The sequence below is a fragment of the Arvicanthis niloticus genome, chromosome 15, assembly GCF_011762505.2.
Source record: "Arvicanthis niloticus isolate mArvNil1 chromosome 15, mArvNil1.pat.X, whole genome shotgun sequence".
NCBI lineage: Eukaryota > Metazoa > Chordata > Mammalia > Rodentia > Muridae > Arvicanthis > Arvicanthis niloticus.
The window spans coordinates 62,216,425-62,359,619 of NC_047672.1; the positions used below are offsets into that span (position 1 = coordinate 62,216,425).

At 42.2% G+C, this 143,195-nt stretch overlaps 5 protein-coding genes and 2 pseudogenes across 22 annotated transcripts in view; 4 read left to right on the top strand and 3 right to left on the bottom strand.

Annotated features, from left to right (window-relative positions):
• Nucleotides 1-2,058: 2,058 nt before the first annotated feature.
• Nucleotides 2,059-35,668, bottom strand: Crot (carnitine O-octanoyltransferase). Of its 3 annotated transcripts, XM_034519166.2 has the most exons (18): nt 35,553-35,604; nt 34,916-35,011; nt 32,089-32,224; nt 25,194-25,318; nt 23,574-23,755; nt 23,111-23,235; nt 18,574-18,682; nt 13,422-13,515; nt 12,593-12,718; nt 11,698-11,799; nt 9,715-9,798; nt 9,523-9,630; nt 9,009-9,139; nt 5,897-6,020; nt 5,036-5,114; nt 4,857-4,950; nt 4,634-4,753; nt 2,059-2,799 (listed from the first exon to the last, which is right to left on the bottom strand). In XM_034519166.2, exons 3-18 carry the CDS (start codon nt 32,201-32,203, stop codon nt 2,679-2,681), a joined length of 1,839 nt encoding a protein of 612 aa, XP_034375057.1. In that variant the 5' UTR covers nt 32,204-32,224; nt 34,916-35,011; nt 35,553-35,604; the 3' UTR covers nt 2,059-2,678. The 3 variants fall into 3 exon arrangements, with proteins under 3 accessions (XP_034375057.1, XP_034375058.1, XP_076769225.1); XM_034519167.2 differs by lacking the exon at nt 34,916-35,011 and having other exon boundaries at nt 35,553-35,668; XM_076913110.1 differs by lacking the exons at nt 34,916-35,011; nt 35,553-35,604 and adding an exon at nt 33,134-33,155.
• On the top strand, nt 35,010-64,711 carry LOC143434435 (uncharacterized). Of its 14 annotated transcripts, XM_076913114.1 has the most exons (6): nt 35,010-35,935; nt 47,434-47,546; nt 49,053-49,182; nt 51,635-51,738; nt 63,348-63,405; nt 63,709-64,711. In XM_076913114.1, exons 1-2 carry the CDS (start codon nt 35,402-35,404, stop codon nt 47,494-47,496), a joined length of 597 nt encoding a protein of 198 aa, XP_076769229.1. In that variant the 5' UTR covers nt 35,010-35,401; the 3' UTR covers nt 47,497-47,546; nt 49,053-49,182; nt 51,635-51,738; nt 63,348-63,405; nt 63,709-64,711. The 14 variants fall into 14 exon arrangements, with proteins under 14 accessions (XP_076769229.1, XP_076769227.1, XP_076769226.1 ...); XM_076913112.1 differs by having other exon boundaries at nt 51,612-51,738; nt 63,348-64,711; XM_076913111.1 differs by having other exon boundaries at nt 63,348-64,711.
• Nucleotides 64,712-77,811: 13,100 nt separating this feature from the next.
• LOC143434436 (eukaryotic translation initiation factor 3 subunit K pseudogene) lies at nt 77,812-84,439 on the top strand (annotated as a pseudogene). Its single transcript, XR_013103904.1, has 2 exons — nt 77,812-82,733; nt 83,212-84,439. The product of XR_013103904.1 is annotated as a eukaryotic translation initiation factor 3 subunit K pseudogene (transcript).
• Nucleotides 84,440-101,455: 17,016 nt separating this feature from the next.
• On the top strand, nt 101,456-101,898 carry LOC117720850 (peptidyl-prolyl cis-trans isomerase NIMA-interacting 4 pseudogene; annotated as a pseudogene).
• An 11,120-nt stretch (nt 101,899-113,018) lies between these two features.
• Nucleotides 113,019-121,951, bottom strand: LOC143434456 (uncharacterized). The gene is made up of 5 exons (XM_076913178.1): nt 121,943-121,951; nt 121,739-121,853; nt 121,336-121,609; nt 120,687-121,004; nt 113,019-113,562 (listed from the first exon to the last, which is right to left on the bottom strand). Exons 1-4 carry the CDS (start codon nt 121,949-121,951, stop codon nt 120,890-120,892), a joined length of 513 nt encoding a protein of 170 aa, XP_076769293.1. The 3' UTR covers nt 113,019-113,562; nt 120,687-120,889.
• Nucleotides 121,437-139,029, top strand: Tmem243 (transmembrane protein 243). The gene is made up of 5 exons (XM_034518905.2): nt 121,437-121,584; nt 121,940-122,118; nt 136,418-136,468; nt 137,414-137,518; nt 138,505-139,029. The coding sequence occupies exons 2-5, from the start codon at nt 122,041-122,043 to the stop codon at nt 138,625-138,627; spliced, it is 357 nt and encodes a 118-aa protein (XP_034374796.1). The 5' UTR covers nt 121,437-121,584; nt 121,940-122,040; the 3' UTR covers nt 138,628-139,029.
• The window catches only part of Dmtf1 (cyclin D binding myb like transcription factor 1), a 39,201-nt gene continuing 34,911 nt past the window's right edge, over nt 138,906-143,195 (bottom strand). For both annotated transcript variants that reach the window (XM_034518904.2, XM_034518903.2), the window contains 4 exons: nt 141,812-141,967; nt 141,099-141,476; nt 140,385-140,529; nt 138,906-140,158 (listed from right to left, as the gene is read on the bottom strand). In XM_034518904.2, the coding sequence (XP_034374795.1) occupies nt 140,049-140,158; nt 140,385-140,529; nt 141,099-141,476; nt 141,812-141,967 (789 nt within the window). In that variant the 3' untranslated portion in view covers nt 138,906-140,048. The remainder of the gene's footprint in view (nt 140,159-140,384; nt 140,530-141,098; nt 141,477-141,811; nt 141,968-143,195) is intronic.

Here is a 143,195-nt window from a genome sequence, read left to right on the forward strand (position 1 = left end):
CTCTACATTTTTTCCTAGAGGTGTTTTCCTTTGGAGGCATACAACCTTATTTTTTCTTTTACAGCTGCTTTGAAATTTGTGCATCTGGTAGATGAAGCATCTCCTTCGTGGGCTGCCCTTAGCAGCTTACTTCTGAAAATGTATATTGGGGTGCTGTTTTGCTATAGTGTAAACTTTAATTCCAGGTGGGCACCACAGTGTTGTCTCATCTGGCTTCTTTAGTTGTGTTTGACTTGAGGACAGTTGTTTACCTTAATGGAGTTGTCTCTGTGGGCCATATGAAAGTAGGGACACTTAATAGTCCAGGGAAGTGTGCTGCAGATTTTGGCTCTGGCAGTGGAAATGGTGTACTCTCCAAACAAAGAGAGATTTCCTCTAACACAGTTGATGCCCACTCTGCACTAGCAAGGGGCTTTGGTACTGGCTGCCTCAGCTGTGGTGAAGCTATTGAGGCACTTCTCCTCTGACTAGTCAGTGGTCAACACAGAAGGAAGCTGATGGGATATGGTGGTGAGAGGAAACACAGCCCTCCCTCTGCGATGCTTGCCCATCCTGACGGTAGACACTGTGTTGACGTGCATGATGGAGAGGCAGTAAGAACTATGAACGTAGCAGGAGTTCTTCTCTGAAGTGGCAGTGCACACCCATAACCAGGACGATGGCTGGTACTGGGCACTGTTCCACTCAGCCCTGCTTGGGTGTGTGTGTTGGCACTGATGGTTGGAGCTAATGCTTTTCTCCATCTTTGACTACTTCAGCTGTAGCATGCAGCAAGGAACAGGAGACAGCTGGAGCTATAAAACTGGTCAAGGCTCCTCAGACACTCTGAGATCAGAAAGCAGTGGAAACCGCATTCCACTTACCCTATGAGTTATGTACCTGAGTGAGGTGCGGCAACAGCAAGAGCTGGGGGTTCTTGGCTCCTTTCGTAGTAGTGACTGTCCAAGAAAGGACCGTAGCTACAGCTGAGGAAAACTGCTTTGAAGCAAGCTGTGGTGGCACATGCCTTTAATCCCAGTACTCAGGAGAGTTCAAGGCATGAGTTCAAGGCCAACCTACTCTACAAAAGTGAGTTCCTAGACAGCTCGGACTACATAGCGAGGCAAAACCCCCTCCCAATCTCAAAAACAAAATAATCCCCCTACTCAATACCAAAACAAAATTTAAAACAACAGCCTTGAGGACACCCTTCTTTCTAGAGCTGTGCACACCTGTCAGGGCAACAGCTGGAACTACTGACTTGTTCAATTCTCCCTTAGTAGGCACCTGTGGGCAGGACACAAGCTGGAAGCAGTGGTCCTTCTGTGCCCTGTAACAGGTAGGCACTCTGAGGGAAGTGGGAACATCTAAGTCCTAACACTGACCAGTTCTAAATATTACTGATTGTGTCCCTACTCTCAGATGACAAACACCCCACCTCCCAGTTTACACATTCTGCTGTGCCAAGTTGGAGTCAGAGGAAGCTAACACAAGCCAATAATATGTAATTTCAGAGAGAAGTATGCAGGAGGTTCTGACCTTTAATCCAGTCTAAAATGCTTCATTTCCAAAGATGGCTTCTATATGCAGCACCCTGGGTACACACTACAAGATGTAAGATCCTTTTCCAAAGGAAGGCTTTCTTGTTTTCTTTCTTAATGATTGAAAAGTTCTCACAATCGATTAAAAAAAAAAATGTACTACACACACTTGCCTTTTCCAAGTAGTCCAGGCTTAGCCTCCAGACAGAACTGAACCTGGATCCTCTGAAAGAACAGCCAGTGCTCTGAATCTCTGAGCCACCTCTTTAGCCCAGACACTAAGTTTTAAGCGATTTATTACACAACATTTAACTGATATTAGAAAATGTGAAGAAAGCAAACAGGAGTCTTTTTTTTTTTGGAACATAAGATGAGAAATTATAAGGATTCTGGATGTTTTATTCTTTGAGCATACTACTTTGAATAGCAATGAGAGAAAGTCTATAAGTCACCATTTTCAATAACAATGGGAAACAACTGTAAAGTTCTGAGAATCATACTCAACATTTAACCCCTTAAAAGCCACTAGCACTAACAATTAGGTTTAAATGGAAGTTCTTTAATTTTATATTCACAAAATGAATTACAACATAACATAATGAGTTTTACTAATATTCTTTTCTGTGGTAGTATAAAAATTTCTAATACAACTTGATCCTTTTGTCTGTTCAAAGGAGCTAGTTTAGATCACTTATTGAACAATAGTGGTTTTCCCATGAAATCTCACAGGCTTGTTGTACTCCTGTGCTGGGTATGAAAGGCACTGATGTCAGGGAAATTAGCATCCAACCATGTGCTTTATCCCTCTGGCAATTAGAAAGTATTAAAGTGCTTGAGAAATAGACTACAATTATGTTCACAGAGGATTTGCAACCTACACATGTGCCAAGAAATATATTAACAATAGAGTAGAATTTGCATTGTTAAGATACACAGATTTGCATTGTTGAGGCTTAAACATTGCATAGTTCTATTCACTATGTCTGACTTTGCACTGCTGTTGCAACACAGGAGGTTTAAGGTAGAATAAATCTAGAGAACATCACTCTCCTAATCCCTACATTAACAGGTTTCCTTTAAGTCAACATTCCTTCCATGTCATATCACCGTACTACTCTCCATAGTGAGTTTCTATGATCTGTGTCTGTCTCTGAGTCTCTAAAGATGAGCAGTGTTCATCAGCTGTATCATATCGTGGAAAGCATGAAAAATCATTTGAACTAGCTTTCCTGCATCAGTCTCCGGACATGACCTCCAGGATGTACATGCCACTACAAACCTGTGAAATACAGAACACATGAACGATTATGTCATAGGTTCCAAGTTGTGATGCTGGATGTTCTACCTGGCAGCTCAAACATAAAACGTGAGTTCTTGATGATGTTAGGTATGTGTAACTTGACACAGGAAGACAGAGCCACAGGTAACACATTTACACAATGGAATCCTTATCACAATGGATTAGACAATGTCTGAGAACAATCATCCACAAGCAACCTTTGTAGCAGAAGTTTATGTCTAAACACAACCATCCAACCAACCAACCAACCAACCAACCAATCAGCCAACCAACCAAATAACCATCAATTAACCAACCAACCAATCACCAACTAACCAACCAACTACCAACCAACCAACCATCAACCAAATACCAATCAACCACCAACTAACCAAAGAAACAAACAAATTCCACATTTCTTCCTAAAAGTTGCTACTAGAATGGGCTACAGAATGATTATGATCTCGTCATTCTTTGTAAGAAAAGTTGACCTGTTTATCACTTAACAAGCACTTTACAAAGGACAGATAAGAGACTAAGAAAAGCATTTCTACATGAGCTAAAGTGATCTCCTAAGACAAGTCTTGCATTCCACCATCTCCTAATAGACCCCCCTGAATGGTACAATTCCAGATCTGGACAGTAAGAAAAAGAAGCCCCAGGGAGCTCAAGTAAATAGGAGAGAAGTCTCTGGCTTTTGCTAGACTCCCAACAGAACATGTGGTTCCTACCTTTTGTGGACTAGCCTTGCAGAGTCTTAAGGAAGTTTATGGATAAATATCAAAGCCAAATGGGCAGGGTACAGATTCTGGCCAGCCATGCAACCTTTACATCATCGGAAATGATGGCAAAGCACATCTTCAACATGGGCTTTAGCTCAAGCAAAACTGAAATCAAAGCAAGCTCTGGCCCTCTGTCCTAGTATTTAATGAAGCTTTTGAGGGGGGGCAATGTTAAAGAAGGAACCTGGGCCTCTTTCATGCTAAGAAGTTAAGCTACAGTTCAGTTACACTCTCAGAGTAACTGAGAGTAAGTCCTTCATATGGAAGCTTACACTATTCAAATTCACAATATCTAAAGCATAGTTAATGGCAGTGAGAGCTACTTGAAATCAAAGAAAATGAGATAAAAGGACACAGCATGATGCCGATTTAGACTACTAAAAATGATGTGCGCATATCACAAAATGGAAGTATCACCCAATGATTGTCCTGTGCAATGCAATAGAAATGTTAAATAACTTTCCATTTTTCATATTTTATATTCTTTTCACAAAAGGATGTAGCACACTTAAAGAAACGTGCTATGTCAAACCACTTTAAATCATGCAATCTTCAAATTTAACAGTGAAAAAAATATTGACAAAATCCCCAAGTATTTCATCTGAGAGAAATACTCAGTGCCAATTAGACTTGCAGAAGGACCATTTAGTATATATTTATGTGAATTTAGTGTTGTGGGGAGAGCATCACTCTGCAGGTAGACCTGCAAATATGGAGGGCGATATACATTTCCAATTTTAACTTGCCAAAAATACCTTGTACGGGTCAAATATGTTTGTTAAACATACAGGTTTCACAGATGATGTCACTGCAACACAAGATGTTACTGAAATATCCTGAGATATCATTCTGCATAAAAGCCCCTAGACAGTGACTTTACAAGGATCTCTAGCAGAGGAGAGAAATATCAATTCATGTTAAATACTCAGGTGGCAAAGTGGCTAGTCCTGTAGCAAATGGCACATGCGTAAAAGCATAGTGTGGAAAAATACTAAAATCAGAAACAAGGTACAATTCTTACTGTATCTGAAGAGTAAAGGGTAGTGGCTTACCTGTCGTCTCTGATGTGGTAGAAAAACCCATACCCATTGTGTACCATGGGGACCACGACTCCCTGCACTCGTAAGTAACCAACCAGACTTGTTGAGAGCACAAAATTTCCACCTCCTCCACTGAGTAGCACAAAGAAAAGATGTCCATTAGGCTGCAGATGCCGTGTTCTGACATCCAGAGAGAACCATGTGATGCACGTGATGGACCACTACCCCAAGTTACCTTCTGGAGAAAAGTGGGTCCTCAAATAGTTCCGGAACAGGGAGACCTTCCTCTTTTGCTATGAGCAAAAGACCTAAAAGGTGACGGTCAAATCCTGCAATGAAATCCCAAGGCTGACATTAGAAGAAAGAGTTTCCAATAAAAGCTTTTTAAAACAAGAACATTTCAAGCTGAAGTACCTTTTCCATGGGAACAATCTTTCATCATCTTATTATGCTTCGCAAAAGCTTCTAACATCTTTTGCTGACGTTCAAGGAGCTGTATTACAAATAAAAACAGTTAACTTTCAAAACAAATCTATAAATCAACTCAATACCAAACTATGAAACCCAAAGCAGCAAGAGAGACTCATCTAGTTGTTGAAATGTGGTAAGAGGAGAAGGAAGACAGATCCCTCGGTACAACTGTGATGCTTGTTTCTCTTTCCTTACTCCCATCACCCTGCCTTCCCCAGAAGCCTTGATTTTTTTTTTTATTGTCTTTTTCCCTAAAATTGGCAGGAACAATGCTCACAACTGCTTTGAGACACTTGTAATATTAATAAACAAACAGTAGAATTTAAAAATTAAAATTTAACTACAAAAATAATCCCTGTATAAACTAACATAATCATGTCTTTCCAAAGTAAAACATGTAAGTTTTCAAAATAACAGGGAGGAAACACACTGTTGTCTAAATACTTACAAGTATTCAAAACTAAACATATACACCAGTTCTAGTCCTAGTGACTTCAAACAAGAACTAGACCTTTGGCTACATGATAAATGCATCCTTCTAAAGGTCTTTGGAAAGTTCTACTTTGTAGTGACGCTGGTCTAAAGGCGGATGAACACTGCTGAAAATCTCAGTACTGAAGATGTCTGTCTTAGAAAATGACACCAATGGCTTTTCAGATCTGCTGCCTCATCCTCTTAGGCACATACATCAGTGGCAAATTAATACTCTGTAAACTCTAGGAAAATGCCTTAAAATAATCCAGGGGAACAGAAGCAAACAGCCTTCAGAGGTCAGTTCTGTCGGTCTTTCTGTCTGATACTCACACTGACAGAGGGATCCTGCATGGCCTGGCACCACCTGACGGCCTCCACTGTACACGACCGCACAGTCTCTGTCCGGCCATGGTAAAAGTATCTTGTCATAGCTGTTTCATAGCAGCAACCAGGGCTAAAGTAGTTTTAAGAGTATCATAAGGTAAGTTTCTAATGTTATTACAAATATAGTCACATAATAAAACAATTTTCTGATCACAGACCAAGACTCCAAGTCAGTCTAAAAGCCAGACTTTCAACAAAGGCTGTTTTCAAAACCAAAGAGTAAGAAAACGATCTGATAACATCATCTATTTTTTCTTCCATTTTTTTTTTTTAAAAAAAAAAAAAACAAAAACATGGTTTCTCTGTATAACATCCCTGGTTGTCTTGGAACTTGTCTCTACAGCAGGCAAGCCTGGAACTCACAGAGATCTGCCTGCCTCTACCTCCTGAGTGCTTGGATTGAAGGTGTGTGCCACCACCACCCAGCTAACATAAGTTATTTTCTTGGGCTCAGCTGCTTTCAGGCTGCATGCACTGCAGGCTGGGACAGGCATTCTCCAAGAAGGTCCCAGTGGCCAGTGCTCCCTCCTATTCATGCTCTGGCACACTGTGACTGTGGATTGGAGTTAGTGACTTGCATTTAATGCAGAGAATATAGCACAAGTAAAGAGCTGTTAGGTTACAGAGGTGTCCTTTTTACTTTCTTGCCCTGGAAGAAAGCCAGCTACCACGATGGGACTGGTACTGTGGAGTGGGTGAGACAGTTAAAAACTGAAGAGAAAGAGCCTCACACTAGAAAACACTGGGGATTCAGGAAACTATACAAAACTACACAGAAACGAATTAGTTTCCTCATTAACTAAAATGCAGTAAGAGAAAGACGGGAAATGGAATGCTTCTGCTTAAATATTTAAAGACAGACTGATGGAGTGCAAGCTGTGGAGCTCATCCAAGCATGCTGCCCCATACTTCCAGTGCTGGCTGTAAAGAACTAGTTTGCAGCAGGCCAGTCTTACATAAGCCAGAAGTAAGGAAGGCTGTTTTGTTCTTAAAGGTTGCTCCAGGCTTTGCAAAACTGTCAAGAAAGCCAGCAATTGCCAATGTGGACACAAGATAAAAATAGTTTAAATTTGGTAAGTTGTTTAATGCTACTTTCCTGTACCCAATGAATTTGTTATTTCTTAAGACTTGTGAGCCGAAAGAATGCAGGATGAACAGGAAGTTACTGGTAAGGCAGAGAAACTGAACAGGGCTTTCAATACTATCAGGTAAAAGAATACCAGCATTCACAGCTACAAGGAGCCAGGAAAGACTAGTAGGCCAGGAAAGATCACTAGCAGGCCCATCCACGCATCTCAGTCCACACAGAAAAACATTTGATGAATGTATTCACAATCAAAACTCAGTAACACAGAACAGAAGGCCAGTTCCTCAACATCATAAGGGTTTCTATGAGAGCCCACCTAACACAGGAGAGACTGTCCACTTCTCCATCTCCATCCACACAACAGCATAAAAAAAATAGGGAAGCACCCAAGCTGGAGATCAAGAAAACCAACACTCTTCACAGATCAGCTGACTTCACATTTAGAAAACCCAAGAAGTTTTGTTTTAAAAATGGTAAGAGCTAAGAACATGATATCTCAGGATATAAAATCAAGAGGCACCTTAATCACCTGTATTTATTCTACACATTTGTGATAAATAGAAATTTAGAAAACCAATCCATTTACAAAAGTGTTGAAAACAAGTAAAACAGTCAAGATTAAATTTAAGGAAATAAACAGGAATGGATACTGAAAACTAAATACTGGTGGAAAAAAAATGAAGTCTTTAATCTATATTCAGACAGCAGTATAATTAAAAGTGGCTTAAAGACCCAACGTAAATCTCAATACTGTTCTTTGAAGAGTTAGAAAAATTCATTCTAACATTTATATACAATTTCAAGAAATCCAAAATAGAATAATCCTGTAAAGAAGGAAATATTGAACAAATCACCTTTCAGTTTAAAACAAAGCAACCAATTTAAAAAGAAAGAAAGAGAGACACGTGAAGAGAGCTGAGAACAAGGTGCCCCATCTCCAGTCAACAGACTTTCAGAAGCGGAACCAAGACCATTCCACTGGAGAAAGCAGTGTCCTCACAGTGAGAGGAAGCTGGACAGCCACTGGGAAAGGCATGAAGTTAATGTCATGTATTAACTTCCTTGGAAAACACTTGCCCAGAAAGGGAGGGTGTTTACAGACATTAGCATTTGTATCCGTGGGCTATACGGACAAGAAAAAGTTTGCCCTCACCGTGTGGGTGAGCATTATCTAATCTAGTGAAAAAAAAATCATCTACAGAAAAAAAATGCATCCATGGACAGGAAAAGTCCCCATATGAGCTGGAGTGTGTATCTCTTCCTACCCTCGGACACTGGAGCTCCTGGTCCTTGGGCCTTCAGAACTGGACTGGGATTTAGGACTGAATGCCACTTGACTTTCATGTCAAGAATGTATACTCATGGAATCCCAGCAGCATCTTGCTGCTTCTCTGGTTGGCAGATCATGGGACCTCACTGACTCTGTAATTATGTAAGCCAATTTCCATAATAAACTCCATCCCTTAAATACCTGCCCTCAACTGCATGGACATACACAAATTAGGTTGATTCCATGAAGAATCCTAACACAGAGTCTTTCCTTACAACATATAAAAACATGAACTCAAATGGATTATAGCTCTACAATGAACTAACAATTTTAAAATCTTAAAATAAAAATGGGAAAATCTTCAGTGCTTTGGATTGGTTTGATTTTGCTTATAATAAGCAACAAAAGAAAAATGAAGTCCATTGGATCTCATCAAATGTAACTGTGTGGGTCAAAGGACACTTTGAAGAGAGCAGATGATAAGCTACAGAGCACGAGTGCACAGTTGTTTTACATGGTAAAGCATTCTTAGAGCGTAGGTCCTTCAAATGACCAGGACAGAGTCAACAGAAACACACAATTATCACACACTGGGCTTTACTAAACTGATGAGACCCCAAAGAACGGGTGAGAAAATCCACTATGAAGTTGGGAAGCAATGGCCATGTAAAGTCAAGATATGAACCAGGAAAATGGTTTACCGTCCATGAAGTCTGTAATAGGCGAGCTGAAGAGCAAGCTGAATAAAGGTATCAGGGTGAAGGGCCTCCTTCTTCATGAGCTTTTTGCCAAAAGACGTGAAGGTAGAGGCTGCTATTTGCAGATCTGATGCCTAACAGAAATTCAAGAAGCAGTGAAACATCACAGAAAGGTCAGACTCAAAGGTCAACGGGAATCAAATTGTTATTTGCATTAACCATCAAACATAAAGAATTAAAAGTATTAAGGTTATAATTGCCGAGCAGTGGTGGCGCACACCTGGGAGGCAGAGGCAGGCGGATTTCTGAGTTCGAGGCCAGCCTGGTCTACAGAGTAAGTTCCAGGACAGCCAGGATACACAGAGAAACCCTGTCTCAAAAAAACAAAAACAAAACAAAACAAAAAGGTTATAATTTTAAGATACTTTATGAACTATGTTTGAGTAATGACCACATTTTCATATATGTCAGCTAACAGAAAGAAACACTACTAATTTAAAAGAGAAAGTAAACCTACTGCTTTGAGGTGCTGGGCTTTGGCTTGGGAGACATCATTCAGTATTTTCTCATCCACAGTGAAAACCAGCTCCTCTGGCAACGGTACATCCCGGACTTTTTCTGAACCCTGAGAATAGAAGAATTTGAATACATCTGCTGTGGGCAGGAGGGAAAGCTAGTAAAAAAGGTCGATGGACTTGCTCTGACATACCTTCCATCTTCCTTCCGTCTCTAAGAGTCTCTCATCGACATAATGTGCGACGTTCACCATAACCATTGCGTCATACGGAGCATGCTAAAATAAAAACACAAGACTTTGAGGAGTTTGTGTCAAATGAAAGTCTAACCCAGAAGTTTTCACTCTCTACTTGTAATTGATAAGGTGGGTATACCTGCCTTCCGGTATCCAACTCCCTAATGACACAATTCCGTCCTACTTAATAGGAACTGCTGAGTTTCCAAGACAAGGAAAAAATGAGCACGTATTCAAAACTGAAAACACACAGTAGGGCTCTTGGTGTTTTGGCTGTAACCACAATCCAAAGAAATTACTGGGAGTTGGGGCAGGTGCACCCTGTGTCTTGTGAAAATATTATGGAATTATAAATACAGTGTAGTCATCAGGTGAGGACACCAGACTACGGCAATTATGAACATCTCTAAGAGGCCCACTAAGTAAGAAGGAGAAAGTAGGGCTAGTGTACACAGATCTGCAGGAATGCCTAGATTGTGCAGAAATAACTCGTAATGTTAAGTGCTATGGGAAAGATGGGCTGTGCTACCTTTATCTCTACCTGCTTCTGGAATAATAGCTACTTCACTATTCTCTAGTAACCACCACAACCTTGTATTAAGTTGAAGGAGACTGAGCTGCCCACAATGTTCCAAGATTAGACAGTGGCCTAGGCCAGGCTAATGAGAGCACACCTAACTCCCAGACTATGTTTCACACAAGCCAATAATAACCAATGAGAACTGCTTCAGGACCTCTTCTGGAGCTACTAGAACATGCTGGCTAGTCACAGACCAAGGAGAGCTGCAGTGACCCTAAGTCTGTAAATGCAATAACCACACCAAGCACTGCTCCTGAAAAGCAGCTCCAACTGCAAACATGAGGAAATATTTTTATAATGAAAATATTTAGACACTTTATGCTAATGGCAGATTTTAAGTTCCATCAAATAAAATAAAGTTATGATTAATAAAACCACTGTCACAAGATCAGGGCTGTAGCTCAGAGTAGATCACTTGCCTAACATGCACCTCTGAACCCTCTGTTCACTCTCCACACCACTAAGACAGACAAGGCCCACCGCAAGCCTGAGGTTTGGGGTCTTTGTTTTATTTCATACCCTTGGTTTACAGATTTCCTGAATGGAAACAAAGACAGAGCCGGTCAAGTCCATTGGAAAGGATACAAGAGAGACACGGAAGCATCATTTTGTGAAGGGTAAATGCAGCAGGCTCTAGACATTTTACTGTCCATGGTCAACTGTTCCACACATCCTGCCATTTTGGGAATAGTTACATAGTCCTTACCCTAAGCAGTAATACCTGTATAATGTCAGATGCTATCTTTCGAGTTAGGATGGGAATTTTAGCAGGAAAATAGGTTTTCAATTATTTCACTGATTTTTAAAAATATTTTTCCTTTCCTTTTGAGATTATAATATAACAACATAACTTCCCCCATCTTTTTCCTCCCTCCAAATTCTCCTGTGTACCTTTTCTTGCTGTCTTTGAAATTCATGGATGGTTGTTATTTGCATATATGTGTATGTATATACATATGTATTTACAAACATAACCTATTCAGTCTATCTAATGTTCCTTTATGTTTTCAGGGATGACCATTTGTTACGGGGCAATCAATTGTTGTGTTCTTCCCTGGGTGAAACTATCTGATAACAATAGGTTTTAAGAAATTACTCTGCATAAAAATTACATTCAAAATCCTTTTTGCAGACATGCTCCAAACTGTGGGCCTACAACAGAAGACCTGATCTATGTTCTGCTTTCCCTGACAATTCAGAACAAAACTTTTTATTATAATAACATAAAACTAAAGAACTGTTTACTTACAGTACAGTACGATACAAGTCTCTGTAGTTATACCACGTGTACCCTCAAGTTAACGTAAGAAGTTAAAGTGTGTGTATGGGAGAGGGGTGCCCCCTGGTAAAAAGATACTCACATCACAGCAACAGCCAAATATTCCATTAGCAAAGGAAATCAAATTATAGGACTTGTCACCCCAGCGTACTGCAGGATCTCCACTGAGAAGCATTTCAAAGACCTATAAAACATTTTATTTTTCCAAAATTAAAAGTGTTTTGACACTGGTTTACAAGCAGACTTCAGAATATGTATCATTTCACTTTTATGTCAACCAAATTTAATGAAATGATAGTTTTGTGAAGGTTCGACAGGTAATTCTGGGTCTGGCTTGAGCTATTTCTTAAATCTCAAATTATGAAAATCTAACCAGAAGATTGAATGTTAATACATTACTCACTAATGTTTCCAGAGCATACACATATCTACTACAAGAAGCCTTCTGAAGAGGCTAATGAGTTGCGAGTAAAATAGCTTAACAACTCATATACCACTAATGCTTCACAACTCATATACCACTAATGCTTCACAACTCATATACCACTAATGCTTCACAACTCATATACCACTAATGCTTCACAACTCATATACCACTAATGCTTCACAACTCATATACCACTAATGCTTCACAACTCATATACCACTAAAACAATGGTTTTCAATCTGTAGATGCTCACACACCGAGTCATGAAACAATCTACAGCACAATCAATACTATGCCTTACAAATAATAAAACAAAATAGAAATAGCAGAGTACATAACAGTAAAATAGTCATTGTTTTATAAAATTTCAATTAAATGTGTGTGTATTTACAGAGCACTATTCACTATGTATGAGATTCAATGTTGTACACAATGTAGTTAATAGCTCAGAAAAATTCTAAAACTCTAATTTTAAAACAAATCATGTTTTAAAAGATAGAAAGAGACCTCCAAAAAAATTGTGCAGAAAGATAACAGAACAAAAAGGTACCTGAGAAAAATCTTCTGGAGTTGCACGTGGACTGGTGTCTTCTATGGAATACACAAATAAACTGGTTTGAATTTTTTCTAATAAAGTCAAGTTCTCTGGATCAAGACCAATCAGATATTCTCTTGCCTAAAGGGCAAGGAGATGATTAAATATTACCGCTTAAATATAAGACCTAGAAAATATCAAGGGTTTGTTAGAGAAAGTTTATTAAGAACAATGTAAGATTGTAATTAGCACTGAGGTCCACAGCTGGACAGTGAGCAGTGTGATAGACTTTGGGGTGCTGAGGCCTGAATGGGCTGTCTCTGTAACTCCTTCCCTCAAGGCTCCGGGCCTACGCAGAAGAGAAGTCAGAGAGACTGTAAGCATCAGAGGTAGTGGGCAAGTTTAAAGAAACAGCAATTTCCAGTTAAAACAGCAAATGTACATGTGAACTCCCAGAGACCGTGACAGCACACACAAGGCCTGCACAAGTTCAAGACAAAATCCCAGCATGACGGAAAGGAAATGGGTACAGTCATACCCCTGACCAAGCTATTCACACATGGCAGCTTCTGGGACAGGGAAGATCAGTTTTCTCCAATGGAATGGACTAATCACGCTCCAGGGCAGGCTTCATGTGCAGAAGGAATTGGCAAACACAAATGTGACTGTGTGGTTTCAGTGGCTTGTTTTTGTTTTAAGAAAGAAAAAACTTGAAGTTGGGCAGATAGAAAGGAGGAGGAGAGCCTGAGAGGGAAAGAATATAACAAAAATACTATTTGAAGTTCTCAAAGAATAAAAACAAAAGATGAAATTAACATATGCAAAGAATAGCATGAATTCTTACCTTTGCCCACCGAGTTCGCTCCTCACTGGTTAATGCCGCTATACTGGGTCCAACAGGTTCATTCGAGCACTTCTTGTGGATATATGTCAGTTGTCTTATGTAAGATTAAAAAAAACATACTCAAAAAGAGAATGGACAGAACACACAGGAGCTACAGAAGCCTGTGTGTGTGTGTGTGTGTGTGTGTGTGTGTGTCTGTGTGTCTGTGTGTGTATATGCAGTGATTATACCAAAAATATATTGGACAAGAATTTATATTTCAAAATAAGCTTAGATGATATAATTTAAACTTGGAAAGCATAAGCAATTTCCAGGGTTCAAATAAATAAATACCTTCTCTATGGGAAAAACCTGAAAAAAGTATTTTGGTAGTTAATCTTATAGCTATTATGTACTTCTAATTAAAAATTGTGCACACATATATTTGAACACTTGACTACATATGGTGCACAGCCTGTAATTCAAGCACTGCAGAAGGCAGGGCAGCATAGCGAGCCTGGATATACAGTAAGACCTTCTCTCAAAGAGAGACAAAGGGGGGCGGGAGCTCATGCTGTCTAAAGAGTTTATGGGATGAAGACAAAGTGTTTTATCTCTCTTTAAACATGGAGCAAGTAACAGACTGCACATGAAGACACTTTCATCACTAACAAGGATGCACATGAAGACGCTTTTATCACTAACAGGAATGTACATGAAGACGCTTTCATCAGTCAAAATCAACAGCTTTAGTTTTTACCCTTCTTCCCCACAGCATGTGGTAAGAAGCTACAACTTAAAATAGGCAGGGATTACTCAAGATATTACTGTAGTTTAATAAATGGTCAATAAACACCACCAGGTGTATCCTTTATTTGTGATGTCATCATTCAGTAATGATGGGCACATGTTTCTCTGTTTATTTGTATTTGTAACACTGATGAAGAAATAATTTCCCTGGCAACAAAAAAATTTTCTCTTTCTTCTATCTTTTTCTTTGTTGTTGTTGTGTTGTGTTTTGTTTTGTTTTTGAGACAAGTGTATTCCTGTCTGTTCTAGAACTCATTCTGTAGACCAGGCTGGCTTTCAACTTGGGAAATCTACCGTCTTCTGTCACCCTAGTGCTGAGATTAAAGGCATGTACCCCCACCACTATTGGGCTTTATTTTCTAACTAATAGTATTCTATGAGTACATGAGGATTTCTTCATCAAACCACCTACATCTCTGAGAGAGCTTTCCTTGACTCTTCCTGATTACTTTAGAGGGGAAAAAATTAAAGAATATGTAGCAGGATACTTATTCTGCTACATTGTATTCGCAGTGGAGCTCTGTGATTGGGCAGTAGAAGAGGAGGTGGAGCTGGGAGAGAAAGAGAGGAAGGGGAAGGGAGAAAAAGAGGAAGAGGAGGAGAAGGAGGCTGCTGCAGTAATATTTTAAAGTGGCAGCCCCAATCTAGCTTGTTCCTAATCAGCCGCCATCTTCCCATCTTCCCAACTAGATGAGGCCTGTGGCCACGAGCTGTGGTAGAGCCACTAGGCTCAGGCAGCCAGAGACACTGGCCCTGCCACCCATAAGGCGCCAACGTGGGAGATGGCTCTGCCAATCTTCTAAGGCTGAGCTGAGCCCAGACCATTCCGCTATCCACACGGTACCCGGTAGAAATGGACTCTAATGTTTAAAGATTATCCAGTAGCTTTATACATTTGATAATGCTCAAATATCAAGATGCCCACACAATTGGAAGTGTTAACCAATTAACTAACCTAGATATAAGTTGTTACCCAGGACTGCTCTTGGTACATGTGTGGTCATCCATGGCTCCTACATTTCTGCCCTTTTAGCTTCTCCTCTTCCATTCCTCACTCCTCCTCTTCCTCTCCTTATTCCTCCAAACTTAGCTCCTCCCAACTTTCGGAAAAATTTCCCACTATAGGAGGCTATCAGCTATGGAGAACCACAGATGGGTCGAAAGCTGTCCTGGGTAGCAACTTCTATCAAAAGGTTAGATATTGAGTAACAACTCTAATTGTGTGGGCATCTTGTTGATTGAGCATTTCTAAATATAGAAATCCTTTAGATAATCATTAAGCTTTAAGAGTCTCATTTCTACTGGGTACTGCAAGGATGGCAGATATTGTCTGGGGTTCAGCTGAGCTTTGTGGATGCAGCGTGGTGGACTGGCAGAGACAACCTCAACACTGGCATCTTATGGGTGCCAGGGCCTGCACATCTAGCTAGCCGGAGCCCCAGTCAGAGCTGAGGAGCAGTGGGAACATGGTAGTTGCCCAGGAACAAGCTGGACTGGGCGCCATTTTCTAAATATTCCCCCTATAAGAATATTAAAATAGGGCTGGTGAGATGGCTCAGAGATTTAGAGCACTGGCTGCTCTTCCAGAAAGCCTGAGGTCAATTCACAGGAACTACATGGTGGCTCACAAACATCTATAAGTGCATCTGTTGCTTTCTTCTGGCATGTGGGTGTACATGCAGTGGAGCACTCATACATTGCATGGCCGGCTAATACACTGTTTATACCAAAATCAAAATAACACGTCTTAACTCAAACTGCACAAGTAATGTGCATTTAGTGTTTTCAGCTCTCTAATAGTTGCCTTTAACTCAGGTAGTACACATGCTTTTCTCCTTGGGTATTTTTACAGACAGGAACTGCCTTAAATAAATTAATAAATGAATAAATAGTAAATGAATAAATACATATGCAAATAGAGAACAAAATAGAGCTCATGTGGCAGAGTTTAATAAGTTGGATCATTCAAATTAAGAACTGTTTATAAAAAATGCCTCCAATAGAGCAGAAGAACAAGTCAGCTTCATATCCTATTCTGTACAGAGCACATAAATCCAAGAAAGAACTCTCATGCAGCGAACCACAGCATTCACACACCAACTAGGATGCTTATTTGTAAAACTATATTAGGCACCTGTCTTCGCCTACTGCTGTTGACTGAAACTCTCCATGATTGTAAAGTCCAATGAATATAGCCAAGACATCTAAGTCTTGTATAAGGGTTTTGCAGTAGCCCATTTCATTACTCTATTGTGACCTGTGTGGGGCTGTATACTATATGAGTATTTCGCTATACTCTGGGTGTATTTTTCTACTTGTGTATAATATGTAGAAAAATACGTCATTTAAGGGGCTGGAAGATAACTCAATGTATGCTTCTTGTGTAAGCATGAGAGTCTGAGCTAAGTCCCAAGCATCCATGTATAAGACTAGGCATGGGAATACTCACCTGTAACCCCAGAGCTGGGATGGCAGTGGGGAAGGGGAGTGACAGGTAGATCTACAAAGCTTACTGGCCAGCCATCCTAAGCAGTCACAGAGCACTGGGTTCAGTATGAGACCTTCTCTCAGTAAAGACAGTGAAGAATCATGGTGGACAACACCTAACTTCCACCTCTGGCCTACACACACACACACACACACACACACACACACACACACACACAGAGTCTAAGTGGGTTAGGAGCTGGCTAAGGCCAGGATGGTCTTGAAAGCCTTCACTCCTGCTCCTCCTGCTGGAGGGACAGGCCTGTGTGCCAGCACTCCAGCACAGGGAACCAGCAGGAGAAACACAGGGGGCACAAAGGTCTACACAGGAGGCAGGGACAGGAGAGCTGATTAACTAAAACAAAACAGGCATGGATATAAGCTCAAGACCTCTCGGTACTGTGTGTGTGTGTGTGTGTGTGTGTGTGTGTGTGTGTGTGTGCGCGTGTGTGTGTTTGTGTGTGTGCACGTGCATGTGTGCGTGTATGTGTGTGTGTGTGTATGTGTGTGTGTATGTGTGTGTGCGTGTGTGTGTGTGAGCGTGTGCGTGCATGCGTGTGTGTGTGTGTGTGTGTGTGTGTGTGTGTGTGTGTGTAATTAAAGAAAGAGAGGCCATAAATTTGAAAGAGAGCAAAGCAGGAGAGGTACACATGGGAAAGGTCAGAGGGAGAAAAGGGAAAAGAAAAAATGACATACTTGTATCTTAATTTCAAAAGATAAAGCTTTTTCAAAAAGCAGGTATGAAAAAACTATGTAATGAAATTAAAAGTATAAAAAAACAAATTTAAAAGGAAATACCCCATACAGGTTGTGCAGGCAACAGGTTACTGACTAAAAGTTCCAGTGAGAGGAACTAACTAAAAGTTCCATAGAAGCTGCTGTTCAGGGAGGTTCCAGAAAGACTCCAAAATAATATCGCCTTCTATTCCTCTTGGGTGCTGTGCTGGCTAATTTGATTTCAACTTGACACAAGCTAAAGTCCTTTGGGAAGAAGGAACCTCAACTGAGAAAATGCCCCACCAGATTGTCCTGTAGGATAGGTGTGGTGCATTTTCTTACTTAGTGACTGATATGGGAGGCTCAGCCCAGTGTAGTTGATGCCACTTCTGAGCAGGAGGTCCTGGGTTCTTTAAGAAAGCAGGCTGAGCCAGCCATAAGGAGTGAGCTAGTAAGCAGCATCCTTCCATGACCTCTGCATCGGCTCCTAACTCCAGTGCCTGCCCTGACTTCCCTTCATGAAGGACTGTGACTATAAGCTGAAATAAACCATTTTTCCCCAAAGTTGCTTTTGCTCATAGTGTTTTACTATAGCAATAGAAACCCTAACCAAGACAATTATCAACCAAAACCAGATAAGACACCACAGACCCTGACTGCAAAATAGAGGAACAGAGCTGAAACTGAGGTAGACACTGCCCCCAGTGCTGGCTAGCCCTCGAAAGTGCTGGCTAGCCCTCGAAAGTGCTGGAAGGTGCTTTGCAGGCTTCTGGGGAAGGAAAAGCATCAACGGTCTCACCTATTTATAAACTCCATGACTACAATACCATGTATCTGCCTGTGTAATGAAAGCATGATTGCTAGGGGGTAACCAACTGCTGCCATATTAGCTCTGAATCCATTCCTAGTACCTAGTACTGTAAACCAGTCAAATATACATGCTTGGAAAGTACAGGCCCTAGCAGCTCCATGAGGTCCACAACAAAACAAAATGTCATGAATGTGGAAAATAGAGTTGTATGAACAAGGGGAACTGACAGGGATGCCAGGAGTAAAGTCAAAGTGGGGGAGAATAAGAATACATTCTCTACGTGAATAAAATTGTCCAAGAACAAGATTAATTAAAGATGCATAATTTCTTTAAAAGGGAGTTTAAGACCTGAGAAGTTCTGGCGGAGTGATCAAACATCCCTCATGCAGCACATCAAAGACAAATGCTCTGCCTCGACACAGCACGGCAATGTGGGCTGGACAATGGCCTTCACTCTCTGGAAAAGAACACAGAAAACACACGACTCAGTAAAACTACATTCAGCCAAGAAATGATCACTACTCTAATATTTTATTTATCATAAATTATAAAATTTAAATGATAAATTGATCATTTGTGATATGTAAATCGTATCTCCTAGACAAGTACTCACGGAAGAGAACGAGGAAAATCCATCAATGAACGTGAAGCTACAATCAGGTAACAGTAAATCCTGGTGTACTATTTCACAGCAAGGTAACCAGACACACGTGAACTGCCTATTAAATTAAACTAGAAGAATGGACTTTCAATCTGCCATAAAGAGTGGCAGATGTTTGAGAAGACAAACATGTTTATTTCATAATGTAGACATATATTGACATCATATAGTAGTTAATATGTATAACATACAATTTTATGTTTATATTTTTTAATTAGAAAACACAATTTAAGGAAAAGCTATAAGACTATAGTTATAGGTCAGTGGTAGACTGCTTGCTTATGATGCCTGAGACCAAGTGTGGTCCCTATAACCATAAGGAAGAGATGACTAGTTGACAGCATTTCCATTACTATGATATAAATACATACTCTTGAAACTTGTCCATGTGAACCTTGAACTCATTAAGTTTCAAGTATTTGTGTTACAGAAAGTGCTGTTAGAGTTTTTAAGTCTTACTTAAGAAACAGAAATAAGAAGGCATAGCTGGGTAGTGGTGGCGCATGCCTTTAATCCTAGCACTCAGGAGGCAGAGGCAGGTGGATCTGAGTTTGAGGCCAGCTGGTCTACAGAATGAGTTCCAGGACAGCCAAGGCTACAAAAAGAAACCCTGTCTCAAAAAAACCAACCAACTTGTTGCCACAGCAAAGGGAGATGCTAGAGGGGTGAGACAGGAATGGGTGAGTGGGTGGGGGAGCACCCTCTTAGAAGCAAAGGGGAGTTGGATGGGGTGGGGGGTTTTGTGGAGAGGAGACCAGGAAGGGGGACAACATTTGAAATGTAATTAAAAAGAATTAAAAACCAAACAAACAAACAGGAATGGGAAGTGAAGATGGGGATCTGAGGAATCCTGAAAGAACCACTTGAGAGAACCCGTTTCTCTTTGAGATTATTTAAATGTTTATTTCTCATTGGATAATTTATTGCCATCTGCACCTATGCCACTCTGAGCCTTCCTAATCTCTCCCCTAATCACCAAGTGAAGGAGAGTTAGAGTGCGGCACCTGGAGCATTTAGTACTTGAACGGGAGACAGTCTGACTGCAGTACTATCAAGCAAAAATTCTCTGTGAAAGCTTTCAGCAGAGAAAATCACATGCCTGCGTGTCAAGGGATGAACACTAGCTATCCACGTCCCTGCTCCTTGTCTCTCAGACAAGGCAGTGAAAGGAATGAGGGACGAGATGCACAGGACCACAGAACAGAGTTTAGTGGTTGGAATGTATTCACCTCTTTATACAAACAGTGTCTTGACATTTCTTTATCTACATAAGGAGAGACCATCTCTTGATAACCCACCACTTCCTCAGTATTTAGGAGATAAATGTTTTTGTTCCTTGGAATATGTCCAAGCCATGTCTTCTCTCCGACCCTTTCCGACACCCCTAGATCCTCTGACACCCCCACACAGACCCTTTATTGCCATCTACTGACCTCCTTTCCAAGACGTAGAGCTTGACAAACAATAGACTTATCCCCATTTAATCAACAAATACCTGGGAGAGTGTGTGTCAGGAGTGTGGTGCCTCACAATGAGCTGGTGGGGATATGTGGAAAGGGATGAGATGGAAAACACGAGCCATGGAGATTCTGCAGACAGCACTGACTAGAGGGTACAGTAACTGTAAACATATCAGGACAAGAGTGACATGCAAAATGCAAAAGAGCTCAGCAGAGAAAGGGCAAAGTAGTATGTCAGTCTGAGGCTAGACCACCTGTGACTCAGAAAGGGCTTGCAGTTACGTAAGACGGAAAGGAAGCTAAGGGAGGTTTTACTCAGAAGAAGGTAATGTGATCTGACCAGTATTTTTAAAAAGGTCCCTCCAGGGACCATATGAATGGATCAGTGGAGAAAATGTTAACATAACTGGATGTGTTAGTAGGTAATGAAGGCTTCGTGTGAGAACAACTTAACAGAAGTGTAAGGTTGGTGGGTTTGTTATTTCTGAGGCAGGGTTTCAGTATGCAACCCAGGCTTGCCGTGAACTCTCAATCCCATCTCAGTCTCCAGGATACTAGACTGCAGCCCTGCATGCTTTACAGGGATGATGGTTTCGACTATGATGTGCCACTTGCAGGAAAAAAAAGAGGTAACTGTTTTTCTTTTAGTATTAGAAATAGCACGAATTGGAGCGACCTCCTAAAGCAAGAGAACTGGTAACACAATAGGAAGGCAGGGTTAGGAAGAAACAGGAAGTGGATCTAACCCACAGCTGTTGTCCTCAAGACCAGAGAAGTTGGCCAGGGTTAGTTTTGAAGTTTCTTTTGTCTGTGGTACTGTGGGGTGGAGCTCAGGGCCTCCCACCTCTGAGCTACACCCTAGCTTATTGCCCATCTACTTTTCAAAAAGGAGTGTAAACTATACAAATGTACAATTACATACTACTACAAGAAAACCGTGGACAAATACGTGGGTAAGTATTTTAGGGCTGCAGAAAAAAATTATCCCTGAATGACTTGAAACAACAAATTTATTATATCTTCGGGGGTTGAAGGATGAATCTGAAGTTCCCCTTTCTGTGATGAAATGAAGGAGAGGCTCCCTTCCTTCCACAATAGACAGACTATTTCCTTCCTCAGCTCAGAAGCCCCTCCTTCCACCTTCCAAGCCATCAAGGGGAGAGCACAGCCTGCCTGTGCTGCCACCTCTGGTTTTCTTGTGAGACCCCGTAGACTCTCAGATCTGTGTGATTAGTTCAGCATAACTCATCTCTAGGTCAACTCATTAACAACCTTAACCCCTCCTTCCTGGGGACTGGGACATGGCATCTTTAGAGGACTATTATTCTCCCTATGTAGACAGGTTGGCCATTTTGATTATGCAAGTTTTTATTAAGTAATTGTCAGCAACTGAAAGGCTTAATTATATTGGGACACACTGCCTGGGTTTTTTTTTTGGGGGGGGTGGGGGAGGAAGAGCTGCACAGGAAAGAAAACTAAACAAACAAAAAAAAAAAAAACAAGACACATGACATTCATAGCAAAAAGGATAAAAAGATAAAAAGGATGTCATCTTTCCCTCACCTTGTGGGAAGTTATCAAAGTAAAAGAATTACTTACTCCAAATGAGAAAAAAACACATTCAAGGTGTTTTTGCATGAGTTAGAAATTATATATAATTAGAATTAGCACCTATTCCCACTGGCCACAGTCTTAGGGCATACAGAGGTCAACCAGTTGGAGTAGCTTATATAAACTTCAACTCCCCCTACATATCGTCTCCATTTCACTCGGCGTGAGATGGAGATTTGGGATTCCCTGTCACTCCAAGGAGGCTGAGTGAGGAACCTTCAAGTCCTTGCCTCACGAGGTCAAACAGAAGAGTTAGGAGACTCTGTGCGTCTCCTGAGAAGGGAAGGTACGGGCACTTATGGAAGCACGCCATCTCTTCTCACCACTGGCATCAGAAACAGGTAGGGCCAATCTTGCCTTAACATGAATAAATGAAAACAGGATTCCTTCAGAAAAGTAAGGAAAGAGTTAACTAGCTGAGAATGAGGCGCAAGGCACAAAACAGTTCTACATTTAAGTTCAGGAATAAACGAACAATTATAGCAAGACGCTATGGGCCACATGAGAGGGAAGAACATGGCTGTCCAGAACAGTAAGGCTATGATATGGTTTATCACAGTGTGGACACAAAAACAGCCAAGGTGGACCACTGATGGGTGTGGGTGTTCCAAGTGATAACGGATACCACAACCTTCGGGGTGATGGAGTTCTAGGTTAACAGGGTCTAGGGGGGTATCTGTAGGGAAAAGACCTTACTGATGAGTAGAAATAAAGGTTCTGGTGAAGGAAATGGGGCCTTGGGTAATATATAACTAGAAGCTAAAGTCATTCTCCCTGTGTTCTCTGTAATATTCATCAAGAATATTACCAAGCAAGTAATGGGAGAGAAGATAGTGTCACAGAAAGTCTGATAAACTTATCAAAACCAATTATTTAAAATAGTATCTCAGAGCTGGGGGTGGTGGCACACGCCTTTAATCCCAGCACTTGGGAGGCAGAGGCAGGCAGATTTCTGAGTTCGAGGCCAGCCTGGTCTACAGAGTGAGTTCCAGGACAGCCAGGGCTACACAGAGAAACCCTGTCTCGAAAAACAAAACAAAACAAAACAAAACAAAACAAAAAAAGAATAGTATTTCAGAAATCTCCAAAAAACTACCCAAACTTCAGTGCCTCCCCCCTACCCTGCCAAAAATCAACCATGGCCTTTACTTACCAGTCTTAAAATAATTCATAATTGAATCTCTAGTAATTCCCGGAACCTTGCAGGTAGAAAACAACATTCGGAATTGATTCATGTCTAGAGGAGTATTTCCAGATTTATGTACAGGCAATTTTTCTCTATTAAAAAAGCAGTTTGATTAAAAAGTCACTGTTAAAACTTGCTGTCTAGTTACTACAACTACATTTTTCTTCCCCCAGATAACCAAGTTAAATTGACAGCATCTGTTTATTTCTCACACTGGGCAAGCCCACAGCCCATCCAGCCTGTGTCATGGCCCTCAGTACCTGTCCCTCCTCGGCCCGGCCTGTGTCCTGGCCCTCAGTGCCTGTCCCTCCTCGGCCCGGCCTGTGTCCTGGCCCTCAGTGCCTGGCCCTCCTCAGCCCGGCCTGTGTCCTGGCCCTCAGTGCCTGTCCCTCCTCGGCCCGGCCTGCCCCAGGACCCTTGGCACTCTTACTTTCTTAGCAGCTGCCAGTAGTTCAGGTTGTGCCACAGCAGTATGCTTCCCCTTTCTAACTGAGTGCCTTCCCTTGCAGGCCAGTAGTGTTCAAAATGGGGAGACGGACCCACGAAGTTCACGTTCAGTTGTGATGGAATACGCACGTCCAGGTAGGCAACATTGAGCCACCACTCTTCCAGCTAAAGGGAATTAAGAACGTTACTTCGTCCAAATGTTCCAATATGTAACTGCTAGCAAGAGAGCATGCTACACTTGTCCTTTATCCTTTCAGTTCAAAACCGCATTTTAAGTCCTCACAGATAATGAAAACTGCTGCTCCAACAACCTCCCTTCCTTTCCCTCCCTCTCACATTCGGAACTATTAACTACTAAACACTAGTTGGTCAAACTCCACTATCAAACCCTGCTACCCAACTTTCCCTGAGAGCCAACACACTATTTAGGTGAGTCCTAGAGTATAACAAACACTCACCGAAGCACACTTAACAACAGTTATTAAGTAAGCCGTTATAATGTTCCTTTACCAAAAGTAACAAATAAATAAATAAATAAATAAATAAATAAGACAAAAAATAAACCTAAAATTCTACTCAGAAATGCTCAGTGTGCTTCAAACTACTTTACACTTTTCTCTGACACCCCTTTTACGTGTCCGGTCACAGCAAGTAACTGAATTTCTTACCTCAGTAAGCTGATAGTATCAGGTTACCTGGCATTCATTTCTTTTCTTTTTTTAACTGATGGTACGAACTGCAGTTAGTCACCCAGAAAAAGACATGCTTTTTTACCTTTATCCCCATTTTAATTAAAATCTCCTCAACATTCAGAATACAGGAATTTGGAAGCAGATTATATTTTTCATTATAAAGATCGATGTCTCAATGAAAACATCAGACATTTTTTCTCTTTAAAAATGCAAGTCACCATCATTATTTTTCAACTAAGGCAATGCTTTCTAACTGTGAAACATCACCGTCTAACTCAGTTACTGGAGAAGTGGTCAAGTTAAAGGAGTCAGGAAGGATGCTGCTGGGAACGGAGATGAGGCAGTTAGAGCGGCTTCTCCTTCAGTCTATCTACTTGAGCTACAGACCATGTCCAACCTCTTCCCACCTCTCCATGTTCTGTTTAGATATGCCATGCCACCTGTGTGACACATCTGCTTTAGTGTTTGAGGATTCTGTCAGGCTACAGTGGCCTGGAAGGCCATTTCTAGCAAACACAGTCTGTTGATCACCTACATGAGAACCACATGGATGGGTGAGAAAAATGGAGAGCTTACCCAGCATGTGTAACTCTCGATCCTAGGACGATATTGACCGACACATATACCACACAGAGGAATTAAAATAAAGGATTCCGGGCTCCATTACGACTTACTGAGTCAGAAACTACTGATTCCAGGAAACCTCCATTTTAACACGCTCACAGGAAAGAGAAAATCTCACTTAGAAAATGAATGCATTCCAGTTAAGCAAGTCATGATGTTGTGACCATAATTACAATGACTTCAGGCATCTTATAACAATGATTTAAACATAAAGGCACACACACACACACACTTTAAGTACTCCTTTAAATATCAAGTTTTCAATTACAAGTATACAAAATAAATACCCAGTTTCTTTTTCCTTTAGCCCTTTCAAGTAACTTCTGATGCAATTTTTTGCCAACTCCATCTTGAAACTTCTGAACTATTTCTTCAGTTCTCTTATACTCTTCTTCATTTGCAAATGGCTTCACTAGAAAAAAGTGATTAGATTTAAGTGTCTCCATATCACCTCAACCATTCTTATATAAATCTAAACAGTAGGTTTTAGTTTGCAATGAAAACTGCAATGCAAAATATTGTTTTTTTTTTAAAAATAGTAGACACTGTAATAATACAGTCACAATATTCTGAAATTATTCCCAAATTATTCTGATAGTTAAAGAGGTGAAGCTATCATCCAGCTGGTACTGCAGTAGAAAGTAAGTCCTATGTAACCACACATAAGAGAAATCAAAGCATTTTCCACGAATGTTTATGAAAATCAACTGTTTTGAAAATTAGTTTGTTAGAAATCAAATTTAATATATTCTTTTTGTTTTACATTTGCTTCTTTAAAATCTGAGCTAGCACAATGTATAATCCATTCTAAAATACCTGTTTTCAGAGTGAAATAGTTCAAAAGTTTCAAGATGTATTGACTGTTTCAAAAAAGTCAATAATCTGAAATTTTAAAATAAACTACTATAATAAATAGTTTTTTTTTTAATTTAAAAAAAGGAATTTGAAGAGCAAAACAAAATAGGGCTTAGATGATAGCTACTTTTTAGCATAAGGACCTGGGTTTGATCCCTGGAATGAATGTTAAAAATCAAACATACAAATAGCATGGAACAGAGGCAAGCAGGTATACACCACCCAAAAACTATAGTGAAAAAAAAAAAAGGGACAGCATGTATGCACATGCACACACCTGCTTCCAGTTCAGCCAGGGAACCAAACGTATCTATCTCCACCCCTTCTAGAAACCCACTAAAATGACAGTAAAGTGAATTTTAAAAGGAGTGCAGGGACGTGAGCAAACTCAGCAGTTTAGAGCACTGGCTGCTCTTCCAAAGGCCCTGAGTTTAATTCCCAGCAACCACATGGTGACTCACAATCATCTATAATGGGATCTGATGCCCTCTTCTGGTATTTTAGATGGACATACAGGCAAAGCACTCATTTACATAAAAAACAGTTAAAAAATAAATCTAAAAAGAACAAGGAGGGAGTGTAATCTAGGAGAGAGACAGACAGGGGGACAGTGAGGAGCCGAAAAACAGAAAACATCAGACAAATTAAGGTACCATTTCACAAACCTAGAAAACACTGTGAGGCAGATACAGTGGCAAGTCTGTAAAGCCCCAGCGTGAGGTGGGAGAAGTTTGAGGCCAGCCTGGGCAACATACTGGGACCCTGTTTTTAAAAGCCCAAAGTAAGCAAACAAACACATCAACTGGGGAAAATGATGACTGACTTGTAAAATAGAGAAAATAAGTATCTAGGGCCTGGAAATAAAGGTTACAGAAAATACAAGAAAGGTCAAATGTAAATCAAAGGTCAATGTAAATCTGATAGCAGAATCCAAGGTTCAAGAATTCGAGGCACAAGGTATCTCCAAAAACGAAAGACAAACAACACTGCTATAGGGTCTTCACCAAAACCAGAGACAGGCACCCCATCCACACAACTGTCTCTCAATGCCAGGAGAAACATTCTGAAAGATGATCAGTCACATGAAACAGAACGCCTGGATTCTGTCCACATTAAATAAGTGGGATTACACTGAAAATGCACATCCTATATTCAAGTCTTCATAGAATCCAGCAGATGGAAACAGCCTAAGTATCTGTCTGTATTATAAATACATCGACACGATACTGAGCCATACCAAAAAGAAAAAGAAAAGAAATACTGACATCGGTTACAACCCAGATGAACCTGGACCTGCTAAATGAACAAGGCCTAGAATGGAAGCCAACACCATTCGGACACACTGATACCTGGAGAGGGAGGGGAAGGAGGCTGTGGGAGGCAGACCCTGTGACCTAAGTGAGACACAAGTTCTGGAGGGCCACTGCGCAGTAATTACTTACTGGGCATCTTGGAGAGCAGCTTTTGAATGTTTTTAACATAATGAAACAATGTCTGAAGAGACAGATGTTTGACCTACTATAAACATTAAACAATATACCTATAGTGAAATCACATAGTACCAGCTATAGTGTGTGTGTGTGTGTGTGTGAATATTTGTTTTTAGGTAATAGCTTAAATTAAATTTAAATTCTAAAAAATATAAATTACAACCTGAACAATTTGTTATACTCTGCTTTCTTTCTATCTCAAACTGGTTAGTTCAAGAAAAGATACTGAAATCTGGGTGTAATGAAATTACTCGGTTTCTACCCTACAGTCAACAGTAAGATCCACTAGTCACCAAGTCCAACCCATGCACAAGAGTTCCTGGTGAGCTTTCCAGAATCTCAATCTTAAATTAAATGTGAATGCTGAAGGACTGGCAGGTGTTGTGGACCCTATCCTTTGGGTATAACAAGGCCATACCACTTTGATCAGTGCATCTACATGTATGAAACCCTCACAAGATTTGGTCTGTGGCTCTGCTTCATAGAAAGGTTATTTAAGATTCGCTGGACTCTCATGTGAGATTCTAGCTCTTCTGTTTCATGTCCCACCTACACATGATCTCAGAAGGAACTCCTGGAGAATACAGAAAGTGCAAAGTTTACTGAAGGCAGGGAATCCAGCCACCTGGCTTTCAGGCGGGGACAGGTACTTTCAACGATGCAACTGTTTAGAACTAGTCACTATTCCTGTGAGCACTAATAAACTTCCAGCTTACCAAGTAGACTTGGATGAAATTCTTTCTTTCGTCTGTTGCTAGTACCTCATCGTGGGTGAATGAACACTGTTCATGTCTCCTTGAAAAAGTTAACACATTTGGTGCTCAAACAGAGACAGGCACAACAGAGGTAAAGTCGACTTTGGATCCGGTTGGAAATGAGCGAGCTAACATGGGCAAGGCTGAAGGCAGAGGAGCGGCACGGGCAATGCTGACATGGACGTCAGCCTCCTTGCTGTAGTCGCAACTGAATTACCTCTACTGTGGGTGGTAATGCCTGCAACTGAGTCTTCCTGTCCCCAGGGATGAACCTGCCAACTTAAGGAAAGAATGACAACGAGGAAAAGGTATGTGGTGGCATCCTCCATGCTAGTGTCTGACCTGGCCCGTAGCAAAGTAGACACAGGAATGGAAAGGAGGTACTGACTGGCTCAATGGATTCTTAATGGCTGGAGGGGCACAAGGGAAGCACAAATTAGATCTTCTCTGCATAGCCGCTCCTGACATCCAAAATCGTGGAGCTCAACAGACCAACTGAACAATGGGGAGGGGAAAAAAAGAGGTGGAAATGGTAGCAATGGGGCTACTGTTGGCATTTCGTCTAGGCTCCGCCCCACAGTTACTGGGCAACAGCCAGGTGTGCCTGACTCACTATAAAAGGGGCTGTTGGCCCCTTCTTCACTCTTGTGCTCCCTTCTCTTCTCTCGCCCTTACCCTCCTCCCCCTCTCGTCCCATTCCCCTTCCCTTCTCCCTATGTTCATGGCTGGCTTCTTCCCTCCCCCTTCCTTTCCCCTCCCTCTCCCCCCCCCCCCCCCCCCCCCCGCTTTTCTGTCTCTACTACCCCCTCAACTTCCCCACCCGTGCCCGAATAACTTATTCTATACTATACCATCCCATCATGTGACTGGTACCTCAATGGGGAGGGATGCCTTAGCACGGCTCACAGAGACAGCCCCTCCCCCACACCATACAGCACCTCCACCAAACATATTCCTTCCTTCTTTTTCTTTTTATAAAACACAGCAGCTACCATGAGAAAGTGTTCGAATAGGGCTTTATCAAAAAGGCAGTTCATCAGCGTGAACTTTGGGATTGTTATGGGGTTTGCTGCTTTGCTGAGCCCAGTGATGAATCTTTCAGGGTAAGAGAGAATCTAGCTTATCTGAGTGGCTTAGAGTGTAATGGAAATTAGAGTTATAAAGGGCTAAAGGGGGAATTAAAAACGAAAAGAAACAGACAGGAAGACCTGTCTGGGTCAGTCAAGTGGACTTAGGGGCATAGGTATAAGCAGCCAGGAGTGGTGTGTGACCAAACATGAAGACCACATGAGAAAACCATGCAGAAACCTATGGTTCTGCAATCTAAGTAAAAATAGAGTAGGAGGGGCTATAACACACATGGGAGAATATGGAAGGAAAGAGGTTTACGTGGGAACGGGTATGAGGTGGGAGAAAGGTGGCGTGGAGGGGTGGAAAACCACACCATCAACTAAGGACTTATGAAACCCCATGAATTTGTAACCTAACTAAAAATGCACTTTTTAAAAAAGGGAGTCTGACCAAAGGTGCCCTGCATTGGTGTACAAAGGTGCTCCCTTCCTTTCCTTTTGTTCTTGAAGGTACCACAAGCCTTGCATTACTGAGCTTTGGTTATGAACTGAAACATTCGGTGCCTGGGATGGGTTCCCTGTCTATGAGTTACAGGTCAGAGAGGCACCCAAAACAATACAGGCTATTGCCATTGTTCTTTGTGCCCACAATGACTAGATGATAAGACCTTATTACTAAAGACATCATGCACTCTGGTTGCGGGCACAGAGAAATCAATGAACTGACTAGGAAACTCTCCTACTGCTAGCTGGCTGACATACTGCTGGAAGGTGCTATGTAGTCACCTGAAGGTGTTGTGGGTAAAAGACATCAGTAGTGCATCAGTGCTGGAGTCTGCATGTGACACTACCAACCTATATATAAGGCAACTGTGTAACCACTGCTGCAGTAGAGGCAAGACTGTTTACTGGGTAATAACCACTCTCTACAGGATTTGAGGACTACTCCACAGGACAGAATGTATGCCTCATCCTGTAAATATAATCAAAACCCACTGACAGAAAAATCATAAGCCCTAGGAAAAAGAACCTACTGATGTTTTCCAAAATAATCATGTTGTCAAAGTTACTTCTAAATATATTCATAGGTTTATAATGTGCTCAACCTTGGTCAGAGAAGCTTCTTGCTGTAGTAGGCAGCAGTCATTGCAGAGACTCATAGCTGTTTACAGTGTAAGAATAAGTGACACTTATTCTTTGGGAGTATGCAGGACATCTCTATCAATCCCCTCACTGAAACTCAGAAATGGAGAAGGAGGAGGAAGAGGAGGAGGAAGAAGAGGAAGAAGAGGAGGAGGAGGAAGAAGAGGAAGAAGAAGAGGAGGAGGAGGAAGAGGATGAGGAGTGGACAGAAGATGCGCTCATGACCTCAGCCCTATGTTTATGTGCACAAGGCTAAGATCAAGAGAGCTAATTCCAGCATGGAGTGCGGAGGGGCTCCCAAGGCTTCACCCCAGCAGAGGAGCTGATGGCTATGATGGAGAGCAACTTTTCTTTAGAAGTGTAGCATCTAGTCGGTTCCCCGTGTCTCACTGCAGGACTCATACAGGCAGCACTAGTTGAAATCTGTGGGTTAGTTAAATGAATTAATGAATAATTTTAAAAGGTACAAAAGTTGGGAAGGAGATGAGGTGGGCGGCACTATGATCTTCAGTAGGAGGGACCCCAAAATCAGAGCAGCACCGTATTTCCCGTAAGGAACAAACAAGGCCTTCCAAAGTCTTAAAGCACACCCAATTCAGAAATCTACACTCGGCTGGGCGGTGGTGGCGCACGCCTTTAATCCCAGCACTTGGGAGGCAGAGGCAGGCGGATTTCTGAGTTCGAGTTCGAGGCTAGCCTGGTCTACAGAGTGAGTTCCAGGACAGCCAGGGCTACACAGAGAAACCCTGTCTTGAAAAAACAAAAAAACAAACAAACAGAAATCTACACTCAGCTAAAAAAGAGGGGAAAAATCAAGTATAAACATTTGGCTCTTTTTTGCCTACTCAAGTATTCTTTCACAGGCAGGATGAAGCAATGTAAGAAAGTACACTAAGAAGGAGTACACTGGAGAGACATGAAGAGAACTGTCAGAACGTCGGCAGAGGAGAGGCTCTGCACAGCACTGGGTAGCAAGTGCAGACAAGTCTATCCTCAAGAAAAAAGGGAAGAAGAGGAGAAGGGCAGAGGAGGGGCAGAGGAGGGGTAGGGGAGGGGAGCTCCACAAAGCAAGGTTTTAAGAGGAAATACAACTGATTCAGTATTTTATGTCTAACTGTATGTATCCAAGAATACTCAACCAGTCAAGTGTTTAGGAACAAATTCTGAATACAAAGAAAAAAATTAAGCAATGAAAAAGAAGGAGGAAATGCAGCAAATATATACCAAAGTGAAAAGACAAGCTCATTTATCAACGACTATGAGGCTCTCAGCCAGCGGCTCTCAACCTGTGGGTGGGCTGCAACCCTCAGGGTGTTGAGTGGCCGGCCCTTTCTAAGACCGTTGCAAACACAGATATTTACATTAGGATTCAAAACAGTGCCAATTACAGTTGTGAAGTAGGAACAAAAAGAATTTTATGGCTGTGGATCATCACATGAGGAACAGTACTGGCTGCAGCATCAGGAAGGGCAGGGACCACTGCTCTAGACCCTGAATGGCCTGGTGAACTAAGGTAAAGATTTATTAAAGTCAGGCGGCTGCTGATTTAAAGTGGTGATTTTACATACAGATCATGAGAATGTGAGGGAAATTGGGATATAACGGATTGTACATATGCTCGGGACAGATGTTAGAGAACAAACCTCAAAACTATTTCAAAGTCTCTGCCCTACGTGGGACCTATACAAGGAGATGGAGACAAAGGACTTACATTTACACTGCAGGCCTCCTAATACTATCTGAAAACAACTGCTAACAAGCTTTGCATGTTTTAAGGACGAGCCTAGAGGCATCAGCAACGAGACCCTGATCAACACTGTTTCTATGTCACTAACAATATTAATCTAGACTAGAAGATTATGAACATACCTGATTCAAGGTATTTTTTTAATGAATCTTCAAGTGAAGGAACAGGCAGTGGCGGAAGAGAGTCCTGGTACTGAAATGTCCGTTCTTCAATTGATTTAGCCAATTGATTTTCCATGGTATAGACACAGTAAAAAAACTAAAAAGAAGAAGAAGAAAAAGGGAGACATCAGTCACAACTTCAAATCCATTAACTATTTGTACACTTGTTGGATAAGGAAAATCAACTTTAATATTAAGAATCTGAACTTAGCATACCAGGAACAAAGTGTCATAAGAAAGAGTAGTAGCCGTGACCACCAAACTCCAGGTGCTATGGTGTCACAGAAACACGTTTACTCTTAACCTTCACGCTGTCTTCTAGAGGTAACATTTTCTGCCACTTCACATATGAAAACAAGCATCTCGGGTTTAGTCATATTTAAGAGGTCATACTTGGTACCAAAGGTACCAAGTTAGGATGTGTTAGGTTGTAATCTCCCCGCTGATGAGGTGATATTAGAGGGAATTAGGAAACCTGCAGAGTCTTGCTGGGTGGGTAAGATTAGATGTACAGAACAAGATTATGGTCTGAGAAACTCTGAAAAGCATATGCAGAGGTGTGGAACAAAGGGTCACTGGATCTCATGTGACAGGCGGATGTCACTTAACATTGTGCTGATGGCACGGGCTCTAATCACACTGGCTTTCAATGTCAGAAACCAAACTTGAATATTTTCTACATTTCTGGAAATTTTCATCAAAATAAAACTAAGAACATATATGAATAGGCTATATTGGTATTGAATAAAAAAATAAGGTTTCTGAAAGAATCATTTATAAATTCCATATAAAGCCAGTAACTAAGAGAAGAACTGATACTGAACAAAAACTTCCTGTCCTTTCATATCCTATTTTAAAATAGCAAAATTAAATAAAATATACTATTCATCTGTTATAAAACTTAACAATATCAAAAACAAACACATGGCAGATTATTTTTGACTAATACCTTTTTCTCCTATTCTTAACCAAATCTAGAATTTTTGCTGCATATATAGTGACCTACCTATATTTCTCCTGCCCTCTGCATGTGCCACCTCCTGGTCATAGTCCTCAGATGCATGACATATCCTTACTCTTTATCTCCTTCTCAGTGCTGACCCAGCTGGCTGCCAACCAGAACAAGCACCTTAGACCCATTTACAGAAGCCATTTCTGGCCCTATTTCTAGATGAGAAAGGAAAAGGAAGAGAAAGAGAGGACAAGGCCCAGTGCTGGGCATGGTGACAGGGTGGCACGTACCTATCTGCTGTAGTGACAGGATTGCTTCGGCTCGGGGATTTAAGACAAACTGGGTAGATAACAGAGTGAGAGTAGAGCATGACAACAAAGCCCTCTTGTTTTCTAATATCATTGTATTGCTGGCTTTGTCAGAGGTCAGACTATTCCAGTAATATAATCACGACACTACACAAAACCTTTGTAACAGTTTCACTTACATCCCATTTGAATATTGATTAAACCATTTCAGACCTAACAGAAATGTAGTTCTTGGTCCCAAATACAGACTCCGCCATTTTCTCCTAGGCAAGTGACTAAAAAAGATAGGAGCATTTATTTGAGCCATAGCACACATGGGAAAGTCAAAAGGCCAGCTCACCAGAGTTCATTCTCTTTTTTCCACTGCGTGGGTCCTGGGGACCACACTTGAGTCATTGGGCTTGCCTGCAGGTGCCAATATCCAATGAGCCATCGCACCGAGCTTTAAAATTTGTCTTTTTTTTTTTTTTTTTTTTTTTTTTTTTTTTTTTTTTTGAGATAGAATATCACTATATCCCCCAGGCAGGCCTGGAACTAACTACTATAACCCAGGATTGCCTGAAGTCACATGGATCTGCCTGCCTCTGACTCCCTGGTGCTGGAGATAAAGTTATATGCCACCAACACCCACCCATCTCTAGGCAAGTAACTGTAATTAAATCTCTTTATCTTTGAATGTATAACCATACAATTAGTCATCAGACTTTTTGTAATGCCATAAAAAGCATACCATAAAAACTACTCATCCTGAAACAACTATATTATGGTCGATAATAGGCAGTATTGTTATGGTGACCTAAACTCCTACCTACCCTTAGTCCCCAGAACTTGTCATTATGATTACACCTATGTTTAAAAATGGGTTTCATCTACAAGAAAAAAAAGGGAAGAACCTGACCTAATCATTTGAGTCCTTGGGGTAGGGATGCTGCCACACCTGTGTCTATATCCATGTCCTTAATGAACTCAGAGACAAACAGGACTGACAGGAAATGGGAGCCTTAATCCTAATGCAAATATGCAAGAATTAAATTCTGCCAACTTGATGAATCTAAAAAAGGATTCTCCCCCTAAAACTTCAGAAAGTTACTCGTAACAGAAACCCTCATCTCTCCTTTTGCGCTCCCGTGAAGGGTAAGCAGTTAAGCTCACTCAGACTTCAGATCTACAGAAACTCAAAGTCTGTGTTCCTTTAACCGCTAAACTCATTGTCTGCTCTAACAGCAATAGGAAACTAATGCAAGCATGCCAGGCAAGCTATTCTCATTACACCTCCTTGTCACTTAATAGACCCCACAAGGCAGACAACAAGAGTACTAATTCTATGCCTGCTGTAGGGCTTAGCCCCTGCAAGGTTAAGCAGATTACAGATTCTTTAAGAGTTGTCTTAAGTTTTCAACCATATAAACTAAGTTAAATGATTCCAATAACGTTAAGAAAACAATGACAATTGACTTTCTGAAAGCAAGGTGATGTGAACGTGAAAGAGGTGGGAAAAGAGAACCAGGAAGTAAACACAGTCACATACCAGTAAACCAAGATGAAGTGCTCAGGGCTTCCAGGAGCCTGCTTGAACAATTCTGATTGGAAACCACAGGGAACCTGAACTGGCCAAGCCTGGTGACTGTGGGAAGGAAGAAATGGGCTCAGTAAAGATCAGGAAAGGAGAGAGGGGTGGTGAAGAAGCTGGAAACCCACAGAGAACGGACATCTGCTAGACCTCAAGTTTAAATCACTATAGAGCTAGCTATGTACTAGGCAGCCGATTAGATGGACCCAAGGGGCACAGGAAACCTTCCGGTGCCCGCAGCGCGGCTGCAGCAGAAGCAGAAAGTAATAAAGTTCAGAAACTCCTCCCACCAAAACAAGGGCAGCTTGTCACCGAGGATGAGGACAAGGGAAGAAAACCAAGAAACATGCACACGCAAAACCAACCAATCGGTCGAGCACCCCGACACTCTAGTAAGGCCGGCGCAATTGGGGGTCGGGGAGTACCCTAAACCAGAAGGGCAAGATGCTCGGGGGACACCACACCCGCGCCAGACGAGGCGCCTGGGCACACAGCCCGACTACACTCTGCTCGGCTCTGCGCTCCTGCAATACCCCTCGACCCCTCGCCGTGTGGGAGGGGAAGGAGAGCGAGCAGCCGGCCCCAGAATCCTCACCTCCCGCACCCGCTTCGTTCTCTGCGTCCAGCCACCAGCCCAGTCGGCCTGCTAGCCCTGGGTTGCCCAGAAGCCGGACTAGAACGGAAAGCCGCGAGGGTCCCGCCCTGCGCGCGTCGGGGAACGGGATTGGACGGCAAGCCGCGAGGGTCCCACCCCGCGCTGGAAGGGGTGGGCTGTCGAGGCTTGCTGGTCCCGCCCCCTCCGGCTTCCCCGGCTCCGGCTGCGACCCTGGCTGCCGACCCCCCGAACGCGAACAGAAAATCGGATTAGCGCTCTGCAGACGCGGCTACAACAGCTTCCGTCCGGATGCTGCGGGAGATTGGCCTCGGTCCAGAGATGTAGGCGGCTCTGCCCACGCTTGGGCACAGCCCTATGATTGGGTGAGGAGGCCCGCGGCTCAGCCTGCTTTTCACCAAACTCTTAGGGGCTTGGCTCTGTGCTCTTTCTTCCCAGCGCTCCCCCCTTGCGATCGCGAGCCTCCTTTGCATGGCCCAAGCAAGAATTTATACTAGAGTTGTACTGAGACATTTTATTTTGTCTACCCCGTGTGCTGGCAAGAAAATAGCAGGCGAATGGATCCGGTTTGGCCTCGTCGCCTATTTGAGACTAACATTTTGGCCAGCTCCCAGCCCTCTGGGGCAAGCCCTTGGAGTCTCTAGGAAAATTCAAGCTTCAAACTTTGGTCTTGCCTGAATTTTTATCAGTCCAAAAAGTAGCATTTTTAGTCCAGGAAGCTAGAAGTTCTAGAGGAAGACTCTGAGGTCAATTTCGTTTCACAGGTCAATGCATTTACCCCCTGAAATAAATTGTTACAATTTTAAGCTTATATACACTTTATGTGTACTTCTGTTTGATTTTCGTGGAAGGAAACATATTTTACATGCTCATGCGTAGTTATTCGACACACTTTAAAGACTTCATTTCAAATTAGTATATTAAAAACTGCTGTCTTTCTGAAATCCTTTTGATAGTAAAGTCTGCCCTGAACTGAGTTGAGGCTGTGTCGTTGAAGGACTTGGTGTGAATAGTCTTGAATTTCCTGCAGAATTACTAATGTGTTTCATGACTGTACAGCTTGCTGGAGGTGTTCCATTATCAAGCTGAATGATCTCTCCAAGCTTATCAAGGTGACTGTGCAAAAAACCCAAACAAACAAACAAAAAAACTTTTTTTTCCCCGTCTTAGTATGTAAGTGTTCCATTCTGGATAACGTTATCCTGCATTGTCTTTCCTTTTTAGTTAAAAAAAAAAAAAAGGCACCTCTTTAAAAGTTTATGCATGTTGAATGTTTGCAAAGAATTGAGGATCACTCACCTTCACTATTTTTGTGAGTTTGGTAATGGGACCAACCCAGGCCTTATACAGGGTCTCTACCACTGAGCCCCTTCCCAGAACTGCCGCTCGTTTCTTTTCCTGGTTCATTAGGCAGTAACGGTGTTTCTATGAAGACTGTAGCTTCTCAGAAAGAGAAAACTGTGGGACTGAAGAAAATGAGTGGAGCATGGAGTATGTGAGAAAAATGACCATCTATGTAAAAACATAGATAAGCAGAGTCCTTAAAATGTTTTCTACTAAATGTATAATTGATATTTTAATGTCAAATTTCAAATTGTGTAGCGCTCAGATTAAATTTGAACAAGCTTGTATTTTGTAGCGCAGGACAGACAGATCTTGATGGCTGAGGAAAATGTTCCAAGCTTTTGAGTAGGTCTTATAGCAACAAGTTGTCCCAAGTCTTAAAATTGACTGTTAGTCGTGATTATAACTATAACTATAACTATAACTATAGGATCTATAAAATCATTCATTTATAGTACTGTGCATGAAGGGATCCATACGGACCCAGGACCCCAGGACAAAGCACTACCTCTGGATAGAGAGGAGACAGATGTGGCACAAAGGCAAATGATGTTTATAAAGGTAAAGGGGAAATCCCGAGCTAGGATGAGGTGTTTACTTTTAATTACACATTAGGTATATCATTTGTGACTATTGTGAAGGGTGGTTGCCGTTACAAATTGTTGTGAACCATCATGTAGGTGCTGGAAACTGAACCTAGCCTCTCTGCTTGAGCAACAAGTGCAACTAAATACTGTCCATCTCCACAGCCCCAAGTTAGGCAACTTTAAAACAATGTAAAGGGCTGGCTAGAATTCTCAGCTGGTAAAGGAGTCGTCTTGTTTTCAAGACTGATAATCTGAGTTTAATGCTTCAGACCTAGATAATAGGAGAGAACTGTTGTGTAACAGACTTCCTCAGGAGATGCAACAGAGAGAGAGAGAGAGAGAGAGAGAGAGAGAGAGAGAGAGAGAGAGAGAGAGAGAGATTACACTCCTAATAATGTAATAAAAATATTTTTAATGCAAAGCACAAATATTTGAAATTTTCCTTTAATAAATATCTAGAGGCTTGATGTTATTGATGATTTGAAATGTAGCATTGGCTGAAGTACACTCTGAACCAGAGACAGAAAAGCATTTCTATAGAGCTTTAGAGCTGTATTGCTTATTATGGCTTCTATTCCTGACGATGTCTGTGTTACAAGGCAGAGGTGCACAGGCGCGGAGTAATGTTTGTATTCACATCGTTTATACCAAAAGTCTGTTCCAGAGACCACACTTGTGGAACCCTGTCTAATTTTCTCTTTGTTCTAGCACGTCCAGTTCATCTACAATATATTGTTCTAATTTGTTAGAGGTTTGAAATAAACACTGTACACAAATGAGATATGGTTTCACTAAAGGTAAACACCAGATGCTTGTTTAAAAAGATTTTCTGTGTGGTCACTGGTTAAACTTTTTAAAGCAAGCTCTGATTAATTTCACTGTCTTTGCAAAGTGCTTTTTTTTTTTTTTTTTTTTAAGCCAGCATCTTCTTTCCCTCTCTTTGGGGATGGAGATGGAACCCAGGGTGTCACAAAGACTCCTGCTGCGGAATGCTGCAGCCTAGACCACCTTACAGCCTCAGACACCCTCCACAGGCCACTTCCTGCCCTGCTTGTACTTTTATCAAATGGCTGATATCTTTACCACGTCTTCTCCCTTCTAGTATATTAGGTGCTCTGGGTTTTCTTTTCCTCTGAATTCACATGCCCTCTAAAACTATCTTTGTCTTGGTATTGTTTTACTTTATTTCATATACTTTGAGTCATGCCAACTCTCCTTAGCTCATAGGAAACACAATAGGTGTAGACCAGTGGGTCTCAACCTTCCTAATGCTGCAACCCTTTAATACAGTTCCTCCTGTTAACATCCCCAAGGACATCCTTAGATGGCCCGTTCCTTTCAATTACATCTTACCTCTTAAGTTCCCACCACTTCCCGGTAGCTCATTAAATTATAAGCCCATACGCAGATTAATCCGTTGGTAACATCAGAGCTCTCAGGATCTCATCATCTCTCAAAAGTCAATGAGGTGATAACTAAGTCTTTATGACATAGACTTAAGAGACATTTTAGGTTCAACCCCTAACAGTACATTCCTGACCCCCTCAAAGCTCACATCTATCACCAAAGTCTTTACAGTTTCAGCACTGCTAAACATCCAGTTTTAAACTGCATTTTAAAGACTGAATGCAAACCCTTAGGTATTAGTACTCATAAAAATAAAACAGCTTCATATTCCAAGCTATAATGGCAGAAGGTAAAGATTTCCAGGAGACATTGCAAGGAGACCAAAGCAAGACTGAAACCAGTAGCGTTGTTTTGTTTTGTTTTGTTTTGTCTTATTTTGTTTTATATGTGTAGCTGTGGCTGTCATTTAACTCACTCTATAGACCTGGCTGGCCTTGAACTCAGAGATTCACCTGCCTCTGCCTCTCTCTGCCTCTCTCTCTGCCTCTCTCTCTGCCTCTCTCTCTGCCTCTCTCTCTGCCTCTCTGCCTCTCTGCCTCTCTGCCTCTCTGCCTCTCTGCCTCTGCGTACTAGGATTAAGGGCAAATGCCAGCATTGCCTGGTGTTTTGGGTGGTGATGGTAATGGTAGTGGGTTTTATTTTGTTTGGTTTTTGTTTCTGGTTTGTTTGTTTTGTTTGTTTTTTGTTTTTGTTTTTGTTTTCCTTGACAACAGAATAGTTTTTCTTGCCTAATGGAAATTACAGCTGACTGGTATTCTGATTTTATTTTATTTTTTCGTGTGTATGTGTGTGGGGGTCAGAGAGAGAGAGAGAGAGAGAGAGAGAGAGAGAGAGAGAGAGAGAGAGAGAGAGAAAAATGAGTTTAGTTATGGAAACATGGGGCAACCTACCAGTGGCGACACCACTAAAGAAAATAATTCTTGGTCCCACAGAAATTAACTGTACACATCCTCCAGCCAAAATGCATTTCAAATCCCATATATTAGAGAGATGTAGGATTAAAAACAAGAGCTACAAAAAAATGCGTGCAGCTGAAGAATCAAGAAATAAGTGCACATGCAAAGAGAACTGGAGATATAATTTGTGTGTTTAGAACTGAACACTAAGGAATCCTGTAGAGTCCATACCCTAAGCATAGCATTTTAAAGCATGTTAAAGGATAGGTGAGACTATGAACTGAAAGAAACAGACATTTTAGAGCAGGTAGACCACAAAGCAACTATGTCAAGGAAAGGGGACAGTGTGTGGTGATGGCTAGCCGATAGGAGTTCTGTGGTAGAAGGAAAACACAAAGACACAAACAGAAAGATGGTGCCCTTCCTCCCAGTGCAGCATCTGTTGTCAGTTGTCTTATTGATCTTTGCCATTCTGACTGGGGTAGGATGAAATCTTAGAGTAGTTTTGATTTGCATTTCCCTAATCGCTAGAGCCAATGAACATTTTTTTTTGAAATATTTCTTAGATTCTTCTTTCCCCATCTTTTCTCCTTCTCCTTCTTCTTCTTTTACTTCTTGTTCTTCTTATTACTATTACTATTGTTATTATTACTACTATTATTATGCCCATTTTCAAATGGTTCATTTGGGTTTTTGACTTGTTCTTTTTTAAGTTCCTTATATATTCTGGATAGTAATCCTCTGTCAGGTGCCTAGCTGCCAAAGATTCTCTCCCGTGCTGCAGGCTTCTTCTTTACTCAACTCATTGTTTCTTTAGCTTGGATTTTTAGTTTTGTGAAGTCCCACTTATCCATTTTGGCTCCAATTCTTGAGCAAATGGAGCCCTGCTCCGAGTGCCCTGCCCTACCTACAGCTATGATGCAAAACTGCCAGTGTTTTCCTCCTCCTACATCCCATACAGCCCTGCCTGGGTTCCTACACCCACGTCGCATACAGCACTGCCTGTGTTTTCCTCCCAGTAGTTTCAGTGTTTCAGGTTTCACTCTTAGGTCTTGGATGCCTTTGGAATCAGTTTTTGTGCACGGTGATAGCTACAACATTAATCTCATTCTTCTGAACAGGCACACCCAGTTTTCCCAGCACCATTTGTTGAAAATGCTTTTGCTTGACTTCAGCATATGTTTTTGGCATTTAGTGGAGAGCTTTTGGGGCCACTTGGCAGGAATCTGACCTTGGCCAAGGACAGGGAAATGGGCTTCAGGCAGGAATCTGAAGTTGAGCCATGACAAGGAGATAATTTCATGCAGGAATCTAAATCTTAGGCTAGAACAAAGAAGTAGGCTTCAGATATGAAAATGATAGGACAGGGAAGTAGGCTCAGATATTTTGGTTATCCTGATAAGCCCTTAGAAACACTGATCATGGGACTTTCTTTATTGCCTTGCTTGTTCTTTGACTATTTGTGTTTATTGTCTTGCTTGTTCCTTGACTATTTGCATCTTTTTTTTTTTTTTGTGAGAACAGTCATGACAAACATTTTCATTGGTTTCCAAAAGACATTTCTACATAAACAAGGTTTTCCTTGAGCAAAAGTTGGGATAGTTGCTACACAAAAACATTGCTTGTTCTTAAATTGGGATTGGTGCACACACCACAGGAGCCTTTTGGCTCAGGCAGCCTCTTAAAGCACTTAGAATCTGTAGCATATGGTCACAAATGGCAGAGAAGCAGAGGCAGGAGGTTCTCTCCAAGTTTCAGGTCAAGCAGGGTTACAGAGCCAGACTATCTCAAGCGATAAAGCTAGCTCTGTATTCCTGCTTCTTGCAGAGCTCCAGGAATTGTTAACAATCCTTCTCCATCCGCAGCTCTGGGCTGATTAGATTTGAAGGATCTGGGGAAAGCAGATTCCACAAAACCCTAAGGCCCACGGAACTTACAGAATGCTTAATGTTTATTTCTCTCTGATAAGGTGAAATGAATTTCCCATGGACACTGCTGGAAGGCAAGAGCTACATCTGTTGCAGTTTATGCTTGAGGTTGGTCTTACAGAGGACAAACCAGCGCCCATGCCTCTTCACCAAGTAGCAGTCTCTACAGCGCTTCTTGATGACACCCTTGGTTTTGAGGCCTGCAGGGATGGCAAGGGACGGCCACAGAGAAGTGAGCGCACCTCTGCACAGGGTTTGGTGCTTGGCAACATCCCCCCAGGAACGAGGGGAAGGCCCAGAGCTTCACTGAGAAGCGACTCAGGTGCAGGGTCCACCACCGAAGCCGCCACGCTCAGACAAGCAGGGCGGCCATGCTTAGCCCAGACACCTGGGAAGGGGTGAGAAGACATCCCAATCAACTTTGGGCGCCAGTTACCTAAGTTTCCACATCTCCGCAGACAACTATTCGCATCTATTGTATTGCTAGTTCCTCAATCTAGAACTGACCTTAATACTTACATGTAATTAAAATGGTATAAAAGCAGATTGGGAAAAAATAAATCTGCCTTCATTCTCAGAGCTGGCTAGGTTCATGCTACAGTGTTGTCTAATTGTCTTTTTTCTTTTAAATCCTCACCCCTGTGCTGGAGAACCCGTTGACTGACTGAGTGGGCTTGCTCAGAATCTTGGCGTAACATTTAATAATTGAAGTTCCATATCCTCTATTTGCGTTTTCTACATTTGTTCCATTGGATTACATATCTATTTCTGTGCAAGGACCGCATTGTTTTATTTCTATGACTGTATGATATCTTGAGATGTGGAACTGTAATTCCCCCAGAACTATTCTTTTTGCTCAGGATTGTTTTGCTCTTCAGGATCTTTTGTAGTTCCATATGAATCACAGCACAGCACAGTAACCCTATGGGTGAAGCATTGTCACACATATCTTGGCCATAACCATATACTGTTCTTAAGGCCCTTCAGACCTGCTATCATGCCTGGTACTGGAAAGCTAGCTAGCTATCCCAGTCTGACAAGGGCACCTTGGAAGAGAACCTTCAATCACACATTTACGAATCCCTAACTACATTCTAAATATTTGTCCTTATAACCAGCGGTAAGTGTGGTCCTCACCCCCATCAATGAAACTTCTGATTGCAATAGATGGAGACCATCCCGAAAGATCGCAACCAATCAAAATGCACAGTTGTGGAGCCAGTGCCAACTGATCCATCCACAACACCGCAACATGCGTCCTGCACCTAAGTCTCAAGGGTCATTGTGGAAAAGGAGACAGAAAGATTGTAAGAGAACAACAGAGGGGATTGAGGGGAACATGGAGTTTGCTGTGAGATCATGTCTCTTAGAAGTGTTAGAAGCTGTGCCCTTAAAGTCTCACCAACATGACTGCCTAACCAGGACCTGAACAAGGACAACACATAAGTGGACATGCTACCATGGATCGGGGACGCTCAAGAGGCCTCTGCCGTACACAAAGAACTAGGCAACTAAGGACTCCTGAGAGTGGGAGAAATACTCCTCCCTATGAAAGAGCACAATTGCTTATCCAATGCCAAGCGGTCAGCCCTGAAAATATCCACACAAGTAAGATTATTCAGACCGAGCAAGTTTTATGTATGCATTCAGGGAATATGCTCAACAACTAATTCTAAAAGAGGCCACACATTTGAAAGAGAGCAGGGAGAGGTATGTGGGATAGTATGGAGGGAGGAAAGAAAAGGAGAAATAATAAAATGATAATCTCAGGAAAAAAAATTATATGTAAAGCTAGAAATACAACCTTCCTCATTTTGAAAGCTAGACATGAGAAATTCAAAAGAGTTTACATTTCCTGCTCTGTCAATAGGATGCAGAATGCAGATTTACTGTTATATAATAGACCTGTCGTCTCTGCCTATTATGCTTACTGCTTTTTATGCATTTGCCAACAGGAAGCTACTGTGGATTTGTAAGACAACAAATGTTTTAGAAACTTCAGCAGTGGGCAGGGTTGTGGTGGCTCTTGCTTAATACCAGCACACAAGAGGCTGAGGCAGGAAGGTTTGAATTCGAGGCTAGTCTAGGTTGTAGAGTGAGACCTTGTCTTAGAAAAGAAGTGGGGAAAAAAAAAGCAATGTGTTGATTTTCTTCCCCAGTTGCTATGACAAACACCCAATAGAAATAGAAAAAAAAAAATTACTTTAGTTCATGGTTTCAGTGCATAGTCATCTGTCTTTGTTCGAGGGACACACAGTAGCACGTAGATGCAGAAAAACATGGCAGCAGGAAGCAAAGAGGTTAACACCAAAGGGTAGGAGGAGATGTATCTGCAAATTCACACCTCCTGTGACCTAGTTCCTTCAGGAGGTCCTATATCCTAGAGTTTCCTCCACCTCCCAGAATAGCCTCTAGCTGGGGAAGGAAGTGTTCAACATGGGAACCTACAGGCAGCAGCTCATGCCAAGCTGTTAACAGCCACAGAGAGACAGAACCACAGAACAGTCAATTCAAGAAAACACTCATTGCCAAGAGAGGGCCATCCGCTAGCTAGAGAATCTTGCCCAGTGTCTGCAACATTATTAGTTTACCTTTTTGCATCACAAAACCCAAGAAAGCAGCAAACAAGCTGTTTTTATGATTGAGGTGTCTGGGAATGTCTCTACCTACGTTCCACTAGTGTTCTTTGAACATTGCCATCTGACTGGGAACACAGCTGACCTTGAATTCTCAGTTACTTCATATTCAAAAGCCGCACATGCTAGATATTTAAGATATGGACTTACACAAAGATAAATGAAAATTGTTCTTGGGAGTAGTCACTCTGTGGTAGATTAGAAGGACTCAGATCTCCCTAAAGTGGACAGGAATTAGGCAAAGTTAAATAAGGATTGAGAGTGTTAATTGATTATAGGTTCTTATAATCACTCTTCAATATTTTTTATCTCCCTCTGTCTCTTCCTTTAAAAGAAAAACTTTATCAATAATATATGTCTAGAATTTATTCATTTCTTTGAGATTTTCCAGGATTTTTAAAAGCACAGACATTTAGAATATTTCCTTGCCTGAGCTCTCTGCATTTTCTCAGTGACTGTGTTTCCTGTCCCTTTTAATTCTAAATTTATTAATGTGGGTTTTCCCTTTACTTTGCTTACTTTAATTATGTTTTCAGAGAACTAACTATTTAAATGTTTGGTTGAGTCTATGTATTGTTCTTTTAGTTTCCACTTGATAAATGTCTGCTAGGTCTCTATTATTACTTACCATCTATTGCTTTCAGATTCAGTTTGTCTTTATGTTTCTAAGACTGGAGACGTATAGCTCAGGCACTTACATGAAGTCTCTCTGACTTGTAAATCTACAGGTTTAGATCTATATGCATTCCTCTTAGAACTGTCTCAACTGTATCCTGAGGTCTGCCGACTCCAATGTACTTAACGGTTTGCTTACATAGCCTTCTTCCCAGTGCACAAAATGGCTTATTCTATAACACTAATGCATTTCTGGAAAATTTAAAAAATACATTGAAAGATGCCTTTACCCATATTTTGGAAAGCAGGTTTATAAATGAGTTTATTTTTTTGTTTGTTTTTTGTTTGTTTTGTTTCATTTCAGTGTATATGCATGTGCATATGGAAGGTTTTTCACATGTGTAAATACACTTGTCTGGGTCGACATGTGTATAGTTGTGTGTGCAAGTGGAGGCCCGAGGTTGGGAATTATCTTTGATCACTCTTCCACCTTACTTATTGAAGCAGGATCTCTGACAAAGTTAGTCTTGCTAGCCCCTCATCCTGGATAGTCCCTGCCTCCTGAGACTAGAATGACAGGAGTGCTGCTGTGCTCAGTCAGCATTAAAGTGAGTTTTTGGGCTGATGCTTCTGCTTGTGCAAGTGCTTTTACAAACCACTGAACCATCTCCCCAGGCTCCTATACCAGCTATTTAATGCTTTGTTTATTATTTGGTAGAAGATGATTTTGAGGAAGCATTATATCTAACCACACATTAAAGAGGAGAAAAAAATAAAGACTCTTTCTTAATAAACTTTTCCTTAGAAATAGAAATTTAACAACTTCTTGAATTTTTGTAACAAAAATTCAATGACTTGCTCATAAATCAATAAAAATAAAATAGGGCTGAAACACTAACACCATCCAAGAAGCTGCAGAAATTACTACCACCAAGAACTTAGAAGAGTCCTTTAGAAAGGAAAGCAACTCCTTCTGGAGTCCCAGCCTCTTTCCTGCAAACACACATGAATAACTTCTCTGACTGCTGCTGCTCCTCCTCCTCCTCCTTCTCATCCCCCTCCTCCCCCTCCTCCTTCCTCTCTCCTCCCCCTCCTCCCTCTCCTCCTCCCTCTCCTCCTCCCCCTCCTCCCCTTTCTCCTCCTCTCTCCCTTTCCCTCCTCCTCCCCCTCCTCCCCTTTCTCCTCCTCTCTCCCTTTCCCTCCTCCTCCCCCTCCTCCCCTTTCTCCTCCTCCTCCCCCTCTTCCTCCTCCTCCTCTTTCTCCTCCTCTCCCCCTTTCCCTCCTCCTTCCCCTCCTCCTCCCCCTCTTCCTCCTCCTCCCCCTCTTCCTCCTCCTCCCCTTTCTCCTCCTCTCTCCATTTCCCTCCTCCTCCCCTCTCTCCTCTCCCTCCCCTCCCCCTCCTCCTCCTCCCCTTTCTCCTCCTCTCCCTCTTTCCCTCCTCCTCCCCTCTCTTCTCTCCCTCCCCTCCCCCTCCTCCTCCCCTCCTCCTCCTGTTTCTCTTCTTCCTCCTCCCCCTCCTCCTCCCCCTCCTCCTCCTCCTCTCCTTTCTCCTCTCCCTCCCCTTCCTCCTCCTCCCCTTTCTCTTCCTCCTCCTCCCCTTCCTCCTCCTCCTCCCCTTCCTCCTCCTCTCCCCCTTTCCCTCCTCCCCCTCCTCCTCTCCTTCCCCCTCCTCCTTCTCCTCCTTTTCCTCCTCTTCTTCCTCCTCCTCTTCCTCCTCCTCCTTCTCCTCCTCCTTTTTTCTTCTCTTCTCTTTACCAGACACAACCTTACTGCACACCCTGCTTTTCCACAGTTCTTTCCTTTTGGCAGTCTTTATGACATAACTCATCTGCTACTTCTCCTTGACTCTCCATGCTTCTGAAGTTGGCTAACTGGGACAGCCACCAGCTGTGAGTAGGTAAACTGATACACATGTTAGCACTGGCTGCCACAAATCAGTCTTCTGTTAGCATTCCAAGTACTTTGGACTCGGCTTTAGTGTGTACAAAGGTCATTTAGTTTCTTTCTTTTAGTATTTTTTCTTCCTTACTTCGCTTTTCTCTATTCCTTTGTGTTTCATAGAAGCTATTGTATGATTAACTAAGTAGGTAAAAGGTCATGCAAATCAGCATTTTGTAAGCATTGGTCTTTGGCATGCATTATAATGATAAGAAGGACACAGTGAGGCAATTCAGAATTTTCCAGGTTTATGTGGCAGCTCAAAGAGTTGGCAACCCAGAGGTAGTCTTTGCTGTGTTTTATGGTGAAACATTCATATTAAAAAAAATAATAATCAGACCATCCAAATGTATAACTTATAAAATGGCATATTTGACAGTTTGCTTGTATAAATGTACATGCTGTATTTATTTATTCTGTCACTAGTTAGTTAATGCTATCTTTGTATAAATATTCACTTTTAGAAAGTTCAGTGTAGGGCATGCAGCACTCACTATATTTATGCTTTTAAGGACCAGCATCATGCTATGCTCCCAGAAAGAAGACAAACTCTTGGGCCAAAGCAGTTCTCCTGATTCAGCTTTCCAAGCATCGGGGACTCCACATGCTGTGCTCAGCTTGTCACGTTAGTAGATATATACTACATGTCTGTAAGACAATGCCAAGCTAAATCAGTGCTGCCTGGGCTTTTACATGTGATCAAACAAAAGTACCTGGTGAAAGATTTACTTTCTCTGGAATGTAAAAGAATGGAATATTCTGTTCTTTACACTCTTCTGCATTTTCCAGCTGCAGAATTTATACATAGACATGCAAATACAAATTATATACACAATACACACTTATATCAGGGCCCTCAAGATAACATATAGTCCTGTATCTTGCTTTCAGAAAAATTATGTCCCATTATATTCCTATTTATGGGTTTTAAATATTTTGTTAATGGTAAATATTTAACATTGTGCATTGCTGTTTCAAAATTATATCAGAATACTTTAAAATATGTTAGAAGTTATGAAACTTGTCCTAAAAATACAAATAAAATAAATGTGTGTACACACACACACAGACACACACACACACACAAAGAGAGAGAGACAGAGAGACAGAAAGACAGAGATACACAGAGAGAGTCAGGGAGAAACAGAGACAGAGAAACATGGAGAGAGAAAGATACAAAGAGAGATACAAGAAGTGTAAAACACTTTTGAAGGTTCATAGTTCCTCTGAAGCTTGGTTGGTTGAATTCTTGGTGATGTTCAAACAAGGGCTACAGCTTTTTTATTAGACAAATTAAGGTGTTTGTATTGAATATAAACTCTCAATATTGCTTCATTTCTTAATTTACAGTGTTCATATGGATGGGGAATAATTCAGTGTTAGTGGTTTATAATATGTATCTTTAAGCAGAATTTGCCCCTTTTCATTCAAAATAGGTTATATTCTCCCAATGACAAATGCCTTCAGCTTGGTTTAAGGTAGTAGACAGACCGACACACACACACACACACACACACACACACACACACACACCCACCCATGCACTCTAGACTGCATAATTTAATTCTGGAATTCTAGAATTCTAAAATAAAATAGACCATAACCAATGAAAGGGGTAGCAATAATGGCATGACAACTAGCACTTGGCACTATAAACCAGGTGAGAATCATAGTAGCTAGTCAGCGCAAAGACTACATTTTGAGTAGTTTATAGGAGTTAACAGTAGTAATCTACAGTACCAAAGGAATTTTCACAAAAATGTGAAGCTAACAGATTAGCTTATATGACCCTGACCTAGTTTGCTTCTCTGTTGTGATAAAGCACTGACCAAAATCAACGTGAGAGGAAAGAATTTCTTTAGCTTACAGATTACAGTCCAACACAGTGGGAAACAAAGACAGGATCTCAAGACAGGAACCTATAGACAGACACTGAAGCAGAGCCCATGGACAATCACCGCTGCTAGCCTTCTATCTGCTTCTGCTCAGCTAGCTGCTTTATACAGCCGGGATCACTTGCCAAGGGGTAGCATTATTCACAGTAGGCTGGACCTCCTCTGTCAATTAACAATCAAAAAAAAAAATGTTCCATAGACAGCCAGTCTGACGGAAGTAATTTCTTTCTTCTCAGGCATGTCGTGTTGACAGCCGAGAGTGACCATTGCGGAGTCGAGTCGAAGCTTAGAAATCAGCACACAGTCAAATGGCTGTGTGATTGTTGGCTTTCAAGATGGGAGGGGGCCACAAGACAAAGAAGGCAGGTAGGTGAAGTCTAAAAGCTGTAAAAGGACCTCCTGTACCTCCAGAGAGAATGAAGTTTTGTTGACATGACATTAGGCCCCTAACACCCATTTCTTAGTTTCTGATCTCTTAAAATGAAACAAATAAAAATGTATGCTGTTTAAAGTATCCATTTTGGTGGTTTGAAAAAGAATCCCCAAAGGCCCATGTATCTGAATGTTTAGTCATTTGGGAGTGGCACTATAGGAGAAGGATTAGGAGGTGTGGCCTTGTTGGAGAAAGTGTGTTATTGGGGTGCTCTTGGAGGTTTCAAGAGTCCACACCAGGCCCATTGTTGCTCTCTTTGCCTCTCCAGCACCACACCTGCCTGCTCCCACCATGATGATAGTGAACTAAGTCTCTGAAACTGTAAGCAAGCCCCAGTTAAATGCTTTCTTTTGTAAGAATTGCCCTAGTCGTGATCTCTTCACAGCATTAGAATTGTGACTAAGACAGAAGTTGGTACCAGGGACTAGGGTATTGTGACAGTCCTGACTGTGGTATTTGTTGATGGAATGTGGAAGACGTTGGGAGTTTGGGCTAGAAATGCTGATGGATACTTTAAGCAGAGATTAGTGGGCCATCCCAGTAAGAGCATGGAAGACAGCAGTGCTGAGTGTGATGTCAACTGTGAGAATCCAGATCAAGGGTTTTCAGAGGGAAAGAATATTAGTAAATGTCCTAGAAATCCTTCTAGTGTTATTTTATTTATTTATTTATTTATTTATTTATTTATTTATTTAGTTTTTTCGAGACAGGGTTTCTCTGTGTAGTCCTGGCTGTCCTGGAACTCACTCTGTAGACCAGGCTGGCCTCGAACTCAGAAATCCGCCTGCCTCTGCCTCCCAAGTGCTGGGATTACAGGCGTGCACCACCACCACCTGGCAAGGATCAATGGCTTTGACAGAGGATATTTCAAAGTAGCCTAGTATTGACTTTGCTGCATGGTTATTAGTGGTCACTCCTATGTAGATTGATAAGGAAAGGAGAAAGCTGGAGAAAATACACTGTTTGTGGGGAAAATGTACAGTTTTAGGAGAAAATGAGAACCAGGAAGTGTAAGGGAGCTGAGTCCAGTGCTCAAGGAGATTAAAATGTTTAAAGAAAAGCCTGATGCTAAAAGAAATAAAGGTAGTGGTGGCCTCAGGTAAAGACACAGCCAGCCAAGCTTCCAATTAGTGAAAGGGAATTGGAGAAAAGTTTAAGCACTGAAGGAAACTAGCAACAACAGAAAGCTGACGCAGATGGATTTAAACCAAGGAGCCAAGTTCCAGGTTTAGTAGAGGTTAGCTGGGCTACAGGTTCTAGGACAACCAAACTTAGGCAGTGAAATAAACCACCAAACCCAGAAAGCAGATGAAAATGTATTTGAACAAGGGGGCCATGTTCCATCCCTAGTAAGCGGCAAAACTTGGCAGCTTCAGCCATGTGGTCCTAGCTTTAGAGTCAAGGATACAAGAAAGGAGTTATTTAATCTCCCTCTGCAACTGAGGAAAATTACTGAGGCCAGGCATGGGTCAGGGCTGCCCTTTCCTGGAGGTCTAGAGGGGCCACTGTGTGAAGCTGTTATTTTTACAGGCACATGCCTGTAATCCCAGCACTTGGGAGGCAGAGGCGGGCAGATTTCTGAGTTCGAGGACAGCCTGGTCTACAGAGTGAGTTCCAGGACAGCCAGGGCTATACAGAGAAACCCTGTCTCGAAAAAAGAAAAGAAAAAAAAAAAAAAAAAAAAAAAAAAAAAAAAAAAAGGCTGGAAACCACAAGATACTGGAGATGCCAGAGCAATGGGATGCCTGCCAAAGAACGCTACAGAGCATGTGTGAACCAGTCCAGGAGAGAGAAGTGTGTTGCAGTCAACAAAGCTGAAAGGAGTTGAGAGTACTTTGATACTAGACATGGAGGTGCAGAGTTTGGAGTGTATCCAGCTGTGTTTTAGTCTTTCTCTTGTCCAGTATTTCTTCACTAGACTCCCTCTTCTCCCTTTTGGAACGTTAATGTGTATTGTGTCTGTTGGAAGTGTGTGATCTACTTTTTCTCTGAGACTTTTGATTTTATAAGGGGTTGCAGTTAAGGAGTCTCAGAAGAGACGTTGAACTTCTATCATTTAAACGTTGTTGATACTGTGATAGACTATGGGGACTTTTGAAGTTTAACTGAAGACACTTTTGCATAGTGAAATAGTTACAAGTCTATGGGGTCCAGGGAGTGAAATGCAGTGGTTTGAATAGGAACCCCCACCCCCACCCCACTCCCCCACACACAGCAAGGCTCATATCTTTGAATGCTTAGTTACCAGGGGAGTAGTGCTGTTTGAGAAGGCTTAGGAGGTGCAGCTGTGTTGGAGGAAGTGGGCTTTAATGGCTTCAATGAAGGTGGGCTCTAAGGTTTCAAAAGCTAATACCAGGCCCAGCCCCTCCCCTTCTCTGCTTGCAGATCAAGGGAGGTCTCAGCTACTGCTCCAGTACCACAACTGCTGCCACCATGCTCCCTCTAACCATGTTCCTGCCATGATGATAAAGGACTAAACCTAGGAAACTGTAAGTCAGCCCCAACTAAATGCTTTCGTTCTAAGAGTTGCTTTGGTAGTGGTGTCTTTTCACAGCAAGAGAACGCTGACTAAGACAGTTCCTAATCTCTCTGTCTCTGTCTCTCTCGCTGTCTCTCTCTGTGTCTCTGATATTTCTGAGACAGGGTTTCTCTGTTCAACACCCCTGGCTGTCCTGGAACTCACTCTGAAGACCAAGCAGGCCTTGAAACACAGAGATTCACCTGCCTCTGTTTTCCAAGTGCTGGGATTTAAGGCATGTGCCACTGAGCCTGACTTCTTATCTCTTAAAGTGAAACAAACAAGCTGGGCGATGGTGGCACTTGTTTTCAATCCTGACATTCAAAAGACAGAAGCAGAAGATTCTCTGAGTTCGAGGCTAGCCTGGTCTTCAGAACCAGTTCCAGGACAGCCAGGGCTACACGGAGAAATTCTTTCTTTAAAAAGAGAGAAAAAAAAAAAGTGTTGTTTTAAGCACTTCTGTTTGTAGTACTTAATTACAGCAGCAGTATAATTAATGTGACATAGTTACTTGACTAATAAGGCACTTTGTTAGTGATGGGTCAGGAATCAAACCTAGACATCTCTGACTTTTGGGCTATGCTCAAGTTACTCTACATAAACAAAGGGAGGAATACTTGACAGTGAGATGCTGTCCTCAGAGGAAGAGCCACAGCCTCTGGCATGCTTGTGTCTCTCAATAGCTGCGTAAGAGAATCTGGACCGGGAGCCCAGGCTGGCAGACAGGTGGCCAGTGCTCCAGGAGATGATCACTGCATAGCACTGAAACATCCTACAGTCAAGGCGATTCTTACCTTTCTCTAATGATTGAATCTGCACAGTTTTCTTCCCTACCAGGAATTAGATCTTAGGTCCTTTCATACTGTAGTTAACAGGGAGCACACAGGCTGATCATGTTCTGTTTGTTTTGAGGAGATACATTTTCTTCTTTTTCTGCTTTTAAAACCACGCGCATAACAAACCAATCAGATTATAAGACTAGGTGAGTGTTCATACGTTTTCTGTGATCCCAGGTAGACTTAGCAGTAAGAGGCTTGGGAGTCTGACAAATTTGAATTTAAGTCCAGATTCTTCCATTTACTGGCTCGGTGGCCTGTATAAGTCAGTCAAACTTCCTAGGTTTCAGGTTTCTCATCTGTAAAACATAAAGACTTCCTCAGAAAGTAGTGAGAATTAAAGGTGATTCCAGGTATAAAATAGCTAACTCAAATTTTATTGGCACTTCATTGTTTTAAGCCTAAGCAAAATTGGCTCCCTTTCCTTTAGATTATGCTTTTGGAAGAATCTACCCATTCATGAAAACTTCAAGCATAGGTCTCTGAAATAATCATGGTTTTTAAAGACAGGTACACGGAGATAAATACATGGCACATGGAACCTGATGTGTCCTGGCTATCTGTACTTTGTCAAGGCCACTCTCAACGTTGATCATCCCCTGAAGGGCCCTGTGTATCTCAATCTTTACCTTGGTTTTAATTTTTCTGATAATACTAATATGCTTAATAAAATTTAATATTATTGTTAATACCTTGCATTGCTTACTGATTTAAACTATTTTTTTTTTAAAGAAATACCTTAGATATTAAGTTACACAAATGGCTGGACCATAAGTTGTATGACATTTGAAACTCAAAAGGGAAATAAATACTAAGTGTACATTATAAGGAAGCCTTCATTTGCCTCTTAGGTCACTTTGGAAATCATCTTGGAGCTCCCTTCCTCTGTCTCTCAATATCTACATCCCTGTTGGTCTTCCCTGAAAGCTGACTAGTTCTTCACCTTCAGCACAGTCATCCTGCCATCCATGAAGAGTCAGGACTGCTTTATGAAAACCCAGGCTATGATTTCCTGTTGAGTCCCTGCCTGTAGTGGCAGGTGCGAGTGTTGTTACAAAGGTTAAAAGTTGCATCACTTTGCCCTCATTGTTGTACCCTGACCTCTGTCTTCACCAGGACCTATCTCTGTTCAGTCCTGGTTTTCACTCCATGTCCTCTGGCTTTTCTGATTTCCAAGGTTTCCACACAAGACAGCAAATGGGATTAAAGTAAAGGGAAACCTGTAAGTGGTCCCATTTGTGTGTAATGTAAGAACATTTATCCAAGTCCTAAGAAAGGAGGAAAGGGTGAAAATGATAAGCAGTTATCAGTTTCTAATTCTTGACCTTGGGTCATGATGGATGAAATGATTGCACATTGCTTCATTTAGCCTACCAGTCTTGTTTTGATTTTTTTTTCTTATGTTCATGATTACATTGTCCTAAAGTCTTAATTTCTAGCAGTATTTTCTCAAGGTTGGGTCTCTAGGCTATGCTAACCTTATAAAATGAGATGGACTTTACTTTGTGTTTGTTTCTTCTTTATAAGTTAGAGTAAAACAAGGTATTTTTTTTTTCATTGAATGTTGGCTAGAGTTCACCAGATGAGTCCCGTGATCCTGTAGTTTTCAGTCTATGTTCTATTGCATTAAAGATTGTCACCAGCTTGTGCAATGTTAAAGCTGAGTAAACTTTAATTGTTGGGGTAAGATCGAAGGTGTTTAGTTTGCAATAAACACAGATTCACAAGAGTCACACAAGGACCTTCCCCCTAGATTCCAGTGGTGACATTTCACACAGCCTCAGTGTGTGTCAATACCAGGAAACTGACATTGGAACCACATAAGCATACAGTCCGGTGTGTGCTGTCATCACAGTGTGCTTGTCTAACCACCGCTGCAGGCAAGGTGCAAGAAGCGTGCCCCAGCGCCACTCGCTGACACAGTCCTGTCCCTTCTGCTTCTTTCCCACCCACCACGTGCAACTCCTGATGATCGCTGGTCTGTTTATTATCTATATAACTCGATCCTTTTAAAATTGTTGTATAAATTTAGGACACAAGACTCAGTTGATTCAATCTGGTTCTAACCCAAAACCTTCCTTCCTGTAGTCCAGATTCCTTACCACTAGGCATGCTGACAAAGGAAGGAGGCAATCAGTAGTCCTACACAGCTAGAATAAAAGGCATTTTCACCACAGAAATGAACAGCATTGCAAGATATCCCTAAAGGTACACAAGTGACCCTCATATATTGGGTGTAAGCAAAGCTGTGTAATTGGATTTAAGGCCACTCAACAGGCAAATCATGGATGATACTAAAATCCTCACTAACTACCCAGAGCTACTGAGGCCTTGGATCTTAGAAGAGAAGCTATTATTAACACTGACTAGATCAACATGATTCTTTGCTGCATTTTGAATTGAAGTTTTACACCCACAGGCAAGCATAGCTCTTACCCTTCAAGACAGAAGCCTCTCTTTGGCCTTAGAATTCCCAGTCCTAAATTGGAATATCTTTGTCAAGCCTCTCCCTTCAGGGTTCAGGGAAAGGGAGTAGGGAAGGGTGTAAGATCCAGAGGAATTGGAAGACACAAGGAAACAGTGTCTTCCAGACACCCCAGGACTGATGGGCTCATGAACTCACATGTGTGGCAACTGCGCACAGGCTGCACAGGTTTAAACCAGATAATCCAAGTGTAGGGAAAAATATGACTGGGGAACCCAGGGTTCCTCCCGCCATGCTGTGGGCAGTCGGCTGGGAACGCTCTGGGTTCCTCCAGCTGGAAGTTGGACCTGGCTGCTCATTAACTAAAAGCCTCTCCACAGTTCCTCACGGCTCCTCACGGCGCAGTCCCAACACATGAGGAAGTCCTTGGGTTTCTAAAACCGGTTTATTGACATGGCGGATGGTGGATGGATCTGGATGCATACCCCATAAAACCCAGGGCAGACCTGAGTTAAATAGGGAGGGGAGGAGGGGGAAGGGGCTGGGGAGGAATGTTTAATCAGCTCCACCCTCTGGCCTTCAGGTACCTTATACTAATAAGGATCACGCCCTCCTGTGTACATGACTGAAGGGTGAAGGTGGAATGGAGATTAGACCTTGTTTTAGGCCTGACATCCAAGGACTTAAAGGGGGAAATAGATACAATCTCTTCTCCGTAACCAAGACACTATCTCCAACTTACATCTGCTTGCAAAGGGAACATCTGTTTTCTCTAATGGAGTCTCACCAGGAATACAAACCACACTTCAGGGAAAGGGTCCATGGCTAGCAACAGATGACCAACACAAAATAAACTCAATGGTATTTTTGGAAACTTTGTTGTCTCACAATGCTTAGTCTAGGATTTTTTTCCCCTTTCTTCTTTCTTAGAGGTCTCTTTCTTATATGTTACAATTCCTGATATGATACAATTTATGCTTTAAGGGTTCTGGTTTGTGTCTACCCCTTTTGGTAGTATTAATTTAAAACCTTGGCTATTGTTAGAAGTATTTAGTGATTTTTCTATGATCTGCATTTGTTTCTTCTATGATTACTGTTAATGTCTTGTTTGCCATCTGAGGCTTCTCTTTGCAAAATGTCTGCTGTGAACCCTGCTCATTTCTCATGAGATTTCGCCCTTGGATTATGGAGTCTTGAGAATTCCGTGTGTTTCTCTGTGTGGGTGGGTGTGGTCTTACTGATGAACAGAGGGCCTCCTGTGTGAGGTGACGTTCTAAGCTGCAGTTCTCTATTTTCTGTTTCCAGCCGCTTCTTAGACACAGGATTTGCAAACAGTTCTTCCATTTGACGTCTCATCATCTTGTTAGCTCACATTCAGACGGTATTATTCCCTTTCGGTGCCAGTAGGGATCAAGCTCATGGCCTTATGTATGCGTGGCAGGCAAGCTGTTCATCACTGAGCTCTATTTCCCTGCTTTTTACATCATAATAATGTCTGTTGTAGAACATGTTAACATATTGATCCGGTTCAATTCGTCAGATGTCCTTTTTATGGATCATATTTTAGTATCTAGCCCCCCTAATACTCAATCTGTAGACTCTGGAGATTTTCTCCTTTTCATTGCTACAATTGTTATGATTTTATATTTTACATCTATTTTCCATTCTGAGTTAATATTTTTAAAAAGCCTAAGATTTCATCATTTTTCTGCCCATTCTTTCTCCCTCATTCCCTCCCTTTTCCTCATCCTCTTTCTTTCTTTTCTTTTCCATTACTCATAAACTTATCTTTGTTTTGGTTTCACATATAAATATATATTTCATTTTATGGATACTAGAGCATTATCACATCTGTCTTCTAAAATGTCCCCAACACACACTGGCTATTATATAAACCCATTTCCTGTTACTGTAACAAAATACCTGAAGCCAGCTACCTCAGTCCCAGTTTTCACGACTGAAGTCCCAAAGAGCTTGGCACTCTTTGTTGGGGCCTCTTGGCTGCATCAGATCCTCAGAACCATGTCTTGGCAGAGGTGTAACAGTGAGGTGAGAAACAGGGGGAAGGTCAGTTTGGCGCCCTTGACTGTTTCACAAGACCTACTTAATCCCTTCTGTGGGAAGAACCCTCATGACCTCCTACTAAGTGCTTCGCTTGCAGGTCCCACCTCCTACTGATGTCACCTGACTGGGAACCAGACTCCTTCCCATGCACCTTTGAGGTACACATTTGAATTGAAGTCTAGTCGGTGTCCTTTTCCCTGCCCTTGGTGTACAGTATTTTTATCGTCTTGAGGCAGTCCAACTGATCTGCCTTTAATGTTTCTCTTTATGCTTTTGGTATCATATCTGATGCTTTACTTCCAAAGGCTTACTTCTGCATTTTTGTGTTGATTTTATTTCCTGTGATGAATGAATTTATTAGATCTAGCCGTGTTTGTGGAATCTTCAGATCATGCATCAAATGTACTTCCTTATGTTTTTATTCTCCATCAATATAGACAGATCTGTTAAAAAGAGGTGGGAGATGAGGTGCCCCATGTTATCCCAGATTTATTAGTCTTTTTTAAGTTTTTATTTTTATTGATTTCTTTTATTCTCTCTCTCTCTCTCTCTCTCTCTCTCTCTCTCTCTCTCTCTCTCTCTCTCTCTCACATTTTGAGCACACTTTACAGTCCCTTCTATAAGACCTTATCAAGTGGCTGATATCTCTTCTTCCTCAGGGATAGTTTTGACTATTTTAGTTATTTGGATGAGCCATGTTTTTTGTGATGGTTGATTTTGACTATCAGCTTGATGGAATTTAGAATAACTTAAAAGACACATTCCTGGGGATGTTTGGGAGAGAGCTTCCAGAGGATTTTTGTTTTTTAAAAAAACTGTGGTACCTTCCCCTGACCAGTCCAGGTACAACAAAGGGGATCACACCCACCCACTCCATTTCTTTTGTTCAAGTGACATCAGACCCAGCACCTTTGTTCTTCCAGTGATTCAGCACCAGGGAGCTCCCAGGCTTTCAACATCAAAGGGGCACCTGTGGCAGCTGCCTTGTGAACTAAGCAGCCTCCAGAGTCTCTGACACTACAGAATATAGCCACCATTGTTACACTACCCAGCCCTGATATGTGAACCAATCTAATAGATCACTTTTGGATGTAAACACATTCTATTGGCTCCCAGTCCCTAGAGGACCTTAACTCATACATTTCCAATTTAAAAAAATATTTGGTTTTGCATTGTGATTTTTCTTCTTCTTCTTTTTTTTAACACAATATTTGAATGTTATAGTGTGGTGACTGTAAATCAACTTCTTGTTCCTCCTCAAGTGTTGCTATAAAGATTCTTTCATCTGCTGTTTTTACCATGCGTGCGTGCGTGCGTGCGTGTGTGCGTGCGAGTGTTCTTTGTCTATGTGTTGCTGGAGATGGAACACAGAGCCTTGCATATGCCAGGAAAGCGCCTTACTGCTGAGCTACACTCCAGTTTTGTTAGGTTTTTTTTTTTTTTTTTTTTTGATACTTTATTTACACTTCAGATGTTATCCTCTTACCCTATTCCACCCCCCACCCCACCCCCGAACCCAGGAACCCACTATCCCATCCTCCTGCTTCTATGAAGATGTGGCCCTACCTGCCCCCCCCCCACCTCCCCACCCTCGAATTCCCCTACACTGGGCGTCCAGCCTTCATGGGACCAAGGATCTCCTCTCCCACCTATGCCTGACAAGGCCATCCTCCCTTGCATATACAGCTGGAGCCATGGATCCTGCCCTAAGTGCTCCCAGGCTGGTGGTTTAGACCCTGGGAGCTCTGGTTGGTTGGTATTGTTGCTCTCCCCATGGGGCTGAAAACCCTTTCAGCTCCTTCAGTCTTCTCTCTCTCCCAACTCCTTTGGGAACCCCTTGATCACTTCAATGGTTAGCTGAGAGCATTCATCTCTGAATATGTCAGACTCTGGCAGACCTCTAAGGAGACAGCTATATCAGGCTCCTATCAGCATGCACTTCCTAGCATCCACATCAGTGTCTGCCTTTGATGGACTGCACATGGGATGGATACCCAGGTGGAATGGTCTCCAGATGAACCCTCCTTCAGTTTCTGTCCCACACATTGTCTCCATATTTGCACCCATGAGTATTTTGTTACTCCTTCTAAGAAGGACTGAAGCACCCATACTTTGGTCTTCCTTCTTCATGAGCTTCATGTGGTCTGTGAGTTGAATCTTGGCTATTTCAAGCTTCTGGGCAAATACCCAATTATTAATGAGTGCATACCATATGTGTTCTTTTGTGATTGGTTACCTCACTCAGGATGATATTTTTTAGTTCCATGCATTTACCTAAGAATTTCTCTAATTCATTGTTTTTAATAGCTGATTAATACTCCATTGTGTAAATGTACCACATTTTTTGTATCCATTCTTCTGTTGAGGGACATCTGGGTTCTTTCTAGCTTCTGGCTATTATAAATAAGGCTGCTATGAACATAGTGGAGCATATGTCCTTGTTATATGTTGGAGCATCTTCTGGGTATATGCCCAGGAGTGGTATAGCTGGCTCCTCAAGTAATGCTATGTATGTCCAATTTTCTGAGGAACTGCCAGACTGATTTCCAGAGTGGTTGTACCAGCTTGCAATCCCACCAACAATGGAGGAGTGTTCCTCTTTCTCGACATCCTTGCCAGCATCTACTATCACCTGAATTTTTGATCTTAGCCATTCTGACTGGTGTGAGGTGGAATCTCAGAGTTGTTTTGATTTGCATTTCCCAGATGAGTAAGGACTACTATACACAGCAAAACTCTCAATCACTATAGATGGAGAAACCAAGATATTCTATGACAAAACCAAATTTACATAATGTCTTTTCACAAATCCAGCCCTTCAAAGGATAAATGATGGAAAACTCCAACACAAAGAGGGAAACTACAACCTAGAAAAAGCAAGGAAGTAATCTTCCAACAACCCCAAAAGAAGATAAGCACACAAACATAATTCCACCTCTAATAATAAAAATAACAGGAAGCAACAATCATTTTTCCTTAATATCTCTTAACATCAATGGACTCAGTTCTCCAATAAAAAGACGTAGGCTATCAGACTGGATACATAAACACAACCCAGCATTTTGCTGCATACAGGACAAAGACAAAGACAGACACTACCTCAAAGTAAAAGGATGGAAACCAATTTTCCAAGCAAATGGTCCAAGAATGGCGGGAGTATCAAATAAAATTGACTTTCAACCAAAAAGTAATTTAAAAAGATAAGAAAGGACACTTCATACTCATCAAAGGAAAAATCTACCAAGATGAACTCTTAATTCTGAACATCTATGCTCCAAATGTAAGGGCACCCACATACATAAAAGAAACCTTACTAAAGCTCAAAGCACACATTGTACTTCAAACAATAATAGTGGGGGATTTCAACACCCCACTCTCAGCAATGGACAGATCATGGAAACAGAAACTAAACAGAGACACAATGAAATTAACAGAAGTCTTGTTAGATTTTAAAAATTATTTCTTTTATCTTTTAAGATTACAATGTAATTATTTCAATTCTCTCTTTTCCTCACGCCAAACCTTCCCATATACTCCTCCTTGCTCTTTCAAATTCCTAGCTTTTTTTCATTAATTGTGGGTACATATAATCCTAAATATCATTCATATATGTACATCATCAGTACAACCTGCTCAATCTGTACAATGCTACTCATTATGTGTTTCAGGACTTGCTATCTGGTCTTGCATAATAAACTAATATGTTCTTCCCTGGTGAAGATTATTTTTAACAGTCTCTGTATTTCTTAGTTGCCCGTAGTTTTTGTGTAGAGTGGAGGACAAAATGTCTTTGCTTACCTAGAAAGGAATGGAGAGAGGAAAGAGGCAGTGGAAGAGAAGAACAGAGAGCGATCCTGTTCTAGGTTTTCTGGATAGGCTCTATACTGGGATTCATTTTCTACATTGAGCCAAATGGTACTCATGTGGTACTCACTGAGGTGAGCTTTGGGAATTTGTTGAAGTGAAGCTTTAGATTCTGCACTTAACACAAATCTTGTCCTGACCATGTATCTGCTTTTCTCAATTTCTCAGAATACAACAAAACTAATTTGCTTTTTTTGTTGCACTGATTTATGTTTTTGTTGTTGCTGGGCAATGAGGAGAGGGAGGAAGGGAAGGAGACAGAGTCTCATGTAGCCAAGGCTGGCCTGAAAATCCAACCTCTGATTCTCCTGCCTCCACCTCCCAAATGCTGAGAATGAAGACATACCCCATCATGCCTGGCTCTGACTTCACTTTCTGAATGCACCATTTTCCAAAGCGATTCTCTCCTGGACTTTGCCTCCCAACCCTGAAGTAGTCCACTGTGACTTTAAGCATAACCTTGCCCTAGGCTGCTGCAGGTTTACTACCCTCTGATGAAAAGCCTTTTTCTAGCCTAGGTAAGTTGCAGTTTAGGAAAGCGAAGAGAGAAAAGAACACGTTGACTCAGTCCTCCAGGCAGCCCTCAGGCAAGTCACATGGAAACCTGTAAGATCTGCTCTGCTCTTTCTGAACCAGCAACCAAGAGTCCACAGTGGGGACATGGGCTGCTGTCCTCGAAATTATCACTGAGCAAGAGAGGCCGGTAACACCGCCCTGGTTTTCCTAGCGGTTTGTTCTTCGGAGTTTAATAAGCCTGGTGATGACGGTTTCCATGGGCAGATTAGAGCTCACAGCTGTTGGTTTGGTTGTTTTTGAAGTGACCTTCTGAAAGACTTGACTGATGCTCTCTCTTTAGCATCTGTCTGTGCTCAACTTTAACATAGCTGAGGCAGCATAACTGAGTGTCAGCACAGTGGCAGAGCCATCTCCATCCCTTACTTTTTCAGCGTTTGCATCTGTGCATTCTAACTTTGTTCTTATCCACGGGTGAACTTGCTGCATTCTGCCTGACAGTTGATTCTCCACTGAAACATCGAACCTTTCACACACATGTGCTATAGGTGCATCTGAGATTAAGTTGTAAACCTTATGGAGATTTCCGATGGTTCTCCTTCTGCCTTCTTAACATATTTTATCATTATATTCTTCCTTCTATTCTGGTTTGAAAGTAATATGCTCTTCCTATCCTTACAGCTCTCACCTTGGAAATTCACAGAAGTATGCTTGGCATAAGTCAGGTCACATGAGAATTCCTCTCCACCTCAGTTGATTTCTCATCCTCTCTATTTACATATGGCAAATTATTCTACAAAATCCAAATTTACTTAGATTTAGTTAGCTCCAATGCACACTGACATGACTGAGTTCAGATGTCCAAAGTCCAGTGGGAGCTTTTAGAAGTACAACAGCAATAATGATCATTCTCCCAATTTTTTTTGCTGAGAAAGAGACAAAGAGAGGCAGAGAGAGACAGAGACACACACACAGAGAAAGAGAGAGAGAATAAACTTACATAGGTCACTGAAAGAATAAATATGCACTTTGATATTAATATGCACTTTGATATTATAAGCATTTTAATTATCTCCAAGTAATTGAGATACAACCCCCACTGTACACTTTAGTGCTCCTAAAGCTGCCGTAACAAATGCCACAGAGAGCCATGGTTAACCACAAAGCAATTTGAAGGCTGCAAGACCAGGGACCAGGTGCCTACAAATTTGGTTTCTTCTGAAGTCATTCTTTAAGGCTTGCCTGTGGAGCTGGGACCAACTGTAAAGGTCCAACATTAACTTAACTGTCTCTTTGAAAGGCCACATCTTCTAACCTAGCCAACCTGAGATACTGTTTCTATAGCAACGGTACTGAGCCTAAATGCAAAGGGTAGTTATAACTTGATATCTCTTTGGCAGTTATTAACCAGAACAAGTAATTTAAAGTCAACCGGTTCATAATAAAATGGGCAAAGATGTCAATACAATTACTTACCTAAGCCGCCATCACAGGCTAGATATAGAGCAGAATTCATAAGAATTAGCTTTGGTAACTTAGTGAATTATATGCTTTCTATCAGGAAGATATTTGATGTCAACCTGTCTCAAAAAATAAAAATTAGAAAAAAAATTAGAAAAGCAGCTTTCTAGTTTGTTCTCTGTTACTGTGATGAACCATGACCAAACATCACTTGGGGGTGAGGAAAGGGTTTGTTTGGCTTGTACTTCCAGGTCATAGTTCACCACTGAGGGAAGTCAAGGCAGGAACTCGAGCAGAAGCAGAGGCAGGAGTCAGTAGTTATTGATTAAGAGGTAAAACTGCCTTTATGAGCCTTGTGAATATTGGTATAAAAACCGGCCCTAACTCTAATTCAGGACTCTCTTTTGTCGTATACAGGAGAGTCCTGGTGCACCAGTATCAATAAATCTCATGTTATTACAACGAATCCTGCCGGGTGAGTTCTCTGGGGGAGCACGTTCCTTGGTTTTGGATACTTAGAGTCCAACAGAACCTGTACAGACCACCTTCAGTAGCTAGGCATGGCCCCCAGTTGAGGGATGGGGCCACTCATCTCCTCTCAAAATTTATAACCCAGAAATGTTCCTGTCCAAGGGAAAGACAGGGAAAAAAAAAAAAAAAAAAAGGAACAGAGACTGGAGGAAAGGCCATCCAGAGACCAGCCTACCTAGGGATCCATCTCATCTGAAGACACCAAACCCCCACACTACTGCTGATGCCAAGAAATGCTTGCTGACAGGAGCCTGGTATGGCTGTTCCCTGAGAAGTTCTACCAGCACCTGACCAATACAGATGGAGATATCCACAGACAACCATTGGACTGAGCCTGGGGACCCCAATGAAAGAGCTAGGTGAAAGCCTGGGGGAGCTGAAGAAGATTACAACCTCATAGGAAGAACAATATCAACTAACTGGACCCCCCCCCCCCCCCCGAGCTCTCAGGAACTAAACCACCAACCAAAGAAGGACCCATGGCTCCAGATACATATATAGCAGAGGATGGCCTTATCTAACATCAATAGGAGGGGAGGCTCTTTGTCCTGCGGAGGTTTGATGGAGTGGGTGAGTGGGTGGAGGAGCACCCTCATAGAGGCAAAAGGAAGGGGAAATGGGGGATGGGAGGGAGGGGTAACTGGAAAGGGGAATGTCATGTAGAGTGAAAAATTATAAAGGCCATTTTATGAAATATGTGTAGATTCTTTGCCCTTAGACCTGGGCAGAAAAGTGCAGATTCCAGAACGAGGAACTGAAAATAAGATTTCAGGCCTTCACTTTCCCCAGGGCACATTCCAGGTGGAGGATACTGCCCCTGAATCAAGCCTCAAGCAACAGGCTCACCTATGGGTGGGAGAGGCCCAAGGCAGGAAGACACATTCCTGACTACAGATAAAGATGCTGCCACCTAGGTGGGGCTATAGCCGGAAGATAGTTAATCTGAAATAGTTGGTAATGGCAGGATAGGACACAATGACATGATAAAAACCACATTTTTGAGAAGAATGCAGGGTGATTTCCACATGACACTAACCATTCAGGGTGGGTTTCTCTGGAATGTTTCACTATTCTTATGTTATGTATCCTTGGCAACCCCTCACCCCCTCCCCACTCCCCTGGTTTGTGGTTTTTTTCCCTTTAAAACCCTCCAGGGACTGGATGTTGGGGTCGAACCCCACTCCTGCGCGAGTGCGTGGTGAGACCACTGGCTGCCAGGTTTCTTCCCTAATAAAACTCTGCTGATTGCATCCAGGTATGGTTTCTTATGATCTTTGGATGGTCGTGATCTCCTGAGACTTGAGGAAGGGTATCCCGAGTATGGGGGTCTTCAGTCACTTGAAGTGTAAACAAATAAAATGGTTAATATAATAGTAATAAAAGAGTAAACTGAAAAAGAAAAGGTGATTTCAGCTATGTCTAGCTGGGTAATAAAGTTGTGTGAAGGATTATTTACACGCACATGGCTGACTCAAAGGCAGCTGCATGACCAAAATGTCCAGGTCAGCCTGGCTGACAACTCACAAAAGCTGCACCCCTAGACCTCCTCACCCAGCTTGCAGGGAGCTCTACCAAAGAGTTGCTTCTCCCATAACAATTACTCACTGCCTACCCTTGGGTGGGGCCTTGTGAGTCTTACAGCTTTCTGAACTCCCAGAACCTCTTAGCTTTATTTGCTTCCTGGTTTTTAGATGTCCTCCCACTTCCCTTCAGGAGAAAATGTTTCAAGTCAGAGGAAATAGCTACACTGTGGTCCTCAAGACTGCCATAGGTGGCTAGTGGGCACTGAAACACACCCAGCAGGGTACAAGCTTATGAAGACTAAACCAAAGAATTGCTATGCCATCCCTACATGCTTGCCACACACATCTTAAAAGGTTTATTTGAGCAGAAATCATCCTCAGCTACCTATGTTTTTTCTTTCATTCTTTTCTAATTAGTCACATGTGCTGGAACTTGAAACTGTCCTCTAGTTTCTAGAACACCCAACCCCTGCTTGATTTTCTTTCCCCAGTAGCATCCAGGGTGGATGAACAGGGCCTTATTGTTTGGGTTTCTACTCAGTGAGCCAAGTACATGCAATCTGCTTTGCCCAAGTCCTGCAGGGTTATGGCAGCTTTTTAGCAATGAATACACCAGAGGAATGTTGTGTTCTGACAGGTTACAGACTTCTGGAGGACCCAGCCTAACTCCAGAACAAATTGGAGACTAATTACAAATGTTGTATTAAGAACGAAAAAAGAATACCAAATTATGAACATTTTATCAGGTGAACCTTGAGAAGGGAAGTCTGGGAAGTAAAGGGTGGTGTTCAAAGAAATTACCAATATTTGCCCAGGATTTGATCCAATTATAGTACCAAAGGGATGGAGAAGGTAAAGGGTTTATGACTATCTTTTCTAGTTTTTTTTTTAATTTTTGAATACTTGTTTTTAATTTTAGGCTGCTTTATAACATGCTGGTCTTCAGGCCTTTGTTGTCAAAAGTATGCAGCAGGAGTCAGTGAACTGGAGCCCCAAAGCTGAGGTGTAAACCTCAGGCAAGGCGTCAGAAGTGCGGAGTCAAATCTTGTTTGACAAGGTCTCCAGGTGATGTCTGTACAGTAGTCTACCCTGACAAATGATAACAATGTCTCAAGAGGCCATGGTGTTTCTTTTCTGTGGGCTAAGGGTTAGAGGGTAGGGTGTGATCTTCCCTAGAAGAGCTTGGGTAAGTGACACCAGGAGGTGAACTTCCAGTAGAGTGCATGGTGTAAACAAAGGGACACATGGTCCTCCTGAACTGGTGGGCTTTTTTTTTTTTTATTGCTAATTGAAGCAGAGGGACCCAGACCACTGTGGCATTCCCCACCTCTGGGTAACTGCTCATGGGTGGTAGAAGAAAGCAAGCCAAAGAAGAAGTCGTGGAGATGGAACCACCAAGAAATGTTCCTACCCCAATGTTCCTGCCCAGACACCCTTTTCTTTACAAGTTGCTTTTGGTTATGGTATTGATCAGAGCAGCAGGAAGCAAACTCTATCAATAAGTGGCTTTAACATTGACCTGCTGTTTCCTCATTCCAACCCCTTCTTCATAATTCCCCAATGCGTTTGTTTTACTAACTTTCCCGTGTTTTCCTGTACTGCTGCGGGTTTTGTTAGTGTATATATTCATGTACGTTTATGTTTGCATGTGATCATTTCAAGTGCTGTCACGGGTGGGAGAAAGCTGCCAATTTGCTTCTGAGATCCAGCTGGTTAGCCAAGAAAAGAGTCAAAACTTTCTTGAAGTTTCTAAACTCCAAACTTGGTTTTCAGAAACAAGATCCCTGTTTGAATTATAGAATTAATATTTTAAAACTCTTATACATGGGGGGAAAAACCCCACTTTACATCTAAACTGTAGCAGTAAACATTAAAGGTATTTTCCCAAGAGACCTCAACCCTAAAGGCAACTGAGATGAGATGGGAGTGGGAGAGGTGTCCTTTCCCAGGGACATCTTTGAAGCACCAATTGGTTGTTCAGTGGAATTGAGAAACATAGGCATCTGTTTAAATTCGGGGTCCTGTGAGACGAGATGTAGATAATTACTGGAGGGTTGTCCCAGTAGAAAGGATACTCTGCACGTTACTAATTAAAGCAATGACTATCTAGGTTGCCGCTCATTAAAAGCTGAAGAGCCTGACTCAGAACCTGAAATTCTGGTTTGTGCTTCAAAGATTATTTGGACACAAAACGGCTTGGTGGTACGGATCTGTATTCCAATCTACTTGGGAGCCAAGGTGGAAGGATTGCGAATTCCAGAATTGCCTGGGCAGCAGAGTGAGTTGGAGGACATTCTGGGCAACTTAGTGGGACCCTGTCTCCAAAAGAGGAAGAGGACTTGGGTCAAGTGCTTGCCCAGCATGTGTGAGAGAACCTAGATTGGATCCCCAGTACCATCCACACAGAAAGTGAGGAACCATATTTATTTTTTTATTAGATATTATATTTACATTTCAGATTTTATCCCCTTACCCTATTCCCCCCACCACCCAGGAACCCGCTATCCCATCCCCTCTCCTACTGCTTCTATGAGGATGGGCCTCCACCTACACCCCCCCACTCCCACCTCCCCACCCTCGAATTCCCCCTCACTCGGTGTTCAGCCTTCATGGGACCAAGGACCTCCTCTCCTATCTATGCCCAACAAGACCATCCTCCCCTTCATGTACAGCTAGAGCCATGGGTCCCTCTCTATGTGTTCCCAGGCTGGTGGTTTAGACCCTGGGAGCTCTGGTTGGTTGGTATTGTTGCTCTCCCCATGGGGCTGAAAACCCTTTCAGCTCCTTTAGTCTTCTCTCTCACTCCTCCATTGGGAACCCCTTGATCAGTTCAGTGGTTAGCTGTGAGCATCTGCCTTTGAATATGTCAGACTCTGGCAGACCTCTAAGGAGACACCTATATCAGGTTTCTGTCAGCATGCACTTTCTGACATCCACATCAGCATCTACCTTTGGTGACTGCACACGGGATGGATACCCAGATGGAATGGTCTCCAGATGAACCCTCCTTCAGTTTCTGTCCTACACTTTGTTTCCATATTTGCTCCCTTGAGTATTTTGTTACTCCTTCTAAGTAGGACCAAGGCATCCACACTTGGTCTTTTTTCTACATGAGCTTCATGTGGTCTGTGAGTTGAATCTTGGCTATTTCAAGCTTTTGGGCTAATATCCACTTATCAGTGAGTGCATACCATGTGTGTTCTTTTGTGACTGGGTTACCTCACTCAGGATATTTTTTAGTTCCATGCATTTACCTAAGAATTTCTCCAATTCATTGTTTTTAATAGCTGAGTAGTATTCCATTGTATAAATGTACCATATTTTTTTTGTATCCATTCCTCTGTTGAAGGACATCTGGGTTCTTTCCAGCTTCTGGCTATTATAAATAAGGCTGCTATGAACATAGTGGTGCATATGTCTTTGTTATATGTTGGGGCATTTTCTGGGTATATGCCCAGGAGTGGTATAGCTGGCTTCTCAGGTAATGCTATGTCCAATTTTCTGAGGAACTGCCAGACTGATTTCCAGAGTGGTTGTACCAGCTTGCAATCCCACCAACAATGGAGGAGTGTTCCTCTTTCTCGACATCCTTGCCAGCATCTACTATCACCTGAATTTTTGATCTTAGCCATTCTGACTGGTGTGAGGTGCGGTATCTCAGGGTTGTTTTGATTTGCATTTCCCTGATGACTAAGGATGTTGAGCATTTCTTAAGGTGCTTCTCAGCCATTCAAGTTTCCTCAGTTGAGAATTCTTTGTATAGCTCTGTACCCCATATTTTAATAGGGTTATTTGGTTGTCTGGAGTCTAATTTCTTGAGTTCTTTGTATATCTTGGATATTAGCCCTCTAACAGATGTAGGATTGGTAATGATCTTTTCCCAATCTGTTGGTTGCTGTTTTGTCCTAATGACAGTGTCCTTTGCATTACAGAAGCTTTGCAATTTGATGAGGTCCCATTTGTCAATTCTTGATCTTAGAGCATAAGCCATTGGTGTTCTGTTGAGGAACTTTTCCCCTGTGCCTAGGTATTCGAGGGTCTTCCCCACCTTCTCTTCTATTAGTTTCAGTGTATCTGGTTTTATGTGAAGGTCCTTTATCCACTTGGACTTGAGCTTTGTACAAGGGGATAAGAATGGATTGATTTGCATTCTTCTACATGCTGACCTCCAGTTGAACCAGCACCATTTATTGAAAATGCTGTCCTTATTCCACTGGATGGTTTTAACCCCTTTGTCAAAGATCAAGTGACCATAGGTGTGCGGGTTTATTTCTGGATCTTCAATTCTATTCCATTGATCTTCCTGCCTGTCTCTGTACCAATACCACGCAGTTTTGTGTGTGTGTGTGTGTTTTTTTTTTTTTCACTATTGCTCTGTAGTACAGTTTGAGGTCAGGGATGGCGATTCCCCCAGAAGTTCTTTTATTGTTGAGAATAGTTCTTGCTATCCTGGGTTTTTGGTTATTCCAAATGAATTTGCAAATTGCTCTTTCTATCTCTATGAAGAATTGATTTGGAATTTTGATGGGGATTGCATTGAAGTTGTAGATTGCTTTTGGCAAGATGGCCATTTTTACTATATTAATCCTGCTAATCCATGAGCATGGGAGATCATTCTTGCACTTGCCTTTCACCATCTGGTTAACTCTAGTGCTACCTGCACTCACCGCCTCTGACTGGAGCCTGTCTTTCCAGTTATCTTGCTTGTGCCAGAAGTCCTCAGGGTTCAGATGTCTCTGTGATCCTGTGATTCTGATCTCCAGTTGCTCTGAGTGCAGTGGCTCCTCTAGGAAGTCTCAGGATATGGAGTCTTCATGGGAGCAGACCAGCTAGTTGTCTGCCCCAGCCACAATCGAGGAACCACATTTATAAATCAGACAGTCGTCACTAGGCTTGCCAGGAATGTGATAAGGAAAATGGAGATAGCTTTTTGTTGTTTAATTTTGAGAATGTATTTTAATTACAATGTTTCTCTCTTCCACTTCTTCCCTTCATATCCCCCATACACCTCCCTCTGGATTTGCTAAAATTCATGGCCTCTTTTCTTTATAAGTTGTTATTGCACGTATATATGTGTTTGTATATTATGTATTTGTCCATATAATGTTACTCATATGTATATTTTCAGGGCTGATGTTTTGGCAATGAACAACCAGTTGGTGCTTCAAAGATTATTCCCTGGGAAGGAACATCTCTCCCACTCCCATCCTTTTTTTTTTTTTTTTTTTTTTTTTTTTTTTTTTTTTTGGTTTTTCGAGACAGGGTTTCTCTGTGTAGCCTTGGCTGTCCTGGAACTCACTCTGTAGACCAGGCTGGCCTCGAACTCAGAAATCCGCCTGCCTCTGCCTCCCAAATGCTGGGATCAAAGGCGTGCGCCACCACAACCGCCCCTCCCACTCCCATGTTAATTCTGTTGCCAGTAGTTCTTTGTGTTGGGTTGATGTCTCTTGGGACATTACCTTTAATGTTTACTGCTACAGTTTAGATGTAAAGTGTTTTCCAGAGGACCCTGAGTTAAAGGACAGGTTCCCAACCATGGCATTATTAGAAGGTGATGGAATGTTTAAGAGACAGGGCCTGGGAGACAGGGGCTATGGAGGTGTGACCCCAGACAGTGGGTCTTTTCTGTTGTTTAATTGCCACAGTGTAAACAGCTTTCTGTCTGTGTTTCTGTTGTGGCAGTGATGTAATTGACCACGTACTGAGTCCTCCAAAACTCTGCCTGAAACTCTTGTTCTTTAAAGCTGATCATAGCCGGGCAGTGGTGGCGCATGCCTTTAATCCCAGCACTTGGGAGGCAGAGGCAGGCGTATTTCTGAGTTCGAGGCCAGCATCCTGGTCTACTGAGTGAGTTCCAGGACAGCCAATGCTATACAGAGAAACCCTGTCTCGAAAAACCAAAAAAAAAAAAAAAAAAAAAAAAAAAAGCTGATCATCTCAGGTAACAGTTACAGTAACAGAAGACTGACCCACACACTCCCCATTCTTTAGATCTACGACCAACACAAAACAACAAGGTCACTAGAGTGTCCCCACACTGACCTGCCTGACACAAAAACATGTTCAAAACAAGCTCAGAGTAAATCTAGCCTAGACTCATTGCTCTTCATTACAAGCTTAAATAACTCAGGAGCTGGCTTCTCCTCCCTAACTTTTGCCATGTAAGCCACACTTGGTGGCTTCTCATAACCAGTGACTGTTTGTCATGGCTGTAATCTGACTCTTGTCTTACTCCCGGGTGAGGCTGTTTTAGTAACAGAACAGAGCAAACTCTGTCAGAGCATTTTCGCTCACACATGCTCTGAGTCTTTACGGGCAAATATAGCAATCAAAGATGGCTAGTGTGACCCATTGTACAGATGCTCTGTGAGTGGTTAGAATAAATTTCAGTTTGGGGGAACATCTTAAATTATTTGCTAATCACAACGGTTCCTGTGTTATAAGTTTAAGAAATAGTTAAGCCCTTCTGGATGCAAGGATTTATGCTCTTTAGAAAGGAAGTCAAGTCTCCTTAGCATCTGTTAGTACAGGTCACGGCTCAGCAACCAGAGTGAACATTGCCAGAGCTGCAGTCTTGCCTCTGATCTTTCTCCAGTGCACAGCGAGGCAATAATTTGTCCTACATACACAATACTTTCCCCAAGTTTTGACATAGAGGTAAGGAAGGAGCTTTATCAGAGTGGCCCCAAGGGACCGGACACTCTTTGTCATCTGCTCTTTGAAGAGTCTCTACCAGTGTGGAAGGAAGATATGTCTCTTCCTCCTATGAACTCCTATTGGATCTCTCTGTTACCCCACCACACACCCTAAGAACCTTCTCAGAGCTGCTAGTGTCTAAACACATGAAATATGAGAACCATCTCTGCAGGTGCAGCCTCGACAGTAGGGAGCCCCCCCTCCCCTTAGTGCAAAGAGCATGACTGTATAAAACAGTGGGCCTGCCGTCTTGATCATTCTCTTTTCAGAAGCTTCCTATGAACCTATTGATGTTTCAATGTGTATTAACAATTACACCTTTCGTAGTCTTTTCCAATAATACTAGTAATGACCTTGGTGATTATCCATTGGCTACAAAGTCCATCGGCGGCACCAACTGCCAGTTTGTCATTAGTTTGCACAAAACAATTCTTGACTGCCAGTCTTTGTAAGCAGATAAGCAGCAGGTCAAAGAGCTGTTTTTCCCTGTCAGGAGGACACTGGGGGCAGTGGGTTAAAGAAGCATGTTTTCTTCTCTAAACAGGCAGTTTCCATGTTGCTGTAGTGTATTTTCCTAAAGGAAGATTATAACCTCAGTCAAGTTTTGTCACAGTTAGATGCACCTTATTGTGTGTTCTTGCCACTTGAGTTCACTCTGGCTTTGAGCGCATCAGTCCTGCTAAAAAAGTCACCACAGCTGGCCCTGCTCTCTGACGTACTCACTTTGATATCAGTTGTTCACTTCAAAGAATTTGTCAATTTTCAAAGAATTTTGACAGGTTCACTCCATGACACTGAGTTCCCCCAAACAATGGATCTATCCAGAAAGAAAGCAAAACGCACATTATTCCCTGGCACCTTTTGGAAATTTTTCATATATTTATATATAGACATATGCACACACACAGTCACAGAGGGGGGGGGGGCACCGAGACCTTGGGTAGTAACATGATGAAATTATGCACTTAGGTGGGGTAACTGCTGTATTGTATGTTTAGAGAAAGCAGATTTAGAGTACTCATGTAAGAAATTCTCAAAAAAATTAGTATAGTTTAAACAGCTTTAATGATTTATTTTCTCTTCAATATATACAAATAAAACCAGTATTCTGCATTTCTCAGGATGGAAGTGTGTTTCAGGAGCCAACAGAGCTGGAAATCCTCATGACTTTAACACAGTGAAAACCACAATATGATACAGGTCTCATGGCCTCTGACGCTAATCCCCTAAAGTGTGCACTCAGACACCAGTCTCCTGTGATTTATCAGCTCCGTCTCTTTCTTTCAAGGGACTACAATCTCTTTCTTGCCTTCAAGCCAAATGAGGTATTTTCCTTTCTTGTATTCTGTTAGTGTGAATTAGTCACGAATCACATTAGCCTACCCAGATGTATGGGACGTGGGAAATACCGAGGATCATGTAGAGTTTCCAGGAATATTAATATTTCCTGATGCAATCATCTAGGAAAAGTATGAACAACCTAGACTATCATCTTACTTTATATTTTGCATTATATTTAAAATATTAATTTTCATGTACAAGCTGACTTATTGTTAAAACCCTAGATAAAATGTTAACATTTACTTGGCTAGCCTGTCATTAGAAGGAAACTCTCATATGTTTCTGCTGTTACTAGGGAATTTTCTAATGCCAAAATTTATTACATATTCTGTTATGTTCTGTGCCCTTGGAAACCAATCATGATAAAAGCCAGTAGATAAACTTGGACCTGAAACAACCACCCAACAGCACTTTCTGCACCAAGGTACTAGCTTTTATGGTGTGAACTGACCCTGGGATAAACCCGCGACATAAGAGAGACAATTGCACCAGTGTAAGAAACTGTTTGGAATAAGACTTCCATTTTGGTCTAGTAAAGTTTGAGTTCCCAAGACCTCCCTGGGAACTGACATCCTACTTGGCAGAAAGAGACTTGTATGTCAGTAACTAATATACTGGTTGACAAGTTCAGACATAAATGTTAGACAGGGCAAGTTCCCTGCCACAGCTGAGTACCCCAACCAATGGGAGAAGGAGAAATGTACAACAAAGACATGTTCCTAAAGAAATATCCTATCCCTAAATCCTGATTGGTGAAATAACTTGGCTCAGATGTTTGTGGATTTGGGGCTTTAAAAACCCTATAGGATCTTAACTCTGGTGCATTGTTCAGTTCCCGAATATGGACCATGGCCCTTGTTGACCAGTCCTGGGGTGGTATATGCTCAATAAACTATCCCTGTCTGACAGAGATTAGTGTCTCTGTGGGTTGCGAGGCACTTCCTAGACCCCAACATTTATAAGATAATATGAAATACATATGAGGAACTCAACAAATTTTTATGAAACACAACAATGAACAGTGCCAGCAGACTAATATTTTATGAAAATATAAAAGATACGTATAAATAAAATGTCACAAGACACAAGAAAGCAAGCATTATATATGTTATAGCTCCCTCATTCTGCAAACAAGCTATGCAGATAGCAGATATTTGAGAGGTAGAAGCAATCACCCAGGACTGGCATAGGCAAAACTGTTACACCGATTTGTTTTTAAATGATAGCTGGTTGCAGGAGAAAAGATGATGGAGACCATATATAAGCACCAAAAAGTCTATAGGAGAATAAGTCAGCCAGGCATCCTGATTTGAACATTGTGACATCACTGTAAACCAAGCTTATTGAGAGAGATTCTGAAATGTATGGGTAAATGACTGTCTGCTACACAGGGGGTTGGAATAGAAGAATGGCAATCTGGATAACAGGGTATTCTAGCTCCTACACTTGTCCTCAATTCTAGTCTGCACAGAGTTCTCATCCTAAGTCTTGTTCTCAAAGCTTCGAGGTTCTTGTCTGGGTCTGAGGTCTAGCTGCATCGGGGCTGGGGTGTGAAGTGGGGGTGGGGTGAGGTGGTGGTGGTGACGGTGGTGGTAGTGGTGTGTGTGTGTGTGTGTGTGTGTGTGTGTGTGTGTGTGTATGTGTTCATGGTCTGTGCTGTTACCAGAAATCATGAGGTACCCATGATTTGAGCTCCAGCTGACAGTAAAGAACAAGGAAACTACTTTGGCAGTGATATTAATCAATGCCTGCAGATACACAATTGAGAGAGGAGGAGGCATTTTGGATAACACCTACCCCTACCCCTGAAAGTAATATTCTAGACAGAAAGCTATCAAAAAGAACTCTGAAAAATCTTGGTAAGGATGCTGAGGCGTGGCTCTTTATAATTGATGGCTTCTGGCAGAGGCGCAGATAGAGAAGGACTCGGTTTTCTTTAGGGGGTAGGCCACGGGGAGTCAGGCCATGCTCCAGTCAGTGCATGGACAACACAAATTGGACTTCTTTTGTTGGGGGGGGGGTGTCAGTATTTTTTTATTTTATTTTGTTGGGGGGGTCACAAGGGTGGGGAGCAGGCATGAAAGGACTTGGAGGTAAATATGGCTGTGATCGGGGTGTACAAGATGAAAGTCCGCAAGAATCAATAAAAATATTATTTTGGAAAAAAAAAGATGTATGGGTGGATAAAGGCACCTGCCACCAAGCCTTATGTCCTGAGTCCAATCCCCGGGCCCCACGTGGTGGAAGGAAGGAACTGACAGACACTCTTGTTATTCTTTCCTAGCTTCATGGTTCTGTTGTTGTTTTGTTTTCTGTTTAACTGTTGTTCTTACCTTGCAAAACCACCCAGCGCTGCCAGCAACTTTGACTGGAGCGTGGGTAGAATCTTGGGGCTTCATCCATGAGCTGAATCTCCCTCTCCAATGGTTATCGATTGCTAATAGCTTCTCAGCTCGGAGTGGAACTTCGTGACCATATGCTTCCTCCATGATGGGTTTGTCAGGCTTGATTTTGCTCAGGTCTTATGCTTACTGTCAGAAGCCCTTTTTCCTTTTCTAAGTCTCTACTCGTTCTTAAGTCAGCTCCCATAATCTTCACATGTGTTTACTGAAGGGCTTTTCCTGCTTTCAGTGTACTTAGACTCAAAGTTTTTTGTTTTGCTTTGTTGGGGGGGGGCGGGGGGGTTGGTGTTTTTTTTTGAGGAAAAAAAATAAAAAGAAAAAGAAAGGAGCAGACTCTTTCAGTTGGTGGCTGTGGTGAAGTGACACCTTCTGGTGTAAATGGGTACTGCATGCTAGCAAGTGTCCCTGCAAGGAGACCACTTTTTTTTTTTTTTCATTAACCCTTTTTACATATTTGTAGATATTTTAAAATCCAGTTGATTTTTGTCATGGTGCTTCATTATAGCAATAAAAACCCTAACTAAATCATACTCTTAAATTCCATTTGCAAGTATTTTATTGGGAATTTTGTATTTATGTTCATTAAGAAGATTGGGTACAATTTTCTTTTCTTCTTTTTTTCTTCAACCAACCAACTGTGGCTCCATAAATAAAGTTGAAATGACAGTGTTGATTAGAAAGTTCATAATTTTCATTTTTCATAAGCCATTTCTAGTTCTTTAAAAGGAAACAAAGCATTACACACAAAAACACACAAATGCACACACTCATGTCCTCCCTCTCTCCCTCTTCCTCCCCCTGCTCCCCCCTCCCATCTCATGCATGATTAGGGGACATGTTATCCAGATCCTCTCTCTACTGCATGTCTCACCCAAAAGGAGATACCTCAGGATCAAAGATCCACTGGAGTCCTCACTACTGTGTGAGAACAGAGAGCATTGTGAGAGACTCGGGCAGCAGAGCTGTTAACACACCTTGCTGTGTATCTTACTTTGGTGAGGCCCTAGGTTGTGGGAAGAAGGTAGAGACAAATACACTAAGGCTGTTCCTAGCATCGATAAGAAAAGCGGCACATGGCTGCTCACCTGTACTGGTGTGTTAGGTGGCCTTACAAAGCTTCACAAATAGGGGCTTTACCAAGGGAAATATAGCAGACAAGTCCTGGAGGCTTTACGTCCAAGATCTTGTCACAGCACTCGGTCCCTTCTGATGACTGTGCAGGGGAGCTGGTTCCTTGATATCTGCCAACTTTCCAGGGTTTGCTGGAAATCCTCAGTATTTCTTGGCCTTTATAATATCACCCAGAATTATTCCTCTTTCAGATTCAGAGGTCTAGATGTCTCTCTCTCTCTCTCTCTCTCTCCTCTCTCTCTGTGTGTGTCTTTTCACAGAGCTTTAATAAAGACACTGATTAGTTGATTAAAGGCCCAACCTATTTCCCTATGACCTCATTTTATTCAATTGTGTTTACAGTTGACATAGAGACTGACCAGAAAGTGGAAAGATATCAAAGAGAAAAAAGGAAGATATAAAAAATTAGAAGTTTATATAAAGTACATATTACCTAGAAGTAGAACCAATAATCATCCAACTGTATTTAAAAAAAAAAAAAAACCAATTTAACCTGCAATTGTCACATCTAACCTTCTGTCCTATATCCTGAAATGACAAAGAAGAAGAAGGAGAAGGAGGAGGAGGAGGAGGAGGAGCAGCAGGAGCATGAGGAGGAGTCGGAAGAAGGACGACGGAAGAAGGAAGAAGGAAGAAAGAAGAAGAAGAAGGAGGAGGAGGAGGAGGAGGAGGAGGAGGAGGAGGAAGAGGAGGAGGAGGAGGAGGAGGAGGAGGAAGGAGGAAGGAAGAAGGAAGAAGGAAGAAGGAAGAAAGAAGGAGGAGGAGGAGGAGGAGGAAGGAGGAAGGAGGAAGGAAGAAGGAAGAAGGAAGAAGGAAGAAGGAAGAAAGAAGAAGGAAGAAGGAAGAAGGAAGAAGGAGGAGGAGGAGAAGGAGGAGGAAGGAAGAAGGAAGAAGGAAGAAGGAAGAAAGAAGAAGAAGGAGGAGGAGGAGGAGGAGGAGGAGGAGGAGGAGGAGGAGGAGGAGGAAGAGGAGGAGGAGGAGGAGGAAGGAAGAAGGAAGAAGGAAGAAGGAAGAAGGAAGAAAGAAGAAGGAGGAGGAGGAGGAGGAGGAGGAAGGAGGAAGGAAGAAGGAAGAAGGAAGAAGGAAGAAGGAAGAAGGAAGAAGGAAGAAGGAAGAAAGAAGGAGGAGGAGGAGGAGGAGGAGGAGGAGGAGGAGGAAGAGGAGGAGGAGGAGAAGGAGGAGGAAGGAAGAAGGAAGAAGGAAGAAGGAAGAAAGAAGAAGAAGGAGGAGGAGGAGGAGGAGGAGGAAGAGGAGGAGGAGGAGGAGGAGGAGGAAGGAGGAAGGAGGAAGGAAGAAGGAAGAAGGAAGAAGGAAGAAGGAAGAAGGAAGAAGGAAGAAGAAGGAAGAAGGAAGAAGGAGGAGGAGGAAGAGGAGAAGGAGGAAGAGGAGTTAGTAGTAGTGGTAATCCTATAAATTGACACAAACTAGAGAGAGTGGCCTAGGAAGAGAAAACCAAGTAATTGTGTCCATCAGATTGGCCTGTGTGCATGGGAGATTTTCTTCACTGATAGTTGGTGTAGGAGGTCTGAGCCAACTCTGAGCAGTACCACCCCTGGGTATGTCATCAAGGCTGTCGAAGAAAGCAGATTGAGCAAGCCATGAAGAGCCAGCCAGTAAGCATCATTTCTCTATGATCTCTGTGTGCCCTTCATAGAACACCCATTTGATTATATACTTTTTTCTCTGTCATAAAATCTTCTCCCGCTCTTTAGTCTTCTCTCTGAATGCTTTCCTTTCTTTACATTCTTCCTCCCTGACCCCCACTTTCTTTCCAGTGTTTCACTATGTATTGGACCAGGCTGCTCTGGAACCTGTGGTGACCTGCTTGCTTTGTCTCCTGAGTACAAGTTACAGAAATGTGCTACCACACACAGCTTAAATATATTTTTCCCTGACAGTGAAAGCTGGAGGCACCGGGAGAAAAGTCTCCACAGAGCTTTGCCATCACTCCTTCAAGCCTCACCAGCCCTCCTCACCAGGAGTACAATGGCTAGACCCTTTGGTTCCTGTGTTAATTCTTATCAATCGACACATCTTAATTTTATGTATTTGTAGGGTAATTTGTGACACTTCAATACATGCATATGATGTGTGGTGATCAGATCAGGGTAAGTACTCTGTAGTCATACATGGCCAGTGAGTTGACTGGAATTGGGAAGGGAGAACAAAACCTCATTTCAGTTAGGACTTAGCTGTGCACTGCCAAGTTGACAGTATCATATATCACCTAGGCATCTTCCAGTCCCAATCATATTAAGGTTTTATCTCACTCTTGATCTTTTTAGTTTTTTGAGACAGGATTTCTCTGGGTAGAGGTGGCTGTCCTGGAACTTACTCTGTAGACCAGGCTGGTCTTGGACTCAGAGATCCATCTGCCTCTGCATCCTGAAAGCTGGAATCAAATGTGTTCACTATCACCTCTGGATCTTTTATCTCCTAATTTTACCTGATAAATTTTATAACTCCATCCCTTTCAGATTGGTGCTATCTTCCTTCACTATTAATTGAACCAATCCTAATTGTTCTGCCTGATTTTTATATTATTAAGATATATGTATATATATAGATATTTATACACACACACATATATGTATGTATACATACATACATTAATTCATCAGTCTTTACTATATAGAATTAACAATCAAAACTCCAATGCTTGCAAGATAGCTCAGTAGGTAAAAGTATTTACTACCAAGCCTGATGATTAGAGTTCAATCCCTGGATTCCCACATAGTCGGAGGAGATAACCTACCCTTGCAAGTTGTCCTCTGTTGTCTACACACACCATGTGGCAACCACACACATGAAAAATAACATGTAAACAAACCACCAAAAGTCTCCCTTCCTTCACTGGAGACCTAAACTATAAAATTTAACCTTATTTCATATCTTAGAAAATTTTACTTCATTTGTAAAATGATATAAGAAGTATTTTCTTAATAAGGCTTTATTGAAATACAGGTTGAAGTTTGAAAGTTCTTCCGAGACCACAGTTGGTATCCTGAAGTTTCCCTGGCACTTTTACTGAATGCTTTCTGTACATTCTGAGAGTCTTTGTACCAAATGCACCACCCACTAGGGAAGGAGGGGCTGTGATGCTGTTTTGATGTCAAAGGTAAAGGGGTGGATCATCAGCTAGGTTAAACAAGGAATTCTAATTGGTGTAAACTTCGAACAATATCCAGTCCAGGATGAGGAAACACAAACTGTTTTATGTAATTAAAAACTTAACGATTCTCAAAGATTTCTATTTAGGGGAATAAAACTGAAGGAAGCAAAGTAATTGTGTGTTGATTAAAATTAAACAATCAGGCTCTCTCTAGCTCTATTGGGGGAAACTCCCTAAATCAGTGTTCCAGCCAAGAGTGAACCCAAGCACATTTCTCTCTGTGGCATTAACAATGGCTGTGTGGAGAGTGGTTCATTAATTTGCCGAGAAATAGCATGACCCACTTTACCACACTAAGATTGTTTCCAGGAATGCAAGTGATGGTCTGAAGCAGCCATGTCCCTAACAATTGTAGAGTTGCAAAACAGACTACAGAGAAGGCTCGTGAGTTTCCTCAAAGCTGAGGAAAATGAATTAACATTATTCTGGTCTCTTCCTGAAGCTAATATAGATCATGAGGACGAAGCATCCAGATCGAAGCCATAAATCTGCTGTAGCATTCGTTCCTGACAACTAAATAAGACTATAACCAAGTTTATTGTAAATATCTCTTGAATAAGAAAACCGTGGATCATCTCCATGTTCAGAAATAGTTATGAATTACTGTTTTTCACTTTAAATGAAATCAACTTTTGCTTCCAGCGGAAGAACCGAAGGCAAGGCTTCTATAATAGGTATAGGAGTTGGCAGTGACAGCTACAAGCGGAAGTGATGATGGCAGCTTCCCCTTTTCCAGTTAAAAGAGTAGCGTGTTATGAAATATAAGATGAAGCTTTCCTTCTGGCTGTGCTGAGGATGAAAACCAGTACTTTATCTGTGGGAAGCAAGCGCTCTGCTGCACAGCAACATCATCGGTCAACAGTGGCATTTAAACTATCATCAGCCTACCGCGCATGTGCTGGGCCCACGTGGTACAAGGGTACAGTTCTTTCCTGTGCTGCTATTTCTGCTCCTCAAAATCTTTATATATATAACTGTAAACTCACTTGGTTAGCACCTAGTGAAGGCTTCTTAACTTACATTAATAATTTCTTTTTTTTTTTTTATGCAGTAGTTAGCGTTCTTTGAGTGAATATTTATGGAAGAAATTAAACACTCTGCAGGACTTCATGTTAGTAGCTACTTTGGGGCCATTTTGATTTCAGTTGTGCACTATGGGGTGTATGTGTTACTTCACACTGCTAACCTAATTCTTAAATGACAGTGAACCGTCAGACGGTAGCTTGGACAGAGAAGTTTCAGACTTAAGATTCCAATACTAGCTGCAGTAGACTCTCACGTCTGCCCGCTTCCCACTCTGCCACCTCTTTCTTACATCATTACTCCTAATTTTTGCTGCTGCTTCTACCATATCCTTAAGATTATCTTTTAGTTCGCCTTTTAAGGAAAGCCATAGGCTATTTCTCTGCAATGCATGAGACGTTATTGGTAAGCTCATAAAAGCGGCGGTCGAGTTAGGAGGATGTGATTTATCACCTGCGTAACCCAGAGTAGGAAGCATGACATGCACAAAGTAATGAACTGTGATTCTGCATATTGTATACATTCGATAAACCCACCCGCCCCTGTGCTCTTCAAAATAAAAATAAAAATCTTCATTTTGCAGATGATGTAGATGAAGAGTAGAAAAGAGGAAACTCCATTAAGTATCCAGAACCGTAAACTCACAATGGGTCTGTTTGCCCTGGGTTTAGGCATATCCTAGTTCCTGGTCTCGAGGCTCCAGTCTTTGTGGGGTAAGCCCAGCAGGTGTTTAGTAACCTTACATCCATGAATGCCCGACCTCTCTAAGAGGTGGCTGCCTGTCTTCTGATGTCACTCCTTCATCTGACCACCCACTATATTTACTACCACTGTTTTGGACTCTTTCTAAAATTATTGTGTTCCAGATGGCTTATATTTTATCATTCCTTGTTCACAGAGATCTTCTCCTTACACTGGCCATGCTTACATTTCTCCTTGCCTACATGAAATGCCTCACCCACTTTTCTTTGTATGATGCTGCCCTGAAAGCTCACTTTCCCGTTAGATTCCCTACCTACTGCACCTCAACAACTTTTTAAAATGTGCTTAGCAGGTAAGAACTGTCTTTTTGTACTTCTCTATAAGTGCCTGGTAATGAATAATAATGACAGTAGCTACAGTGTCGAAATAGAGCTTCAGTTCCTGATAAGGTGTCAGTGTCTTACAGAACATAGACATTATTATTTAAGGAGCTCTGGTAGAACTGACTTGGCAGAACTGCCATCACCTTCTCTTGATGCTCAGTTTCTCGAAGTCATTGGTGAGCATTTCCCAATGGAAACTTTGACACCCCAGACCTCTGCATGCCCTACTCTTGATCACTAAACAAGGAAAAGGAAAGTATTTTGCAGATATTTTCACCCCTAGTTAGAAATGTTAATGATACACTACAGTGTGTTCTAGCAAAAGCACTGTGGCTCCGGATACCTTCCTGTGATGGTGAGTGTTTTTTGCAGATATAATAATGTTATTCATTCTTTGAGGATTTCATACACACATACAATGTATTTAGATAATTTTTATACCTGCCCCACTCCTTTTCCAACTTCTCCGTAAGCTCCTTCACTCTGAGATGGCAGTTCTCTGTTGTCAGCTTGACTACATCTGCAACAAACTAAAAACCCTAGTGACTCGATACACCTGTGAAAGATTTTTTTCCTATTCAATCATTTCAAGTGGGGGGACCCACTTTTAATCTGGATCTTTTGAGGTGAGAAAATATACCTTTCATCTGGGCCACACCTTCTAATGGCACCCCATATAAAGGACACCGAAGAAGAAAGCTTGCTTGCTTGCTTTGCCTGCTTGCTCTCACTCTTGCTGGCAAGTCCATCCCTTCACTGGCATTAAATGATTCTTCTTTGGAATCTTGGCATAGACTGAAGACCAGCTGCAACATTGAACCTTGTGGACCGAACAACTGCTGGATTCTTGGGATTTCTGTTAGTAGACAGCCAATGTTGGATTAGCGGGACCACAGCTTGTAAGCCACTCTAATAAATCCAGTATTATATTGTTGATTATGTATATATATTCTTGTAGAGAACCCCCTGAAATATTTTCTACCTTTGACTAAAGAAATTAATCCTTCATTTTCTGCTAAACCATCAGTGACTTTCTCTGAAGATACCAAACAAGACAATAGTGACATCCCTCAAGATCCACCAATACTTGCTTCTAGTCTTAAAGACAGACTTAAACAGGTTCTAGAAAGGGGTAGAGAGAAGGTGTACTTTATGGTGAGGTGTGCTGCTCTACTAAAGAGATTAATGGCTTTGCTAATTCATTCAAGCAGAAGTCAAGGGAATATGTGTGGGAATGGGTTTTAAGAATGTGGGATAATGGTAATAAAATGGTAATAAAAGGAACATAAAACAGGATCAGGCTGTGTTTATTGCTATGGGCTCACTGTGTGAAGATTCTAGGTTTAATGTTGCCTATGGTTTCTACTTTTGTTACAGTGCCATCTGCTGCCAAGCGTGCTCCTGTAGCCACATGGGCTGTGTCCTATGATAGGCTGACTGAGGAAAAGAAGACTACATCCTAGTTTACTGATGGTTCCAAACATTACCCAGGCACCACCCAGGAGTGGATAGCTGCAGCATTGCAACCCCTTTCTGGGCCAACCCTGAAAGACATAAGAAGATGGAACTCTTCAGGGTGAGCAGAACAATGGGCTGGGCACTATGCATGGTCATACATTTTGTTTGAAAAAAGAAACATTGTTTCTTTGTTCACTGTGGGCTACAGTGAATGGCCGGATCAGGGTCTTGGGAAGAACAAAGAAGATTAGAAAACTGTTGAGAGGACTCTAGTTGGGGCTGCAGAAGGTGATGATAATCATGGTGATGCTTGAGCAGATGAGAGGAAACATGAGCAAGCTGCTCAAGGGTTTTATATATAGGTACAATCCTGAGAACTTAGCTACCCTGGAGCACTATGTGGAGACACAGGCCAAGGACAATGCCTATGATCTGGAGGCCAACCTGGACATCCTAAAATTGTACCAGTTCAACCCAGCCTTCTTCACAGATCATAGTCACTGTCCCGATTCTGCTGAAAGCTGTCACCAACCTGCCCCACACTGACTTTACTCTGTCTGTGCAAATGTACCAGACATGTCAAGAAGTGACCTTTCTGACAGATCTTGTACCTCAAGGACCCACTGGAAACCTGCCACTTTCAAGCCTTCTGGCAAGCCCTGGCTGAAAACATAGATTTCCTAAAAGGCATATATGGCTTTGAAGACTGTGTGCAACAATTTATTTGCAATGTGGTAGGCACCATGTACCAGTACATTGACTGCTGGCTGCTGGCTGCTGGCTGCTGGCTGCTGGCTGCTGGCTAAGATGCCTAGAGATCTGAAGGTGTAGATGAGCAAGTATGGCTGGAACACCAAGGAGTCAGATCTGCAGCCAGGAAGAGAACATTAAGCCTAAGAACATAGTGGATAAGATCAACTTTGACAGTGTGTCCAGCATCATGGCCTCCTCCCAGTAACTGTATGTGCATTAATAAAGATTTGTTCACTCCAAAAGAAGAAGAAAAAGAAGAAGGGGGAGGAGGAAGGTGATGATGATGATGAGGAGGAAGAAGAAGAGGAGGAGGAAGGTGAGGAGGAGGAGGTGTTAGAGGAGGCAGTAGAGGAGAAAAAGAAGGAGAAGGGGAAGAAAAAGGAAGAAGAAGAAGAAGAAGAAGGAGGAGGAGGAGGAGGAGGAGGAGGAGGAGGAGGAGGAGGAGGAGGAGGAGGAGGAGGAGGAAAAGAAGAAGAGGAAGAAGGAGGAGGAGGAGAAGAAGAAAGAAACAACCCATGTAAATACTCATCAAAACGTGACTTCAGCAGAGTTCAATATCAAATAGATAGGATGACCCATTCTGTTGACAATTGGCTTCTTATACCAGCCATCCCTGTTATTGGGCCATGAACAAAGTGGCCATGGTAGCAGAGATGGAGGTTTTACATGTTCTGAACAAAATGGACTGCCACTCACAAACCTTGATCTGGATACAGCTGCTACTGAGTGCCAGGCAGGCCAACATCAGAGAGCAACACTGAGCCTCAGGTATGGTACATTCCTCCGGAGTGACTAGCCAGCAACTTGGCAGCTGGTTGACTGTACTGGACTGCTTTCCTCCATAGGAAGGACAGTACTTTGTAATTACTGGAACAGATACTTATTCTGGTGATGGATTTGCCTTTCCTACATGCAATACTTCTGCTAAAACCATAATACATAGACTCCCAACTTCTGGTTACCATCTTTTTGTCTCCTGCTCTGTGATGTCCCTGAGCCTTGCAGGGAGGGGATAAGATATAGCTGCCCCATTTATGATGGAGCACTCCTCATTCCTCAGATGCGTATCCTCTGCACTTTGACCATTTCATTGTGAGTTTCTGTGTCAGCCACTGTTCACTTCACAAAGAAAGTTCTTGTATGTGGTCTGAGAACTACTCAATTTTGGGGTGCAGAGATATGAATTTAGAGGGTAGTTTGATACTATTGTTTATGTAGCATTAGAGTCTACGAGCTCCAGAACCACAGGTTCTTGTCCAGATGTACATTACCAGACATGTATTTTCTCTTATGGAACAGGCTTGAAATCCAAGGTGATTTTGACTGTTAACTTGATGGGATCTAGGTCTCTGGTGGGTTTTCTAGATTAGGTTAGTTGAGGTGGAAAGATTTACCATCCCATAGGCTGGAATAAAATGGAGAAGTCTTGCTGAACAACCCTCTTCATCCCTCCCTGCTTCTTGAGTGCAGTACAATGTGAGTGGCTGCTCATGTCCCTGGTTCCATGCTCCCCTAGCCCAGTGGACCGTACCATCCAACTCCAGGCCAGAATAACTCCTTCCACCATTAAATGCCTTTTGTCAGGAATTCTGTTGCAGTAACAAGAAAACTAATATACTTCTTACCTGTCTTCTGAGCACTGCAATTCCCGGATATATATTTCTGACGCATTTAATACATTTATGCAAGAAATATTAACAGTGTAAGGGGCCCTTGAAGATCCCATGATGAGCAAGATGGCCACTTCTCAGTTAGTGATCTTAGCTAAGGTGAGACCATGGAGGCGACAAGACAGGCAGAGGCAAGAGCACAGAGGCTCTCTCAGGAGCAGCATCTGTGAAGGGCCAGTAGTCCTTGAGTTTTTGACAAGGCTAGCAACAGTGCAAAAAATTAGCAACACTTCTCCTTTCAAACCAGGGTGCTTTGCTCAGTTCTCTGCTCCGTATGGAACAAGCTGCTCTCTGGCAGGGCCCACCTTGCAGTTGCTGTGAGCTTAGTAATCATTTATCCCAAATTATGGTGATTGTCCTGGTAGTTGCTGAGGTTGTAGGTCATTCCTTCTCCTCATCCCAAATCAGTGGCCAAAGCGTGAACAATCAGGTACTTCAGTGGGATAGAATAAAACGAGGTTCAGAGTTCACATCAAACCTAAACATGTATTCCAGACAGGCTAAAGGCCAGATGTGGAAAGCAAAATTGAAAGCCAGAGCAAAGCGTGTCAGGGCATCTTGGATCTCGAAGCAAAAAGGCTTCTTCAAATAACGCACATAAAGTGCAAACACTGAGGAAAAGATTTACAGATTGTGTCAAAATCGCAGGGGTTTCTCCTCAATGGAGGAGACAAAATCAGATCCCTGCATTCCATCCAGAAAGCTGAGAGTGGATTTTGTTAATGACCTGGTAACCTTTTTGCTTTCTGTGGAGGCAGACCTCACCCAGTTTTTGCTACAGAGGCAGTCCTCACCCAAATCCCCCAGATTTATTATCCCAGACTCTTTCCTCCCAGACTCATCATTAGGGGAGAAGTCACATGTACTTTATGGCCTGCTGACCTCTATGCTATCAGTCAGAAACCACACTAGATTCTAGGCCTTTAGCTATGGAGCCCACCCTCATGGTCACATGTGCTGTGTAAAGGAGTTTTTATGTAGCCAAACCTGAAGCTTTATTGTGCACCTGGAATCCGACTGAATGAACTGATCGTTGCCTGGAAACCTTTTGCCAAATTGTACTGTGTCTTAAATAAGCAGACAATGGACTGCCTGACATCAGACTCCCTGAAGTCTGATCCAGGTTGACAAAAAATCTGCTCCGGGTTTTCATTCTTTCTGCACATTCCCCCCCCTCCCCCCCCAACACCTGCAGAGACCCTCTCAAAAAGAAACCTTCAGAAGCTGAAAATGAACACAATTGTTTAGCACACGGGTAGGTGGAGGTGGACACGTGGTAACTGGTGCTCTGAATACTTGCTGATTGAGTGCCATGTGGCACAGGTTGGAACATGACACCAACACTAATCATCTCCATTAAGCAAGAGAAAAAAAAACTAGTTCTGGTTTTAAAGGAATTGTCAGCATTAAGTCTCAATGCCAAGCTTTGTATAAACCAATTTTTAAAGAAGCAGATAAAGAGTAAGAGCCACAATTGTACTGTCTTGAATAAGAAGATTGGGTCGGGCAGTGGTGGCACACACCTTTAATCTCAGAATTTGGGAGGCAGAGACAAGCCGATTTCTGAGTTCGAGGCCAGCCAGCACCACGTCTGCCTGCATGCTACCATTCTTTTCACCATGAAAATAGTGGACTAAACGTCTGAAACACTAATCCACCCCCAGTTAAATAATTTCCTTTATAAGAGTTGTCAGTGCCATAGCAATAAAACCCTAAGACAAACATTCTCATGAGACAAAGGCAGAAAGACCTGGAGCTGTCAGATATGACTAAAGTTAAGAGAGGTGTGACAGAGCATTAAAATCTCATTCTCAGACTTAGCAAAAGATGGGACCCCAAATGAAGAAAAGCCACCCCAAAGAGCCGCAGCACGATGTTGTCTAGAGATACAGCCATGGTCAGGAGACAAGGCTTTGAAGGGCACAGAGAGGCGGATACCATGTAAATAAAGAGATATGACCCCATATCCATACAGTTTTGTAATTTCAGGTGCTGGATTCTCTTTTTAAACTGGTTTTCTTTTTGTATAGTCAGGATAAGTCTAGCATTCAAGCTTATCACAAAGAATGTTTATGTACCTTTCTAGAAATCGATATGGAACAAAATATTTCTACATGGCAGCAATACAATTTTGTTTTTGAAAATGTTGATCCCAATAGCGGTTGTGTTATCAGTGGGTCAACTAATACATAATGGTAGCTTATTTTTTATTTATTCCTCTTTAGTTGCCTTCTAATGGTAAGCAGCCTGAGCTTGTTTGCAAGTGCTGTTTTGGCCTGACAGCTTCAAACTTGTAATTTTGACAAATAAGGAAAATGTCTGAAGCATCAATGGATGCAGAAGTATGCATAAGCACTCTTCATTATAAGTCTGGACATTGGACTTATCCTGACCATAAAAAGAATGTGTTAAACACTGTTAAGAACACAGAGCTATCTGCTCTGATGATCAGAGAATGACTGCTTTAGAAAGCCCTTTGAATGAATTAAGAATGAATATTTTCCTTCATGGCCTTGGTGTGTAGCAAAGAGACCCCACACATGTTCAACATTTAGATAAACTAAATTTTCATTAGCAGAAAAGCAAATTAGTGGATTACAGTACAGTCTTTAAATAATAGAAAGTTATACCTTAGTTAAAATGAGCAAAACAGATGGACTCCACAAATAAACAGAGCTAGATCTACAAACATGGTGTTAAGTGGGCAAAGCAACAGGCAGAAGAATTACAAGACACATCAGGGGCATCACACACCTCAGAGGTGTGGCCTGATGGGAGAGAAATATGGAAAGTTGTAATGGATGCTTCAATGTTATCAATCTTATTGTATAGCTTTGTAAAATGCAAAGATTATAGTATTAGCAAAAGCTGGAGGAGGCATATACACAATGTATTAAGAACAATATTTTTAAAAACCTAAAAGTCTTTATTATCTTACAGACCTGATTTCAGAATGTGGTTGGCTGTGACACACAGTGTCATTCTTATCCTAGGCAACTTTCTCAACCCTTTTCAACTTTATGAATTTACTTATATTTGTCTGATGATGTCTTAAAATTCATTTTATTCCCAACTAAAACATAGAATATAAAAGTTGTACTTATTGGCGGGGTGCTACATATGTTTTGTAGATGTGTACATGGAGTAATATTTACATCAGGGTAGATATATGTAGGTCCTTAGATATTTATGCTTTATTTATGATAAGAACTCTCAAAACCCTTTCTTCTGGCTTTTTTGAATTGTGTTGTATATTATCTTTATCTATAATTACCTTACTATGCAATACACACCGGAATGCCTTACTCTTGTCTAACTGTAACTTGGTACCCAGTGACTTCTCCTGTGATGGTTAATCTTATTGCCACATTGATTGAATTTGGAACACTCTAGGGAGCACTGCTGGTTATGTGTGAAGATGTTCCCAGAGAAGCTTAGCTGAGGAAGGATGACTCATCCACAGTGTGAGCAGCCCCATCACAAAACCTGGGACTGAGACTTAATAAACACCAAAAAGAAGGAAGAAGGCAGATTAGGACCATCTTCCTTGGTCTCTGCTTCCTGACTGTGGAAAGGATGCAAGCAGCTCCCTCACGCTCCTGCTGTGAGGCCTTCCCTGCCATGAGGACCCTCAAACTATGAGCCAAACAAAAATAAGCAGATCAACCCATTCTTCCTTCCTAAGTTACGTATTGTCATGCTTTTTTGTCACAGCAATAATTTAAAAGTATGTCACCAAAGGCTCAAGCAACCACTATTCTATTCCCAGCTTCTACAGCGCCGACTTTTTCTGTTATCCTGAATGCAGCATGTGTCTTTCTCATGTAATGTCATCTGATTATTATTCATGTCTTAAATGACAGAATTTCACTTTTATGGTTTAATATATATATATTATATATATATATGGTATATATATATATATACGGTATATATATACGGTATATATATATATGTATATATATATATATATATATATATACATATATATATATATATATACCCCATTTCTTTATCTTTTCAGGGGTTGAAGTCTACTTATGTTCCTTCACGTCTAATTTCCTGGGTAGTGCTATAAACAAGGAAGTGCAGAAGTCTCATCAAAATATTAATTGTATTTTCTTTGGTTCTATTCCCCAATAGTGTGAGTGCTGGATCATAAGGTAGTTTCTATTTTCCTTTGTAAACATTGCTTTCTATGTATGGGTACATCGACTGTGTGTATGGCTGTGTGCCATGTGCACGCCAAATGACTGTGGAGTCCAGAAGAGAGCATCAGATTCCTTGGAACTGGAGTTACAGATGGTTGTTAAGTACCATGTGGGTGCTGAGAATTGAACCTAGATCCATTGGAAGATCATCCAGTAGTCATTACTGATTATCCATCTCTCCAGCCTGTTTTTCCCTTTTTGGTGCATCTTCCATCTCTCTATAATATCTATATGAATTTGTATTAGTATGCAAACAATATGCTTTGCATTTTCATAGTTCCTAAGTGTTTGTGTTATGGTTTGCATGTCTTTCGGGTTGGATATCGTTTCTAGCTTTGCTTGTGGATCTTCCTATTAAACAGTCTATGCTTGGGGGCTCAGCCCCTGGTACCCCTCAGAGAGAGTAAAACAAACTGCTGTGGCAGCAGAAACTGCACCGTAGAAGATAAAGAAATACACTTAAAATCTATTAAAACCCACAAAGATATCAGCGACGATCACAAAACATAAAAATGGCAAACTAATGAACTAAATAAAACTAATAAACTAAACTAATGTGGACTGTGGTATGGAATTAAAGATGATTAGCATAAATATAGAAATGAAAGTGGAGGAGATGAAAGAAGAGGGCAGGGAGGGAAGAGTACGGGGATGTCACATGAAATGAGGAGGGACAAGCAGGGAGAACGGGAGAAAAGGGACTCAAATGGAAGAAATTAAACGGGGAAAAATGCCAAAAATATTCTAATAATATAAAATTTCTAGCCCAGTTAGATAAATGTGAGAAGGGGAATCACATATTACTAATAGATTTTCCAGTGCTCCAGGACCCAAGTGGAGCCTGAGCCCTCAATTCAAGCCCCTTCCAGTCGCTTAGAACCTGCATGGAGCTCATTCCCAGGACCTTGGGATGTGACTGGAGCTTGCTCCTCAGGTGAGAACCACATCTCCCTTCCTCCGCACCCTCTCCTCAGCTGCCTGAAGACTGTCATGAACCTTGTTCCCAGAGCCTGGAGATAAAGTGACACCTATTCCCAGAGTTCTATTTCAGGTGACATCCCCAGCCCTCTGTCATCCTAACATTCAGTACCTCATGTCGAGGTACCTGTCAGCTTGCCTTACTTCTAAGAGTTTTTCCATATGTCTGTATCTGGTACATACATTCTGATTGTTAAATGAGGCCATATTTCCCCCAAAAGGTTTTGTTTCCTTGCTTGCTTTGTTCTGTGACAAGGGCTGGCCAGACTGCTCAGGCTGGCCTCAAACTCACAATCTTGTGTTAGCCTCCCTAAGTGGCTGGGATTACTGATGTGTCTACTGCTCCCAATTTCCTCCGAATGCTCCTAATGCTACTTGGGTAGCGTGTCAGGACACAGAATTAATTGTTAAGTATTTATGCTGGCCTTTGTAGTCAGGTAAGCAGGCTGCTCTTCATCTTTCACTATTTCACCTGTACGTATCTTAAATCCTGGTTTTCTGTAAGTTTGTTAGTGTTAGCACTAGAGGGTGATCCAAGCCCAGACTTGTCACAAATAATCAATGAGCATATTAGTCAGCAGGAGGTGGCAAAGAAGTAAAAAGGTTGTTAGTCCATCCCTGCAAATGGGGACTGGAAGGCTCTTCCTGGGGCTAGGATGCTTCGGTGCTTTGATCTTTTTGTTTTTTGTTGTTGTTGTTGTTTTTTGTTTTTCAAGACAGGATTTCTCTGTGTAGCCCTGGCTACCCCGGAACTCACTCTGTAGACCAGGCTGGCCTCAAACTCAGAAATCCTCCTGCCTCTGCCTCCCAAGTGCTGGGATTGAAGACGTGCGCCACCACTGCTCAGCTCGATGCTTTGCTCTTAATCACCAGCTTGTTGTAAGCACTGTTGGAGAATGTCTAGCTCTTGGCAGCATCACAATAGAGGGAGAAACCCAGGTTACTATGTCACAAGGGTGTCTATCAGTGCTGTGTCACTCCCTAATGTGATAGCCTGCCAAGACCAGTCCAACCTGATCTTCCTACTGCTGAGATGGATTTGTGTCCTATGCGGCTATAATTGGCCACAGGTGATGCTATCTCAAATAGAGAACTGATATAACTGATGCCTCGTGGCTTCATTTGGCATGAGGGCTCTTCTAGCGACTTCATCTGCAGGTAGGCCCAGTTAGTGGGGGCTGCTCCATGTTAGGTCTTACCAGTCTGGTGAAAAATTCCAAGGTAAAGTCATGTGCTTCCTTTTGCTATGCCATCTACATACTGTGCTGCCAGAGATTGGGATGGTGTTTGTGAAAGCCACCAGGACTGATACTAAACTGCATTACACATGAATCCCTACAAGGATCTGCAAAGTTCCAGATGGTATTATATCCACACTATTTTGGCTGTGATACAATCCTAAACCTCTGTCTGTCTCACTAGGGTGAAGGTCTTCACCCAGTACTTGAGTAGCTAGATTGTGGGTCTGTAGGCATTTGCTTGGGGATATTCCTGCTGCTCCCAGCAGGGAAATAGGGGATGGACAGTCTGATGCCTGGTTCCCGTCTTTTCCTCTTACTTTTCATTCGTGCCTAATTATATGTTTTGAGTTTTTGACAGTCTTTGAAACTTTGCATTTGGGGTTTCATAGAGGCCTGAATTGAAGATGTATTCCTTGCAGGGGGATGTATGTCTGTCTGACAGAGCCTGAGGGCACTGCCAACCAGAGCCACTTTGAATTCTGGCTCTGAGAGTTTTTTTTTTTTATGTCCCAAAACTACATTTGTGATAGTAAAGTAGGGCATGGGAAAAGAGGCATCAAGATTTACACCCCCCCTCCCAAAAAAAGCTATTTGGCAGAAATTCTAGTACCCTCTACCCTGGAGGCCTACATGTAAGGAGCAGAGCACAGACAAGAAGAGTGTGTTTTATACAGGTGTGGGAGAAGGCGAGTGCTATATAAATGATGTATGGGAGGTTATAAAGCTGGGAGTCCACAGATTTTGAGCCTGAGACCTAATTCATTTCTATCCTTGGGAATGACATTCTTTTTATAAGTAAACTGTCTCTATTTCTATAATTACAAATATGTCCCTTGTCCAATTCTTTGTTCTGGGGAAACAAAAACCAGAGGATATCAGAGAGTGTGTCAGAGACCACTCTGCCAAATGTTGGAACCTGTACTGCCCCAAGCTTTGGGGGCTAAATTGTCCTGGCTCATACTGCTGCTCTGGTCAGTGGGTCAGGGTTCAGCAAGAGAGAGAGTGAGGGCAGACATGAAGAATGGAGACCAGACAGAATGTGATTGAGTCCCGTTTATTCTCAAGTCTCTCTTCTCTCTTTCCAAGTTTCTTGTTCCTAGTCCAAGTCCCAAGTCCCTAGTTCCTAGTCCCTAGTTCCTAGTCCTTGGTGCCTCCAAGTTCCAAGTTTCTGGTCCCCTCTTCTGTCTGCCTCTGGCCTTTTAGAAGTTTCACTTCTTAAGTCATGCCTTTAAGTCATACCTTTAAGTCACACACACCCAAGGGAAAATCCTGGGTATATAAAACAAGATGTTATCAGAGTGTGCTCAGCTGTTGTAGGCTATTGAAAATAAGTCTCTTGTCAGGGTATATGGCTCAAGATGGCTGCAAGGATGATAGCCGCCTTCTGTCGGCTCCCCACAAGAGTGTACCCCTGGAATCAGACTTGTACCTAGCAAATCATCATAATGCCATTTTGAGCCCAAGGTCCTATCCTGAAGGCATTTTAAGATGATACATTTGCTTTGGCTTTTCCTTTTCTTCGGCTAGCATCAAGGTTTGGAACAATCTATTTTCATCTTTCCTTGGAGAAGCTGGCTATTTCTAGTTTACATTTACAGTGGAGTTGTAACCCTGCAGGGTACCAGCGTCAGTGCAGAAAATGGGAATCTCATTATACTCCCTTCTACCTGGATTCTGAGATTCAGGTCCTGCCCTGAAGCATTATCCCTCACTATGTACCTTCCTTTGACTGCTAACTTCATTGCAACAAGAGAAAACGCTTTATCCTTTGTGTATATAACTTTCTGTCCTCCACACACCTTCCACGTGCCTGGCACACATTGATACCTCATGAATATTCCCTGAATAGGAAAAGGCAAGGCCCTTTGGAACTATAGATTTTTGGAGTTTCAAATATGGAAATATTCTCTTTTCTTTGAGACCATAGAAGCACCAGAGAGAAGCAATAGTAAGAAAGAAATGCACCTAACTGTTCCTATGCAATTATCGAGTTCTTGGAAACATGAAGAATGCCGCAAGGCCATTCCGAAGCAGAGGGAGCAGATCATTCTGATGTCTTCTCTCTTGTGGCTGCCAGATAATTATGCTTCAGAAGTCATCGCAGGGCTCAGATGTGGTATGATTCTGAATCTCATTCAGCTGAGCACTGGCACTGGCTCTATAGAACTTGTGTCTGGCAGAGTGGGAGATTAAAGATCCGAAAAGGCTAAGTGGGAAACAGCCACATTTGAAAGTGATTTTACTGGAGGGTGGAATGCAAAAGAGCAACAACCCCTTGAAAACCGGTTCTACTTCAGCAATAATCAAGGCAAAGCAAATTATACAGCATCATTATGGCCAGCCTGAATAGGCAGCCATCTTAGTCAGTGTTCTATTGCTGTGAAGAGACAAAGCGATGCATTTAATTGGGGTTGCCTTACAGTTTCTGAGGTTTAGTCCTTTATTCTCATGGCAGCAGCATGGCAGCACACAGGCAGACGGGGTGCTGGAGGAGGAGCTGAGAGTTCTATATCAGGACCCACATGCAGCAGGAAGTAAGTATACTGGGCCAGACTTGAGCATTTGATACCCCAAAACCCCACTCCCAGTGACACACTTCCTCCAACAGGACCACACCTCCCAAAGTCTGCCAAGTAGTGTCACTTCCTAATGACCCAGCATTCAAATACTCAAACCACCACGGCAGCTTTACGTTTTATATCACAGCATCCAGTGTTAGCTAAAGTGTGGGGCATTGGTCACTCGAACACCAATGTAAAAGATTTTGCCAAGTAAGTAATTTGACAGTTCTTTTATATCTTAAAAAAGGTATACCTTGCCAGGCAGTGGTGGCGCACGCCTTTAATCCCAGCACTTGGGAGGCAGAGGCAGGCAGATTTCTGAGGCCAGCCTGGTCTACAGAGTGAGTTTCAGGACAGCCAGGACTACACAGAGAAACCCTGTCTCAAAAAAAACAACAACAAATCCTGATGGTTAATGATTGTCAACAGGATCTAAAATCTCTGGAGAGAGAAGCATAGGAGTGTGTCTGTGAAAGATCATTTACAATTAGTTAACCAAGGTTGAGGGAGACCCACTGTAAATGCCGGTGTGACTGTTCTGTGGGCTGGAGTTACAGACTAAACAAAAAGGAAAGCAAACTCAGGAAGAGTCGTCATTGTTCTTTGCTTCCTGAGTGTGGATGGGTATGACCTGAAAATCCTGTCCTGCTGCTTTCCCCAGGATGAGGGACTTTCATCTGAACTGTGATAAACCTTTGTCCTTAGGTTGCATTGATCAGGTATTTTATCAATAAGGAAAGTGAAAGGCGACTCCATTTGTACAACTAGATTTAACAAAGTCAGTTTTCCCAAGATTTTGCTACAAATGTGTTTCTTGCATCAAAGCTGGACATAACCTAAATAACAATAGTTTACATGTCATTGAGCACTTACTACATCCCAAGCACTTGTCTAATAATTCGTATAGATTAATTCATTTAAATTTCACAAACAACTAACAGACAAGGTACTGAAGCACAGAGCTAATAGGTAATCTCGTCCTGTACCGAGCGTGGGCAGTCAGCGTTTCTCCTGGCACTCTAGCACAGCATGTTTCTAGCCATTCACACCACTCCCTTTCTACCACTCTGATCTAAACAGCCAATGATAGGGAGTGTGTGGGTGTGAATGTGAGTGACAGATGGGGAGAAACATATCCTCAGTGTACAGAAATGACAGGACATAAAGGCATGGCCTAGATTCCCTAGGAGTAATGCAGATGAGAAAAGCAAGAGAACCACTGGGTGGCATGACTCGTAGCCTACTTACACACATGCAGTCATTAAAAACTATAGTGGTGAACATAGAGTTCACGAAAAGAAGAAACACAGTAGTTAATTAAGTACTTTAAACATGTTCAAGATCCTTAGCCACCAGAAAAATGCAAATTAAAAATACTCTGAGAGACTACCTCACATTTAAAAAAAGAGATAACAAATTTTGGTAAGGGTGTGAGGAAAGAGGAACCGTTATTCATGGCTAACAGGAGTGTAACCTAGTACATCCATGGAAATCAGTATAGAGAGTTCTAAAAACATTTAAAGTCTGGACTACCAGATGACCCAGGTGCATCTTCTGGACATATACACAAAGGGCTTGTACTCATGTTTATTGCATTATAGCAAGAAAAAGCAAACATCTTAGAAATCTATCAGCTGATAAACGAACAATAAAGATGTGGTAAGCATATACAACTGAATTTTACCCAGCTATAAAGAAAAATAAAATCATAGAATATGCAGGAAAAAGGGTAGATCTGTAAAATATATTAAGCAAGGTAACAGACTCAAAAGCCACATTCCATCCCATACACAGATCTACTTACAGCATTTGTGTGTATCTATATAAATGGGAATGAGTGTGGTGTGACCTATGCAACTAGAAAGACCACAAGGGTGATAAATAGAATGTGAGGAGGGCAGCAGGACACAGTCAACAGGGAAGAGGGAAGAGGCTATGACGAGTGGTGGGTATAAGAATAATTCAGGAAAATGGGGGAGACAAGTGAAGGAAAAGCAACAAAAACAAATGTTATTAGAAAATGTCATAATGGTTCAGATGAAATTGCTTCACTGATAAAGTAATCTTGACCTCCACACATGCATGCGCGCACACACACAGACACAAAGGATATGTAATTTTAGAATGTTTCAAAGAAAATGCTACAATAAAACACAGTGCTGTGTACACTAATTTAAAATTTTTAAATGACAAACATAATGATTATATAGAGTTGTGGCAATAGTATCTTTGAGACCTTTATATTTTTATTATATATATAATTATTATATATAATAAAAATATATGTGTGCATATACATGTGTACACAATGCATGTACATAAATATACACACATATACACACATATACATATATTTATATATGAATACACACACACACACATATATATGTATATGAATGTTGGCACACGTGTGCCAAGGTACCCATGCAAAAAAAGTTCCAGGTATTGAACTCAATCATCAGGCATAGTAACAAGCACCACTAACCATTGAGTCATCTCAAACACTGACCCTAAGTCTTTGAAACTTTTGACATGACTATATTTAAATAAATAAACATGTTACATCACAACCTTGCCCATCCATAAGATGTCAAATGTCAGCTGGCTCCTACCAGTATAGCTGTGCAGGTGGGCATGAATTGCAGTATCATTTCAGCTGGTAAACATCATATACATCACTGTACATGAACACATAGAAAACAAAAAAATGTTATGATACGATATTCAATGCTGATAAATGTCATGCACTATTGTATTCAGTTCTATTCTCCATTTTTTAAAATTCTAGGCATCAGTTTCTCATTGATTTCATCATCCTACATTAATGCAGTCGTAAGACACTCCTAAAGAAAAACCAAGGTTCTTGTCATGTATAAAGTATCCAAGAGAGGACACCACAATTCTAGCTAGAGAACACCATCCTGAGGGCTCGCCATTGGAGAGCAATGAAGGGATGTTGAAGGTGTTTGTAGGGATGGACAAATGGACCAGGAATGGGTGCCTAGTCCAAGTAGCTAGTCTTAATCTTGCTGTCAAAAATCCCTGCCCTGATATAGAATGATGGGCTCCACCAGACTCAGTCACTTTTATAAGTAGAAAGTACTGCAAGCCTTAGTTAGTTGCTGAAGTAGGAGAAGATGGATACCCTCAAGGTAGGAGGGGATGGAGCAGAGGAAAATGCACTGGGAGAGTTGTGTTTCTGGCAAAATGGCGGTATGAATACATATTTTTCACACGTAATCTTTTTCTCCAGTAAATAATTGAATCCTAATGGTTTTTTAGTGCAGTGAGGATTTTAAGGAACAAGATTTTTGAAGTGCGCCTGGCCTGTCAGTACAAGGTTGAACAATCGTCTGAGGTTGGGGTGGGGGTGATTATAAAAAAGATGACTAAGAAAAAAAAAGTTAAAAATAGGGAGTACTGTCCAGTGAGTACTGTGGCAGCCTAGATTTTAATTCTCATAGGCTTTATATACTTTACGGTATCATGGGAAACAAAGTCACAAGCTAGCAGAAACAATGGCTAACATACAGTAGATATCTGTTTCTATCTGGAGGCCTCTCTGTTCCTTCCACCAAGATTAATAAAACGTTCAGCCCCACACCTTGAACTTCAAGAGTAGCTTCTCTTATCATTCAAAGTGTCAGCAGGCCAGGTGACCCCAACCTGCCTTGACTCTGCCTGACAGGCAGGCTTCCACAGAATTAGATGAGATGGCTCCTGACATTAAAGACAACAAGTCAGGGTTGCCAACATCCCCAGAAAAGCCCCAAGATTTTGGCTCCAAGGAACTTTGGCTACAAAAAAAAAATTTTGAGACAAATGTCCTGAAGAACGATTTCTGTGGGGTGCCACTGTAGCAGGACAGCAAGGCTGGAGGCTCCTGGTGTTGGGAATCTGACTGTAGCTGAGGTACAGGAAATCAGAGAGCAGAGGACTCCATCAAAGGGCTCACACATTTGAAAGAACTCTGTGGAGACTTCATGATTTTCTTTTTGACATAAAAATTATGAAATGTTTGGTGTGTAAAGAGGTATAATTTGTGTTGATTATGAAGCCTGGCAATAAAAAATATATTTATAACTAAGCTTTAAAAAATAGAACATGACTAATATCTTTGAGAGTTTCACATGTTCTTCCCTGAATCTGTCACAGTCTTCCACTTCCAGAAGGTACTTTGGACTTTCATGTTAATGTTTTACCTATGGTGTAATGACATGTAGATGCACCCTTTATAGCAGAAATCTCACAGCCACAGCATGGGGCAGCCCTAATCTAGTTTATAATGAGAGTCAGCATATGGTGAGAGTAAAAAGGTACCTTCAAGGTATACAGCATAATACTAATACTTCTTTAGATTTATTAGCCCTGCATAAGGAGGTTGTTAATTTAAGAAATGCAAAGCCTTTGTCTTTTGATGCTGCAGGCACTGCAAATGATATTCTGAAAAAAAAAATTACAGGCTGTTTTTCCTTAATGGTCCTCATTTACATCTCTCTTATTGGGTGTTGTGGGACTTGGCTTTGTGACCCTTTTTTTAATGGCACACCTGTTGCCTGTTCTTTTGAGAGAAATCATCAGATATTTTACAGATGTCATAGCAAAGTTACATAGATTTAAGCTCCAACATCTTTCCTAGGAGAAGTTGGTAGTCAATGACAGGTAAGTTTGTCTTGAAAACCTAATTTATAATGAGATAACCTTCTCAACCTAAGACAGGCCATGAATACAAGGTTATTCGAGTGTCAATGATGGGTAAAAGCTGTTTTCAGATGGCAACCTAAGACAGGCACAACTTTCTGCTCTGTGACTGATAAGGTATGCAGCTCTTATAGGAAAAAAAAAAGGACAGGTAAGATTCTCTCAGAGGTGGGTCAACTTAAGACGGGGCATGAATGCTAGGATTCATGTACCATTGATGGGTAAGGTTCACGCCTCTTAAGGGGCTGCCTAAGACAGGTACAGTCTTTCTGTGCCAATAGCTAAGACAGCTTTGGCTTGTATAGATAAAAAAGGGAAACATGTGGGGAGCATAGCTGGAGTTAACTTTGGGTAACTTTTTGCTTGTGATTAATCATGAATGAATCTGCCAACATCTGTCTTTCTTTCTAATTAAGACTTGTGATATATCCTGCCAAGTTCTTGTGTTTACACATATGTCCTTGCGAGATTGTCCAAGCCTTAGTTAAGCATATATACTATGTACCATAAACTTGCCATGGAAGTGCTTGTGGTCATTGTTTAGCTTCCTGGAATTGGTCATGATTTCTGTTGCTTGCCTTTAAAAGACAATAGGAAATACACTTACTGTTGGTGTGGTATTGATAAGCAGACCTCCCATATCTGTCTCTTGCTTCTTCTTTCTGCCTTTCCTATAATCATCCTCATTCCCCCAGTCATGTTTTTCATGTTGACTGACCAGCAGGCTCTGAGAACATATTTACCATATAAATTCTGGGACCATGTAAACATTCTATCTATCACAGTTACCAAAGTTTTGATGTTTCTCAAAACTCTTCTCAGGCTCCTGAAAATTAAGAACCCTCTACCTTACATATCAAAGCCCCTCATTGGTTGGGTTCCTCATCCTCCACTAACCCTGGGTAATGTCTGATCATCTTGGTCTGTCCTCAGCAAGAATCTATTTTAGTTTATAGCTGTTTGATCTACTTATTCCTGGTAATACCACTTGGGGAATTTCTATTCGCTGAGCTACATTCTGCTCCCTAGCTATAAATCCCTACTTCATAATGCATTTAGAATCGAGATCAGTCTTTCTCTCCCACTGCAGAACCCCTTTATTGGTATACTTAGTTCAGAATAAAATTTTCCTCAGATTGCTTTCCACAAGTGATTGAATAATCTTCCACAAGTATTTGTGTTGGGAGAACTAGAGGGGCTGGACATTGAACTCTCCCAGAATTTATATGTAGGGTAGGCAGCAAGCACTCTACCACTGTAGAGTGCTTCATCTTCAACCCTCGGAGTATGTTTTCTTTCACACAGCCACAATCACAGGTTTGGGGACAGATCTTTGAGGAGATCACAGTGTCAGAAGACCTGTTGGTGAAAGATGTTTGCATTAGAGAGTTAGCAACTGTGTTCATATTGGTCTTAAAAGTGGGATGAGAAAACAGCATACTGAGTAGTATAGATGAAGTTCCTCCCTCCTGTATTTTCAGAGCTAATACCTTTTCCCCAAATAAAGCTCAGGAACAGATGTTTACTCTCACTGTAAAGCCACGGGAAGTGGTGCTAATATTATAAGAAGACAAATAACTTGTCTTGCTAAGACAAATTACCTCATTGGTAAGAAGACAAATAACTTAAGAAAAAAGTATGCATAGTGCTGGACAGATTTGTATGTGTGGGTTCCTGCGGAGGTCAGAATAGGGCATCAGCCCCACAGGAGCTGGAGTTACAGGTAGTTGTGAGCTACCTGGTATGGGTGCTGAGAGCCTGTGATACATGCTCCTTACCTGGGGAGGGGAGGGGTCTTTGCAAACACCATGGCCAGCAGAATGTTGATCCACATGAGGCAGAAAAGGAAGCTTGGTTCAACACAATTCAGTTTCTGGGGTCAGTTTAAACGTAAAGAGTCTAACACTGAGGTACTTTAATTCAGGCGTATTTAAACACAGCACAATTTGGATGAAGTATTTCCCGGTGACAGGCAACTCAATCTCATGTGTACAACAAAGTTTAAGACCTGACTGCATTAAAACTCTTGTAAAACCGGAACAGTTGGCCGGAGAGTTCAACCGCAAGCTTAAGAGATGCCCACGAAGGGGGAAAGTGGTTCTGGAAAAGGAGGGAGAGGAAGTGCAGCCTCTGGGAGTGACAGTGCTGACAAGAAGTCTCAGGGTCCTAAAGGTGGTGGCAGTGCAGTAAAGGTCAGACATATTCTATGTGAAAAACATGGGAAAATCATGGAAGCCATGGAAAAGTTAAAGTCTGGGATGAGATTCAGTGAAGTGGCCACACAATATAGTGAAGATAAAGCCAGACAAGGGGGTGACTTGGGTTGGATGACCAGAGGATCCATGGTGGGGCCATTTCAAGAAGCAGCATTTGCCTTGCCTGTAAGTGGGATGGATAAGCCTGTGTTTACAGACCCACCAGTTAAAACAAAATTTGGATATCATATTATTATGGTTGAAGGGAGAAAATAAAATCATACGAAAGAGTGAAAAAAAAATAAAACTCTTGTAAAGTCCAAGTGCCATCTTCCAGAAAGATCGGTTCTATACATTAACTGAGAAAGTAGGATCAAGTAACCAATGCTTCTGACAAGAGGCTCAGGGAGGTTAGCAATGAGTGAGATGAACAAACTCAAGACAAAGGTTTGGAAGTAGACCTGGTGTGTCCTGGCCAAACAGATAGGGCAGAAGTCACCGGGCTGTTAACCACTTCTGCTCCCAGCCTTCTGGGTAGAATCCAGGTTATATGTCTCTCCCTTTGGAGAGATAACACCACATGTTGAACATTCCCGGTTTCTCAAGTGCTTGTCTGTGAGCACGAGAAGCTACAGGCCTCCTACAACAGTAACTGAGCCATCTCTCCAACCCCAAGGAAATCCGTGTTTGTTTTACTTCCCAATCTTCCTATCAGTCTTAAAAATTAAAATCTCAAAAGTTCTTAGGAGGGAGAAACAAATTGACCTCGAAACCTGTCTTGTAATGTTTTTTGTTTTTATCTAAAAAGCCATAAGTAAAGATGGCAAAATATTGAGTTTTCACTCTGGGTTTCTTTGTTCCTTTATTTTATTTTTCTATATTTATACATTCTCTCTCTCTCTCTCTCTCTCTCTCTCTCTCTCTCTCTCTCTCTCTCTCTCTCTCTCTGTGTGTGTGTGTCTGTGTGTGTGTGTGTGTGTGAGAGAGAGAGAGAGAGAGAGAGAGACAGAGACAGAGAGAGAGAGAGTTTGTGTGCGTGCATTTGTATGTGCAAGTTTAGAGACCAGAGTCAATGGCACTTTTCTTCCACTACTGCTCTCCAACTTAAGTTTTGGAGCAGGATCTCTTACTGAACCTGGAGCTCACTCATTAGTTAGCCTGGATAGCTTGGCCACTGAACCCCAAGGGAACTCCTGCCTCCTAGATGAGATTATATGCATGTACCACCACACCCACCTATACAAAGATGCTAAGAAACAGGACTTGGGTCCTCGTGTTTGAATATCAGGCACTTTAACAACCGAGCCAGCTTCCCAGGTACTACTTTGCTGCATCTCTACACTTAGAAAGTCAAAGAGCTATGTTACCAATCAGGTCATCTACAGGCAGCCACAGAGGCTATGAGTTCGTGACTGCAGCAGCCTGTCATGCTTAGAAGACTGTTTTGGAGAAGTCCTCCTTAGTCTCTCCACCCCTTTCTGTGGGGAGCCGACAGAAGGCGGCTATCATCCTTGCAACCATCTTAAGCCATATACCCTGAAAAGAGACTTGATTACATCAGCCTACAACAGCTGAGCACACTCTGATAACATCTTGGTTTAGATAGCCAGGATTTTCCCTTGGGTGTGTGAGACTTAAAGGTGTGTGACTTAAGGGCATGACTTAGAGATCAGATTTAGAGACAAGGCCTAAGGGCATGACTTAAAGGCGTGACTTAGAGGTGTGGCTTAGAAGTGAGACATATAAAAGGTGAGAGGCAGACAGAAGAAAGCAACAGATTATTAGGCACTCGGGGAGTACAACTTGGAACTAGGAATTAGGTTAGAGAGTACAACTTGGAGAACAACTTGGAGTTAGTTATTAGACATTAGAGAGTACAACTGGAGTACAACTTGGAGTAGGAATTAGGCATTGAGGAAGAAGAATTATTAAGTATTAGGCACTTAGCTCTTGGAAGAAGTAACTTGGAACTTGGAGGCACTAGGCACTAGGCACTAGGCACTAGGCACTAGGCACTAGGCACTAGGCACTAGGCACTAGGCACTAGGCACTAGGGACTAGGAACCCAAGACTTGGGACTTGGACTAGGAAGAGAGACTGAAGAATAAACGGGATTGAATCACATTCTGTCTGGTCTCCATTCTTTGAGTCCATCCTCTCTCTCTCTCTCTCTCTCTCTCTCTCTCTCTCTCTCTCTCTCTCTCTTGCTGAACCCTGACCCGCGGACAGGAGCTGCTTGGGGCAGTGTGGGCTAACAAGTTAGTCCCTAGGGTTTTTGGCAGTGCGGGTTCAAACATTGACAGAACAGTTCGAGACATTTTTGGCCCCCAAACGTGGGCCAGAGCGTTTCTCAACATTTTTGGCCCCCAAGCATGGGGCAGCTCAGGCCGCAACACCTTTCTTCAAGCCTTAGGGGTCAGAGATGTGACATAGAATGTTCCACTTACAGCGGAACCTTATAGGAGACCCTTAGTCTCTGCTCTTTGACCCGAATGAACATCACAATATGGTAAACAGTATCATTTAGTTCTTCATAGTCATTTATATTTCACTATGAACATTGTTTTTTAAGCAGTGAGGTTGTATTCCCTTGTCATCTTAAAAATAAACTGGTGGCATTATTCTAAGAAAAGATGTGTGATTGCTCCATTGTTGTGTCTATTTAGAGAGTAACTATGTGGGAAGGCAAGGCTGTCAGGTTTGGGCTTCACTGTGTTGTGCTGTGCCTCACTGTGCTTCAGTATAAAAACATCGAGTTATAATGGAGAAATTGCTTTTGAAGGAGACTTTAAACACCCCTCAACACAGAGAGGAAGAAAGAAGAGGGGAGCGGACGGGAGGAGAGGAGAGGACTTACTTAAATAGTCTATTCAAGAGTCTTTTTGGCCATATCTGAGAGTAAGACAGAAAAGAAAGAGGAGATTAAAGGGACCTGGGAAAGTGGGGCGGTCCCTCAGCCTGAGAGATACAGTTTGCTTTTATTGGTGGCTGAGAGTCAAAAAACATGAAGATAGTTGTTAAAGCCAAGATTGCCTGCAGAGATAATAAAGCCCTCTTTCCCAAAGACATTTCAATAATAAAAGAATGTAGATCCAGCTTGTTTTTGCCCTTGTCTCATCTCTAAATTTTAAACAATATTCCTCACAAAACACCTTACAACTGCATTTACAAGCCTCACGGTTTTAGCTTGCTTAATTTTCCAACCTTACTGAAATTCCATTCTCTGAGCAAGGAGCCCAAACCCATGTCCCATGTCTTGCTGTGTACTGTCTTCACTCTCTCTCTCTCTCTCTCTCTCTCTCTCTCTCTCTCTCTCTCTCTGTCTGCATGCTGAAGTCTAAAGTGTGTACTATCACTTAACCTAATTAACTTAATGACTTTGCTTTACTCTGGCTAATCCTGAAATTCCTTTTGTAGCATAGTCCAGGACTTAGCTTACCCTAAGTAGTGTTCCTGGGGGTAACTCACTTGCTGGAGTGGCACACAGCTGTATCTTTCCAGTATGTCTGACAAGGGGACCAGCTTCCATGAATACATTTTAAAAATCTAGTATTTTAAAAATCAGCCACTAAATGTTTTTTTTTTAATTGTCTTTCATCCATTGAGGCTGTTCTAGTGAGTAGCAATTCAGAGAATAAAAGCACAGCTCACCTACTGTGCTCTGTTTTACTCACACAACTGCCCTGAGAAAGAAGGGACTTTCCTTCCTCTGTGACTATAAAAGAAACAGCTCTGAGAACTGTTCAAAGTTTCAGTTCTTGCTATTCATCTGCCTCCAAGAGAAACTCCAGTGGAGTCTGCAGTATCAGTCTGCAGTCACAGGATACCAGTGAGCCTTAGCTTTGCTAAATGCCCTGCTGTTTTCTAAGGTGCCCGTGGTGGAGATGCCAGAGGATTTGCCATACTCTACGCTGTACAGGTTATCTTAAAAAGTAGTCCCTCTACTTTCGTAGTATGCTTGCACTTTAGATCTGGCCAGGTAATCTATAACCTTTCTTCTTAGAGATAAAGAAACTCCCACCCAATCAGACCCTTCCAGATCCAACCAGACTGGAATCTCCCAGGTATTGAGCTGGTGGTGGCAGAGCGCTTGCCCAGCACGTGTCAGACCCTGGTTTGACTCTCAGCACTGAAAACAAAAATGACTGATCTGCTTTTCCAAAGCAGCTATACTACTTTCAAGGCTGTACGGGAGGCTCACAGGCCCCTCCTGTCCTCAGGTGCACACAGAGTGTGTATGTACAGGTTGTTGCAATGCCAATATTTACTGCATCTGTCAATCAGTTCTCTCAGATTGCATTTTATTTTATTTATTTTATTTCTTGGGGTTCATGGAGCAAGGCTGCTGTAGGTTACAATCAGTGCAGAAATGCTTCAAGACACTGTTGCTTTTGGGGGGAGACACAGCAGGTAGGTGAGAGGCAGCAGGTCAGCAAACCTCAGGCACATTTTTCAGGTTTGCAAGTTGCATCCTTCAACACTTGGTGTAGAACAGGGTCTAATGTTCCCTTCTTTACAACGGCTCTGAGTGTGACCCGGTCAGTATCCCGCTGCTTGATATAGTTCAGTCACCAGGCAAGATTGCATGTGGTTGGCTGGAGTTGTAGCTTACTTGGTAAAATCCTTGCCTAGCATGCATGAAGTCCTGCATTTGATCCCCAGAACTGTCGTATAAAACTGGGAGTGGAAGTGCATGCACTAGGGAGGTAGAGGCAGAAGAATCAGAAACTCAAGGTCATCTTCAGCTACATGGTGAGTTCAAAGGCAGCCTGGGTCATTTAAGAACCTGTTTCAAGAAACCAGAATACAACATCACCACCACCACCATCACCACCACCACCACCACCACCACCACCACCACCACCACCACCACCACCACCACCACCACCCACACCAGCAACGACAACAAAACACAATAATAAACAAAAAGCAAATGAAGAGGACAGATTCCATATGACCACTTGTTCCTCCCCAACCCTGTTTAACCCTTGTCACTGACAGGCATTGGGTTGTGATTTTTTTCTTTCACTCTGCCTGACTTTGAAAAGAACAGCCCCCTCCTTACTGTCTTTACTTCCATTTCAGTTTCTAAATACTCTTGCCTTTGACTACTGATGAGCCATTGATGTTATACAGATGAATGCCTTTATTAAGAAGAGGTACTTAGTGTGAAGTCTGCAAGGGTCCAGAATACAGAACCTCTGTACCTGTGGAGTTGGGCAAGCAAACCTGGGATAGGCTTGATGCAGAACTCCTCTTAGGATTTTTATGGAGGCTTAATCATGCAAGTGTGAACATGTGTTCGTTCATCCTGGGAGTTGCATACTAATAACTGTGACTTGGGTTTTTGGTGACCAGCACCCATCCTGATGCTGCATATGTGCTCACCGGGAGTCAGCTGGTTAGAACAAAAGATCCTATATGGACCAGGAAACTCAGAGGCATTTAAAAGCAATATGTCATAAACAAACTAATAGCACAGACTAAACATGTTTTTTGTTAGTCAGAATATGCATTCATAGCTTATATTTGTGAGGGGGTGCAGTAGAGAAAATGTTGACCTGACCACTCCATTATTAGGGGAAGGTTTTAGTTGTGAATAAAAGAGAGGAAAAAAAATAGCCAGAGGCATCTGGAAGAGTCCAGAACAAAGAGAAAGCAAAATAGACATGGCCAGAGATAGGGGATCAGGACAGTGGGAGGGAATAGAAGCAATGACAAGAGATACAGAACAGAGCATTTGGAAAGGGGGTGGGGGACATAGCAAAAGACAGAGGCTACCAAGAGTGGGCTAGAGAGAAGGCATGAGTGGACAGGTCATGAAGGCTATACAGAAGATGAGTAGCTGTGCACCAGAAAGGACCAAGGTGTTAGTGTGGACTTTGAAATGCTTAACAGGTATTCGTGTGATACTGAGGGAGCCTGGAGGCCAGCATGAACTTTGATGTGTTGATATAAAGGACACATAGCCATATGTCCTTTCTGCCAGAGGTAAGGGAAATGACACTCTTTGATAGACCAGAACTAGCTTCATGAGTGCCTGAGAAATGCTGGCTTTTATCTGACCATCGGAAATCCTTCTATCGCTCAGCTTGAGCTGATTTTTGGATATTTGGACGTAGGAAGTTAACTACAGTGTTAACTATATGCAAGTAGTTTCTTTTTTTTTTAATTTTCACAAAATTCTGTAGGGTAATTAGTATTCAATAGTTTCAGAAAAATAAAAAGTAGATTACTAGAGATACAGAAGTGTAGTGGAGCACTTACCTAACATTAGCAGCGTAAAAAGATTCCTGTAAGCTAAGTGACAGAGGGTAGTGTCTTAGTCAGAATTTCTGTTACTGTGGTAAAACACCCTGATCAAAAGCAACTTGGTGTGCAAAGGTTTTATTTTGCTTACATTCCACATCAAAATTCATCATCAAAAGAAGTCAGGGCAGAAAATCACATTTCTCCTAGAGGCTGGAGCTGATGGAGAGGCCATGGAGGAATGCCGCTCACTGGCCTGCTCAGCCTGAATTCTTACAAAACTGAGAGATGGCCACACCCACAATGGGCTGAGCCCGCCCACATCAATCACTAACTTAGTAAATGTCCTACCAGCTTGCCTACAGCCAGATCTTATGGATGTCTTCTTTTCAACTGAGGGTCCCTCCTCCCAGAAGATTCCAGTGGGTGTCAAGTTGACATGAAAATACTCTAGGACAAGTAAAATTCACCGTGATTCAGTCTATACCACTGCCTTGCCTGAGGATGGCCTGGGATCCACAGGCAATAGAAGTCCAACTTTAACCAGTAGCTCTCTATTTGGCCCACAAATAAGTGTTTAGGAAACTAAAAAAAATACTGATGTTTGAGCATTATCTCCAGAGATTCTGATTTCATAGGCCTTAGGCTATTAAATAGCTTGCCAAATATTTTAATGTTCAGAATCTAGAGCCATTGCTTTCTACCAAGACAGCTTTACTGTTCAATGAAAACGGAAACACAGATAAATCCTCACCTGAAATGAATAGTTATTTGTATTCATTTCTAAAAGTGTTTTTACAAATTGTTCAAGCATGTATGTCTGGAGTATGTATGATTAACTCTTCAAAGTAGGTAGTGAAAAGAGTAAAGGTGCAGACTAGAGCCCTGTGAGATGACATTAAAGAGATAAACAGAGAAGATTGAAAGATCTACAATAGAAGGTAATGCAAAGTACTACCAAGAGTCTAGACACGAGAAGGCCTAAATACGTGTCCCCTGATATTGGCATTTCTTTTCACTGCAGTTCCTCACAGGAGGATACTTCTGGGACCATGCATACACACCTGATTCTGGTCAACTGAGGCAATTACAGAAAGTAAGGAAGCAGATACAGTCTATAGTACTATACATATCTTTTAATAGAGATTTGACTTTAAAAATATTATCAATGTTTGTAGCTGTATTCATAAGAATACAGAAATAAACATGACTTATCTAATAGAAACCCTCCTACATCACACACACACACACACACCATAAAACTAGATCCCGGAGGAATGCAGGTCACAGTATTAGACTGGATGACCTCTCTGGGATACTCTTGAAAGTCTCTTATGATTATAGGATGCTAAAATCATGTCCAGACATCATGTTCTCACATGAAAATTCTCCTTAGATAGCCTTTTTATTTCACTAGAGAGAACATGTTTCTGATTGCCCTAGTTTGCTTCTGTTTTGGGGTGATAAAACTTTTTGACCATCACCAGCTTAAGGGAGGAAATGGTTTATTTGGCTTACACTTCCATGTTACAGTTCACCATAGAGGAAAGACACAACAGGAACTCAAACAGGAACTGGGAAACAGAGATCATAGAGGAAGACTATTTATAGGCTTCCCCACCCAGGCCTGCTCCCTCAGGCATGCACCCACACACCTGCTCTCTCCGGGTTGCTGGTTGCGCCCTTAGGTCTGCCCCCTCAGGCCTGCCCCCTCAGGCCTGCTCCCTCAGGCATGCCCCCTTAGGCTAGTCCCCCTTAGGCCTGACCCCTCAGGCCTGTCCCCCTCAGGCATGCCCCCTCAGGCTAGTCCCCCTCAGGCCTGCCCCCTCAGGCCTGCTCCCTCAGGTCTGCTTGTGCACTTCTTATTTTTCATACCATCCAGCTCTACCTTCTTAGGAGTGGCACCTCATTCAGTGTGTTAGGCCCTCCTACATCAATTAACAGTTAAGAAAGTGCCTCACAGACATGGCCAAAGGCCAGTCTTACCTGGGCACTTCTTTAGTTAAGGTTCCCTTTTATCAAGTGGCTCTAGGTTGGTGTCTAGATTAATAGTTGATGCTAATTTATGACCCTGACACCCCTTACAAGGGGATTAAACAGACTTATCTAGGGACTCCTTGGCCTAAGCATCCAGCTCTCCCCTCAGCTTCAAGGAAAAGTTGAAGTCTAACATTTTCCTTGTACTAGGTAGGTGCTGTTTTCAAGGAAGGTTGAGAGGGACAAGATGGTTGTGCAAATAATCAAGAGTTCCACAGAAGATTCGAAAACACCACGTAGCATCTGAGGGGACATCAACTCAGTGAAAGGTTTTGTTTATTTCTTTCTGGTTGAAACAACACATTGAAAGGTCTTGTCACAGAAAATATTTACAGACTTCTATGATAGTGAGATGCCATGGAATCTAAAAAAATACGTGATGTGTAGGCACGTCTTTTAATCTAATTAGATGGAAGGAGAGATAGAAAGAGGTTGTTGGGGATCGAGGGAATTCCCAGATGATGGCTTCTGTCCTCTTTTGGTCATCAGGTGTCTGAGTCATCTGCTGAATGGAAAGGGCCCAGAGGCTTGAAGTAGATGATGTGTCAGTGAAGATTCCTAGAAAGAAGCTGTGTCTGCAAGGGCTGAATGACTGATTAGAACTGTAGTAACATGGAGAGGTTGGAATGCTGCTGGCCCAGATAATTAATTACCTTACCTCAAGCTAAGCTTTAGCCATCTGACCAGCCATACTCAGCTCTGTGTCAGAACTAACATCTTGTAAGGAATCAACAAAATCCACTTATAATCTACTAACTTAGCAGACCACTAGCTCTATTAACCTAGAACCTAAGAATGTTCATCTAACATGAACATCTAAGAATGTTCATCTAACATCTAAGCCCTATAGGAAAGAGTTCCCTGTATTTCTATACCTGCCTTTCTGATGTGCCCACCAAATATATTTTAAACTTGCCTTGACTTATGGCTTTCTTTGTTCTGTAAAACTAATAAAACTCTCAGGAAACTGCTTCCGCAGTAGAACATGGAATTTGGGGGTAACATACCCATGCTCCCAAGCCTCGGTCACTCAAATTTGGCTTCAGAATAAATTATCTCTTTAACCACTTTGAGGTGAGGGTTGTGTTGTTTCCATCATGATAGCTGTAAGAAACAGTTGCCTAGGCAACACAGGAATTCCAAATGTCTTTAAGCACACAGTGGAAGCTGGTTGTCCGATCAGGGAATGCTAAACGCCCCATCATTATTAGATGTCTGGCCACAAATGCCGAGGAGATGAGTTACTGTTTCGGGAGACTTTGTGTATACGTGTGCATAAAGCAAACAGAAAAAAAGGAACTGAAGCCTTGTGGGAAGAGAAAACAAAGTGATAGAACACTGAATCTCAGTCAGAAGAAACTGAAACTGGGGTGGCTCTCTCATGTACCACCAAAAGATCAGAAATAGACTAATGAGGGTGAGAGTGAGCGAAGGGAAGGCACAGCAGACACACTGAGGTTCTGGGTGTTGACAAAGTTCAACAAGTGCAAAATACACAGCAGAGACTGGATGCAGATCAAGAATCAGGATGCAGATGAAGAATCGAGAAGCTGAGGTGGCCGTGGCAGTGGCGGTGGCAGCGGTTGTGTGTTTGTGTCTTAGATGGGGGACACTCCTTAGGAGGGAGTGATTATGTGACCTTAACCCATTTTGTAACAATGAAGTAAGTGATTTTCGAGCTTTGTAGATATGACTCCTCAGGAAAGTTAGTAACAGCAAATACAATTCATTAGCTCTAAGGTAAGACTTGAATTTCTCTCTTTCTTCTTTGTTTTTATTATTGTATTAAGTGGAGTTATGAAAGGACATTTTCATGCAAGCATATAATATGCTTCCAGCATAACCCCATCCCCCATTCCCCTTTTCTTTCTCCCCCCTTTTTCCTGCTCTCAGTCCCCTTTATTCCCCTAGAGAGTTTCAGTTCTTCTTTCTTGTCACCTGTACATACATGATTTTATGTATCTGCATGAAATCTAGGACCTTATTTCCTGAAACTGGCTTAACTCATTTCAGGTACTTACCTTCAGTTGCAGTCATTTGCGTTGGAATAGCATAACTTCATTTTTCTTTACAGATGAAAATAATTCTTTGTGTTGTTAGGCTACATTTTCTTTATCTGTTCCTCTTTTGTTCTATTGACTCCATAGCTCAGCTACTGGTAATAGTGATATAGTAAACATTGATGAGGAAGACATTCTATATTTCCCACAAGCTATCACACTAACAGGGCTCGTCCGGAGCCGCCACACTGAGTGCCAAGACACTGTGCATCCTGCCGTTGACAGCCATGAAATTGTCTTCCTTCCAATACTCTGCCATCATGTGCTGAAAGGGGTCGGTTTTAAAAGATGTTTCACCTGATCCCTGACATTGTCTGGTGGGGGTGGGGATGGGATGACTAATGCACCTAAGAATCAATACATAATATGTCCTGAGCTAATCAAAATTCTTTATGAGAAGGGAGAGAGATGAAGCTCTGTGGCAGAACATTTTGCTTGCCAAGCCAGAGTTTCCTGGGTTTCATCTTCAGCACCAAGAACAAGACAAGCAACTACAAAATGTGTTCATGTGTGTGGCTCTGTGAGTAAGAATGGCTCCTGTAGGGGCTGGAGAGATGGCTCAGCAGATCACTGGCTGTTCTTTCAAAGGTCCTGAATCCAGTTCCCAGCAACCACATGGTGGCTCATAACAATCTAAGAAAAAAAAAAAAAGGCTCCTGTAGGCTCATATATTTGAATGCTTGGTTCTCAGTTGATGATTTACATTGTTTGGAAGGATAAGAAGGAGGGACTTTTTTTGGAATAGGTGTGTCCTTAAGGGAGGGAGGTGTGTCACAGAGGGTGGGCTTTGAAGTTTTCTTGAAGGGGTGGGACAAAGATGTCTTTTCTTTTTGTAATAAGTTTTTTTTTTTTTTTTAAGATTTTATTTATTTTATGTGTGTGAATACATTTGTCACGTTCTTCAGACACACCAGAAAAGGTCATCAGATCCCAATACAGATGGTTGTGAGCCACCAAGTGGTTGCTGGGTATTAAACTCAGGACCTCTGAAAGAGCAGTCAGTACTCTTAACTGCTGAGCCATCTCTCCAGCCCCAGGGCTCAGATTTCAAGACAGGATTTCTCCTGTAGCCCTGCTGTCCTGGAACTGTGTAGTCCAGGCTGGCCTAGAACTAAGAAATCCAATTTCCTCTGCCTCTTGAGTACTGGGACTAAAGGGGTATACCATCAACAGCTTTTGTCTTCCAGGTTTTAAAAGCCCTGGCAGGCCAGGCCTAGTGTTTCCTCCTCTGCCCTCTGCCTGTGGGTCAGGGTATGGCATTCACCTACTTCTCCAGCACCACATCTTTCTCCATGCCATGATGATAATGGACTAACCTTCTGACACTATAAGCAAGTCCCCTATTAAATGCTTCCTTTTATAAACATTGCCTCCATCATGGGGTCTCTTTACAGCAACAGAGTGGTGACTAAGACAATGTGAATTGAAGTAGAAAATCACATTTATGATTTTATTTATTTTATGTGTGTGAATACATTGCCACTTTCTTCAGACATACCAGAGGAGGTCCTGCCAACAGTGAAGAGTCATAATCTAGGTCCATTTCCATCAAATTTAGCACCCAAAGTGAAAGCCAAATGAGGAAGTGTGGGAGGAGTAGACATCATGAGAAAACTGGAATTTAAAGGAAAAAAAGCAGCATTTAGAAGATTGGTGATCCAGAGAAAAAAACAATCAATGGAGTAAGATTATCTCCTGAGTCAACCGTTTTCCCCAAGCCCACAGATCTGGCCTCGAAGGCCTGCCTTCTTGCTCTTCTCGTCTTGCTTCATATTCTCCTTGGGGTCTCGATTTAGAAGCCCTCTCTTCCAAGGCTTCTAAGTGAAGCCAGCGGGTATCCCTCACACATGCCACCATGCACACACTATCATCCTAGCCAGATTAGCAGAATCTTTATCTGCTGGGATCTGTTTCCAAAAGACTGTCGCAGCCGGGCTTGTTGACTGTTTACTCTCCCGCAAAGAAGCAATGATGTGGAGAGGGGCTTGAGATCCTCACCTGAGTAACCAGCCATCTCCCACACACAGTTGTACATGATTCTGTCATGCACACGGACTAGGTAGGACTACAGAGGGGATAGTTAGAGGATATAGGTGGGGAAGGAGGAGGGGAAGGGGGCTCCATTCTCATAGCCATAAGGAAGCCATCATCCATACTGAGTGAAGTAAGTAGCCCTGGAGCCAGTACCACCACATGATGGAAGTGTGCCCACTGACTACCACTCACTGGCCTCGCCATCGCACCACTGGAGTGCCCGCCAGCCTCTGGAGGGGTAGGAGACGGAGGGAGCAGCAGGATGCAGGGATGGGAATGATGTTTGTGGAGCCAGCATGGAGCTGGAGGCAGGGTTCTGAGTGGCAACAGAGGCAGTAAAGCACAGAGCTCTGCTGTGGCCACTGGACAGCATAGAGGGCTCCTGAGCTCTGGTATAGGTGAGTTATGATCCAATCCAACAGGTTAAGATAAGAAAGAAATGTTTATGGAAAGTGTTTGAGATTGATAAATGCCAGTGATGAGAGTTAGAGGATGTAAAAGAATTTGGATAGTGATGATTTAGAATAAAAAGTGCTTCAGATGAAAGATGCTTATAATGTTGAGAATAGTTTTCGCTATCCTGGGTTTTTTGTTATTCCAAATGAATTTAAGAATTGCTCTTTCTAACTCTATGAAGAATTGAGTTGGAATTTTGATGGGGATTGCATCGAATCTGTAGATTGCTTTTGGCAAGATGGCCATTTTTTGCTATATTAATCCTACCAATCCAGGAGCATGGGAGATCTTTCCATCTTCTGAGATCTTCAATTTCTTTCTTCAGAGACTTGAAGTTCTTGTCATACAGATCTTTCATTTGCTTGGTTAGATTCACACCAAGGAATTTCATATTATTTGTGACTATTGTGAAGGCTGTCATTTCCCTAATTTCTTTCTCAGCCTGTTTATCCTTTGAGTAGAGGAAGGCTACTGATTTGTTTGAGTTGATTTTATATCCAGCCACTTTGCTGAAGTTGTTTATCAGGTTCAGGAGTTCTCTGGTGGAAGTTTTGGGGTCACTTCAGTATACTATCATATCATCTGCAAACAGTGATATTTTGACTTCTTCCTTTCCTATTTGTATCCCTTTTACTTCCTTTTGTTGTCTAATTGCTCTGGCTAAGACTTCGAGTACTGCATAGGGTGAGAGTGGGCAGCCTTGTCTAGTGCCTGATTTTAGTGGGATTGCTTCAAGTTTCTCTCCATTTAGTTTGATGTTGGCTACTGGCTTGCTGTATATTGCTTTTACTATATGTAGGTATGGGCCTTGAATTCCTAATCTTTCCAGGACTTTAACCCTGAAGGGGTGTCAAATTTTGTCGAATGCTTTCTCACCATCTAGTGAGATGATCATGTGGTTTTTTTTTTTTCTTTGAGTTTGTTTGTATACTGGATTACATTGATGGATTTCCATATATTGAACCATGTCTGCATTCCTGGGATGAAGCCTACTTGATCATGATGGATGATTGTTTTGATGTGTTGTTGGATTCAATTTGTGAGAATTTTATTGAGTATTTTTGCATTGATATTCATAAGGGAACTGGTCTGAAGTTCTCTTTCTTTGTTGAGTCTTTGTGTGGTTTTGGTATCAGTGTAACTGTGTGTATGGGTTCATTTCTGGGTCTTCAATTCTATTCCATTGATCTTCTTGCTTATCCCTTTACCAATACTATGCAGTTTTTAATCACTACTGCTCTATAGTACAGCTTGAGGTCAGGGATGGCGATTCCCCCAAGGTCTTCAACATTGATCATTGAAGTTCTGATAAGTTAATGAGACATTGGCAGTTTACAATTCAGTCACAAGCTTCCCTTTGGTTTTCTTCTGAATATAAACTTAAAGATGCTTCTCATCATGCTCAAAACAACTCTGTTCAATCTATATACCTAGCCCTCTAGATTGAGGAAAAAATGTTTTGTGCCTTTTGACCCAAACCTATAGCTTTTACTAGGTCATGAGTCTACTCTTGTCTAACCTAACTCTGTTTCTAAAATATGGATTTCAATACAGTGGTAAATACTAATGTTCAACCTTTTGTAAACTAAAGTTCACATAAACTTCAGGGAATCAAGAGTCCTAAGACTTGGACCTGCATGCCACAGATCAAATGGACTCTCTATAAGAACATCTGCCTTTTCTTGAAACTGGGATTTCCTCTTAGTCTTGGGATTTCTTACCTTCCCCAATTGTTAGACAATTTTAATTTCTGTTCCTAGTCTGTATTTGTCTCAGCAGATTTTCACCTGGCTGACAGACTCTAACCAGGAATCACCTGTGGAGCTGCTCAACTATGGACTTGCTGAAAGCCGATGTTAATCAGTCCAGGTCACGTGATGCTATCTTTCATCTGGATAAGCAATCATATGCTTTTGATAAACGCCCCATTGCCAAGCCTTTGACTAGCATTTCAGACTCCCTGACCCCCTTTGCAATGTCTTAATGTCATCAGGAAGTAGATACAGAAAAGAGATATGACATCCATTGTCTACTCTAAAGGCTGAAATGCTAGGTCCAAAAGAAACCCCCTGCATACACTGTGAAAACAACCCCATGTCCCTTGTCAGGTTTTGTAATGGTTTATGTGTTGCCTTAGGTATTGATGATTGAGCAAATGAATGCTTCTATGTCTGGAGATTTGTTTAATGTAACCTATGACAATTGCACTGTTAGTAATTGTATGGATCCAGATTCAATGTAATTTGCTATGGCTGTAATTTGACTAATTGTGTATCTGACATTGTACAAGGGATTTCTGTTACAGTAGTTCATCAACCTTCATTTGTTATGCTTCCAGTTAAAGATGCTTCCAAACCTTGGTATTCAGATAGAGGCTTGCAAGTGTTGGATGAAATTCAAAAATCTTTGAGTAGACCTAAGAGAATGATTGTATTGATCATTGCTGGAATTCTTGCTATAATATCTATTATAGACAGTGCTGCTATTTTTGCATTAGCTTTAGCACAAGAGGTACAAACAGCTAGTTCTGTTGATCATCTTGCTGAAAATGTAACAATGCCATGAGCATACAAGAGGATTTGGATAGATGGCCAAAACAAAAAATAAATACATTATATGATATAGTGCAGATTATGGGAGATAAGGTACAAGGAATGAAAGTCAGAAGCCATTTGGAATGTCCCACTTGATATCTAAGGATTTGTATAACTCCAAAAATGTATAATGAGAATCAGCATAACTGGACCAAAGTAAAAAGGCACCCTCAGAGTATTTGGCATAATACTAACTTTAGATTTGTTAGCCCTGCCTAAGGAGGTTGTAAGTTTAACAAATACAAAGCTTTTGTCTTTTGACAATGCTAGCATTCCAAATGATATTCTGAAAAAAATTACAGGTTGTTTTTTTTCCTTCATTGTCCTCATTTATGTCTCTCTTATTGGGCATAGCAGGACTTGGCCTTATGATCCTTTTTATGAAATGCCTGTTACCTGTTCTTTTGAGAGGACTCATTAGAGATTTTACAGATGTCAAAGCAGAGTTACATAGGTTCAAGCTCCAAAGTCTTCCCTAGCAATGATGGGTAAGATCATATTGAAAACCTTCTTAGCTGGGCAGTGGTGGCACACGCCTTTAAACCCAGCACTTGGGAGGCAGAGGCAGGTGGATTTCTGAGTTCAAGGCCAGCCTGGTCTACAGAGTGAGCTCCAAGACAGCCAGGGCTACACAGAGAAACCCTGTCTCGAAAAATTAAAAAGAAAACAAAAAAAAAAAAAAAGAAAAGAAAAAAGAAAAACAAAAACCGTCTTAATCTAAGACAGGCCATGGATATAAGATTATTCAGGTTCCAATGATGGGTTAGAGCCGAGTTTTTTGATGGCAACCTAAGACAGGCTCAATTTTCTGCTCTGTGACTGATAACATGTGCAGCTCTTAGAGATAAAAAAAAGACAGGTAAGATTCTCTCAGAGGTGTATCATCCTACGATAAGGCATGAATGTTAGGATTCATGTACCAATGATGGGTAAGGTCTACACCTCTTGAGGGGACCTGAAGACAGGCACAGTGTTTCTGAGCTAATAGCTAAGACAGCTTTGACTTATACAGATTAAAAACAAAAACAAATGGGAGACATGTAGGAGGCACAGCTGGAGTTAACTTTTGGCTGACTTCTTTCTTGCTTATGATTACTCATAAATGAGTCTGCCGACATCTGTCTTTGTTTTTAGTTAAGATGTGTGTTATATTCTGCCAAGTTCCTCCATTTACACATACATCCTTGCGAGACTGTCCAAGCCTGAAGGAAATTGGCTTAGTCAAACATAAATACTGTACCACAAACTCATGATGTAAGCATTTGTGGTCATTGTTCAACTTCTTGGAATTGATCATGCTTTCTGTTGTTTGCCTTTGAAAGACACTGAGAAAGTAAACTTGCCGGGTGGTACTGACCAGCAACCCTCCCATATCTGTCTCTTGCATCTTTTTTCTGCCTTTCTTATAATCCATTCTCACTCCCCTAGTCATGGTTTTCCCACTGACTGACTGGCTGCCTCTGGGAATATATTCATGTCAAATATTTTAAATACAGTTGAAGTCATATAGTTCTATTTATTATCATCTTTACTTTTGCTTGTTTGGTTTGGTTTGGCTTTTCAAGACAGGGTTTCATCATGTAGCATTATTTTGGAACTCGATATGTAGAGCAGGTTGGCCTTGAATTAACAGAAATCCAAGTGACTCTGCCTGTCGAATCCTAGGGCTAAAGGCCTGCACCACTCATTTAACATAAGAAGGAGTTCCAGTAAGGCTAGGCAACTTGTCCAAGATCACATAGCTTGTAGGTGATAGCTTTGGGTGTGAGGTCAAATGTCATCAGTTTTAAAGGTTGTGTCCGTGCATTCTGGTTTCCCTAAATTGTGACCATATGTTTGCTCTGTCTTTTACTTCAGCCTCAAGACAATGTTCATGCTTATGGGTTGACCTGGTGCTAATCACAAGCCTAAGAATCACAATCCAACTGACCAATCTATGGATTATAGATTATGACTAATCTATAATCCCCCAATTACAATCTCAAAAGGTGAAGATGAAAAATTTGGAAACAATGAAGGCTGTCTCAGTTAGGGTTTCTATTGCTGTGAATAGTCACCTTTAATTGGGGGTTGTCTTACAGTTCCGGGATTTAGTAAATTATTGTCATGTTGGGAAGCATGGTGGCATGCCTGCAGATATGGTACTGGAAAGATAGCTGAGAGTTCTACATCTAGATTGGCAAGGCAGCATCAAGAGAGAGTGACTCTGAGCCTGGCTTGAGCATCTGCAACCTGAAAGCCACTCCAGTGACACACTTCTTCCAACAAGGCTACAATAACTCCTAATATACCATTCCCGATGAGGCTATGAATCTATTTTCATTCAAACCACCACAAAGGCCAAAATTTGAAAACTGCAGTTCCCAAGGAAAGAGCCTCTTGTATCAGGGGGTAGAAATTTTAATTCTGGGAAGAAAGCTTGCTGTGGACTTCAATAACAACAAAAGTTTTAAAATATGTTGTTTAAGGAGCCTAGAGAGATGATTCAGCAACTAAGAGTGCTCACTGCTCCTGTAGAGGACCCAAATTTGGTTCCGATGGTTGGGTGGCTCACAGCTGCATGTAACTCCATATCTAAAGAAATTCTCATCCTTTTTGGTCTCCTTGGCTGGGAGCACACATGTGCAAGCACATGCAGACACATGCAGACACACACACACACACACACACACACACACACACAGATGATAAAATCTTTGAAATATTTATCTCTCACAGGCATTAGAGATTTTTGGGAACCACCATGTAGGCGCTGGAAAACAAACCTAGGCCCTCAGTAGAAACAATAGGCATGCTAACTGATAAGCAGTCTCTCCAGCTTCTGAATTTTTAGTAGCTTTTGGTGAACCAAAGTAATATTTGCCTGAGGAGCCAGTGAGGTTTCTGGTTTGACAATTATGTACAAGTAGAACAAGAAGATACTTACTCTGTTCAGTCGCCAGAATGATTTCTGCCCAGTCTGCAACCTATATCTGAGTATATTCTAAATGCTTCCTCCCCACCCCAAGCGTCCCAGCACCATAGCACAGAAGAGGTAAATATAATTTCAAACTATGTATGTTATCTATTTGACTACAAAAAGTTGCCTATGATATGCTCTCTTGTTTCTCAAATAATTGTACTTTAAAAATATATACTTGTATTTAAAGTCATTATTTTTTCCCAGAATTATATTTCCAGAATTTGGACCTTTCAGAATTGTAGACTTTATGGAGTTTGTTTGCCTGCATTTCAAATCTGGTATTGTAGCATCAAAGACTATCTTTTGGGGGTCGTTGACCAAGGCCCATAATTACTGTGTTATTCTGGTGGACAGCTGCTTAGCACACAGTAGATTCTCAATGCTAGTTGTTATTTTTTTTTTTTTTTTTGAGACAGGTCCTTGCTATCTAGTCTAAACTGACCTAGAACTGTTCCTGGTATTTAAAGGATTACAGCTTAGAGCTTCAAAAATAATTTTGTTGAATGGAGCTGAATATAAGTGGGTGAATTAGTTTGTAGGACCTTGTATTATGGATCTTTAAACAGAACCATTTACTAGGAGTAGGTGCTGGATAGTGTAGTATTGCTGTTGTTAAAGGAAAGTCGTGAGTAAACTGCTCATTTGTACAACACATGTAATGATTGGACCATGGGGATTTGTATAATACTTACGTGTACTCGGCGCTGGAAGTTCGTTGTAGTTGTTATCCCATCCCTTGTTCTAAACTGTTGCGTGGGACTGGAACCCGTGTCTAGATTCTAAGCGTTGCGTGGCTGTACCGCTTCAATTTAGAGTCTCCAGCACACTAACACTTTCAGAGCTCTCTTGAATCTAGGTATTAGTGTTAGCCCAATCCCGTGTAGTTGTTTGATTTTTAGTGTTTGGGAAGAACTTCAAATGTAGAGCGACGGTACTTGTGCGGCTTGTCCACTTCCATCCAGCTCTCTAAGCCCCGAGACTCCAAAAGGCCCAAGATGCGAAGCTCTGGCCTGTGGCAGCAAACGTGTTTAGTCAGCACCCTCACTGGACCAGTCAACGAAATACCTAGCACCATTTCTAATTGTTTATGTAAACTAGGACCTCTAATTCTGTATGTAATACAGAATAAAACAAGAATACACAATTGCCTCCGGTTCTGAAAAGTGTCCAAATCCAAATCCTGGAGTGGTCAAAGCAGGCTGGTGGGTTTTAAGACACCAAATTCGAGGCTGTCTTCAGAACCGGGCTTTGGCTACTACATGTACAGCGAAGCCGCTGATTGCCAAGAGGTGGAGAATCGCGTCGCTGCGGAGACCCGCGCCCCGGTAGGAGGACCCGCACCTCTGTAAATAAAGCTCTGCAGCCGAGGCGGCGCCTCTGCCCGTGGGATTGGCTGCCGGAGTCGTGACGCGGTCTGGGCGGGCCCGACCGGTTTGCGACAGTGGCCGCGGTTCCCGGACCGGAGAGCCCAGGGGGACTCGCCGCACAGCGCCGGGGTCCCGCCGGCGTCTGGGGGCCACGGCTCGGGGTCGCGGCGGGTGCGGGCGCTGCCAGGAGCCGCCGCGCGCGCGCGCGGCGCGGGACGCCGAGGTCTGGCTTGCGGGCGCAGCCGGGGCTGCGGGGAGCACGGGGACGGGACGCGGAGCGGGCGGATGCGGAGCTCTCAGCCGCCCTAGGGTGGTGTGCTGGGCCCGCTCGGTCCCGCAACTTCACTCCTTGTCGCCCCGCCGCGCGGGGGACTCGCGCCAGGCAAACTTTCTCCCCGCGGAGCCCCGGCAGAGATTGGGGGCGGCGGGCGCGGGCGGGGCGGCGGCCAAGCGCTGTTTGTTTCCTTTCACTTCCCGCGGCAGCCGCGGGGGCTGGGGCGGAGCGGCGGGGGCCGCGGGAGTGACAGTCGCCCCGTCGGGATTTCCCGCCTCCCCCCTACCCCCCCCCCCCCCCCCAGGGCCCGGACCATGCGTGCGCCGTGAGGGGCGGGCGTCCGGACTTCGCGAGCTGATGCGGACTCGCTTTTGAGCGGCTGTGGACGAGCGAAGCAACCCCAAAATGGAGGACTTTGCTACCAGGACCTACGGGACCAGCGGCCTGGATAACAGACCTCTTTTCGGGGAGACATCTGCCAAGGTGAGTGCGGGAGTGGGCCCCAGGCCAGGGTGCGAGAATCCCGCCTCCCTCCATCCCGCTGCCTCCTTGTAGCCGGCCTGGAGGGTGCTTGGGAGTGGAAAGAGCTGGTCCTGCAATCCCGGCTCCTCCTTGGGATGTTTGCTCTGCACTCTGGCGGCACCGAGAGCAGCTTGGAGTGGAGAAAAGTTCAGAAAGTTCTGGGCAGTTTGTGGGAAGCCCTTCAGGAGAGTACGGAAACCCCACGGTGGAGGGAGAGTCCTGGGAAGGTTGCACAACCGCACTTCCCAGCTGCACACTTGAGGTGTGCGTCCAGAGCTTTAGTGGTTTCAGGAGTGCACCAGGAGCCCGGGGTTGCTTCTGATGGTTGTTTAACTAGGGTTCTTAAGGGGATGATGAGGAAGTGAAGCAGTTCCATGAAGGTGGATGTTGGCCACAATCCCAGGAGGTGATCAAACAGGGTCCCAGCCATCAAATAGGCACTATGTGCGTCCTTTAAAAGTGTAACAGGTTACAAGAAGCTTGATTAGATAGAGCCTCTGGCCAGCAGTGAATGAAAGCCTTTCTCTGTACTTAGCATTAACTTTCTGAAACTTGCTGTTTCCCCACTACTTGTCTTGAGGACAATCAAGAAACTCGGTACTCAGCGTACAACTTTCTCAGAAGTCTGGGCAAGATTAATCTGTTGTTTCCTGCTCCCCTCCCACTACCCGTAAATGGCATTGGTGACCCTTGACCCCTGACCCCTGATAAAGAGCAGTAAGCCTATCAAAAGTTGCTGTGCTTAGTGTAGAGCTGGATCTCTTACCTTGTGGGAAGAGCCTGTGACACACGTGGGGCGCTTCACCTGGCAGTCATGGGTAATCCCAAATTTAGAAGCTGCCAGCCTACTATGAAGATTACTTATTATTAAATTCCACACAGATTTTGATTTATCTTGGGGTGCTTTAATAAGACATTTCAAGATGGATGTCCAGATTTTTGTGACTTCACATAATCTCAGCTCACCATGCCCGGGAGCTCAAGTTCATTAATGTTCCTCCTGTTAGTGCAGACATTACTTGGGCGTTCATTGTGGGTCTGTTGGGTCCTGGGTATTGAAGGAAAGCAGTTGGGAAGGGGAGATCTGTGCATAATGTGGAGATTCTGGTGGATATGCCCTGTGTCACACTGCATGGAGGACACGTGTTTTGGGTACAAAGATGAATCTTATTTCACTTATATGAAAAATTTGTCCCAACTGTCCACAAATCAGGTTTACTATCTCCTGAACATATCCCCTGTTCACTTTCTGAGCACTGATTGGGAGTCTGGGTGATTCAGACTTTTAACTTTTATAGGCCCTGTAATCTAACAGCACTGGGCTTCCCAGTGGGCTTGCTGACCGATGCAGACACTGAAGCAGGCTGGCTGAGGTATCTCACTGTGTTAGTTTCAGCACTTGGGAGGCTAGGGTAGGAGGGTCACTTGATCTCAGGTGTTTAAGCTGAACCTGGGGTACATAGTGCAATCTTGACCCCAAATCAAAACCAGAAGCTTTAAAAGCAAAATAACAATCCCCCAACATACCCGTAGATATTGAGAAATAATTAATGTTATGGCCAGCCAAATGCCAACCATCCGTCATCCATTTGAAACCCAAGGACATCAGTATCCAACTATGTCTGTGTTCATGACACACCTGAGTTCAAGTGTACAACGGTTATGATGCCCTGCACTACTTAGGTAGCTTCAGAACATTATAGCACTGGTCACACTAGAGAAAAGTTAAGAATAATATATAAGTTTCCTACAACTGCATCACTCAGCTTGCCGTGTGAGGTGGACAGGACCATCATATACAGAGTCCATGGAATGGAGAAAAGAAAGAGACCCGTGGTTTGATGTGGGGCAAATCATGTTTCCAAATAAACTGAGATGTCTAATCTGGAGAAGCATCTGTCTTTGTTTATAGCAACAAAGCTTTATTCGTAGGACCGAGTGGGGCAAGGAACAGGAGTGGAGTCTCAATAACGACAGGACAGATTTTAGTATAGCCATTCTGTTGGATGGAGGAACTGCTGGAGCTGGAGGAGTCTTGGGAATTCTGAGAAATCAGTCTCTCTCTCCTCGCTCTTGTGTGTGAGTGGCTCTGGCTTACGCCCTTTCCGATTCCAGGAAACCAGACACGGGAGCCACCTAAGTGAAAACTTTCCAATAGTGAACTGCCAATTAGCAGAGAACATCTAGACAGGAAAGCCCACTCTCTTATGACAAATTCTGAGCTTTCAGTGATCTCGTTTCTCTAGGACAACCAACATGGTATAGGCTGGCAGCTGTAGGTGAAATCTCTTAATTCTTAAGGCTGAGAGTACTGATGCCCAGGCAGAGAGGCATCCTGAGGGTTTGTGTTTCCCCAGCACTAGGCAACAGGCTGACTACTCAGTGTTCATTGTTTGAGAGTCCTTTCTAAGACAGATGTTTTTATTTCTGTTGTCTGGCTAAGGAAGTGAACCCCATGATATTACTTGTTCAGCCACACAGCCAGTTCTCTGGCAGCAGGATTTTGCCAGTTCTGTTTTGTGAGCTAAACAGTGGTGTGAATACTGCGTTAGTCATGCTCTCAGCACACTATAGACATTTGAATACTTGTTGCCTCTTCCCAGGAAGGCGGGCTGAGGGGTTGCCCCTGCTCAGGTAGTGAGTTTTCACTCTTGACACTGGAATCTACTCCAGAAGAAGAAACCTAAAACCTAGTGGACCTTGAGAGGCACCCAGGTGGGCAGACCTGAAAGATCTCCCGCCTTCCATACTGAATGACCACAGTGATTTCAATTACAGAAATTACAAATTGATTCTGTCTTCAGTGATAGATTTAGGAATATCTTCAGAGATAGAGCCACTAAAATAATTCTTGTTCCGCTTGAGGGATGACAGAAGGGATGGTAGTCATATTTTGTAAGATACAACCCATCAATACCTTTGAGAATGTTATCGGTCTTGGTTAGAATATCAGAATGTTATTTTCACTGTCTTCAACCATTTCTTCCCCATAAGGATGCAGTAAGATGCTGTGAGTCTGAGACCAGCCCTGGTTCCATAGTTCCAGGCCAATCTGAGATACAGCGTGAGACCCTGCTTCAAATGAAACTAAAAACCAAGACACATTCTGAAGTTCTGTTGTTTCTTTCAGGTGGAAGCCAAGCATGGCAGAGAGCAAAACAATAAGTGTCTGATATTTTTCTTCTTCTTCTTTTTTTTTTTTTTTTTTTTTTTTTTTTTTTTTTTTTTTTTTTTTTTTTTTTTTGGTTTTTGGAGACAGGGTTTCTCTGTGTAGCCCTGGCTGTCCCGGAACTCACTCTGTAGACCAGGCTGGCCTCGAACTCAGAAATCCGCCTGCCTCTGCCTCCCAAGTGCTGGGATTAAAGGCGTGCGCCACCACCGCCCGGTGTCTGATGCTTTTCTGTGGCCATCTTGTAGCTTGGTAGTTTCTAAAACAGGGCTACCCATGTGTGGACCACAAGTGCAGGGGCTATATGCTTGCCTAGCAGATGTAAGACTCCAGGTTTCATTCCCAATATTTTCTAACCCCACCCCAACCCCAACCACCTATCCAACTAAACAAAAACACCCAGAAAAGACTTGAGCTCAGTGGCGGAGCACTTGCCTAACATGGACAAGGTTCTGTGTATTTGATCCCTAGTACCAACACCCCCAGCATACATGCAGACACACTCATTCATTCATTCATTCATTCATTCTCTCTCTCTCTTTCTCTCTCTTCCTCCCTCTCTCTCCCTCCCTCTCTTTCTTTCTGCCAAGAAATTTTTGGCTTTTTATGTAATTTAGAATTTCTTTGTAGACCTAGAAAAATATTTAGACTCCTAAATCCATTGTTTGAGGATATAACTAGTTTTGTGTTGTCTTTGATGTCAGTGCATGCTTTACGCTTGGAGTCCGTTTCAGTTCACGTCAGCTACGTTTCAGGTACCAAGCACATAGGCCGATCCCGTCATTTGGACAGTGTGTTCCAAAGCTAGTGGCTTATGGTTATGACATTTTTTTTTTTTTTTTTTTTAGCTTGGTTTGAGAAATGCCTTCCCTTGCTGTGAGTGTTTCAGAAGCTTGATGTGCTGGTTTTTCTCTCTGATGCTAGCTGATGAGGGTGGGTGGGTAATACTTTTAACTACCTTGGTAGTGTTTTATACTCACTGCAGGAACATTCCAAGACATGGCTCTATAGGGCGATTTATGGTGGACCCAGGACTCTTTTCTTTGCTCCTCCACCTCCTTCCCTGCTGTAGTGTGAATTAAAGCCTGGAGATAGTCCCTCTGTCTCGTCCTTGGTTTCAGAAAAACACCTGTCTCTGCAGTAGAAGGGGGTCCAGTTGCCCAGGCTTTGGTGCCATCATTTTTTGACTTCATAATTGCTTGCTAGGTATCTTAAATAATTTCACTTGTCTAGGCTGTGTGGACCTGGGTGTGAAGAGGGGCCATGATTCTTTCAGTGGGAGAGAGCAAAGCATTTCCCCACAGCTAATGCAGACAGGCAAAGGACAGGCGCTTCACTTGGTGAGATGTAATGAGAATTGGTTTCTAGACAAATGTGTTACAGAGACGGTGATGGATCACAAAGTTGGCAGTTAATCTAAGAAGAGCAGTGGCATCTTGTTACTCATGGCAGAATGTGAGCCTGGGGAGTTGCTGCAGTGAACTCCAAAGCAAGTGGCAAGGGGAAGGCAGGCTTCCTGCGGAGGTCAGTGGGCTTTGAGGCTTTTGATACTGGTTTTAAGAGCAAGATGCTCTTCCCATGACCCTCAGTAGATAAGCAAGTGAAGAGAAGGGGCAAAACCAAGATCTTTTTCATTACTTGCAGTGTCTTAGTCCAGTTGTTTGAACTGGGAGTATTCAAATATAAGATGAGAAATGTGAGATGCTCTTTATGCGATTTTTAGCCCCTTTAAATTTTATTTATTCATTTTAGTTGCTAATTTAAAGACAAAGCTGTGGTTAAAGTCTCTGTGTCTTTGCTGCCTTCTCTAGCGTGGGCCCCGACAAGGCTGCCCTCCAAGAAGCAAAAACTTGTAGTTTCTCTTGACAGCTTAGTTTCTATAATACTGTAAAGCACAGCTCTGTCTCCCTCAAAGGAATACCGTTGTCTTCTCTCATCTAGCCTGAAAAATCAAATTCCCTTCTTGTTCCGCCAAAGTTGCGGTTCTGGACAAACAGATGCATCGACCTTTCTCTTTCTACTCTGTAATTTCTTCCTCTTGTCTCAAGATCAGTGGACTTGGGAATCCCCATGGATGGCCCTGGCCAGTCGTGGAATATTTGGAAAGCTCTGCAGAAGCCAACCAGAGAGAGTTGAGATGCAACACTCATGCCTTGATCTATGCCAGGCCCTGTCCAAGGTCACATTGATCCACTGACCTTTGGAGCTCCCCTTCCCCCCCATTCTGGGGATTGAATTCAGGACATCAGGCTGTGTGTGGCAAATGCTTTTCACTCCCTGAACTGTTTTCCTTGGCCTCGGGGCCAAGTACCTCTCCATTTTTGTGGTCTTCCTGCAGTGCTTCCTCTCCCTGCTGACCCGAATCCTGTTCAGTCAGTCAGTCTTTCTACTTTGGAACCTTACATCCCTGCTCTGTCCTTGCTTTCTTCCATCCTGGCACTGGTCTGTGTACTGAGAGGAACTTGGGTAGATGTGGCTGCTTCTAGAATGTGCTCCCTAAGCTCCTGACTCGTCCTGTGCGTGGCTTTTAAATACACTAAGGTTTAGCTGATGTGAGCGATTAAGATCGCCCCAACATGACTGTAGTGCTTGGGAGATTTTAAAACAGAAGACTGCAAAGGCTGCTGTTGAGAAACTTGGGTACACTGGCTGCCCAAACAGGAAGTGGTGTTTTAAACTCTCAGGCAATTCAATTACTGTCTGTCTTCCTGTTGAGGTATATATAGCAGAGGCCAGTATTAAGTGGGTGTATAATACAGTACTGTGTAAGAAACAAACTGAGCCTATCCCCGTGGAAGCTCTAATTCATGTTTACTGTTCCCCGGGAAGACTGGACCTTTGTCCAGGTGTCGGGATTACCTACTTCTTATGAACTGAATAATTATCTTCCTTACAGTCACGTGTAGATATGGTATCTATACCATATACCAGTCATGTATAAGATTTTCTGAGCTCAATTGACAAACTTGAATGGTCCTTATGGGAAGTAAAATGAATTAAAAATTGTTGGCTGCTTTAGAAATTGGGGCTAAGCCCCGAGGAGTCAGTTCAGCTCCCACTAAGCCCCGAGGACTCTAATTGGTCCTTAAAGGCTTCCCATTAGACAAGGCCACTATTGAATAATAACTGTCGGTACTGTGAGGACTTTTATTTCCTGATCTTTACAGCAGCCTAGCAATCTGCACACAACTGGAAAAGTACATCTTAAAAGTTAAGTGAAGAGAAGGCTTGCAAGTCGGGTCTCTCATGCCCCTGCCTCAGCGCTTGTGCAGTTTGCTGTTCTGAAGCTTGAGTGCGCGTCATTGTGTGCTTCTGTGGTTACCGACAATAGTTGTTTCTCTCCTCTTAAACATGTAGACTGTGTTTATGCTCTATTTTTACTTTAGTTTCCATAAATGGTGCTTCAGTGAACACAATCTATTTCAGGTACAGTTTTATCTGTGAGGAGAATCTGGTAGGATAAATGTACAAAAATATTCATAACCCAAAGATGCTTCAGACTGTGAATATGGTGAAATAATGGGAGATTAACAAATGTCTGGATTAAGTTGATCAAAAAGAAGGAGGGAATTTTGTATTCAGATTCATGTGTGGAGATAGAAAAATGTGTCAAGTTGTCAGGAGACCTGCATCATCATCATCATCATCATCATCATCATCATCATCATCATCATCATCATCATCATCATCATCATCATTTTGAGGCAGGGTTTCTCTACATAGCCCTGGCTGTTGTCAAACTATGTAGATCAGGCTGGCCTCAAACTCACAGATATCAGCTTGCCTCTGCCTCCTGTGTACTGAGATTAAAGGGATGTGCCACCATGCCAGCCACCTGCAGTCTTGAACATCCTCTCCTCTCTGTTCATGGTTCTGTTCAGAGTTCACTGTTCCCTCGGGAGGTCTCAGAACAGTTGTACCAATGGCCAGAGTTCACTGTTCATTAGAGTCAGCCAGTGAGGCAAGAAGTGTCATTTTTCCACTCATGTCCCTCTGGTTGTCTCTGGTGACCATATAAGGGGAAGATCACATTTAGGCCGAGCCATACAGCTCAGAAGAAACAAACCCACTGACAGGGTATAAGTTTTCTTACTTCATTAAGCAAAAGGAAGCCTCCCTTGTTTCATTTCTTCTCAGGGGTTCTTCCCCTCTCAGGGCTATCTTACCCAGTCATTTCTGGAGCTCTGTATGAACTGAAGTTTCCCTCTCTGACTGGAAGAAAAGCAAAGTCATTTCTGAAAATCTGTCTCTTAACTTACAGCGTGAAAATCCTTCAGTTCGGGAAATGGGAAGCCAGGCCATGGCTCCAGCCCTTACTGCCTCACGTAAAGCGCACAGTGGGAAGAGTCTGCCTAGTGGGCTTTGCACATTAGCATAGTACTTTGCTTCCCTTCACTAGAAGGAGTACCCAGGCCTCAGAGACATTTGTGGGCTAGGAAGCCAAGAACTGATAGATGTTATATAGTGCCCTCTCATAGTTGGAGTTCTCAAGAATATTGGCCCAGTCTTGGCCAAGAAGCGTGAGTAGAATGTTAACCGGGCATGGTGACAGTGGATCTCAGGAAGATCCCGGTGTGAATCAGTGAAGCCCACAACTACATCCCAGTAAATAAGCTAAGGTGTCTTTTCTCCTGGATCATATGTGCTGACGGGATGACAGAATGTACTTTTTCTTCTGTTACCATTGCTTTTGAGGTTCTGCCTGGCCATTCTGTTCTTAGTACATTGGTGCCCCCCGGAACAAACTGCCACTTGGTGTGTAAATTAAGGACAGAAATGAATTTTTCACTGTTTTAAGAGGTTGAGAAGTCCAAGACCAAGGTGTCAGCAGGTTTAGTAGCAGGTGGGGGCTGCTTTCAAGATGATGACTCGCTGCTGCCCCCTGGAGGGCAGTAATGCCATGTTGTCAATATAGCAGACTGTACCGACAAGAGGAGGCTTTGAGACATGCTGATCCTATGCAAGAGCTCACCCCTCACCTTTGTGTAGACTCTCTTCCCAAAGACGAGACCCTCTCTTCCTCTCTCCATAAACATTTTTTTCCCAGACGGATTTTTTTTTCCTAGCCCTGGTTGTCCTGGAACTCACCCCGTAGAGCAGGTTGGCCATGGATTCAGAGACACCAACCTCTGCCTTCTAAGTGATGGGATTAAAGGCATGTACCACTGTCTCGGTTAGGGTTTTATTGCTCTGAAGAGACCCCATGACCAAGGCAACTATTATAAAAGAAACCATTTCACTGGGGCTGGCTTACAGTTCCATAGGTTCAGTCCATTATCATATTGATGGGAAGCATGACATCATGTAGGCAGACATGGTGCTGGAGGAGTCAAGAGATTCACATCTTGATCCATATGCAGCAAGGAGGAGACTGCAGTTCCATGCTGGGCAGAGCTTGAGCATCGGAGACCTCACAGTCCTGCCCCACAGTGACACACCTCATCCAACAAGGCCACACCTCATAGTAGTGCCACGCCCATGGGCCAAGCATTCAAACACATGAGTCTATGTGGCCATACCTATTCAAACCGCCACAGCCTCCATGCCTGGCTCCAAAGAGGACACCTCCTAAGTCATCCCTAGGGATTATATCCATATTGAATTTGGAGAGGATGTCACTATATAAGGTGAAGTACAGCCTTTCAAGTTCAGCTCTGCTTCAGTGATGGCCAATGCTGCATAGACTTGTTTGCAACACCCATCTCTAGATTCTTGTATATTTCCTTGCTTTTTCTTAAAAAAGGGCTTCTCAACTTTCACACTTCAGTGATTCCTCATTGCTTCCATCTGTGCCCTGGTCACTCCTCATCTGGTGTCTTCTATTCTCAGTCAATAGAAAGAGTAAAAAGTGAAAGCTTAAACTCTTAAGTAGGAAGCTTGGTAGAAGGGGGCTCTTCTGATGTTGGAGGGTCTTGAGATCTTATGGCCAGTAGTATTCCTCATTGAGAACCAGTGACCAGTGGTGCAAATGGGGATGATAGATTGAGAACAGGAGGGACAGCAATGTCAGATCCTCTTTAGGATGGGGTGGAGACTGGGCACTCCTTTCTCGATCAGCATCCACTTTGTGGGGATGGCTACTGATACAGTGGGTTCGAGAATAGGACTGAGAACCCCGGGGGGGGGAGGGAGGGAGGGAGACAGACAGACAGACAGACAGACACACACACACACACACACACACACACACAGCCCTGCCACTTTCTGGAGATGTCAGAAGCAGTTAGCTCAAAAGACCAGTGAAACACAGTGAGGGACTAGCTGAAGCTAGAAAACCGGGATCTGTAGTAAACTTTGTTTCTTCCTTTACCACCATCTTGATAATTCTGGGCATTGTTGTTGGCAGAGGAATATGGTAAGATACAATGAAGTCACTGTGAACATTGGCAGCTCTCACGGGCTCACGGCTTGATAGGAAAAGGTGCTCTTTGGGGAGCACGAGGGCATATGCCATGGTACAAACTTAAGAAGGTACACCATTGGGCTGGGAGTCTATTATATGAAGTGGCTCAAAGTCTAAAACTAAGAGCAGCTTTGGTTTTACTCTCCCCAACATTGACATGTAGAGGAAGAGATGAGTAGCTTTAAGATATTTAGAATTATCCAGAGCTAGGCTTAGTGCCAGTCCCCAGTGGCTGTTGGGGTTTTTTTTAGACCATATGTCTCAGGGCCAGATTTCCTAAGACACTTCCTTCAGGGAGTCTTTGGTGCATTTCTGAAATTGCTAACCCCACAGTTAGTCTGCAAGGGAGGTCCGCGCAAGTCACCGGTTTGGTGTAGCAGATTGGTTATGCTTTGGTGAATGAATGTGGTCCAGTTTTGGGGACAGGAGGACAGAAGGTGAAAGACTAGGACAGGAAGGATTTGGCATAGCACCTAGTTGACATGAGGAAGTGAAGAAGTTGGTATGACTGAAAAGTGCCTTAAGCTAGCCTGGAAAACAAAATGTCCAGCCCGGCGACGGGCGAAGTCCTGGCTTGTTCAGTCTAGGATTAGCACATAGGAGATCGAGCTGTTTTGGAAAGGTTTGGAATTGCCAGGTATCTCAAAGTGTCTCTCGCCTATAAGAGATGCCTGAAGTGCAGTTCCAGGAAGCACCTGAGAGGATGTTGGGCAGGACCAAGCCATAGATAGCACTGTTCTGCAACATGCCCATCCCTCAAGCATCAAGGCCACTGATGGCTGTGTACAGGTCAGGTCTCAAGTCAGCGACGAGCTCCATCTACTGGTGAGAGGTTTTAAGAACAGTGCTGTTGGACACGTGTGGTTTAATTCCCTAAATACCAAGTGTGCAGTGCAGAAGGAGAGGCCCCTACCCCACTATTAACTGCCAGCCTTACGACAACACACAGGTAGTGCGTCTTACTTTGACGTAGTAACTGTAAAATGGGTGATCTTTGGGGGTCTTGAAGTGGGAATCTCTCTCCTGAGGGATGATATCCAGAAAGGGTTTGAAGCGGAAGAGATGTTGAGAGTAAGGATAGTCAAATTGGGAGTAGCTTCTCAACCATGCTACCTCCCAATTCACTATTTTGCAAATGTACCTATCATATCTTTAGCTTATTTTATGGACCAGTATGAGAACTGATTATGTATGAAAAACTGCATTTATATATAAATTCTCTTACCTTTTCCTACTTTTTAAGTGTTCTCGAAACTCTTATAGAGTTTCTCTTCATCTTTTTATTGTTACTTGGCTTTTAGTTTCCCACAGAACCCGCTTTGGGAGTAGGGACACCGTAAGTTGCTGTTATGGAAGATTCTGAATCTTCTGAATGGAAGATTGAACATGCTGTGAGCATTCCAAACTCTCTAGCAACAGAGTGTTTCCCAAGACTGGATGATAGCTGCTGGCCTTTGTTACCCGAGTTTCAGTCCATGTGTACTTTCTAACAGTGTGCTGGACAATGACTGGCCAGGCAAGATTGGGGACTTTTTAGGTTACAAGGTGACTAGGCCTATCTGACCCCAAGTGTAGTCTGAAGCAGATTTAGAATTGTAAATTGTTGAAACTATGATTTAGTTCATTTTGGTCCATCAAACAAAATGGGGTTAAAGGATCCACTTGGGGTCACATAGTGGCAAAGTAATCTAAGAACTAGGATAAAAATAAAACTTGGGCATGGAATAGGTAGTTTCTGGGAAAAATAACACTAGCTGTAGACAGAGAAACTTGAGTTTCAGTTTATCTTTTAAATGATGAAGTTTAAATCCAGTATTTGTCTCTCTCCATGCACTATTTAGCTCCAATTTTGAGCATATTCGTCCCTTAAATGCCCTCTCACACCTTGGCTAGTAATCCAACCACCTGTTCTTTGATTTGGAGAAGGCTAGATGAGCCTGTGGAACCCTGGAATATAATCTTCGTCCAAGACAACAGATTTCTATCCTACGCCTTGAACTATCTAAGTGGTTTGCTCAAGACTCATACCAGATCTTGTTAAAAAAAGTATTTGTGGCCGGGCGGTGGTGGCGAACGCCTTTAATCCCAGCACTTGGGAGGCAGAGGCAGGTGGATTTCTGAGTTCGAGGCTAGCCTGGTCTACAGAGTGAGTTCCAGGACAGCTAGAGCTACACAGAGAAACCCTGTCTCGAAAAACCAAAAAATAAATAAATAAATAAATAAAAATAAAAAAAAGATATTTGTGACTCAGCAGATCTAAAAACAAACAAACAAAGTTGATTTAGGTGAGGCCAATGCAGTTGGCCCACATACCACATTGTAGTAACCAGGTCTGGATACAGCATTAGAAGTAAAAAACATTCCTAATGAACTCTGGTACTCGATAGCAGGAGACCTGAGGGCCAGGCACTGGCTGGGAGGAAGGAAACACTGTTTGGCAGCTCTGCCACATCCTAAACAAACAGCTGCTCTCAGGACCAACCAAGAGAATGGCTGCATTTTAGCAGAGTAACTCAATTCAGGAAATTCTGTTGAGTGACTATCTAGAAGTCAGGCAGGGGAATATTTGTTTGGGTGTGTTTTCATTACATGACCACAACAGTTATGCTACCGTAATAGGCTAACAGGACATGCTAATAGGCTTTGTGAGGTGCCATCTGTCAATTGACGGCAGTAGTAGCTTTGAGAATATGCTGTCTAGTAAGCAGTGTGAAGCTTTTTATGGGGGAAGTAGGCGTGACAACCTTGTTTCTTTAACTTAGAATTATAGACCATAGGTACTTTGATTTTCCTGAGCCTCTTTGTCCACGTGCAGATCACACTGCAATTTCATCCATGTATCTATTTATGTATGTATGTATGTACGTACGTACACGCACATTGGAGGCCAGGGGTTGATGTTCAGTGAGTTCCTTTATCATTCTCCATCTATTTTTTGAGATAAGGTCTCCTAATTCAGCTGTGTTGCTTGGCTGCTGAGCTCTACAGACACACTTGTCTCTACACCTCACCTAACTCTACAGATGGACATTGCTCTGCCTCACTTTCACAAAACAAACAACACAAACTTCTGTGTGTATGTATGCTGTGTGTGACCAAGAGGCCAGGAGAGAGTATCAGATCCCCTGGATCGAGAGTTACAAGTGTGAACTGCTTGAGAACATGCTAGAAACCAAACTGGGGCCCAGCTCTCCAGGCCTCATGTCCAGCTTGTGTGGAAGGCACTTTAGTAAGCAGAGCCATCTCTGCGTTCCCCTTTCTCCTAGTTTTAGAAGCCATGTCTGGTCAATTGCCTCTCCATTTTGTTGATTTTTTTTTTTCTCCTCTTTACTTTTGATTTTGGTGGACAAGCTGCAGTGACATTTGCAACAGTGGTATTGACCTTGATTCTTATACACCTGTTAGTGACAGAGCTGTTAGGATACAAAGATCCCCAGTACATTTCTGAAATCTCTCGAGAGCAGATATTCTCAGGTAGTTGAAGCTTTCACAGACTTGTACAGGTTTCATCCTTATGCACTCTGATAAACACATGTACGTGGAAGGCAGCTAAGTGACTATAAATTGCTCCCAGGTCTCTTTACTAAAAAAATGGTCTTAGTATTTGGTGGGTTGTGTTGTTAAGATCTGTTGAGTTCTTAGTGAAGTTAGGGCATGTCTTTGCATAGATCAGGCACACCCCAAACTTACTGTACTCCTCACTTAGCCCACCACTTTGTTTTTCAAAAGTAGAGGACTTAAAAGTTTTAGTGTGCTGCTGTTTCTTTACCCTCTTTTCTGTTTTCTACTAAAACAATCGTCCAAGAGTGCCTGGCATCGTGTGCAGGGCCTTGGTTGGGAGACCAGCAGCCCCTGCTCCATAAATAGGAATTCATTTCAGCTTTGGCTTCTCACAAATAAGTTGTTCTTAGTGGCCTGAAGTACCGTTCCCTAATCAAGTCCTAAATCCCAACCTTGTGTATGTAATTTCCGCCATCTAGGGCTGGGGGTGTTGAGAATTCAAACCTAGGGTCCTGCACTTGCCTGGCGAGTGCTGTACTACTGAGCCACAATTCTTGCCCCCTGTTCTGTAATCTTAGAACTTACCATCCTTATTACTTTGTAACATAGTTAAGCTTGGTTTCAGAATTTGTTCTAATTTTTGTCAGGTACTTTAAAATACACTGGGCCCACATTTACCTTAACCTGTAAAACTTAGATTATCCCCACTTTAGATATTTTTATAGAATTGGCTGGATTAGGGATGAAAATCATAAGAAAACTCTTCGGTCAAATAATTGTTTATGCTACTGAAGTCTTACTAAATTGGAGAAGAAAGTACACAGGACTATATAGCCTTTGTTTCCCTCCAGCATGGCACTCTGGTCCCCCCCCTAACAACAGCATGTATTTTTAGCTAACCAGGACCACTTCCCGTGTCGCTTACATACATTCATATTTCTTAAGTCCAGGCATCATCCTCCCATTACTCCTCATTTTAGGAATAGTAAATAATCCCTAACAGCACATGCACTCCTCAGTTGGCCTCAATTCCCAGAACCATTTCCACATTCCTATTACCACAGCCTTTTTATTTGGAAGTCATCAAAGGGCCAACTCTTGGTCTCTTCATTCTCCTCGATTCCAGCTTCCGCTCTGGCAGCAGCCGAATCCAGGTCATCTGGCTTATAAACTGTTGTCTCTTTCAGGACCGAATCATCAATTTAGTTGTTGGCAGCTTAACCACCTTGTTGATTCTAGTAAGTATCTTTGTTTTGTTTTGCCAGTTTTGAGAACTTTTAGCATCAGTTCTCCCCAAACAAAAGACTTTTAAAGAGGGCACAGACATGTAGAATGTAACAGTAAAGAGTAAATCGGTCAACTGAGTTTGCCATTGTTACCTGCTTAGTAAATCTGTACAAGTGACAGCGACATTAACAAATTCCTCTTTCAGTGATCACCACTTCTCCATTTCTTTTAATGCCTTAAATGTACTCTGGCCAAGTTTTAAAAGACTTAGCTAGGATATAGTTAACTTTAAAATTCTGTATAGCACATTAGAATACATGTGATATACATTTTATATAGGTCTGTCAGACTAAAAAAAAGCTAGTTCCTAACGTCTGATAAACAAGGATTAAATCTGTCAAGAGAACAGACCTTAATGTGTTCACTGCTTCTTAATACAAGGTAGAAACAAAATAGGGATCAGACTTACCATTTCATAAAACTCAGCCAGATCGGCTTTGCCCAGATTCAGTTATTGTTTTTCTTCTAATTTTGTCAATAATTTTCCATAGCATGTTGGCAGTATTGAAAACAACTAGATATTAACAGTTTATGCCTGAGTGTGTGCCACACTGTTTTGGGGTACAGTGGAACGCATCATGAGTTTGCATGTCATCCTCGTGCTGGGACCGTCCTAACCTCCCTCTCGATCCGATTTTAGTTTACATTCTGCTGAAATGAGCAAATACCAAGATAATCAGATTAATTTTGGGAATGAGATTTATTGTTAATATTGGTTGGTTGATTGGTTGTTTTGAGACTTGTTTTGCCTTCTTTCATACTTGCTGGAAAAGTTAAAAAGAAGTGTTAACTGACCTGAACATGATTTTATGATGTAAGAAGTATTACCTTACCTTGCCCAGTCTAACCACACCTTGGAATCTCGCTCAAGGCCTTACATATTTCTCTTCATGCAGGTAACACTGATCAGTGCTTTTGTGTTCCCTCAACTACCTCCCAAACCACTGAATATATTTTTTGCTGTCTGCATCTCTTTGAGTAGTATTACTGCCTGCATACTTGTGAGTACTATACAGAACTTGAATGTTTGTAAGCGCTTACATGGTATTGCTTAGACAGACTGCTAACCCTGGGTCTACAGAATAGGGCATCTCTCCTTTAATCCCCCCAAATTTGCTTCTAATAAGTACACATGGGTCTACTTTGATTTGTGATCCTCCCAGAATATAGACAATTAACACCACATTTGTCAGGAAACAAAGAGACCCCTTTGTGTACCAAAAACAACCCCTACCCCAGAGGATGGTGGTTGGTTCTTGTCTGTTATTTAGGTTACCTGTTGGGTTTGCCTTTCTCCTTATGAAACAACCTTGGCGTGGGGGTTGCAGCTCAGTGGGAGAGATGATCTAATATGCAGGGGCCAGAGCTCCCCTCGTGCAAGGGAGCTGTATCATAGATCTCTACTTGTGTTTTAAAAGCTGAAACATTCCATTCCAGCCCTTCAATAGCAAAGAATTTTCACTTTTGAAAAAAAAAAAATATATATATATATATATAATTTACAATTTAATTGCATGGTTCAAAACCTCTACATTTTTAAAATAGCAAAAGGGTTTTTTTGGTTGTTGTTTTGTTTTTTAAAGAGATCCTTAAACCTACATAGGTTTTAAGTGGTAACACTTGTTCTACAGCCCTGAGTGACCAAGGTTGAGATAGTTACATTATGTATTTATTCTGTAAGTCCTCTTGTAAATCTCATCTGAGTAAGTTACATAAATCTTAGTGCCCCTTCTAATAACTCATACTCTTACCCAGCTTTATTAGTATACTACTTTGACATTAGAACCCAAGAAATAACGAAGACAGGAATGCATATGATCTGGGGCCACGGGCACACTTGTTAGCACTGCTTGAACCGTAACGAGTTAAACTGAAGACTGTCTCAGGACAGTAAGTTCTAATGCTCTCCACATAAAAGAAGCATTAGTTGTATTTAACACTGTCACAGTTGGTTATTACTTAAATTTTTGTTTGATTCTTCTTTTAGATCTACTGGTACCGACAAGGAGACTTAGAACCGAAGTTTAGAAATTTAATTTACTATATCTTATTTTCAATCGTCATGTTATGTATATGTGGGAACTTGTACTTCCATGATGTGGGAAGGTGAGGCTGCAGAGAGGAGATACTCACCAGGACTCTTGGAAATCTATGTGAATTTAACTGCTGCAAAACAGCATACCGAGGAATCATCTGCAGAAGTCTGGTACATGATTTTTTCATGTTAATTGTAAATCTGAATCCCCTTGTGCAAGGGGAACTGTATCATAGATCTCCGCTTTCCTTTTAAAAGCTAAAACTTTCCAGCCCTCAAATAGCAAAGAATTTTCACTTTTGAAAAAAATAAATTTTTTTTTTTTTTACAATTTAATTGCATGGCTCAAAATCTTGCATTTTAAGACAAATACTCTTTTATTTCTGTTAAACTGAATATACAATTATTGTTCCCTAGGCAACCAACTTTTGCTTATTACTATAGTTTCACATTAATAAACAGATGGTGAAAAGACAACTTTGATTGTGAAGATCTAATTACAATAATAAATAAAATAATTTATACAAGTTTCCTTTTTTTTTTTTTTTTTTTGGACTTTTCTATAAGGATCATATCATTAAAGCCCTACAGGCTAGTTTCGGGTTTACCTTAGGAATGACTCTTGATTTGTTTTCTTTTGATACAGAAGCAAACTTTGTTTTTTAAAAGTGCCTGAGGGAGAAGCTATACTGTACCCCCACCAGGTAATGCACTAAGTGACCAGCATACTCTAATACCCCTCAACTATCTTCTGGGCAATTTATATAGTAAAACGTGTAATAAAAAGTCATGGTTATCAGATACAGGCAATGTTACCTTTCCCCTCATTTAATTTCACTTCCAAGTGCTAACTGTAAACTAATGACTGGTTTCTGATGAGGGTTGATAACGCTTTGTTACCAGTGCGTTGTTACCACCTTAACCACATTCCCTTTAAAAGTTAAAAATCAAAGACCTGTAGTGAATTTTCTTGACTCTGTAATGCTTTGCTCTTTACCCTGCCTCAGTCAGCTCCCACTGCCAGCAATGGGTTAACCATCGCATCCAACTCCCATGATGTTGCATTTGGATGCTGGTCATGTCATCACTGCTAATATAAACTGGACCATGTGGCTAATATAACCTGGATTATAACCAGAGCAGCTTGAGTGAGGACAGAGCTCGGTGTCTAACTGTGGAGATGAGTATTACTGCTAATACTTAAACCAGAGTAGTTACGCTTTGGTGATGTAAGTAGCTGCAGTGACTGCAACCCCCTCTTGACACAAAACTTAACAAGTCTGGGCAATTCACACTTCCTGTCCTCCATCATAACACATTGTTATAAAATTGGACCTCAGATGATCTACTTAAAAGGAGGTAAAAGTGACAGCAGCAACAATGTGCATGGCTTAAGCACGGCAGCTACGCACAAGCCAGAGGAATGGCAAACCAAAACTCTTGGGATGGCTCCTTTCTTTGGAGACGGTGTAGTCACAATGTGGCTCCTCAATAATCTAGTGACAGTTCACCAAGTCCTCAACATCCTTTGAGTCTTCTGAAACAGGGCTGCCCAAAGATGACCCGATTATATTCGATTCTTCCTGATGGTGCTGGAGTATAGGATCTGGAATGAGTTAGGTGTAAATAAAGTTAGGATTACATGCGTGTTACTGAGTCTCCATGCAGTCCAATATTTTACCAAAGTGTAGGACTTAGCCAACAAGAGAGCACTGATAGAGCAAGAGAAAATTAGCCAGGCTGCATAAAACAACTGCCTGATCCCACCCCACTTCCCCACCCCCCACTATTTATCAGGTTCAAGTAGTATTTATCAAGTCTTGGTAGAGTACCTGTTAGTGTTGTCAAAGGCAAGACAGATTCAGTATCTATAACATCAGATGCCTGGATAAAGCCATGTGGTGAAGGAACAATAAGTATTGTTTCATCATCAATTGTCTGATGAACTTGGTGTACTATACTGGGAGACTCTAAATCCTATATAATATTTTAAAAGAGAAAACAAAAACAAAAAAAAAAAAGAAACTGATTTACATTCCCCCAAGTAAGTCCATGTTAGTTAGTACATAGCTCTCAAATATATTCCATTTTAAAATTAGAACATAAAGGTTAAGACCTTAGAGAAAAGAATTATGTTGCACTGTGGGATATATTTAATTCCTAAAATCTTCTATTACCCAGACCACCCAAAGGTGATCCAGGAGTCTATGCCAACATATGCCTCTCAATTTGTTGCCTGTGCAGAGAGGACACTTCAGCAAGGAACTATATGCCCAGGTTGTTTGCCTGCTCATTTCTGTCAGCAACAAGAACTCATTCACGTACACCTTTTGAGTTTATATACTCTTGAGTCTAAAGAAAAAAAGGAAGGTTGAGAGCAACCGTCCTCAACCCCTTTGGGGGTTGCATATCAGATATTTACATTCCAATTCATAATAGTAGCAAACTTATAAAGTAGCAACGAAATAATTTATTGCCTGGGCATCACCATAACATGAGGAACTGAATTAAAAAGGAAACCAGCTACAGTCTTCCACACAGCTTACCTCAGTAACATAAGCACTGGCTAAGTCAGAAGGCGGTTCTTCCTGCTTAAGGTCAGTGTTGGCGATTTCTTCCTCTGTTCTGACCATGACACTATTCATCAGTTCTGTGCTATTTTGGTCGCTGAATTTAGACACGTGAACATTATTAAATGATGGTTGTATAGCCATCTTAGGCTGAGGAATTTCATCTGGGAACGTGTCTGCTTCTAGTGCGTCTGGAGGCTCAGGAAAATCAGATGAATGAAGATCACTGTCAACTGTCAGTTCTGCTTGGGATAGTGAAGAAGTGATGTCCTCTGTAGCAACCGTTTGAATGATGACTCTTGGTGTGTGACACTGAACTGTGACATTGTCGCTTGTGTTCAACAGGTGTTCTGGCTGTAACAGATTAAAGGAAACTATCAATGACAAAATGACTAACTGACCCCCTTTGCCAATATCTCCCTTTCCCATAACTTTCACCTCTGCATCTACTTCATCACTTTTCTAGCCTGTGTTTAGACCCCTTTGAGTCCCTTCCTCTTGTACATCTCCTACTTGAATGGGTATCACTCTTTGTTAAAGAAACAGTGGAGATTACAGGTGTACCCATGAAAGAACTGCATGCAAAATACTGTACCAAAGACAAGTAGTATGAAATACTCTGATACCCAAACTACTTTACATTATTATCAAGTAATCAAGCATTCAAAAGTTCTAATTATATAACGTACAGATAAAGCATGAACAATGATCTGCTCAGGAGAAGCAGGAGCAGCCGCTGCCAGGGTTACTGTGGGGCTTGTGGTCAGGGTTAGGGGAAGGCCTTGACTCGAGCTTGTTTGAAGAAGGTAGGTGCCTGGAGTACCAGTGGGCTGTAAATGGAAAGACTGAAGAAGAGAAAAGAGATTCAGCATAGGTACAAAAGCCTATAGATTAACTCTACATCTGTATTTAAGACCGACTTGAAGAATTTAGTAGCTAGCAACTGCACTTTCCAATCATGAAGGTACCAGATGATAAAGTGAACATTCTTTATTACGTAAACTGTCTCCAACCACCTGAGATATAATGAATAAAGCATTTCCTATGTCTTTTGCTCCTATGCATCTCTATGTTCTGGTTTCAACACAGTAGATTCAGGAGCCGCCATGGGCAATGCAGGAACCCACTTTTCAATCACCTCTTTAAACTTGGTGCTATAGTTAAACAAACAACCAAAATTCTAAGACGAGCAAGATGTCTTAGTGAATGAAGGCATTTGCCACCAGACTGGAGTTTGATCCCCAGGATCCAGCAAGTAGAGCAGACTTGCGGGTTATCCTCTGACCTCCATCACCATAAGGTATGTGCCCCCTACCCCCATAACAAGATGCATTAATATGGTTTTAAAAGGCATACTAGCAGTGCTTATTGACTTGAATGTTTTTATAGCATAATGTTAGGAAATACTCATGCATTCAGGAAAATGAAGACACTACTTGAAGAGATGGTTAACTAGAAAAACATGTCTCTATGAGGAGTCTGGGTTACCCTAATAACCTACAGAATAAGTATTTTATATATTAGGTGGTGGGTAAGCTGGATCAATTTTTCAGTTTAATACTGTCTTGGCCAAAATCTTTCCTGTGCCTTGAATCCCTGAATACAGGTTTTCTCATTGCTAACAAGGAGATAATAGCTACGTCTCATGGAAAGGCTTGTAGACATAAAAATTGTTAAAATGCCTATCAGCCACGGGGAAATTAAGTTTTTCTCTGCTTTCTCAAAAAGTGAAAAGTTATTTAGAAAATATTTTTTCTAAATGTTTTAAGTATTTACTGCAGATAGCAAGGCATACTGTATATACATATATACATTCCAAGTGTTTTAATCCACTGAAGTATATATTTCAAGAAAATTACATGTATGGGTGTTTTGCCTGCAGTTTGTGTGCCCAGTATGTTCTTGGTGCCCACCATGAAAAGAAAAGGGTGGAACTGAAATTAGCGATGGTTGTGAGCTACCCTGTGGGTACTGGGAACAGAGCTCGGGCCCCTTGGGAGAACAGCTACGGCTCATACTGCTGAGCAAGTTCTCCAACCCTAGACAGACTCTTAACACATTTGTATAACCTCC

What these genes read in the sequence shown, in the direction of transcription:
- Crot (XM_034519167.2), bottom strand. Translation starts at nt 32,203, where the DNA reads ATGGAAAATCAATTGGCTAAATCAATTGAAGAACGGACATTTCAGTAC. An exon ending in AGATTGTTCCCATGGAAAAG is followed by an intron (nt 4,951 to 5,035) that starts GTACTTCAGCTT and finishes ATTTCATTGCAG; the next exon opens with GATTTGACCGTCACCTTTTA. An exon ending in GACCCACTTTTCTCCAGAAG is followed by an intron (nt 4,754 to 4,856) that starts GTAACTTGGGGT and finishes TGTGCTACTCAG; the next exon opens with TGGAGGAGGTGGAAATTTTG.
- LOC143434435 (XM_076913112.1), top strand. Translation starts at nt 35,402, where the DNA reads ATGCTCGGGGGACACCACACCCGCGCCAGACGAGGCGCCTGGGCACAC. An exon ending in GGGCACAGCCCTATGATTGG is followed by an intron (nt 35,936 to 47,433) that starts GTGAGGAGGCCC and finishes TATGCTTTTAAG; the next exon opens with GACCAGCATCATGCTATGCT.
- LOC143434456 (XM_076913178.1), bottom strand. An exon ending in GGGGAGAAAGTTTGCCTGGC is followed by an intron (nt 121,610 to 121,738) that starts GCGAGTCCCCCG and finishes TGCTCCCCGCAG; the next exon opens with CCCCGGCTGCGCCCGCAAGC. An exon ending in GCAGAGCTTTATTTACAGAG is followed by an intron (nt 121,005 to 121,335) that starts GTGCGGGTCCTC and finishes TTGCTGCCACAG; the next exon opens with GCCAGAGCTTCGCATCTTGG.
- Tmem243 (XM_034518905.2), top strand. Translation starts at nt 122,041, where the DNA reads ATGGAGGACTTTGCTACCAGGACCTACGGGACCAGCGGCCTGGATAAC. An exon ending in TCGGGGAGACATCTGCCAAG is followed by an intron (nt 122,119 to 136,417) that starts GTGAGTGCGGGA and finishes TGTCTCTTTCAG; the next exon opens with GACCGAATCATCAATTTAGT. An exon ending in TAACCACCTTGTTGATTCTA is followed by an intron (nt 136,469 to 137,413) that starts GTAAGTATCTTT and finishes CTCTTCATGCAG; the next exon opens with GTAACACTGATCAGTGCTTT.